Source organism: Parasteatoda tepidariorum, chromosome 9 (assembly GCF_982258835.1).
Source record: "Parasteatoda tepidariorum strain Cologne lab strain chromosome 9, Ptep-v5.0, whole genome shotgun sequence".
Lineage (NCBI taxonomy): Eukaryota > Metazoa > Arthropoda > Arachnida > Araneae > Theridiidae > Parasteatoda > Parasteatoda tepidariorum.
Genome location: NC_141763.1, coordinates 99,408,183 through 99,547,924, shown reverse-complemented (window position 1 = coordinate 99,547,924; position 139,742 = coordinate 99,408,183). Strand labels below are relative to the sequence as shown.

General features: G+C 30.3%; 4 protein-coding genes and 98 non-coding genes across 102 annotated transcripts in view; 100 read left to right on the top strand and 2 right to left on the bottom strand.

The window, feature by feature from the left end:
• Fur2 (furin-like protease 2) overlaps positions 1-22,163 on the bottom strand; it is a 39,029-nt gene extending 16,866 nt beyond the window's left edge. The window contains exons 1-12 of the mRNA XM_043043052.3: positions 21,539-22,163; positions 18,508-18,612; positions 17,607-17,711; positions 17,118-17,252; positions 14,171-14,241; positions 12,762-12,850; positions 11,938-12,110; positions 8,860-9,075; positions 7,816-7,964; positions 6,367-6,473; positions 4,614-4,731; positions 2,405-2,727 (exon numbers count right to left, since the gene is read on the bottom strand). Coding sequence (XP_042898986.1) covers positions 2,405-2,727; positions 4,614-4,731; positions 6,367-6,473; positions 7,816-7,964; positions 8,860-9,075; positions 11,938-12,110; positions 12,762-12,850; positions 14,171-14,241; positions 17,118-17,252; positions 17,607-17,711; positions 18,508-18,612; positions 21,539-21,757 — 1,810 coding nt within the window. The 5' untranslated portion in view covers positions 21,758-22,163. The remainder of the gene's footprint in view (positions 1-2,404; positions 2,728-4,613; positions 4,732-6,366; positions 6,474-7,815; positions 7,965-8,859; positions 9,076-11,937; positions 12,111-12,761; positions 12,851-14,170; positions 14,242-17,117; positions 17,253-17,606; positions 17,712-18,507; positions 18,613-21,538) is intronic.
• Positions 22,164-22,258: 95 nt separating this feature from the next.
• On the top strand, positions 22,259-28,777 carry LOC107451250 (beta-1,4-mannosyl-glycoprotein 4-beta-N-acetylglucosaminyltransferase). The gene is made up of 2 exons (XM_016067290.4): positions 22,259-22,471; positions 26,201-28,777. The coding sequence occupies exons 1-2, from the start codon at positions 22,469-22,471 to the stop codon at positions 27,512-27,514; spliced, it is 1,317 nt and encodes a 438-aa protein (XP_015922776.1). The 5' UTR covers positions 22,259-22,468; the 3' UTR covers positions 27,515-28,777.
• Positions 28,778-36,143: 7,366 nt separating this feature from the next.
• Gabat (4-aminobutyrate aminotransferase) lies at positions 36,144-41,680 on the top strand. The gene has a single exon (XM_016067281.4). It carries the CDS (start codon positions 37,270-37,272, stop codon positions 38,788-38,790), a length of 1,521 nt encoding a protein of 506 aa, XP_015922767.1. The 5' UTR covers positions 36,144-37,269; the 3' UTR covers positions 38,791-41,680.
• Positions 41,681-48,658: 6,978 nt separating this feature from the next.
• On the bottom strand, positions 48,659-122,807 carry LOC107451233 (leukocyte elastase inhibitor-like). The gene is made up of 5 exons (XM_016067258.4): positions 122,634-122,807; positions 65,245-65,746; positions 57,795-58,070; positions 54,433-54,616; positions 48,659-49,152 (listed from the first exon to the last, which is right to left on the bottom strand). The coding sequence occupies exons 2-5, from the start codon at positions 65,712-65,714 to the stop codon at positions 48,805-48,807; spliced, it is 1,278 nt and encodes a 425-aa protein (XP_015922744.3). The 5' UTR covers positions 65,715-65,746; positions 122,634-122,807; the 3' UTR covers positions 48,659-48,804.
• Positions 78,970-79,051, top strand: TRNAS-GCU (transfer RNA serine (anticodon GCU)). Its single transcript has one exon. It is a non-coding gene; the product is annotated as a tRNA-Ser (tRNA).
• On the top strand, positions 79,331-79,412 carry TRNAS-GCU (transfer RNA serine (anticodon GCU)). Its single transcript has one exon. It is a non-coding gene; the product is annotated as a tRNA-Ser (tRNA).
• TRNAS-GCU (transfer RNA serine (anticodon GCU)) lies at positions 79,687-79,768 on the top strand. The gene has a single exon. It is a non-coding gene; the product is annotated as a tRNA-Ser (tRNA).
• TRNAS-GCU (transfer RNA serine (anticodon GCU)) lies at positions 80,048-80,129 on the top strand. Its single transcript has one exon. It is a non-coding gene; the product is annotated as a tRNA-Ser (tRNA).
• On the top strand, positions 80,408-80,489 carry TRNAS-GCU (transfer RNA serine (anticodon GCU)). The gene has a single exon. It is a non-coding gene; the product is annotated as a tRNA-Ser (tRNA).
• TRNAS-GCU (transfer RNA serine (anticodon GCU)) lies at positions 80,764-80,845 on the top strand. Its single transcript has one exon. It is a non-coding gene; the product is annotated as a tRNA-Ser (tRNA).
• On the top strand, positions 81,125-81,206 carry TRNAS-GCU (transfer RNA serine (anticodon GCU)). The gene has a single exon. It is a non-coding gene; the product is annotated as a tRNA-Ser (tRNA).
• TRNAS-GCU (transfer RNA serine (anticodon GCU)) lies at positions 81,485-81,566 on the top strand. The gene has a single exon. It is a non-coding gene; the product is annotated as a tRNA-Ser (tRNA).
• On the top strand, positions 81,846-81,927 carry TRNAS-GCU (transfer RNA serine (anticodon GCU)). The gene has a single exon. It is a non-coding gene; the product is annotated as a tRNA-Ser (tRNA).
• Positions 82,207-82,288, top strand: TRNAS-GCU (transfer RNA serine (anticodon GCU)). Its single transcript has one exon. It is a non-coding gene; the product is annotated as a tRNA-Ser (tRNA).
• TRNAS-GCU (transfer RNA serine (anticodon GCU)) lies at positions 82,562-82,643 on the top strand. Its single transcript has one exon. It is a non-coding gene; the product is annotated as a tRNA-Ser (tRNA).
• On the top strand, positions 82,918-82,999 carry TRNAS-GCU (transfer RNA serine (anticodon GCU)). The gene has a single exon. It is a non-coding gene; the product is annotated as a tRNA-Ser (tRNA).
• TRNAS-GCU (transfer RNA serine (anticodon GCU)) lies at positions 83,279-83,360 on the top strand. Its single transcript has one exon. It is a non-coding gene; the product is annotated as a tRNA-Ser (tRNA).
• On the top strand, positions 83,640-83,721 carry TRNAS-GCU (transfer RNA serine (anticodon GCU)). The gene has a single exon. It is a non-coding gene; the product is annotated as a tRNA-Ser (tRNA).
• TRNAS-GCU (transfer RNA serine (anticodon GCU)) lies at positions 84,001-84,082 on the top strand. Its single transcript has one exon. It is a non-coding gene; the product is annotated as a tRNA-Ser (tRNA).
• TRNAS-GCU (transfer RNA serine (anticodon GCU)) lies at positions 84,357-84,438 on the top strand. Its single transcript has one exon. It is a non-coding gene; the product is annotated as a tRNA-Ser (tRNA).
• Positions 84,713-84,794, top strand: TRNAS-GCU (transfer RNA serine (anticodon GCU)). The gene has a single exon. It is a non-coding gene; the product is annotated as a tRNA-Ser (tRNA).
• Positions 85,069-85,150, top strand: TRNAS-GCU (transfer RNA serine (anticodon GCU)). The gene has a single exon. It is a non-coding gene; the product is annotated as a tRNA-Ser (tRNA).
• TRNAS-GCU (transfer RNA serine (anticodon GCU)) lies at positions 85,430-85,511 on the top strand. Its single transcript has one exon. It is a non-coding gene; the product is annotated as a tRNA-Ser (tRNA).
• Positions 85,791-85,872, top strand: TRNAS-GCU (transfer RNA serine (anticodon GCU)). Its single transcript has one exon. It is a non-coding gene; the product is annotated as a tRNA-Ser (tRNA).
• On the top strand, positions 86,152-86,233 carry TRNAS-GCU (transfer RNA serine (anticodon GCU)). The gene has a single exon. It is a non-coding gene; the product is annotated as a tRNA-Ser (tRNA).
• On the top strand, positions 86,507-86,588 carry TRNAS-GCU (transfer RNA serine (anticodon GCU)). The gene has a single exon. It is a non-coding gene; the product is annotated as a tRNA-Ser (tRNA).
• On the top strand, positions 86,863-86,944 carry TRNAS-GCU (transfer RNA serine (anticodon GCU)). Its single transcript has one exon. It is a non-coding gene; the product is annotated as a tRNA-Ser (tRNA).
• On the top strand, positions 87,219-87,300 carry TRNAS-GCU (transfer RNA serine (anticodon GCU)). The gene has a single exon. It is a non-coding gene; the product is annotated as a tRNA-Ser (tRNA).
• Positions 87,580-87,661, top strand: TRNAS-GCU (transfer RNA serine (anticodon GCU)). Its single transcript has one exon. It is a non-coding gene; the product is annotated as a tRNA-Ser (tRNA).
• Positions 87,941-88,022, top strand: TRNAS-GCU (transfer RNA serine (anticodon GCU)). The gene has a single exon. It is a non-coding gene; the product is annotated as a tRNA-Ser (tRNA).
• TRNAS-GCU (transfer RNA serine (anticodon GCU)) lies at positions 88,302-88,383 on the top strand. The gene has a single exon. It is a non-coding gene; the product is annotated as a tRNA-Ser (tRNA).
• TRNAS-GCU (transfer RNA serine (anticodon GCU)) lies at positions 88,657-88,738 on the top strand. Its single transcript has one exon. It is a non-coding gene; the product is annotated as a tRNA-Ser (tRNA).
• TRNAS-GCU (transfer RNA serine (anticodon GCU)) lies at positions 89,018-89,099 on the top strand. The gene has a single exon. It is a non-coding gene; the product is annotated as a tRNA-Ser (tRNA).
• TRNAS-GCU (transfer RNA serine (anticodon GCU)) lies at positions 89,379-89,460 on the top strand. Its single transcript has one exon. It is a non-coding gene; the product is annotated as a tRNA-Ser (tRNA).
• TRNAS-GCU (transfer RNA serine (anticodon GCU)) lies at positions 89,734-89,815 on the top strand. The gene has a single exon. It is a non-coding gene; the product is annotated as a tRNA-Ser (tRNA).
• On the top strand, positions 90,090-90,171 carry TRNAS-GCU (transfer RNA serine (anticodon GCU)). Its single transcript has one exon. It is a non-coding gene; the product is annotated as a tRNA-Ser (tRNA).
• On the top strand, positions 90,451-90,532 carry TRNAS-GCU (transfer RNA serine (anticodon GCU)). The gene has a single exon. It is a non-coding gene; the product is annotated as a tRNA-Ser (tRNA).
• Positions 90,812-90,893, top strand: TRNAS-GCU (transfer RNA serine (anticodon GCU)). Its single transcript has one exon. It is a non-coding gene; the product is annotated as a tRNA-Ser (tRNA).
• On the top strand, positions 91,173-91,254 carry TRNAS-GCU (transfer RNA serine (anticodon GCU)). The gene has a single exon. It is a non-coding gene; the product is annotated as a tRNA-Ser (tRNA).
• Positions 91,534-91,615, top strand: TRNAS-GCU (transfer RNA serine (anticodon GCU)). The gene has a single exon. It is a non-coding gene; the product is annotated as a tRNA-Ser (tRNA).
• Positions 91,890-91,971, top strand: TRNAS-GCU (transfer RNA serine (anticodon GCU)). Its single transcript has one exon. It is a non-coding gene; the product is annotated as a tRNA-Ser (tRNA).
• On the top strand, positions 92,246-92,327 carry TRNAS-GCU (transfer RNA serine (anticodon GCU)). Its single transcript has one exon. It is a non-coding gene; the product is annotated as a tRNA-Ser (tRNA).
• TRNAS-GCU (transfer RNA serine (anticodon GCU)) lies at positions 92,602-92,683 on the top strand. Its single transcript has one exon. It is a non-coding gene; the product is annotated as a tRNA-Ser (tRNA).
• On the top strand, positions 92,958-93,039 carry TRNAS-GCU (transfer RNA serine (anticodon GCU)). Its single transcript has one exon. It is a non-coding gene; the product is annotated as a tRNA-Ser (tRNA).
• On the top strand, positions 93,314-93,395 carry TRNAS-GCU (transfer RNA serine (anticodon GCU)). Its single transcript has one exon. It is a non-coding gene; the product is annotated as a tRNA-Ser (tRNA).
• TRNAS-GCU (transfer RNA serine (anticodon GCU)) lies at positions 93,670-93,751 on the top strand. The gene has a single exon. It is a non-coding gene; the product is annotated as a tRNA-Ser (tRNA).
• Positions 94,026-94,107, top strand: TRNAS-GCU (transfer RNA serine (anticodon GCU)). Its single transcript has one exon. It is a non-coding gene; the product is annotated as a tRNA-Ser (tRNA).
• TRNAS-GCU (transfer RNA serine (anticodon GCU)) lies at positions 94,382-94,463 on the top strand. Its single transcript has one exon. It is a non-coding gene; the product is annotated as a tRNA-Ser (tRNA).
• Positions 94,738-94,819, top strand: TRNAS-GCU (transfer RNA serine (anticodon GCU)). Its single transcript has one exon. It is a non-coding gene; the product is annotated as a tRNA-Ser (tRNA).
• Positions 95,094-95,175, top strand: TRNAS-GCU (transfer RNA serine (anticodon GCU)). The gene has a single exon. It is a non-coding gene; the product is annotated as a tRNA-Ser (tRNA).
• TRNAS-GCU (transfer RNA serine (anticodon GCU)) lies at positions 95,450-95,531 on the top strand. The gene has a single exon. It is a non-coding gene; the product is annotated as a tRNA-Ser (tRNA).
• Positions 95,806-95,887, top strand: TRNAS-GCU (transfer RNA serine (anticodon GCU)). Its single transcript has one exon. It is a non-coding gene; the product is annotated as a tRNA-Ser (tRNA).
• On the top strand, positions 96,162-96,243 carry TRNAS-GCU (transfer RNA serine (anticodon GCU)). Its single transcript has one exon. It is a non-coding gene; the product is annotated as a tRNA-Ser (tRNA).
• TRNAS-GCU (transfer RNA serine (anticodon GCU)) lies at positions 96,518-96,599 on the top strand. The gene has a single exon. It is a non-coding gene; the product is annotated as a tRNA-Ser (tRNA).
• Positions 96,874-96,955, top strand: TRNAS-GCU (transfer RNA serine (anticodon GCU)). Its single transcript has one exon. It is a non-coding gene; the product is annotated as a tRNA-Ser (tRNA).
• TRNAS-GCU (transfer RNA serine (anticodon GCU)) lies at positions 97,230-97,311 on the top strand. The gene has a single exon. It is a non-coding gene; the product is annotated as a tRNA-Ser (tRNA).
• Positions 97,586-97,667, top strand: TRNAS-GCU (transfer RNA serine (anticodon GCU)). The gene has a single exon. It is a non-coding gene; the product is annotated as a tRNA-Ser (tRNA).
• TRNAS-GCU (transfer RNA serine (anticodon GCU)) lies at positions 97,942-98,023 on the top strand. Its single transcript has one exon. It is a non-coding gene; the product is annotated as a tRNA-Ser (tRNA).
• On the top strand, positions 98,298-98,379 carry TRNAS-GCU (transfer RNA serine (anticodon GCU)). Its single transcript has one exon. It is a non-coding gene; the product is annotated as a tRNA-Ser (tRNA).
• On the top strand, positions 98,654-98,735 carry TRNAS-GCU (transfer RNA serine (anticodon GCU)). The gene has a single exon. It is a non-coding gene; the product is annotated as a tRNA-Ser (tRNA).
• TRNAS-GCU (transfer RNA serine (anticodon GCU)) lies at positions 99,010-99,091 on the top strand. Its single transcript has one exon. It is a non-coding gene; the product is annotated as a tRNA-Ser (tRNA).
• TRNAS-GCU (transfer RNA serine (anticodon GCU)) lies at positions 99,366-99,447 on the top strand. Its single transcript has one exon. It is a non-coding gene; the product is annotated as a tRNA-Ser (tRNA).
• TRNAS-GCU (transfer RNA serine (anticodon GCU)) lies at positions 99,722-99,803 on the top strand. The gene has a single exon. It is a non-coding gene; the product is annotated as a tRNA-Ser (tRNA).
• TRNAS-GCU (transfer RNA serine (anticodon GCU)) lies at positions 100,078-100,159 on the top strand. The gene has a single exon. It is a non-coding gene; the product is annotated as a tRNA-Ser (tRNA).
• Positions 100,434-100,515, top strand: TRNAS-GCU (transfer RNA serine (anticodon GCU)). The gene has a single exon. It is a non-coding gene; the product is annotated as a tRNA-Ser (tRNA).
• Positions 100,790-100,871, top strand: TRNAS-GCU (transfer RNA serine (anticodon GCU)). The gene has a single exon. It is a non-coding gene; the product is annotated as a tRNA-Ser (tRNA).
• Positions 101,146-101,227, top strand: TRNAS-GCU (transfer RNA serine (anticodon GCU)). The gene has a single exon. It is a non-coding gene; the product is annotated as a tRNA-Ser (tRNA).
• On the top strand, positions 101,502-101,583 carry TRNAS-GCU (transfer RNA serine (anticodon GCU)). Its single transcript has one exon. It is a non-coding gene; the product is annotated as a tRNA-Ser (tRNA).
• Positions 101,858-101,939, top strand: TRNAS-GCU (transfer RNA serine (anticodon GCU)). Its single transcript has one exon. It is a non-coding gene; the product is annotated as a tRNA-Ser (tRNA).
• TRNAS-GCU (transfer RNA serine (anticodon GCU)) lies at positions 102,214-102,295 on the top strand. The gene has a single exon. It is a non-coding gene; the product is annotated as a tRNA-Ser (tRNA).
• On the top strand, positions 102,574-102,656 carry TRNAS-GCU (transfer RNA serine (anticodon GCU)). The gene has a single exon. It is a non-coding gene; the product is annotated as a tRNA-Ser (tRNA).
• TRNAS-GCU (transfer RNA serine (anticodon GCU)) lies at positions 102,930-103,011 on the top strand. The gene has a single exon. It is a non-coding gene; the product is annotated as a tRNA-Ser (tRNA).
• On the top strand, positions 103,286-103,367 carry TRNAS-GCU (transfer RNA serine (anticodon GCU)). Its single transcript has one exon. It is a non-coding gene; the product is annotated as a tRNA-Ser (tRNA).
• TRNAS-GCU (transfer RNA serine (anticodon GCU)) lies at positions 103,642-103,723 on the top strand. Its single transcript has one exon. It is a non-coding gene; the product is annotated as a tRNA-Ser (tRNA).
• Positions 103,997-104,078, top strand: TRNAS-GCU (transfer RNA serine (anticodon GCU)). Its single transcript has one exon. It is a non-coding gene; the product is annotated as a tRNA-Ser (tRNA).
• Positions 104,353-104,434, top strand: TRNAS-GCU (transfer RNA serine (anticodon GCU)). Its single transcript has one exon. It is a non-coding gene; the product is annotated as a tRNA-Ser (tRNA).
• On the top strand, positions 104,709-104,790 carry TRNAS-GCU (transfer RNA serine (anticodon GCU)). Its single transcript has one exon. It is a non-coding gene; the product is annotated as a tRNA-Ser (tRNA).
• Positions 105,065-105,146, top strand: TRNAS-GCU (transfer RNA serine (anticodon GCU)). Its single transcript has one exon. It is a non-coding gene; the product is annotated as a tRNA-Ser (tRNA).
• Positions 105,421-105,502, top strand: TRNAS-GCU (transfer RNA serine (anticodon GCU)). Its single transcript has one exon. It is a non-coding gene; the product is annotated as a tRNA-Ser (tRNA).
• Positions 105,782-105,863, top strand: TRNAS-GCU (transfer RNA serine (anticodon GCU)). The gene has a single exon. It is a non-coding gene; the product is annotated as a tRNA-Ser (tRNA).
• Positions 106,138-106,219, top strand: TRNAS-GCU (transfer RNA serine (anticodon GCU)). Its single transcript has one exon. It is a non-coding gene; the product is annotated as a tRNA-Ser (tRNA).
• Positions 106,493-106,574, top strand: TRNAS-GCU (transfer RNA serine (anticodon GCU)). The gene has a single exon. It is a non-coding gene; the product is annotated as a tRNA-Ser (tRNA).
• On the top strand, positions 106,854-106,935 carry TRNAS-GCU (transfer RNA serine (anticodon GCU)). The gene has a single exon. It is a non-coding gene; the product is annotated as a tRNA-Ser (tRNA).
• Positions 107,210-107,291, top strand: TRNAS-GCU (transfer RNA serine (anticodon GCU)). Its single transcript has one exon. It is a non-coding gene; the product is annotated as a tRNA-Ser (tRNA).
• TRNAS-GCU (transfer RNA serine (anticodon GCU)) lies at positions 107,566-107,647 on the top strand. The gene has a single exon. It is a non-coding gene; the product is annotated as a tRNA-Ser (tRNA).
• Positions 107,922-108,003, top strand: TRNAS-GCU (transfer RNA serine (anticodon GCU)). The gene has a single exon. It is a non-coding gene; the product is annotated as a tRNA-Ser (tRNA).
• On the top strand, positions 108,277-108,358 carry TRNAS-GCU (transfer RNA serine (anticodon GCU)). The gene has a single exon. It is a non-coding gene; the product is annotated as a tRNA-Ser (tRNA).
• Positions 108,633-108,714, top strand: TRNAS-GCU (transfer RNA serine (anticodon GCU)). Its single transcript has one exon. It is a non-coding gene; the product is annotated as a tRNA-Ser (tRNA).
• On the top strand, positions 108,989-109,070 carry TRNAS-GCU (transfer RNA serine (anticodon GCU)). Its single transcript has one exon. It is a non-coding gene; the product is annotated as a tRNA-Ser (tRNA).
• On the top strand, positions 109,345-109,426 carry TRNAS-GCU (transfer RNA serine (anticodon GCU)). Its single transcript has one exon. It is a non-coding gene; the product is annotated as a tRNA-Ser (tRNA).
• On the top strand, positions 109,701-109,782 carry TRNAS-GCU (transfer RNA serine (anticodon GCU)). Its single transcript has one exon. It is a non-coding gene; the product is annotated as a tRNA-Ser (tRNA).
• Positions 110,057-110,138, top strand: TRNAS-GCU (transfer RNA serine (anticodon GCU)). The gene has a single exon. It is a non-coding gene; the product is annotated as a tRNA-Ser (tRNA).
• Positions 110,413-110,494, top strand: TRNAS-GCU (transfer RNA serine (anticodon GCU)). Its single transcript has one exon. It is a non-coding gene; the product is annotated as a tRNA-Ser (tRNA).
• On the top strand, positions 110,774-110,855 carry TRNAS-GCU (transfer RNA serine (anticodon GCU)). The gene has a single exon. It is a non-coding gene; the product is annotated as a tRNA-Ser (tRNA).
• Positions 111,494-111,575, top strand: TRNAS-GCU (transfer RNA serine (anticodon GCU)). The gene has a single exon. It is a non-coding gene; the product is annotated as a tRNA-Ser (tRNA).
• Positions 111,855-111,936, top strand: TRNAS-GCU (transfer RNA serine (anticodon GCU)). The gene has a single exon. It is a non-coding gene; the product is annotated as a tRNA-Ser (tRNA).
• TRNAS-GCU (transfer RNA serine (anticodon GCU)) lies at positions 112,216-112,297 on the top strand. The gene has a single exon. It is a non-coding gene; the product is annotated as a tRNA-Ser (tRNA).
• TRNAS-GCU (transfer RNA serine (anticodon GCU)) lies at positions 112,577-112,658 on the top strand. The gene has a single exon. It is a non-coding gene; the product is annotated as a tRNA-Ser (tRNA).
• TRNAS-GCU (transfer RNA serine (anticodon GCU)) lies at positions 112,938-113,019 on the top strand. The gene has a single exon. It is a non-coding gene; the product is annotated as a tRNA-Ser (tRNA).
• TRNAS-GCU (transfer RNA serine (anticodon GCU)) lies at positions 113,299-113,380 on the top strand. Its single transcript has one exon. It is a non-coding gene; the product is annotated as a tRNA-Ser (tRNA).
• Positions 113,660-113,741, top strand: TRNAS-GCU (transfer RNA serine (anticodon GCU)). The gene has a single exon. It is a non-coding gene; the product is annotated as a tRNA-Ser (tRNA).
• Positions 119,430-119,511, top strand: TRNAC-GCA (transfer RNA cysteine (anticodon GCA)). The gene has a single exon. It is a non-coding gene; the product is annotated as a tRNA-Cys (tRNA).
• Positions 122,808-139,742: the final 16,935 nt, after the last annotated feature.

Genomic DNA, 139,742 nt, shown 5'->3' with positions numbered 1-139,742 from the left:
CTTGAGAGTAAGTTTACATCCAACAATAATCTGTTAGGTAAAAATATTCTTAACATATTCCAAAAGTCAAAATCTCATTATCTGTGTATTTAATACTCGACATAGAGAGTTTGCAGATAATTATTTAATTTCTGTAATTCAATCGTCTTATTTCTATAGATTAGAATGAGAGAGAACAGATCGCAATCTATAAAAAAACTCAATTATTAATGAAACAATTTACGTATTTAAAAAGGCAAGCATTTTATTTTAAAAGCAACATACAATTGAAAGGATTACGGATGAATAAATTAAGTAATATTTTAAATACTCGATGGTTTATACAAATATTATGATGTTTGTTGTTGTAGTTCATTTATGTTGCACTAGAATTGCACAATGGGCTATTGGCTATGGTCTAGGAAACATCCCTGGGGATGATCCGAAGATCTGCCATCACAATTTTGATCCTCTGCAGAGAAGATGGCACCCCCGCTTCGATAGCCTGATGACGAAATATTATGGAGAATATGCTTATAGATTATGTCTCCATGGATGATTTCATGCGTGAATAAAATTTATTTCGGAAATTTAGTTGTTTGAAAAATTAATTAACACTGACTGAGATATTACATGTACAAAAAAAACTGCAATAAGGAAAAAACCTGCACCCTCTAGTGGATTCCTACCCATGGGGGCATTATGGGAAATGAGTAAGCAGACTTCCTTGTAAAGAAGCCCAAGACTTGGATCAATCTTCCATTGCACACCTCAGAAGACGCAAATGTGGTCGTCAAATGCAAACTGTTCAAAGAAACTTAAGAAACCTTCCATTCAAGATCTAACTATCCCAGAAGTCTCTCATCTGTAATAGAAAGACTAAAGATATCTTTAGATAATATCATCAGACACTATCTTATATGCAGATATTGCCCTTAAACCCAATTAAGGGCAGAACACATTTTCAACTGTCAGACCATTCTAGCCGCATTCCATTCCAGATGCAATCTGTTTTGATTTCTACAGGTATCTTAGAGATGAAGATATTTCCAGCCAAGACCACTAGATACTACCCCATATGTAGCTATTGTGTGCAAACCCAATTAACACCAGAGCACATTTTCAAATATAAGGACAGTCTAGCTGCACTTTTTAAACTCAGATCACCACCTGAGGGCATTCTATACAATCATCAGGAGCCAGAGCTTGGAAAACTCATACTCTACACTTTTGGAAATATTTAGCACTGAAATAGACAACACAAAAACAACTGAGATCTTATTAAGCTTTTGTACAGAGTGTTTAAAAATTCAAAATTTTTCAAGGGATGATAAAAAGCATCAAGAGGATGTTAATTTACTACAGAATATGGTTCTGCAGTGGACTGATCGTAAAGACACAGTTCCCAGTAGAACAACAAAGTTAAGCATCACTGGCTGCGGTCATTAAGCGACTGGGTGACCACTTTGATCAGCCTACGTAGGAATCGAGGGTATGCGGTATCAGTCCTCATTAAAATGTTCTACCGTAAAGTGCTCGACTTCACGCACAGGTTGTCGGGCTATCAAAGCGGAGGAGCTATACCCTCTGCAGAGGAACAAAATTGTGATGGCATGTCTTTTCCAGACAGTCACCAATGGCCCATTGTGCAGCTCAAGTGCAACAAAAATAAAATACATACCACAGAATATGGGATCCCAAAATCACATTGAGAGTCAAGAAAACACATGCATGTTAAAACCCCTGAATTGCCGCAAAGTGTGTCGACTGCAGTGCAGCCAGGGATATGACTCCTACCTGATGGTGCCCAGGCACATTTTGCCCTCCAAGTGCACAATAAACTTAATGTAACATACCCAAAGAATGGTTTGGAGTTTTCTTCTTCTTCTATTGATTGGTGCAGGGTCCATTGTATTGCTTCTGCATTCTCCCCTCTCAAACCATGCAACTTTTTGCTATGAGGTCACCCTAAATCTTTAGCTAATACAACACCTGTGGATACATTGGATAATCTCAAACCATAGATTGCCATTGCTTAACAGACATCAAAACTACACTTGGCATCTAGAAGCCTATTCAGGAATTTTTACGCTGTTGTAGATTGTGCAATGAAGTCAACAGGAGCCACTTTGAACAGCTCTTGCAATAATTAATCAAATATATCTTTTGTTAGCAAGTTTGTAGTTGTTTTCTAGTGTAACATGGAAACCGACATGGATTTTTGTGATTTTCTCCCATTTAATGTGGTTAACAAACTAATGCTTTATGGTAAATTTTTATCCTTGGGTGCTTTTAATAAGCCAGTTTACTTTTAGAACATCCTGTATGCAAAATGAAGATTGGATGATTTGAATTGATACGCCTACTCTTTCCCTGAATACTGGATACAGAATTGAGTAAATTAATAAAAGGGAATGAATAATACCTGATTCCATAGTCTCGAGACCACCATCATTTGCAATCATAAGCTTCCAAGTTCCATGAGGTGATTCACCCCAAAAATGTACAGACATAAAAGGCCAATCTCTAAAATAACCTTCTATTTTATCACGGGGTCTTGGTAGAAGAATTTCAGATTGTGTATCTGACGGTGATATTAATGTTATGTGTAAATTCCCCCGAGGCACAAAAAAGAGAGAAATTTTCACTTGAACATGTTCCAAGTAACGGACATCATTTCTGGTATTGCTGCAGCCATTTGTTGTTATAGTTGCTTCTACTATACTCCCATAAGAGGAAGGAATAACTCTAAAACATAAAGATTTAAACAATTAAAAAAACAATGAAAAAAAAGAAATAATAAGAACTTTTGCGTTCATTAATCCGCCAAGCACAACCACATGATTAGGCTCATCGATGTACTTTGAGATGCATAGTTAGGTATAATAACATATTATTATTCTTGAGTTGTAAGTGCCATATTTGTGAATTTTTTTTAAAAATGTATTATTATTATAATTTTTTGTGTGCATTAAACATTGTTAAAAAGTTACATTAAACACTTGGGAATTGTTAAACACTATCTTCATATGAAAGTCTTCATATGCCATATTTACAGAAAATACTTATATATACTATGAATACTTATTGAACATTTTGAAGAAAGTTAAAATTGACTATTTTTATATTTCAAATTGACTATTTCTATACTTCTCTTTCCAATTTGAATACACTTGAATAAAAATATTTATCAAATATTTCACAAGAAATATTTGATAATTATATATTTCATAAGAAACCAAATAATTCTAATAAGCTTAAAACTAGAAAAATAAAGCAAACAAATCTATTTCTATTCAAATTTAGAAGTACTACAAAATCCACAAATTATGATAGATCATCTTTCCATTATTACATATAAATTTAACTAAAAATAAAATATAAAAATTTACAGAAGTTTGTTGTGTTGAAGAAAATTTTACAGATTTCATAACCTGACCTGCTAATGTCAGAAATTCAAAAAGCTTGTGATAATTTTGTGATGATGGCATAGCATATTGAGTGAAACAATAATAAAAGTTTTTTCACCCCTAAAAATTACAATTCAATAAATTAATCTATCTGAAAATAAATAAAGAAGCTGAGTAGCTGATTTAGCATTTATTTTTTAAAAAAAACTTTTCATAAGAGCTTTTCTGAAATTTTTTTCGGCTTGCCTTTCTTGTCAACAAAATATCTTAAGTTTGTTTGGACAAAGAACATAAGGAGTTTTTGGATATTTGTTTCGTAAATAAATATTTTCTCACAGGTTGCATCACTATGAGGAACAGTTAATAACACAGACTTTACTTTGACCATTACTCTAGAGAAATTGCATTTCTTTAATTTACATGACACATCAATCCTATCAAAAGAATGAAAAATTGTGAAATGACTGTAAAGCACAAAACCGAGTTTCTAGAATATCAAGAATCTTGCTTTGCTAACTTTTCTTAGCATTTCTAAAAACACACACTATTAACAAATAAAAAAATTGATACTTAAAAAGGAAACAATTGAAACATTAGTCAAATTAGCTATTTTAGCATGATTTAAGATATCACTTTTAAAAGAGAAATCATCTTTCTACGCTATATTGAAACCAGAATTATAATTTTTTTTGGTTCATCAAATTTATTATAATTTAAAAAAAATAAAGTTATAAAATTGAATTAAGGATAAACCAAATACTCTCAAACCAAATGCTTGCTGACATGGAAGGAAGTGTATGGTGATATATGCAAAATGTTCATAGATCTGCTGATTAGTATATTAATAAGAACAAAAAAACCAGAAAAAATATTTTGCTGGTCAGAGGTTCTGAGATAGAACACAAAAGTGTGAGAAATTGAAGTTCTGTATAATATATATGTGGGGGTCAGGCCAAGTTATCTATAGGCTCAGGTATATTAAAATCAGGTATCATAAAAGCTGTCCTTTTTTTCTTTCTTTCTTTCCTTCTCATTTTACTAGAGCTTCCTAATAGAAAACTGTAAAAATCTCTTAAAATTTTATATTGTAATTTTAATGAACTAAATTAATTTTAAAAAACAATCATGAATGTAAAACAATTACTAATTGTTTTATTATTTGTGTTAACACAGATAAACAAACACAGTTTTAAAAAATTCCCAATTAGTGCATCAATTTTTTACCTTTCTGTGGTATCGGGTGGATTGATGCAAATATGTTGCTCAGGTAATGTTTTCCATCCTCTGGCAAGCCTCACCATGGCAGCAGCATCCATCAATCCATATCCAAATTTTGTACTAACTGAAAACCGTAGACATATCACTTTTAATAAAATTATTACACTGAATTACTTACTCAAAATAACAATTTTTACAATTAACACAAGTATTAATTAATATCTTCTTCAGTGGTTGGAGCTAATTGTGCTACAAGCAACAAAACTACTGTGTAAGCCACTTTTTTTCATAGCTTATAGAGTGTTAAGCAATATTTTTTTAGAAAAGTAGTGTAGCAAAAATACAGTACAAACAAACATTAGCTTGCACCAATTCCTGGAAATTACTTTTAACATTAATTTAGTAGTGAAACAAGGTTTACTAATAATGATTTGAACTGCAGTTAGTCTAACAGAATATGCAATGAGATAAGCTCGTTGGTTGTGGATTTTAGATTTTATTTAGCCATTGTGAGTTACTGCTAATTTATTAATTCGCTTAAAACATATCCATGACTTGAAATGCAAATTTACGATGTAAAAAGAATGAAACTCCCTGAATAACTTTTGATTTAATGATGGGATTTTCAGCTACTAAAACGGAAAGCGATTTTACATATACTAATTAATTAGTCCAGACGATGCTTTAAGCAACGAAATCAGACACAATAATGTACTTTGCCTGATTAAACATGCTTGTTTTTTCAACAGATTATTGATTTCCAGATCCTCAAAAATGGGTGTAGCTACAATCTGGAAAAAAAATCCTCTCAATAATTTAAGAAAAAGCTATCAAAAGCTTGAACCGTTTAGTGTTAATTATTCTTTTTGCTTATTTCACCATAGATCAAGCAAAATAATAACAATAAAGCATTAGCAATTAGATAAGCATATTAATAACTATTTGCATTCAATCATAATATTCGTTTATCCAAATATAATTTAACAAAAATAATGTTTAATTATTATTTATTATTATTTTATTTAATAATAGTCAATATAATTTTGAATTATAAGGCATACAAATTTGTAAGAATGTAATTTATATGGCGAAATACAAAATTTGAACGCAATTGGTCGAATAGTTCCTGAAAAATCAAAATTTAAAAAAGTCTCTTTATTTCTTAGACAAGTTGTTACCCATTGATCTGAAGTAGATGAGCTTCAAGCCACAATTGATATTAATTTTATCAGATAAAGTAATCACTTCACACACAAGAAAATAGCTATTAAAGTAAGCATTATGATGGTTAAAATAATTAAATCTTGATTTTCAGAAAATTTATATTATGGGAGTTTCAACTAAAATAAAATTAAAACATTACATTATATTATGTTAAGTGATCATGGGATGCTCATTGGAAAAAAAGATATTTTCAAACATAAATTAAGTATTATATATAAATCAAATAGGTATTGATAAAAATAAATTTATATAAAAGTCTCGTTATTATTATAATTTATTTAAAAAAAATCACAAAACACTACACAGAATTTGTCACAAATTACAAACCAATGAATTTACAAAATAAAAATAATAAATCACAATTTTTCCTTCGTCAGAAAAGCCTACAGGTTTTTATTAATTTACTTCAATTTACTACCATTTTTTCGTATTTACTTTCTTAATTTTATGCACATAAAAATTTAACTATTAATTTCATTTGTTTGAAAGAAGAAGGCAACCTAAAAAGTTATAAAAATCAAATGTATTTTAATACCTTTTCTGCCAATGCCATTTGTAATCCAACCCGCTTCTTTCGATAATGGCTCATACCTGGATGTCAATACTGTTATGTACTGCATATCTCTCCAAGTTAGTCTTGGACTGAAATATTAAAACAAAATATAAGAAAAAATTTAATTGGTATGCCAATATTTTCTTTTGTAATTTGGTAATCATAATAAATTAAGTTCATAGTTACTACAAGAAGCAAAAGTCTCAATATATACTCATTTGAAAATAAATATGGAAAACTCTATATATTGTAAAGTATAAGTCAAATCTCTATAGTATAAGTCAAATCCTCAAAATTTCACGAAAAGCAGAGAGCTCAACTTATATACCAGTAATAAAATTGAACATTTGACGATTATGAAACATCAACGCGTCATAAACAATGAAATAGAAAAAAACATCTCTGTATCCATTTAGCCCTTCCAAAAACTATTTTTAATATGTTATATGCAATTAATTTTTCATTTTATCTCATCATATTTTCTTTACATATAAAGATTTAAAAAAAAACAAACAATATTTTAAATAATGTTGAGAGAAAAAAGTTAAGAAAATTTATTCAGGAGTATTTCAAATAATATAACACAAGGAAAACATTTGAAACACACCAAAAAACTCCAGAACATCATCTGCTCGAATTCAGTAACATTAACAGTTTCTTGCAATACATACTGATCTCACTCTTCAATGGATTCCACTTCATCTGCAGACTCCTACAAAAAATCCTCTTCATCTCAATCAAAGAATTCTTAATTCCGCACTTAATAACATTTGAGTCCACATTTTACCACACATTTAGTATCATTTGCCATTTGATGTCTATAGGAGCATATCTCCTGTTTTTGCAAGAGTTTTTTTCTTTTCCCATCAATTATTTATTTGGAACAATTAATTTCAGAAATTTTCACATTTGGTGCTTCAGTGGTTAATTCATATACCAGACCTCCAGAAATTAGAGCTCTCATAATAAAAAATACAGGGTCAACTTATATTCAGGGATATATTGTATTTTTATAAATCAACTTTTGACTTTAAATGTATAAACATACTTACGGAAAAATACAAAACATGTTTCGAAAAAGCAATTTAAAAACTCCAACAATCTATCGAATAAGACCTTTACGGTTTTAAAAAAGTAAAAATGAAAATTCTATCATTAAGTCTAATGAAATTTTGCTTCATTCACAGAAGTTGAGTTCAGCAGAAATTTTTAACGCAGCTACGTTTTACCCATTTAATTAGACAAAATATTTTCTTCCTTTTTGGAAAATTTCATTATTTATTTATAGCTTGGAAATACATAAGGAAAATATAATAAAAACTGATGAAAAATTATGGATATTAATGTCTTTATAACTGTTTTTACATAATAAAATATTTTATAAAATATACATAAATATAAAAAAAATTCTAAAATAACAATAGTACATACTTTGCCTCTAAAGCAAGAGCACAAATTGCAGCTGCAATTGGAGCAGAAGCTGAAGTACCAGTATGACTTCTTGTACAGACTTCAGAAGGATCGGGATTCATGTTTCTCTGCAATTTTCTTTGATAAGAAAAGCTAACATCAACAGTTACCTGAAAAATATAAATTGTATTACAATAATAACAAAACTAAAAAATTTTCATGAAAAATTTCATAACGGCAGATCAAAAAAAATTCTAGTGACAATAATATGTTTAAAATAAAATTAAAAAAACTAACAAAAACACACTGTTTAGTATAAAAATGAGTGAAATATATTTACAAAATGCTTTCTTTACAATTACACAGTAGTTAAATAATTTTATTTGTAAAGTGCAAACTTAATAAACAAATGACATGATATGCAATGAAAAAAAAAACATTAAAACAAATATCCTGTGGGGCCAGGATAGTCTGGTCAGTAGGGCACTGGATTCTCGTTCGTGAGAACGGGAGTTCGAATTCAGCCGGCTGAAGACTGTCTGTGTATTAAATTATGACTGGTGCACGTTAAATCTGTTGGGTCACGAAGCTCTCCATGCTCCCATAACAAATTATACCTCTGGGGGTACTGGATTAGAGATTGATAGTTCACTGGTTCAGGCCAAAATACGATCTGTGGATGAATGAATGGATGTATGAATGGGTGTGGCAAAAGTCGAATTTTCGGTAGTTGATGGGACCACTGGAAAACAAAAACAATGGCAACCCCAGCGCCTTAATGGCCGACGACAACAACAACAAAACAAATATCCTAAAACAATTTTACATACTAAATTACAATCATAATGATTTTGTATGTTAAATAAATGTTGAAAAATGCAATAATCAACTCAATTAGATGAATAAACTGAATCTATACTAAGCCCTTCAGAATTACAGAAATGTTGCATAACAACAATCTTCTATTACATACAAGATAATTAATATCTATAGACAAAAATTCAGTAACTTGCTAATGAGCATCAAAAAATAAAAATAGTGTTACATTATCTGGAAAAGACTTACAATGTTTTGGTCCCTATTAGAAGCACCACTACTGTAAGTAGTTGCTAGAGTAGATGAGCACTGTTCCAAGTACCAGGGCATAAGTCCGCTTTGAGTAGCACTACTAACTGAAATAGTATAGATGGAATTTGTATAGCCATCACAGTTACAGTTATCACTGTAACGACCACCATTTCCGGAAGCCCACACAAATATAGACCCTAAGCCTGATCTTCCCTGAAAAAAATAATCTATGATAAGCATACTTGAATCATAACAAATATATTACACAAATTTATAAGTTTAATTCTGATGACATCTAAACAAATCTGGTTCTTTTTTAATACTCTTCAGGTCCTTGGATACAATGTAGAAATTTAGTTTTCTATAATTATAATTACTACAAATATTAAAAAGAACATAAAATTTATTAATTAACTATTCACTGCAGAACCTTTCAACAAAATTAGTAAAAATTTCATGGTTTGGCTACACCAATAATGTTATTACCGATCTCAGTACCAGAAACCTTTCAGCACGTCTGCAGATTATTATACAACCAGCAGATAATTTTACATGTAGTTTTCTTTTCATTTTTAAAGAGTAAACAAATAAATGGGAAATCATTTTTAAAACATCACTAAACTTGTTTCTGATAAAGATGTAAAAGCTTAGTTGGAAGAACATCATAAAGGACAAAAAATAAAAAAAAAAATGTTTTCTATGTTACTTGATATCAAGCTTAACTGTATAACAATTGATTCAATTCTTTTATTCTTCAGTATCACTGTATAACTTAAATTTTAACAACACAAAGTCTATTTGTACAATTTTTAAGGACCTTATAATTGCAAATTTAATCACAAGTATGGATTCATAAAGATAGTGCTGCAAACTCACTTCGTAAATTCTGCTACCAGGTTCCTGATATACAGTTAATGACATAAAAATAAATGTTAGTAATTCATTGTCAATCAATCAGTCTTGTCTGGGCCATTTAAGCAAATTGCTATTATTTGATAAAAATAATATAAGATATATTAAAGATATTAAGAATTTGAAGAAATGTAACAAAAAATGACAGTTAATTTTTTATTTTATAAGATATTGACAAATCTACAGTACATACACATATGTGCAGTTACCAAAATGGAAGAGTTTTTTTTAAAATTTATTATTATTTTTTTTAAATATACAATCATAAATATAATTTAACATGTTGTGTAAGTGTATAATGGAACATGACAATTTTTATATTTTGTTACATTTCAGAGAAATGTGAAAACGTTTTACTCATTTGAGAGAAATGTGAAAACGTTTTACTCATTAATTCCCTATAACACCCAGCAGCCAGAAATGCAGTTGTTATTTTCGTTTGTGAATTTTTATTGTTTTTTCCCATTTATTCAGTTTGCTTTTTGAATTTCGATTAATATGAAATGTATAAATATTATTTTATACTATTAAGATTATTTTTTGATATATGCTTGCATAAAAGTTTGTTCATATCAAAGTTTCATATATTAGTTATATGCTGATGATATCTAAATATATCTGGTTTTTATTTACCTCATGAGACTTCATTATATATATATATATAGAGCAATATATATATAGATACATATATATAGATACATATATATAGAGAGAGAGCAAAATAAATAAATACAAGAAAACACGAAGAAAGTTAAGAAAAACAATAAGTTTCATTTATTGCGCATAAGCTGCAAGTAAAGAGAACTCATTAGATAAGTTCAAAATGAAGATAAAACAAAGGAAAATTATAGACATATGAAAAAAAAGGGGGGAATAATAATGAAAAAAATAACAAACTGATTATAAAAAAAAACAAATAAATGAAAAGGATCATTTTTTTCTTTTTTTTAAAAAAAACCGGGAAATAGAAGATATAATCTTTTCATCAGCCCACACGATTATATCCGCAAAAAAGAGTGCTTTCTGATATTGTATCAATATAGCCAAAGCAAAATATATTAATACAATAGTGCGAGGAGCAGTCAAAAATTTTTTTTTACAAAAATTACAACAAATAAAATAGAACGCAATGAGTAAAAATAACACGTAAAAACAGAAAATAAAATAATTCCATGTAAGTACATCTGATATCACTACTCGCTTTATAGTTTTTGTTTTGTTTTATACTGTTTTTTCTTTTTATTTTATTTTCTGTTTTTACGTGTTATTTTTACTTATTGTATTCTATTTTATTTGTTGAAATTTTTGTAAAAAATTTTTTTTGAGTGCTCCTCACACTATTGTATTAATATATTTTGCTTTGGCTATATTGATACAATATCAGAAAGCACTCTTTTTTGCAGATATAATCCTGTGGGCTGATGAAAAGATTATATCTTTTATTTTCCGGTTTAAAAAAAAAAAAAAAACATTCATCCTTTTTTTTTTTAATCAGTTGTTTGTTATTTTTTCATTATTATTCCCCCCCCCCACTTTTTCATATGTCTATAGTTTCCCTTCGTTTTATCTTCATTTTGAACTTACTTATAATATATATATATATATATATATATATATATATATATATATATATATATATATATATATATATATATATATATATATAAATATATATATATATATAAAGTGTATTGTAAAATTTAGTCAGATAGAACAAAACAATTACAACACTGGCTCAAATGATGTAAATGTTTCCCTAATAAATATATTTTTGTGCATGATTTTTATAATAAAATAAAATATGCAAGATTTATTTCTACTCATAGACACCATGTATTAACTTTTTTCCACCAGCAGAACATAGTGTTAATAAGCAACAACAGTTTTTTTTCCTTCTTTATTTTTGTCTGTGACACTTAATCACTTTAAAAAAGTTACAACACAAGATAAAATTTAGTTAGACTTCTTCATTCACTACCTTTAATTTGCATTACTTATACACATTAGTTTCATCATGCTAGACTTATTCCCATTTCACTAATTAATATTTTTAATTCCGTATTTAACTAGTACATAATTCACATTATTCACAGCAGTTGTTTCATATTAGTATTCATATCTAGTTATGACAGAATAATAATAAATAAATAAATGAAAATTTACATTGAAAATGCCATCTTCGAATGCAGCTCTAGCCAGTTTTCCCGGACCGTCGACCGTCTTACCGTCATCTTCTGGTCCCCAAGAAGCACTATAAATATGAATATGGTCTGGATTTAAACTTAAGGCAGTAGCTTCAATTGTATCAGTAACTGGTCCATCTAACATACGCACACCTATAATACACAAAAATAATATTAAATACATTGAGCCAGTCCAGAGACTTTATATTTTTTGTTTAGGCTGTATCAATCATTTGTGACTGCCCTAGCAACAATTTCTGTTTTTAAATTTCAGTTAGTGTCATTTTCTCTGTGCAGAAATACCACTTCAGTTGGCGTCATGAAAAAACGAATCGATGAATAAAATTTACCAATTATGAATGATAGAGATATTTGAAATAAATAAGCAATTAAGTTTTTTGTTTAAGTTTACATTTAATATTTCAAAATTTATGCATATATATTTCACAATATACGTCACAAATATTTTCAATGCATTTGAATCTACTTATTTATTTTGATAATATTTTGATTTTTTTTCTTTGTGCTTCATTATTTGACCTTTTCCGCATTTAGTGCCGAGGTTTGACCGGTCGCTGGTATAGGTTTTGATGGTCTCCTCTGAAGGTTTTCTTCAATACAAAGTCTAAGGAAAAATTCTGTGCCTCCCAAAAGTAGAGGTGGTCTTTCCTGTAGGTTTCACAGCAATTAAGAGAACTAGCAAAACATCTAAACTACATTAAAAACCATAATAAAATTGAAAGAATTGCAAAGCAATACAAAATTATAGCTATCCAGTGCAAATTCTAGAAAAACTTTACTTACCACCAATACTTGAATTGTATGCAATACCAACACCGCAAAATTCATTATTAGCAGTGGCCGCAACTTCTCCTGCACATCTAGTGCCATGTCTAAAAAAATAATGAAAAAGAATTCTAAATAAATTGGAGAAAAAATGCTAAACAGGTAAAAATTTATAACTTTTAGTCAATAAAGATTAATAGTTTAAATGTAAATATAAAATTTAAAAACTTATTTCGTAAAAACATATTTTGGAAGTCGATATAACGCAGTTAATAAATATAATATACATAGGCTCTAAAAACATAATTTATAATGCAAAAGTTTGTCTTTCTGTAATGTACATATTTGCATATTTAATTTCATTCTTAAAGTATGAAATTAACATTCCCCATTTTTAATACCTGTCAATTAAAAACACACAACTCTAGGTAAAATATGATAGTTTGATTTGAAACAATATTTTACAAGACAAACCTCAGTGTCCAGCCCTAAATATTCATGCCCCAATGGAGAAAAATATCGCTCAGTCCGAGTCAGTCAATATATATGTATACATAAATTCTAGATTGGTGAGATTGAGCAGTTCACCTTTAAATGTGCAAACCAACAAAGATTAGAATTTTACCAAACATTGTGTCATCTAGATGTAAATTTTGTTTTTAGGAAATATAAATTGCAAGGACCCTGAGATAAATAATTTTTAATAAAAATTTTTTTTAATGCTCCAACTCTGTTCCAGATAATAAGCTAAAGTTGACTCTGCATGCTTTTGTGTAGCACAATTTTAATTTGAAATTTTTATTATGAAAATGAATATTAAAAAAAAATAATAACAGAATCACCAGCTCACATTAAAAATACAATTTAATTAAATTCACAGCTGAGTTATATGCCCATAGCCTGGTTGACAAGGATTCTTATATGTGAGAACGGAAGTTTGAACCCAGTCGGCAAAGACTCCCCTCATAGTAAATGGTGTACCTTAAATCTGTTGGGTGACAAAATCTTTCAGGTTCACATAACAAATTATACCTCTGGGGGTACTGAATTGGAGATTGATCTGGTTCAGGTCAAAATTACGATCTGTGGATGAATGAATGGGTCTGCCCCATAAACGGGTGTGGCAGAAGTCAAATTTTAGCCATAGATGGCGCCACTGGAAATGAAGAGAAATCGCATCAATAATGGCCTACAACAACAATCGACATAAATGTATTTTAATGCTGAGAATAGTCTTTTTACAGAAACTTGGCTAACAGGCAACAGCATTACAATGGGTTAAATGCCAGTAGGATAGAATGAAATTGCTGGAGTCCTAGAAAACTTTGAAATCCAGCTCTGGAGTTCTCTGGTTTCAGGTGCCTGATTAATTGGTATCATAAATGAAAAACAAAATGAAATAACTGGATTGTTCAAAGACTTCTTACTTATTATCATCATCGTCTTGAGGGTTTGGATCAGAATCTGCATCATTGATATCCCAGCTAGCTCTTGCATCCTAAAAATAATTCAAATTTAATACAATAAATCATAATAAAAAGTAAATTATAAATAAAAGAAACAAACAGAATAATAACGAATTAAATAAATTACATCAGGTCCTTAAAAATACTACTTTATTCTTTAAATTATTTTTCCTGTGACAAAATCATATGAAGAAAAATATTAATTAAACATCAAACATTGTGTTTCACAAATAAGCTACATTACAAATATTGGCATATTTTAAAAATAAATATATAGAAAAAAAAACAAATAAAAACATCACTTGTACATTATTTAGTGAAGAACAATAAATTTAAATGAGAGACTCTTATTAAAGCAAAGTAAATTTACAAAAAAGATTTTCAGTAAATAATTTATTAAATAAATTTATAATATATTTATTAGATAATTTATTAAATAAATTTATAATTATTACAATAAATTTAACTGAAAAACATCAGTGAAGTATAATAAATTTAACTGAGTGATTTTCAATGAAATATTGAATTGATTGCGCTTCCCAGTGAGACTACAGCCATACAAAGATCATGAGGTTATGATCTCTTTTTGGTTTGAACACTTCTAAAATTATCACTTTGCACAGTTGAAACAAGATTTTAGAAAAAAATATAGCTTTAGATTGAAATTCCTGCTCAATTAATAGGAAAATTTTCATTTTTATTTAACTCATTTTAAACTTTTAATAAAACTATGAGGCATCTTAATTTTTTTAAAGCCTTGTAACATAAATAAATGCAATTTTAAGACGAAGAAAAATTGGATATTCTTGCTTGATGATTAGAAATTTTTTAAAAGACCTCTTCGTTATTATTAAGAATATTTTTAGGCCATCGAAATCTAAACTATAATTATCAACTTTTTATATGTCAGCGAATGTTGAGCAATCAACAAAGCAGATGAAGAGAAACTGATGATTTTTGAGAGAAAAATATTAAGGAAAACTTTTGGTGCAGCAAGAAAAAACGTAACTTGGAGAATTCATTACAACCATGAATTACAATCAAAATAAGAAGAACCTAATATAGTAAAAATAAATAAGGTTTTTTAAAAATAAGATGGCTAGGACATGAATTTTAATATAGCGATGAAAATCCTGTTAAAAAAAAAAACCTTCCAAAGGCCAGAGGGAAAAAGAAAAAGAGGTAGAACAAGATGGTTAGATAGAGTAAAGAAGTGGCTAATGGATTTGGGAGTTAAAAGATGGAAATATAGCATCAAATAGATCTAGATGGGGTAAACCGACTGAGACGGCCTTGGCCAGTAACTGGCTGTAGTAACTAAGAAGAAGAATTATCAACTTAGAAAAATAAATATATTTATGACAATATTTATCATTCATAGTATTCCACAATCAACGTATGTTTTTATTACGGTAGAGAACCATTTATCCGGTATCCAGAAAACCGGGAAGAACTTTGCTTGGTTTTCCCGCTATTTTGAAGTATAGCGATTATAAAAAAAAAGTGGAAATTTGACTCATCCTTGAAGTTGAGTTAAGAGGGTGGTAAGGGGAAAGGGGGAATTCTTCTCCTCGTTTGCCCAGAGAAACTTCAATTCTTCCCCTGACCTTGAAGATCATTAGATCAAGCGGGGGCAGGGAAGGGACAAATGTTTTATTTTCTTCTGTGAGTTGGTTGTTTTTCTGATAAGCTGCCGTCAATCAAATTTAAAGGAGTGGGATGCTGATTTCGTTTTCTCTTTGATTTACGAAGGGAAAATGCATAGCACACGCATATCAATGAATGTCCAAGTTAAGGAACTTGAAACTTCTGACTAAGAGTATTGACAAGTGAGACTTATTTTAAATCCCCTTTAGTTACTCAGTTTTTGTTATCCTTCATTTATTATTATGATGAATTGTTTTATTATTTCAGATAATGCATTATTTATTACGAACTAAACGTTTTTCAATCACCAGTTATATTCATCTATTTGACATTGATCAAAAAAACAATATTTTTTTGGAATAAATTCTGATTTTTTAGAAATGCAGCATCATTAGCAAGTTTTTCTTGATGTGGAATCACATCTGCTTTTGTTAAAAATAGTCTTTTTATAAAAAATAAAATAAAAGGAGAAGATTGTTTATTAATTTAAGCATATAATTATTTGTTAATCAAAGCAGACGATTATTTTATGAAGCAGATAGCAGTTTTCTTTTTTTAATTTTGATTCTGTTTTTTTTTTTTTTTATTCCACTGCGTTTGAGTTTTTTTCTTTTTAAGAAAAATTTCGTACTCAATAAATTAATTCTTTTTATTCATACATTTTATCATAATTTTTTTTAAAATTCTGTTGATCTTATAGTATCCTGCCTTGTTCCAGGTTTTAATATTTATGTTAGTGCCTTTTTTAAATATCTTTTCCGTTCGATAATTTTCAAGTGTTGTTTTTATTTAGATTAATAAGTTTTCCATTCATCGCCCCCCCCCTGTATAATTAGGTATGAAATATATTGCGTTTTTTAATTATTGGTTCTGTTTTATATTAGTTAATTTTGGGATTTTAATTACTATCAAAAAATAAATATGCGAATTTTGTATTTTTTAAACTTGTTTTTCTTGTCCAAACTTGCAAATATTTTTATCCTTTTAAATATTATTTTTCAAAAATTAGTTTTTTAAAAATTTTTTAGATCTTTTCCTTTTTTTTCTTATTTTAAAGTGTGTTTCACTTTTTCCTTGTCACTTTTGGCGGATCCAAAAAACCGGAAAATCCAGACATCCGGGATAGCGATGGTCTCAAGCATCCCAGTTAATTGGTTCTCTACTGTATTAGTAAGAAAAGTAATACAAACATATGAAAATTCAAACAGATAAATTGCAAGCACATAAAGAATTACAAATAGGCAAAAACAGATAAACTTACATAATTTTGAACCAAATCAGGGTGATTACTTTGTATACCATCATCCAAAATGCTGACGACAACTCCTTTTCCCGAGTATCCTTCCATCCATGCGGGAATGACATTCATGTCATTACCACCAAAGCCTCCACCATGCTAAAAAAATAAATTAAACAAATGTTCATGCTGTTGTTGTTGTTACTTTACGTCGCACTAGAGCTGCACAATGGGCTATTGGCGACGGTCTGGGAAACATCCCGGAGGTTCCCGGAGAAACATGTTCATGCAAAAGCACATTTTTAAAGAAAAGCTGCATGATTTAATTTTATAAAACTAAGCAAAAATAACAGGTAGCAAGCTTTTGTCGCAATGATGAAATTTAGCATCAAAATAATTTATGCTCACAGACTAATGTGCAAAAGTACTTTAAAATAATAGATAAATATATGCAAGCAATATAATTTAATTTTTGAGGGGGGAAAGAAACAACACCAACAGCAATACACTTACAAGAAACCATTGCTCTGAATATAGGGGATCCTTGAATCCAGTAAAAGAGTTTGAAGTACTTCTTTTAACTCTCTTCCTGACTTCTTGTTGTTCACACCATTGAACCTAAATTACAAAAATAAAACAGCATTATTTAATAAATAAATTTCATTAAAATATTACACTTTAAAACTTAACACTATAATAGAAATTTTCTTAAAACTAATGGCAATTCTGTCATTATGATATAAAATTTGCTGACTTAATATAATTTAAGATAAATTTGCAATATTTATTGACCTTTAAGCAATTTAAGATCTTTTAAAAACTGGTGCTGGTAATAATTTTTGCCAACACTGCTTCAAAGTCATTTTGGTTTTCTTCAATATTAATTTAATATAGTAAATGAGTATAAAAAATTTGTCAAAATATGAATATAACTAATCGCATGCAAAAAATGAGATAATATTTAAATATCTCATTTCTATATTTCTTTTCAGATTTGACGAAAATGGTCGAGGGGATAGTACATAAATACTCAGAAAATATTCTGTTATAACAAATTCTGTTCGAAAATATAATACAGACATAACAAATTTGTAACAGCGAGATTTGGATATGAAAAAAATTTTAAAACTGCGTTTTTTTATTATCTAAAATTATATGCATTTTAAGTCTGGAAATGTTATGTTGAAATGATGCAAATATTTCAATGCAATTGATGATTTAGTGGAAGATCAAGTTCAAGTAGACTGTTTTCAACAAAAATTATGCTTTGGAAATTCTTCATGTTTCCATACATTATAAAGCGGGATTTTTTTATCTTCACTAAAATGTCACTTCACATGTTCTTCTACTAAAATTTTCAATAAAAAATAGTAAATATAAAAAGGAACAAAAAAACAGAAAAGTAAAATATTACCGAAGGATCATTTTGCAGCTGCTCTGAGTGAAATAAACTAGGTGATAATGATCTTTTCTCAATAGCGTGATGCTCAAAAAGGTAATATCCCTTCAAAGATCCAATCTAAAATAAAAGTAACTATTAAATATTTGGATATTCTATCCCTGAAACAGATCCACACTAAATAAAAATGATATTTTACTATTTCTTATTAGATAAAAATCGTTGCAAGTTTTATGTTTATGCAGAGATTTCCCTAGGAATAAAAAAGGCAGGGAGCTTCGTCACAGAAAAGGACACTTTTGAGTCTTGAAAGGGCACTTACTTAACACAGTAAAAAAAATTGTAAGTGCAATCTTATACTATTTTATGTGTATATTTCAGAAAAATAATTCTCATTCATTATCAAATTAAGAGAAAATTTGTAGTTTATAAAAAATAATTAAAGATCTAAAAGACCTTCACTAAAAGACAATCACTAAGCACAATTTTTTTTTCTTCAAAAAAGTAAACTAAAATAAATGATTAATGGATAAAAAACTTGAAAACTTTTTTTATAATTTAAACAGAAAATTATGAGAAAATGAACATTTAAAGGAGCATTTTTAAATTTTTTTTTGAAATCTCTTAAAAAGTTAATTGATAAACCCCCTCCACCTGAAAAAAAGAGAAACTTATAAAAATTAAACCAGTTAAAGAAAATCCTAACAAAATAAATGTTTGTAATAGAAATCAGAATCAAACCTATAAGCACAGATAATTCTACCACTGTGCAATTATTTTTTAAACAGTAAATTAATTTTTTTTAATGGCATATGAATAAAAAGAAAGTTTTTAAGGAATGGTGAATCAAAGGACACAAAGAGCGGGCCACCCTTCTAAAAACGCTTACGGAGAACACAGGTTTATGTATTGAAAAAGGAATAATGCATAATCCAAGATTTGAACTTATTTGGTCGGGACCACTAAAATTCAACTCAGTTACAATAAAATAGTAATCAATAGTTTTCCAAACCCGCAACCAATAACTGAAATTCAATGTAAAAGTTGTTGTAAAATTCATGTTGCTTTAATTTTTCTTTTGTGTGTTTTACTCAGTTTTTCTCCACATGATAGTGATTATTAAACATTCTTCATAATCTTTAACATCTAAAATGTTTAGATTTAAAATTTGTAAATTTTTTTTAATATAATAACTTACTTAAGATAACTATGTAATATTTAATCTATTAATTAAAACATAATAAGGCTTAGCTAAAAAATTTTATTTACATAAAGCTTCATTTGCATTATTTAAATAGCTTACAAAAATGTAAAAATTATATCTGTCAAATTTATTTTGTTTCTTAAATTTTTAAGTATGATTTTCAAAATTAGTTACTTTTTTAATAACAATGAATTTGTTAGATTATAATAGTAAATAATATTAGTTCATATATAATGAATTAATAAAAAAATTACATTGTTTATCTTTAACAATTAATTAGTTATCATATTTTTAATAATTAATAAAAAAAATTCAAATAGAGACAAGTAAACAAGTGATTAGCGAAAATTTTTGCAGACCTTAAATATATAATAAAAAAATATCTTACTCAAGATTATTTTATGTGAAATATTTTAGTGAGGACAGGTATTTATGGTTGGTAACTAAATTTTCTTTAATTTCTACACTAATATTAACATAGAAATTAATTTCAATATAATGATGTGTATAATAAATAACTAAAACTAAAGATTAGAAAAATAGCTTTAGGAAATGTCTTTATTCTAATGCTGATATATTTTAAGCGTTTCTTAACTAAGATTCTACTAAGTATGAAAATTAATGATTTGTTTAATAGTAACCTTTAAAAGTTTATAATATGATCATTTTTTTATAAATACATTGGATAGGGTTTATTACGTAAGAAAAAATAAAGACTTTGTAGAATCCAATTCAATAGCTAATGGAAATACTTTATTTCCCTCCTTATATCGTCTGAGCACCACTAACCAAACACAAAAGGGCTTTAGCTGCAAATTACAGGTATTATAATAATTTCTTTAAATAATTAAATAATCTGATAATAATGATTTAATAATTTATTAATCTGATGTTCAGCAAAAGAATTAATAAAGCAATGTGGAATGTTAGTCCCTCTCTACTTTTTATTTGCAATAAAGATGATTCAGTATTTTTAATATATATAATGTAATGCATATAAAATTTTTAAATCCCACAACTGAGCCTATACATCAAAATTTTTTGAAAAATGCATTTGTATCACTTTAATGTTTTGAAGGACTGTAAAAACCTATTATCATAATACTCACATTAAATACCTACCTAATACATTAAATATCTATAACCAGTACCATACAAGTAGTACCCTATAACCACAATTACTTAATTATCACTAGTATTAATAATAGTATGGTTATTTTTCTTTTATGGCCCCATGAGAAGAATAATTACCTCTTTGGGGATAATTTTTACTGGCCATACTAATTTCAATCCATACCAATTACACTGTTCATACCAATTACAATCACCAAGGGGCCAAACAGTTTCTTTCCTTGTGAAAGCTTAAAAAATATATATATTTAGAGGTTTGCTTGGTGGTGAATTCAAGTTAATCTCTTTCTCTGATATTTATTTATTCAATTTTTCATGTTTATTACATGTAGGTACCAAAATTTAGAGATTCATTTGGAGCAGGTATTAACATGCAAATTTTCTCACTTCTTTTCAAAACACAGTTAGAATGAACACAATTTCATTTCATTTATTTCAATCAAGAAGTGACAAAAATAAAGCTAATTCAAAAAATGACCAGTTCTGGTGATACAATCTTACCACATCTTATTGTAAATCATTTTCATTCAAAATCCTTTTTACTTCCAGTAAATTTACAAATAATGCTTGTAACATTTTAAAATAACTCTAAAATATGCACACCCTATGCATAAAAAGGCACGAATGAGAAACATTAGGAAAAAAAATGTCGAAACAAGGCTTACAAACTCAAAAACATAATACATCTCACAATTTTCAAAATTGAATTACCTGGCCTTTGTTAATAAATCCATATTTTGATGCAATTTCATTTGCTGCATCTTCTCCATCAGGAATTTGTACAGCAAATTCATTTGTGTGAAGGCCTGCTCCAACACAGCTAATTATTTGTAAACATAAAGTCAAAAGCGAAACATGAAGTAAGGAAAATCTTATCTTACATGATTTTAAGCATATACTTTGAATTTGGCACTCAATTGACATACACATGTTTTAATAATTTATATTAAGCTATCACAAATAAAAGCAGTAAACACTATAGAGTGACATGTCCCAAAAAATTACCACCTATATATATACATATGATGGTGAATATATAAAATTGTTATTTGATACAGCTGATCATTGTGGAAATATAAACAATCATAACATCAAGTTGGGTTAGATGGAAGTGATAACATATTAACGATAAAAAATATATAATGTATTAGCTTAAGGCAGACGAGAATCATAAAATATTAGTAATAAGGTTATAATTTAAGCAGCTTTTCTATATGATAATCTCAATTCGTCAAATGACTTTATTAATGAATAATAAAAAACAGCTTTTATCGCCAGCTGCATTGATTTAATTGGCCCTTTAATCAACAATTGATAAATTGATAGGATTGCAAGTAGAGCTGGCTGCGGATTGAATGATCCAAAAATCCATCAACAGAAAAATTGACTGACGATTCTCATTTTGTGCACTTTTTCTACTTTCATGATTTTAAGTTGGCAACAGTAAAGCTTGCCGCTGTAAACATAAATATTTATATATATTTTTTTTAAAAGAAATTCTGCTTTGAAGTATTCTTATAGTTTAAGTATTGAAGAAAAGTATTTAAACAAGTTAATTATTCATGTTTATTATAAAGCAAAATACTTATATTTGAATTCTGTTTTTTAAATTTTAATGACTGGACCTTTTGAAAAGTTTTAATGGTAGGTTTTTTTAACCCTGATCTTAATTTGAATTTTTTATCATATTATGGACTTTTTTTCATCTTCGGTATTTTGTTTGGCAGTAGAACATATTAATATAAGTTATAAAGACAAAACTATTCGGGAAAATAAGTGTACATTTGAATTTTAAAATTGCAGAAACTTAACTTGTCTAAGAAAGAAGAAAAAAATCAATCCTTCGATGTTTCAACTTTATTTTAACTTCCGTATTTTGTAATAGTTTATTTTCGTCTCGACCTACAGATTGCAAGCAGAATATTAGGCACAATAGTGCTTTTTTTTTTTATGTATATATAACCGTCGTTGAACAGGCGACCCAATTTTTGGGTTTACGACTACTAACGTTCAACTACGTGTCCTTGTAATTTTGAACCCAATACAGAAGACAATGGAACTCCTGTAACATGTTTTAGGAGATATTATGCCTTTGTGGAGGACTTTTACTCTTTGATAGAACTAACTGGCATTTGCGTAACATGGGGAGGAAGACCATGAGAACCTCCCACGGTTAGCCCGACAGCAAGAGAACTCTAACCCATGGTCCATCTACCGCTGAGGATATTTCACGTCAGCACTGTGTTCGGTGCAGGCCGGATGCGGAATTCGTATCGACCAGCCATCCCTGGGGTTCGAACCCGGTTCATCTCAATGGTAGGCGAACGCTCTATCCCTTGAGCTATCACGGCTCAATAGTGCTTGTTTGACTTTTATTCCTGGTTTTTTCTGTTTCATTCCAGGATTATTTCCGTATTGTAGTCTGCCGCGTCAACTACAATCGCTAAGGTGCCAAATTCATTTTTAACTTGAAATTAAAAAAAAAAAGCCTTTAGAGGTTTGAATTGGGGGATATTTCTGTATCGTGACCTGTCATGCCAACTACAATCGCCAAAATGACAAATAGATTTTACACCTGCAATTTTTTTTAAAAAAAGTATGTTGTTTTTTGTCTGGGGAGGGCTGCGCGTTATACCTTTCAAGTTAGCCCCTTTCTTTGATGTCTGTTTTTTTTTGTTTTTTAGTTTCTCATGGCCACTGCCTGGAAGTTGCCAAGGCTTGGAAATTATTCTGCTACAGATCACGATATGGAAATCTCCCCTGAACTAGTCCCCTTCTGTCATGTTTTTTTTAGATATTTATGGGCCGCTGTTTAGAAGTTACCAATATTTGGCAATTATTCTGCTGCAGATCACGATAAGAAAATCTTTCCTTCATTTCTAATTATTTTTGTATATTCCAGATTAAAAAATGTGCTCACTTGCATAATATTCTAAATAATGTACATATAACATAAATGTTTTCACGTGCGATACGGGAACTGCAATTCAATATACTCATTGAGAACATATTACATTTAGTTGATGTAATTGCTAACGTAACCAACCAAATGAATAACTCATTTGAACTAATGCAAATATTATGCAGTAACAGCACACGGAAAGTCCTCTGCTAAACGAAAGGTACTTATCTGTTTCCAGTTGCTGTAGAGAGCTTAATACCGTATCACCTATCTTTGAATATTTAGGTAACGAGTTATAGAAATATTTCCATATCAGTACAATCATCAAGACAGCAAAGGGAATTTTCGTATGTAAAAATTTAGAAAAGTATTTTGAGGTTCGCTCAAGGGGGGCTACAAGTTATATACACTTTCTGTGATCTTTCCCCCCCCTTTTTTTTTTCCTTCGCTTTCTTGCATACTATAGCCTAAAAGTTGCCAAAAATTTGTGATTATTTTGTCATTTGTACATATATGGAAATCTTTTCCCAAATACCACTAGTGTCAATATATATAGTTCAGAAAGTTTTATGCCTCTATCCTATAAAGTAAGAGATTGCAAAACAAAGTTTGTGACATATTTATTTAAATTTTAAAATATGTTGGTTCAAGTAGTAGGTACATGTTTTTTTGGATTTTATTTAAGAGGCACTGCTGAGGAATATTTCATTATGGTATAAAGGCATGAAAGCAAATTTACTTGTTAATCCAGTTTTATTTTTGATAACTACCTATATAGTAATCATTTCAAATTTTAGTTTTTGTAATTTATTTTTGTAAAATATTCCTGGTTTTTGTCTAAAATAAGTAAAGTCTACTAATGTTATTAAAGTATGTAAAAATATTGATAAAAATTAACAAATTAAACATTTATTTAAAAGGAACTTGTGAAATGTTTTTGCTAAGTTTAAAAAACATAATTTTAATAAAAATTCTATCCATTAAAAAATGAACAAGTTAGTATGGTATAAAATTATGTGAAAAAAGAAAGATATACTTCTTTAACTCCAAAGTATGTCTAAATTGTTTTAGCACAGGTTTTCATGTCAGATCCTGCGCTATAATGGTTGCTAGGTTTTGGGAAGTTTACTTTCAGAACTATCTAGCTCTCATATCTTTCTGCAAGATAATTTCAATAATAACAAAGACTAAATTAAGGTAGCAAAGACGCTTTATTTACAAAAAGCAAAAACGTAATTATTTTAATTGAATATGTCATACTTTTTTATTTTAATATTACGGGCGATATTTTTGCATTTTGTTCGGGAGAAAAACACACTAATTATTTGCTTTATCACATTTTGTAAATCATCATCACATTGAAAAAAATAATTAAAAATCATGAAATCCGTAGCAGTAATCTCCGAAAAACAGATAGAAGACAAAATGATGCGAATCGGACTGTTCAAAAAGTTTTTTTTTTCAAATGTGTGTTTCGTTCCAAGATTTGATTGTTGAAATAAAAAAATATCATATTTTAAAAACTATATAGAAATCAAAAGCAATAGTTACCAAATCAAAACACGATAGAATCATTGCCTTAAAAAGTAAATATTCGAATGCACGATTGGAATTTCCAATATCGTCTGAAATATATCCGGATAATTAAAAACCGTGTGAAAATCATTAACTACTGAAAATACAATCGAAACACTACATAGATATACAATACTGTTGGCATAAATTGAACATGACAAAAAGTGATTATTTAAATGGACAATTCAAATTTTACGTGTAAAATTTCTGCAGAAAAGGAAACCAAAATTTTTTCTTACAAAAATAAAAATCTTTCTGCAAGAACTCTATAATGTTCTGCGAACATCTCTCCGCGATTCTGCCTCAGGGATTCTTAGTGATTACAGTTGGCTTGACCAGGCTTGTTACTAATACAGTTGGCTTGAATGTCAGACATTCTTCTACTTTAACATTACACTATTTTTTTTATTTGTTCAGCAATGAATATAGTTTGGGAGTATTTAATTGATTGAAAGAAGTGAAATTCAAAATGAAATATAATTTGTCTTTTCTTCACTTATTTTAAATATTTTTTGTATTTTTCCATTTAAACAGCGCAGGCGATAAAGTTGCCAATGCAAGTAAATTCAACTTTTTTAAAATGTATTTTTTTAAGTGTTGGCTATTTAAAAAAAATAATAAATAAAATAGTTTATTCTACTGTGCTAGCAAATTGGAATTATTAACTAATTTATTTTTTTTGTGCATCAATTTCCAGGATACTTATTATATTCTTATAAATTTTGATGTATTATATTCTTATAGATGTTGTACATAGATAATTTATTTTAATCTATATTTTGAATTAAAAGACTTTTTTTTTATATTTATGAAAAAGTAAAATTTATCAAGATTATTTTTTCTATGTGAAATAGTTAAAATCATTTGTTAAGGATCCTCTGACTTGTTTTTTACAGGAAAAGGAAGAAAACTGGTTGAAATGTTTGCCATTCAAACCAAGACAAGGAAAGAAAGTATTTGTCATTTTTGCTGCTATCAATATCCTCATAATTTGGTTATACTTATACAAAAGTTCAAATATATCATATTTTTATTATCAATCATCAAAACCAGTTATCGCCAAGACAGTTCCTTTACCAATATACAATGTTTCTGTATACCATATACCCCTACTTCAGTCAAAAGACATGGCACCATTTTATGCTGAAGTGACGAAAAAGGCATGGTGTTTCCTTTATGGCATTGACCTTATTGACTCTCAAAAGCGGAAGAAATGCATTTGTTTGGATAACTGGTTTGGGTTAGATTGTGGCATTCCCTCTGCAGTTTGGAAATCTGATTTTCTACAAGAAGGCAAGAATGCGAACATCGAGATTAGGCGAAGAGAGAAGCCTCGTCGAATAATCTCCTCGTTTGTTGTTGATGATTATCAAGACATATTGGACATTAATGTTTACAACAGCTTTTCAGTTATAGACTTGTATTTGACTATTGAGCAATCCAATCAAAAGCTTTCTGTTTTAAATAGGTTTGAAAACGGACAATTTGCAGAATGGCAAAGTAAAATAATTCCTTTTCAGGTGAATGTCTCAAATAAATTGGAAGTGGAAGACACTGTATTGATGTTGAAGAGTTTATGGGACATTGGTTGGAAAAGATTATCTGATTTCCGTCCAGATGATATTTTTATCTTTCAACGAGCATCATCCATTATCACCAAAGACGTATTACTGTTTTTAAAACTCTACGACGGTTTTCCCGAACCATTTTTCTTCGAGCTTAGGCCTTTGCTTTTTAAGTTTTCAATGCGCATGAAAAGCAATAGCACCGATGCAAAGCTCGTGCCTTTCCGACCATTGGGTTGCACGTTTCAGTTTCTTTCTTCCATGTGCAACTTTGAAGTGAGCAAATTGTTCTCAAACAATTGCCACTCTCAAGACGCAAAAAGTTTTGAAAAAAATAATTGGCCATTAAAAATGTGGACTGTCGGAAGTATTGACGCTCCCAGTGGTTGGCATTGTAATGTTTGCTGCAAAGACAGTTGCATAAAAGCACGCCAAACTGAACTGAAATCATTTAATATGCCAGTTTTGAAGCTCGAAGCTAATTCGTCTACGGTCGAACGATTTCTCGATAAGCTTCATTCATTTGATAGTGGAGGATTGTCTTTTGAAAAAGTTGTAAAATCTGACCCTTTCTATGCTCCAAATGTAGTATTAAATAATGAAAAGAAATATTCATACCTTGTAGAGATAGATGAGAAGTTTTAGTATTAGTGATAGAAGCACAATTTTGATTGTTGGATTGGTTCAAGGAATGTTAAATTGTGATGCATCGTGATTATTGTTTATTGTACATAAGTATTTTATTACTGTTATACATTCTAGCTTTGTTGCTGTACTTAATATTGCTTTACTTTCTCTTTACAAAAATCAGCACATTTTTGTGGTATGGTGCTTTTTATTTATTGTTGAAAATCAGAGTATTTTGTATGTATTTCATTTATGCTATTAAAATTTTATACTTTAATATTAAAAATTATAAATTTACGTATTTGGATGAAATGTTAAGATTCATAAATCAGTAAAATATGTAAATCTCTTTAGTTATGTTTTTTTTTTTTTTTTTTTAATTCTAACATCTAAACTAATAGTTTTCATTTTCTTGCACAAATGTTTATTTTATTAGTGCTGGATAGTTGTGGGTACTTTTTGCCTAATTAACTATATTCTTGGTTTATATGTATTCTTGATAAATAATTGGATTTGGTGCCATAAAATTTATTCCTTTCCAATCTTAAATAGATATTTGTTTTTTAAAAAAAGGTAATTTGTGTTATTTTCTTGCATATTTGTAAAGAATAAGGAAGAAATTATTAAATCACTTTATTTTGTTTCTGTTTCTAATTAATCATATTATCAAAACAAAAACAATTGAAATGTGACTGTTTCCTGTTTCTCATAAATTTATGTTAATTTCCTTTGCCATTATTTTAAGTGGAAAAAACACAAAAGACAAAATTTAAACATAATAAATATTATTGCAAACTGAGATGTCAAATAAATATATGTGTAAGCAAAGAATAGATTGTTCAATCACTTTTTCTAGAATTCTAAATTTATAATTAAAACAGGAAAGAAAAAAAAAATTCATGACTTTTTTCTATTTCTTGTAAATTTCAGTTCTACTTTTTGCTAAGTTTTAGCGAGAAATAAATATTGTAGACAGTGGTGACAATTATTAGTTTAAGCAGAATTTCGAATTTATAACTTGAAGGGAATAAAAGAAAAGTAATGTAGGTCTTTAACTATTTCTTGTAAATTTATGCTCTACTCTTTGCATATAGTTTTAGAAAGGAGAAACACAAATGGTTGAATTTAAATAAAATTAATATTATTGTAGACTGCGATGCTAAGTAAAACAATATGTAATGAATAAATTTATCAACTTTGTAACAGCATTGTTTATTCTCTATTTGTCAAAATTTTTGTAAAAATATGCATGGGGAAATAAATAAATTTTATTGTTTTAAAGTGTCATTTTCTCTCTCTTGATGGCATGATTTAAATCATGAAGTCACTTGATTTTTCTTTAAAAAGTTATTGATTTAAATAAACTATAATATTTACAAAAAAATCAGTTTAAATAAACTGAATTTTTTTCAAAAAAAAAATTCAGTCTAAATCTAAAATCTTTTTTACACAATATAATTTATAAAAAAAATTATAAAAATGTGATATTATTAATAGTAAAAGTTTTCTACAAGAAAATAATGAACTGGATAAATTATTACATTTCAAAAATGACTGAATTTGCAGTAATAAACATATTTCAGTTATACCCATTTAGTTTTATATAGTTATACCCATTAGTTTATTTGAATATGAGTTCTTTTCAAACTTAGTAAATTTGTAGTTAATGTACAGTGCAAAAAAAAACTGACCACTCTGTATAACTTTTGATTTAATAATCACATCTTCAGGTTCTAGGACTGAATCTCAATGGTTCCAGGGGGTGACCTCAAATATGCTAAATAATTAGTACAGACGATATTTTAAGTTGCAAAATCAGACACAAAAACGTACTTTCTCTGTATAAATATTCCTTTTTTTCAACGAATTTGGATTCCTGATTCCCAAAATATGGATGGTAGCCGCGATCTAGGAAATATAGTTCCCATAAAGTTAAGTAAGGAGGGTGATCCAAAGTTAGAATTCCTTTATGTAAATTTTACTTTTTGGGAAACTGAAACATTTTTGCTCGCAATTATAAAATTTGTTTGTCCTAAGATAATTCTATGCAAAAAATAACGTTTAGTAAATATTTACAAGATGGCTGAGAAAAAGACATTTTGGTCTTAAAAACTGGAACACACTGGCAGGAAAAAACTTCTTGAGAAGTCCAAGGCCCACCCTGGGCTGTCGAGCCATTCATGATGATGATATTGATATATTTACTATTCTATTTAATAATAGTCGAAAAAAATTGAATTGTAAGGCACACAATTTTTTACATCATTTTAAAGAATGTAATTTTCCATGTAAAAATAAAAAATTACATTCAAATGGCAAATTACATTCTTAAAAATGATGTAAAAAATTTTATACCTTATAATAAGAAATTTTTCGTCTCTTATTAAATAAAATAATTATAAATATTTACTAAGAGTTAATTAGTGCGTTGAATTATTTTTAGATAAAAGAATTTTTTGTGTGCAATAATTTTTCAGTTTGCTTAAGAAGTTCTCCAGGTATGGAATGTAAAGAGTAAAATTAGCAATAAAGGAACCAACGTATGGAGCATTCTTTCAACTAAACTAAGGGGACCCTATTTCTCACATTGTGGCTACCCTCTTTTTTTTGGGAGTCAGAAAACCGAATCCGTCGAAAAAAGATATGTTTATTTAGAGAAAGTATGTTTTTGTGTCCGATTTCTTAACTAACTAAAAATATCGTCAGCTTTAGCGTATTTGAGGTCACCTCCTCGAATCCTTAAGATTGAGCCCTAGAACATGAAGATCTGATCATTATATCTAGAGTTATTTAGGGGAAACCATTTATTTTTTTGCACTGTACATAAATAATGAAAAAAGATTTGTTCTAATCAGAGTAACTTAAACTCTCCTTTAGATATTTAATTGACAAACTGTCTCTCTGTCTTTAAAGTTCATTAGATATATAATTAGCTATACATTTCAGCCATGGATGATTTTCTCAAAATGAAACTTTGGCCTAAGACAATGAGAAAAAATTCATTTCATAATTAACCTAATGTTGATAATTTTTATATTAAGACCATATATTTAAGCATAGAAATCAACCACCAGCAATAAAAACAAAGTTATTGACAGTTTTAACAAAAGGGCAAAATTGGGAGAATGTGTTTCTCCCCAATATACCATTTACCTGTTTAATAACATGGAAAAACCGATCTTGTTGTTTAGAGAAGACTAAGTTAAAATACGACTTTTTATGAGCAGAACTGTCAGTGAGTTAAATTGTAATTGCTTGAAAAATATAAATACTGTACTCTAACTTAAATTATTTAAAAGAACTATATATCAAGAATTAATAAATAAATATAGAAAAATAATTTTAAACAATATTTATTTTTTAATTGAAAATTTAATTCATATTTTTAAGAAAATTAATTATATATTTAAAATTTTGAAGAAATATTTAGAAATTTTTATTCATTTAATACAGGGATGGGCAAACTTTTTTGGTCGAGGGCCAAAAATCAAGAAAAAAAAATGTTTGGTGGGCCAAGTAAGATTTTCAAAATTTAAGAAAGAAAAAAAAGCGATATACAAGTTTTAATTTAAATATTTAGTGGGATGAAGGAAATTGCGATTTCATTTCTAAAAGTTCCTTATATTAAGGTTCGAAGGGAAATGCGCTTATTTTAAGGAACAAGGCTAAATCCTTTTCTGTTAGTCTACTTCTGAAATAATTTTTTCTAAGGTTCATAATTGAAAACTCTTGTTCACGTATATAAGATTAAGCTAACATAGCACTGATTTTCTGGGCGTGAAATTTTAAATTTTGGAAACTAGCTTTTGGTAATGATTTGTCAAACTTAGGCATATTTAGAAACAACTGCTTCAGATGATTGTTAGATTGTCCGCTCTTTGGAGTGTAAAATACGCAGTCTGCCAAATGTGAAGTACAATTTACCTATATTAGATTCCATAAGTCAGCTCCTCGAGAAAGACAAACGCTAGTTGGAGCCAATCTACGGCTATTCTATAAAGAACTTCTGCTTTCAACATTTTACCAATAGAAGCTGTCTGTGCTAACTATTTCCATCAATTTATGTTTTGTAGAACAAAAATAGAGAAAGTAAAAATGTCATCAGTACTTTGTTAAAAAAGGAAAAACAGAAATAATTTTAAACATAGTCGACAATAAAATGAATGTATATTGTTTATATTTGCCGCTGATCGGCAAATAAAAATTCTATCCGCGGGCCGTATAAAATCCTCCGGCGGGCCACAGTTGGCCCGCGGGCCGTAGTTTCCCCATCCCTGATTTAATATTTTAATTATGTTAGTATAATTGTTATTATTCTATCTAAAAATTGCTATTTATCTTTTAAGCAAACAAATTCTGATTTATAATCACATTTTTTTAATAAAAACTTCCCATTTTTTTAAATAAACAAAATTTAGGTATTAATGTAGTTAAAAGTATAACTTAAAGCAATTGTGCTGATATTCTAAATTATTCGATTCTTAATAAGAGTATAAGAGAAACAAAAATGCCAAGTAAACCTCTAATTAAAAATTTTTAAATTAATAAATAAAAGAGTTAATTTTTAAAAAAACTTTTTTTTTCTATTCAGTTTTGTTTTGCAGTGGACTGATCATAAGGACACAATTTCCAGAACAACACTGAAGTCAAGCATCACTTGCACAGGTGAGTGACCTCTTTGATCAGCCTGCGTAGTGACAGAAGGTGCGCGGTATCAGTCCTCGTTAAACTGTTCTTCCGTAAAGTGCTTGAGCGCAGGTCGTCGGGTTACCAAAGCAGGGGAGCCATCCCCTTTGCAGAGGGTCAAAATTGAGATAGCATGTCTTCAGATCATCATCAGGGATGTTTCCCAGACCCTAACCAATAGAGCATTGTGCAGCGCTAGTGCGACATAAATAAAGTACATATCTATCTCTGCAGTTTTACTTTACAAAGTTAATATTTTGATTTTTCTAAATCAAACTAGAGTTGGAACCAAAATTGTAAGTAGATTATTTTAACTTTATCTCAATAATATTAATGACAGTTATAAATTTGCACTTGACTTTTAAACTTTAGTATTATGTTTATTAAAATGTTTTTATTGTCAAATAATAATTTTTTTAAAATTATTATTATTGTTTGAAATCTGACTGGTGTTGATAACTGTAAAAAAATTTGATTTGAATCAAACAAATCTGAATTTTATTATTTTTTAACATGATTTTTTGCAAACCTTGTTTGATGGCCACTTCATAATCCGACACTTTACATTTTGCAGCAGAATAATTTACATATGAGAGAAATTGCTTATTCGTAATTTACTATGAATGTTTAAATATTATCCTTGTGGCAGAATTTATTCGGGCTTTCTGCGGCATACCTCTCTAGTACTAATATCTTTCTGAAAGATACTTTTAATAATAAATATATATGTTACTAATTTAAAGTAACAAAAACGCCAACTTCAAAAAAAAAACTTTTTTGAAAAAAATAATGTAATTTTTTTTTTTAATTGAATAGGTAATTTTTTTTAATTCTAATATTATTAGCGACATTCTTGCATTTTGTAGGGGAAAACACACTGATTATTTCCCTTCTTTTTGCAAGTTATCATCAAATTTAAATCATCAAATTACAAATATTATCAAATTAAAAATAGTGAAATCCGTAGTAGTAACTACCGAAAAACCGAAACATAACTCTTTGGATAAAGATGAGTTGCAAATGGCATCCTGATGTTTCGATACATTCTAAAACTTATTTTTGCAAATTCACCATAAAATGTCACAGAGCATGCTCTTCAATTACGATAAGTTACATTTATAACCAAATAGCGCTACTATGATTTCTTTCTTTTCTTATATATATGTATCTGATACGATATTCTCCTTTTAAACAGCATTTGTAAGGTCCTTAAGATACTGTAATGGTGGCACAAAAACTTAAAATATAAAATATTAAATTTCATTAACTCAAAATATCTGGTCTAAAAATTTTAAACTTAAAGATAATTTTGTTATTGATATATCATTAATAATATAATTACAATATTGATGCTATGGTTCTCTTACTTTTTCAAAAAACCACATGAATTCTGTTAAAATATTAAAATGCATAGGTTTACTTTTACGAGCGCAAAATCCTTATCAAAATAATGATCAACACCCAAATGTAAAACAGTAAAATTGATATAAAAACTTCACTGGCTTTAAAAAATATGAAGAGGAAACAAAAGTTGACATGTTTTAAGCGTTCAAATGTAAAGCCTGCATTCCCAAGATTCGTCAGGCGTGAATGACTAGTAACTTTAACTATTGGACGGTCAAAACATGTCTACTTTTATTATCATCTATTATTTTTTAAATCAATGAAGTTTTTGTCTTTTCGACTCAATTTCTTGGGATAATTCATTGAGTATATTAAATTACTTCCCGCAATATTGAACGAAGTTGTACCTAAGATAAAGGCATAGATTCTTAATTTGAAAAAAATAATTATTACTCTCTAATTTCTAAAAAAAATCAATGCAGTAATTTTTTTTTTTTTTTACTGCTACTTAATAAAAATTTTTTAAGGAGATATCATAAAATTCTGTTTACAATTGAAATTTCAAAAGTCGAATGTGAAAATGGAATGTCCCCTAGCATAAGGTAAATCAAAATTAAATAGTTACAAGGACAGCTATTTCAAACAAGTTAGCATTTCCATCCTACTCGAAGTTGTTTAAAAGTTGATTTTTTATTTATCAATTCCAAAATTTTTCTACATATATTTTAGCGTATACTTTAGGCGTACTTAAACTGAATTTATTTTTACACCTAGTTTGTTTTAGTTATGCCATTTTTTCAAAAAAATGACTAGTTTTAAAAAAGAACCAGAAAGAAGACCAGTTTTTAAAAATCTCAGTGTCCACTTTATTTCTTAACACACTGTATACTTGTTTGAATTTCGACATGTGCAAATACAATTTGGTTCTATTTTTTTAAAAATAGTTAACATGTATTTTTTAAATCTCTTTTTTATTTATACCATAATGTTGCAAGTTTAAAACAAAATATTTTACAGCCTGTGTCATGCTGTCCAGATTTAGGACGTCTCACATCTGCCCACTATGACGGCAAAGCTGTAAAAATGCTTCCCTCAATGGGGCATACTTATTACAATTCATCATCCATTTTTTTAAAAATATATATTTCTTAATAGTTATCTGTAAATTTTTAACATCTGTCATACATTGATTATTTAGAACCGTTTTTTTTATTAAAAAAATTTTTTTTGGTTATGCATGATAGTATAACATGACAGCAAATAACATTTTATTCACAAGTCACAAAATTTTTAAATTACATAAATTATAAGAATGAGTCAAAAAACAAAAGAGAGTTCAAATTCATAATCTCTTTCTCGTTTACTTGTTAGAGAGTAATGTTTTATCATTCTGTAAACAACAAAAGATGATATCTTTTTTTTATGATCTTTTCTTAAGTCTGCCTTTTGCCATATAAAATATTTTTTCTAAAAAACTACTCAGAAAAAAGTAGTACATTATATATCGTAAATTAATTATTTAAAACCATATCGTTCCTTTCATTTTTATACACATGATCCTCTCTGCAAAAAATATGACAGTGACCACAAAATATAAACAATATTACTACAAAATTTAAAAAACCTCAAAATGTTTTTTTTATCTCTTTCTTAAAAAAAAAAAAAATCTTGTCTGGAAAGGAATAGAAATTTTCGAGTGTAATTTTTATTTCTTTCTTGAAATACAATTGTTCATGTTCTAAACTCGAGTGCTTCGAACAAAACTACAGTAGGGAACCGATTATCCGGAACGATCGGGACCATCGCTATTCCGGATAACTGATTTTCCAGTTTTCTGAATCGCTACAAAAAGCGGTTTTTTTTATTGTTAAAAGCAATTAAAAAATATAAATATTTGGAAATAATCTTAAAAAGATGAAGTAATACACTGATGATTATTTCCAAAATGATGGTAAGGTAAACATCTTTCAAGAAAGAAGGAAAAATCCTAAAATCTTATGAGGGAAAAAAAAAAATGATTTTTAAAATGGCGGGAAAATTTACCGAATTTCGTTCCGGTTTTTTGGTTTTCCGGATAACGGGTTCTGTACTGTATTTATTATTTGACATTTTGAAATCATTTATTCATTGGATCTCTAAGGAAATGATTTAATAGTTTTTCTTTTTTAAATATCTCGTAGGTAAATTATAATTAATTGCAAATTTATGAAAATGAAGGCATAACATTACTGTTACATGCTATACTTTTATTAAAACCATAAATTAGAGCTTTCATTTTCTTTAATTTCATCTTTTCTATTTAAAATTCCTATTCTTTTATTTTTCAGACCTTAAATGTTTCTTTAATTACAAAATCCTAAACTATTTTATGCTTTCAACAGGTTTGAAAATTTCTTAATGTGATGAATAGTTTCCACTTGTGCTTAATAAATCGTTTTTCACTCATTTTCAGTTGTGCTTTTCAAATTCATCTGCTTCTTTTTTCGTTTTGGTATTTTAATAGATTCTTTTAAACACTCATGAACGTGTGTTACTACTTTAGAAATGAATAAATATTCTAATTAATAAATATTCATAAAAAATACTGTGTGTAAAAGAAACAAAACTAAATGGAACAAACTAAAATTAGTTTATTTACAACAACAACATAATTTCTGCAACAACGTATACATACCTAATACATCTAGTAAACTAATGATGGAACAACTGCTCCGTCTCATTGATAATTTTTTTTATTTTGAAACTTTTCTTAGATTACAAAAATTATTTATAGCCCGTTGATTTATAACCACTTTATTATCTTTTGATCCCCATGGTTCAAGATCAAAATTGGACAAGAGTAACCCTATTAACCTCACACCACTTACACAAATCGGTTCCTATAAGTACTTTGTCACTTTAAGAGTCCCTTTTCGACAATTAAAGCACTATCCACAGCAACTAACAGTCGACGTGAAACGGGAAGTGGCAATAGTCAGGGTAAAGAAAGAATTTTGAAGAATTTAATTTTAGACATAATCTTAGAAGCTTACGACATAATCTTAGATATTCTTTTAAGAAAAAAATCTTAAGAGAATGATGATCTTGCTCTGACTGTGAGCACCTTATATACAAAAACAAGAGGAGATACGTTTTCATGTAGTAGTGCTAGATTGATTATGATTCCTTCGATACATAGGAGCTTTGCTTTTACGTTTATATGAGACCCATCAATAGCTAACAGGAATGAAAATTTATTCAAGTAGGTACATCTTCCTAATATCGTTCGATTCTTCCTCTTTGGAAATTTAATAAAAGCTACTATTATTAAGAAAAATACAAATTTTTTCTCGTCAAATTGCCCAAATGAAAATAAAGCAGATCACAATTTAACATCTATTCAACATTTAACAAATTAAGAGAGCGGAACTTTTGTTTAGACGAGAGTAAATGTCTTTTTCTGCCCGACTTATCTAATGTTGTCCTTTTTAACACATGCTTAATATACCAACTAAAAAATTAATTCAAATTTTTATGTTACAAAAGAGCTGGAAAATGCATATATTTTATTACTTATCTAAACAATATATCATTATTTCAGCCCTCAAATAAAGTTTGTATTCAAATATTAACTTACGGTTAATTCGTTACAATTCAACTCCACCGTATCAGATTTCGAAACTTTAAAAACAGAAATAATGCTGTTTTTGTTTTAGACCGCTGTCTCTGTCTGTCAAAAGAAGTACTACTGATATATCATTGTAATGGCTAATACTTACGGCATTGTAAGCAGTGGGATTATTTCCCGGTCACTTTTTAAGCAACTTTCCATTGGAAAATGTCAGTCAGCTTTTAAATCGAGACGTTTTGCAGTTTCATCTTCTAGTTATTTGGCTTCTGAACCACAAGGACCTAAAGTTGTCACTGCAGAGGTTCCAGGACCTAAAAGCGTATCTTTAAAAAATGAACTTAGTCAGTTGCAAAACTCCGCAGCTGTGCAGCTTTTTATCGATTACAGCCAATCGTATGGCAATTATATACGCGACGTTGATGGAAATACATATTTGGATGTATATAATCAAATCTCTTCCTTGCCGCTTGGCTACAACCATCCTGCTATGATAAATGCAGTGACAAATCCAGCCAATCTTGAGGCATTTGTCAATAGACCGGCATTGGGGATTTTACCTCCAAGTAATTTTGTTGAGAAGTTGAATACTACGCTTATGTCTATTGCACCTCCTGGATTAAAAGAAATCCAGACCATGGCTTGTGGATCTTGTTCGAATGAAAACGCCTATAAAGCTGTTTGTTTTTGGTACAGGAATAAGGAACGTGGGGGTAAACCACCCACGCAACAAGAATTGGATAGTTGCATGATTAATCAACTACCTGGTGCTCCTGACTTAAGCATTCTCTCTTTTATGGGAGGTTTTCATGGGCGTACTTTTGGTGCATTGGCAACTACCCATTCAAAACCCATCCATAAGTTAGATGTCCCGTCATTTGATTGGCCCATTGCCCATTTTCCTAAGTATAAGTATCCATTAGAAGAACATACTAAAGAAAATGCTGCAGAAGACGCGAAGTCCTTAGCTCACGTGGAAGAGCTAATTGAGCAGTACAAGAAAAAACGACCTGTTGCTGGTTTAATTGTTGAACCCATACAAGCTGAAGGGGGTGATAATCACGCATCAGACGATTATTTCCGCAAACTGCGCCAACTTTGCCTGAAGAAAGGAGTTGCTTTTATCTGTGATGAAGTTCAAACTGGTGGTGGACCCACTGGTAAGTTTTGGGCTCATGAGCATTGGGGACTTGATGTACCACCCGATGTTGTTACCTTTAGCAAAAAAATGTTAACCGGTGGTTACTACTACAGAGAAGAATTCAGACCTAAGGAAGGATATAGAGTTTTTAATACTTGGCTCGGTGACCCTTCTAAAATGGTGTTATTGCAAGAAGTCGTAAAAGTTGTTAAAGAGCAGAATCTTTTGAAAAATATGGAAATGACTGGAAAGCATTTAATGTCTGGATTGATGGATACTCAAAAGAGACATTCAAGTAAACTGTTTAACGTTAGAGGTAGAGGTACATTCACTGCAATGGATTTTGTTAATCCTGAAACAAGAGATAAAGCAATAAAACTTCTTCACAAAAGAGGTATTCATTGCGGTGGAAGTGGTAAACAAACACTTAGAATAAGAACGGCTTTGATTTTTGAATTAAAACATGTCGATATTTTCCTAGACCGTTTAAACCAAGTATTAGCAGAAGGAGTTTAAATTGCTTATGCAAATTTAAAAAAAAGAGATGTCCTTGTTATGTATATTTAGAAAAAAAGTTTAATGTTTCTATATTCAAATTCCTAAATAAAAATATATAATTTTATATTTTTTCAATAAAATTATTAGTATTTTCTCTGTGATTTTCAATTTAAAGAGCTCGTAGGAAAAATAAATTTTTTAAAAAAAATTTGAAATTGCTAATAGGTTTTAATAGTACAATAATTTACTTAGAATACTATTACCTTGCAATTCATACTTCGTTGGAAATTATTTTTTTCGATAATTTTATCTTCAAATTGTCTATTATAAAATAAGCTTCTTTTTATCAACTTAAATATTTCCTCTATTTTATTATTTCTACTTGCATTTGAAATATGTCTTTAGTTTTTGTCTAGTTTATTTCTGACGTTTTAAATCTGTCTAATTGAAGTTAAGTAGTTTATTTTTAAGCCGATAGAGTAATAATTATGAAATTTGCATTTTTGTTTACTACTCCACCGAATTTATTGTTATTAATCAATCAACCATTCTTTTACACAAACTGTGTTATATTTTTTATTGTAATTGCGTGCATATTTTATTCAAGTGTTCGTTACTTATTAATGAATAATTTTTTCATGATAACTTTTTGAACAAGTTTTTCAACAGGAAGATATTGTCATAACATTGCAGAATAAAATATAAGATCTAATAGGAGATTACGCCATTGAATGCAACTAAATTTAACTTTTTGATCACTAATTTTTTTTCTTACCTGCACTAATTCTTCAACTGCTGACTATTTGGGGAAACAAAATAAAATACTGTCGTTATGTTCTTCCTCTATAATTCATTTTCCTTTTTCTGTTATGTCAAATAAACTGTGTATGATAGAAAAGTTTTTATGCAAATTTTCTCAAATACCTGACTGATGATGTGTGTTTTAATTATCATGATTTGTAAAGTGATTTGAAAAGATTGTAGATTTTCAATTATTTTTTTTCTCACTCCGTTATTTTAGTTACTGATAATTTGTTCAACTGCAGTGGTAAGTTGATGTTTGAGATATTCAATCCTTGTTGTTGAACAGCTTCGTTACATTTCAACAGCTATTTTAGTCAATAGGTATTTTATCTTGTATCATCGTGAGAAAAAAATTAAATGGTGCTCGAAGTTGAAGTATGAAAATTGATTGACGTTCAACATTAAACAAAAAATAAAACAATGTTCTCTGCTGCTTTTTGTTGCTTTATCATATGCAAATAATTTATTATGATTTTATTTTATTGTTTTATGAAAATCGAAATGGTGCTTAAAAAATATATGCATTGAATTATTTATGAATGTTTTTTATGATTGGTGGTATATGGAAAATTTTTGTTGCAGCTGTGTAAAGTAGCTTGTAATTGTATTTTTATAATCTATAATTAGGATCAGATGTTTATTATATTTTATAATAATAATGAATGATGAGTTTTGACTTAAGCCTTTTAAAAGTGAAAGGTTATCTTAGTGTTATCCCAGTTAGTAAAATTCCTTTTTTGTTATTTCTTAAATTGTTATAAATGTTTTAGCATATGAAATCAATGAAAACTTTTTAGAAAATTGTTAGAAATGAAATTTGTGTTGTAAGTGATTATATATGTATGTTGCCAAATTATTATCTAAATCAGTGAATAATATTATGAACGTGTTTAAATTTTCTTAATAAGGGATCAATAAAAATTAAATAATTTTTTTTATTTTTTTTTATCAGTTTTTAAATCTTTTAGAGGGAAGGAGAGAGGCAAACTTATTTATTAATTTTCGCTACTTAAGAAAAATGTGCCATGCTTTTATGATTTATTTTTATCCTTCCTTTTTCATTCTATTTTTTTCCGTTACATTTTACAATATTTAAAAAAACTATATGATAACTCTAAGTTTGTAATGATGCCCATGTTATAGATATTTTAAAGCTTAAAACTTGTGATGAATAAAATATATTCTTCAACTTCCATTTTTATCAATTCAATGTCAATGTTGTGTGTCTCTTTAATGATAAGGTGTTTAGCTTACAGTGATTTTAAAATTATAAACTGAAAGAGGAAAACATAATAAAATATAATAATAATAAATCTAAAAAAAATAATAAATCTAAATAATAAACACTAATTTTTCTGTTTATATAAAAGATTGCTATTACTTAATGTTTATTTTCATTACTTTTCAAAATTGCTGAAAATGCAAATTTTTTTTTGTGGTGAATAACTTAAATATTTAAAATATTTTCTATCCAATTACTTTGCAGTACTCTATTTATATAGAGTTTTATCCCGTTTTTAAGTATTATATAAAATCTATAAATGCACCTGTAATTAGATTTTCAGATTTATTTAATTCGTGAGTTTTCCGTTACAAAAATAAATCCAAGAAAACTTCCTTTAACGACCGCCTCTAAATAAATAAATTCAATTTCTAATCGGAACTACTCGTTAAAATTTCTTTAACAGTGATCAGTAATAATGAGTGCCATTAATGGCTTAATTCAGAGAGTTCGATGTGCCACTATTTTGTTATATTAACCTTTTACACTCTGAATATTTTAATATGCTGATTGAACTAATGTAAACTTTAAATGATTTAAAATATATGCTATTATATTATTATAGAATTTCTATATAAGTGGTTAATAAAGTGGGTCATCTAAAAGTGCTAAGTGGATAAAATAGTGTGGTTACTAATTATTAAGAGTGGTAACTTTTAATGTTTACTCAGGGGTGATATTGGAGTGTAAAAGGTTAAACCTTTCTGTAACAACACAATTTATGTTTGCATTTTATGTGTGTTATTAATGTTTTTTCATGTGTTTACTTATTATAAATGCTCTTCATTCTGATAATAAATGTTTTTAGCATTTACCATGAAATTGCTTTTTATAATTCATTAATGCGTTCAATCACAAGTTTGACAGTTAAGACATTTCGTGACAAAACCTGCTCAATCCTTCTTATGTTTTTTAAAGCTTTTTTTTTTTAATTTTTATTTCTTCTTTAGTAATATATTAATATTTTTTTTAACAAAATATTAATATATCATTCCTTCCTGTTATTAATTTGTTTTTTATGATAATAATGAACCAAATGCTCGACGCAACCTGTTGAGTTTTGAGTAATTCATTAAAGTGGCATTAATTTTCAAAAATTCTCTTGTATGGAAACCAAAAAAAAAAAAGCTGTGAATATTTTGAAAGAATTCATCTGGTTTTATTTAGTCAGCATCGAGTTTTGTAATTTTTATCTAATTATATTAGGGCTTTTTCTTTTTTTTACAAAGTTGTAAAATACTTTTGCTATTATAGAATGCAAAGCAAAAAAAAAAAAAAAAAATGATTGAAAATTGTTTGACATACTGATCTGTTTACCAGTTTTGAAAAGAAATGATTTTCAAATATGAAAATTGCACCATCATAATTTTTTTTTTTTTACTTTCCACTATTCCTGAGAATAATAAGGTTACCAATCAATCATATCAGCCTGTTAGTCTAACATCGCTTTCAATTGTTTTAAGTTGAAAACATTTTAATTGTCTTAATTTGATCCACGTTATGTGCACGAATTCAAGATAACTGGTGAAGGATTAGTGATTAATTTAATTCAATAAAAATAAACTTAAATTATTATTAACACATAATTACCGAGCGAAAAAATTGAAAAGGGAAACTTTAGTTTAAAAGCATGATACGATAAATTACTTTTAAAAAAATATTTATATATTATTCATTGCTGCGGTAACTTATACATATGAACCTGTTACTTATAATGATAGCTGAGGAGCATCGTTCAATCTGAGATAAGGAATCATCTATATTTATGCATAACACATTATTTAAATTTTATGTTATTTTATTTTATACATTTTACCACAGTATGACTTAAATAAAACTTAAAGGCCAAAGGGATTTTAACACTCGTCCGCTCTAATAAACAAAAAATTTATTTTAAAAAATTTTAAAACCTGATTATTGCCAAAAAAAAAAAAAAAAAATTAAACGAATTCGAAATGATATTTTAACATAATTTGGAACGATATTTCAAATCACTGAAGGGCAATTATGAATTATCTATGTGCGCCATTTCAAAAACGTTAACTGTATAACGTAATAAAGGTACTGTAATATTTTCTGTGTTATACTTTTTGAAAATCCTCCACCATAATTTTAAAATGAACAGAACTCTATCCAACAATTTTTTTTTAAAATTCAAAGTTATCTCCTTTTTTGCATAGTTAAAAATTTGATACCCTGAAATACGGAAGGATATACTGAAATTAATGTATAAAATACAGTGTCAGGAAACATACGGGTTTCTCCCATACGGGTGAAATTGTGGGGTTCGTTTCTATGGTTTTTTGGCGTCTTGTCATTTATTTTGGTTGTTTCCTTTTCTAATTTTTTTGTGTTGTGCTTAGTTCATAACATCATTTTTTTAAAGTTTGTAATGTCGTTTGAATCGGCGAATTCTAGCCTCTTCGAACTCTTGTACATTTAACTTACCAATCTTAAAAAAAAAAAAAAAAACTATGATTTATAAACATTCATCTATAAATAACCTTCAGTGTTATACGTTATTAAAATTCTATAATATATAAAAACCGAAATTCAGTATAAAAACTTGTGTTCCTATTTTAAAATGAAATGTTTCCATTTAAGGTAAACGATATATAGTTTAATGTTATGCATTTTGCAATAATTTTCCCTGATTTAAATACCACATACGATCTAGATTCCAGTATTTTTTTGTACAATTAATGAACAATTATAGTCTGAAATTATTTTTAAAAATAAAGAGCTAATGTAATATCTTGCGATAAAAATGACGAACAAGATAGAACGTAGTTGCTATGGCCTTTTATTTTAATCGTCCTTCAAAGTCACTATTTCATTTTAGGAAAGTAAACAAAATGTTAACTCTCAAGGACTTTAAAAAAGCGAACAAAAACACGCTTACATATTGACCTTGACACTGTAGATGATGAAGTGCTACTCATAACCTTAAACTTCACAACATATTTGACAAGAGCATTATTGCTTTAATTACGATAACAGTGCACAGAGAACGGGAATAAAAGGCAGTATTCACTATGTTAAAAAATAACATCAAATAATTATTCTGACGCACAAATATTTTGCCTGTAGTTTATTTATGAAATGTTTGTATTTAATGAACAAGCAAAGAGCAAAATCATTCAAATAATACTTTATTATAAATTCAAACATATTATATACAAATAGGGAAAACTCTTTTTTTTAAAATACATGTCTATTGGAACTGTAATTGGCTAATGTTATTTTAAACACTTTTACAAAACATATTCTATAAATTATAACATAAATTAATGATCAACATAAATCGTTAGTTATATGCATGTTTTTAAAGACCAATTATTTTATTATTATTATAAATTTTTTTGAAAGAATACAATCGATTTTATTATTGATAACGGTAAAAATAGTAAAAAACTACATTAAAAGTTTTTTAAATTTTTTTTTTAGTGATAAAGTTTTTTTGAGATATTATCAGTTTTTATTTATTTATCTAGTACTATCAATTGTAATTGACAATTATTATAAAAATATATTTTATATGGAAAAATTAGTTATAAAGTCATATCATTATTCTGCTTTGAACGAATTTATTTCTTTTTTCGAAAATTTAACTTATATAATCTTCAAAGATAATTAAGACATTAACATTAGAATTTCACAAAAATGGCTAAGGTCGGTAATTTATATGGGCGAATTTTTTATTAATTAGCATTAAGAAATTGAAGATCAAAATCTATCGCAGTGCAGCAATTAGTGCTCTTATTTTTCAATAAATTATAATAGTTTATTCGAATAAATAAATTCAATAATATTAGACAGACAAAGTTTCTTTCGGTGGAATCAAAATTTGATTTTAACCGGAAATTCAAAAACGATAGCAAGCATAGGCTGGACAATGATATACTGAATTTTTATTTTAATACAAACATTTTTTTTCAACGATTTCCACATTTTTAAGCACGCTTATAGTGTAAAAACTATTTTATAATGATTTAAAAGTTTAGAAAATTTTCATTAATTATTCGTTTGCCGACAAGAAGAAATCGGCTTAACATTTATAGTAAAAGTTACAAACGATTCCCCAAGTAGACGCATTTTTTTTCACTCATAGTTTTAGATTTATGTGTGAAATTTCAGTTCAATTTTGTTAGTGATGATTTGCATACCTTCTATATATCAGTGATCGAAGTAAATAAACTTTGTAAAAGCTTTAACATTTATTCAAGTAAATATTATTTTCTAGAAATGGAGATAAAAAAATCATTTTTAATATAGGATCAATGATAACACTGTTTTTACTGCTTTTCTTTTTGCAGAAAAAAAAAAAAATCTGAAATCTGAAACCTTGACCCAAAGCCAACTTTCTAACTACTTTGGCATATTTTCAAATGCATTAGTCTAATGTTACAAAAACATTTATTGAGTTACGTATTCAATCTTTCTTTTTTTTTCCTTCCATTTATTAAAAAAGTAACACTTAAAAATTAGGGAAATATGCATTGTCTCATTTGTTGAAAATAAAAAGTTTCAATCTTCTAAATTCGCCGTTTAAAATTAAGCTATATCCAGTTGAGATTAAAAAAATATATCTATATAAAGAAAGAATGTAAAAGTAAATGATAAGACATATGACGATAAAAGATAATTTCTTGTCGCGAAGCTTAAGTAGAGGTAAGAAAAAAATGGTATTAAGAACAATTATCCATTTAAAAATAAAGAACGTGGTCAAGGGTTTATGACATTATATGTTATTTCGGAGATCTGGGACCGCGGCGAGCGTCTTTTGACGAAATCCCTAGTTAAATAAACAATTAATGATACAATACAAACAAAGATAAAAAACTACAAATTATTTTAATCATATTTAATGTGAAGAACGAAATTTATTCAGTTATCATTTTATCAATAATGGACATAAAATCATCATAGGTTAAAAAATAATGTCGAACAGCTGAATTCGCTGGTTTGGAGTGGCATCGAGATTAATTCAGAATATGTTTTTGGTGTGTGCATTAACTGAAAACGAGTTAAGAATTCCCGATGAACTATAGTTTACGAAAAAGAACTGTTGAGAATGGTTATCAGAGAAACATAATTTTTCATTCTAGGATTTCACTCTTTTATATAGAACTGTAAAACTCGACGAGAAATAATATTGCATTTTTTTTATACATGAGTATCCGTTTCATAATTCAATCAATATATTGTTAATGGAAGAAATATTTTTTTGAAATTCGCTGAATTATAATTTTTGAAAATGAACTGGTAAGAATTGTTATGAGAGAAGCATAATTCTTTATTCTAGGATTTGCTTTTTCTATATCGATTTGAAAAGGTCGACGAGAAATAATACAGATACTTTCGATATCTCAAAGCTGAAGGGACTCGTAAAAAAAATTCGAGATCGCTAGTTTTCGAGATTACAAGTTTAGAACTAAATATGTTCTAAAAAGTAGAAAACTATATTCTAAAATATAACTGTAAAAAATAAAGTAGTGAAACATAAGAATAACTGCTATTAAATGTGTATGTAATGATAGTTGACTATTAGTTTAAATACAACAATGATAATTTTATTTTTAAAAGTAAGACAAAAATAATTATGCATTAAATAGAAAAGAGCTGGTTTACAATGAACTTTCATTGTGGTTTTTGTGAAAAAATTCATTTTCTGTTTTAAAATAAATTCGACATAGCAAAGTTTTGAGAAGAAACCCAGTGTCAGATTAAACTAAATTTTTACAATATTTATCTTATCTTAGTCCTTAATCTTAGTCCTTGTGTATCTTATTATAAAAATATATTTTAATAATAAGAAAATTATTATCTTAGTCCTTGTGTATAATTTTAAGAACATTGCATTTGCAGATTTTGCTACATCTATGTCAGATTAAATAAAATTTTTGCAATAATAGTTTTTGTAAGGTCTTAGATTCGAGAACATTGTATTTGCAGATTTTGCTACATTTATGTCGGATTAAACAAAATTTTTGAAATAATAATATTTAAACTGCGTTGAGGTTGCCAACAAATTAGGATTTAAGAAGAAAATGCTGCAAATTCCATCGGTAAATTCCGCTGCCGAATGTGAAACTAATATTTAAAGACTACGTGGGGAGAGGCTTATAAAAAATGTAAATGGTATCGTTTAAGGAAGCTATTTTATATTTTTAAACCAAAATTCAATCTTGCAATTTTACTTCATAGTAAAGTTCAAAAAATTAATTATTCAGTGGATGCTTTCATTTTTTTTTTTAAATTCTAGTTGCCTTAAATGTATTTTTATATTCTTTCAAAAAATATTTTATGGAGCACGGTTACATATTTCTATATGTTCTACATATATAGAATATTCTTCGATATATATACATACATATTTCTACATATATTATTCGACATTTATTATCTTCACCAGCCATTCTTCACTCTTAAAACTATAAATTTTAACACTAATGACACAATTTCTTTTGAAGTATTGTTCTAATAAAGCCTTGACTTTTATTACATCATTTAGATTAATTTATCGAGAGTGTTTGAATTGTAAGTGTAGAGTGTAAAAATTAATTCAGAGCAATTTTTCGCGCTTGTTTAAAATGTCTGGTACGATTAAGAATTATTATTACTGTATTTTAAAAAATATTAATGAAAAATAGTACATAACTTAGTTGAAAAAAATCTCAAGATTGTGTGTATTTTTCGATAGTTGTACTTGTTCCTAATTTTTGGAAAATGTTTCTTTGAGTGTTTGAAAAATAACATCACGTGCAATTAAGGCCTTCTTTAATCAGGCATTTTTAATGTGATCTTTTTTACATATTAGGTTATAAGTCTTAATCTATCTTAAACACTTACGTTGTTCAGCAAAGATTTAATATAATTTTTTTTAGCTAATAAAAAGAATGACGCAGAAATATACAAATACGAGAAAATCGCATTTTACAGAACTCAGGAATTTGATTAGATGAGTTACTTTGTAATTTATATATTAAATGATATTAAAGTATTTTGTAATAAATTTTCCAATATTTATTTAAAAAATGTAGAAAAACTAAAAAGTGTTTATATTTTTATATTCAAAACATTTAAAGGATTCTTATTTTCTTACAAAAAAAAAAAATGAATATATTTATTAATATTATTTTGTATCAACTATTTTGTAAAGTTCAGTGCGTATGAAATTCTTTCAATAAGTTATTTCTAATCTTAATTATTATAGAAGTAATTATATCGCATATCATTCAAAAATAAACCGCATTCAAAGGTATGGACTTAAGAATAATATCCCGGTTCAAGACAAAATTATACTTTTTAAATACATTTTATTGTCTCAAATAATACCCTAAGAATTGAACCAGCAATTCTTTGGAATAACTTTTAAATTTAGAGCTAATATTTGTACATTTTTTTAAATAAATTATATTTTTAAATACTAAAACGAAGCAGCAACATTATCAAGTTTCAAAATCTGATTTTTGAAGCCCTTATAAGTATCTGAACCAAACGATAACTAAGACAATAACCAGTCATCTTTTAAATTTTACCGAGTTATTTAGCAATGTTTAAACTGTTAACGTTAACCGAGCTTACAGTCAAAACGTAAACATTTGCTTTAGTTTAAAATTTAAACAAATATCGGTTTTGAAGCATGGTTATTATTTCTCTCCTAGCAGGGCTTGTTACGTAACAGAACCGAGTGAACCTCTTTCCTGGTTTCTAATAACAACAAAAGTTGAGGCAAATATTTACAGAGGAAACGAAAAAGTGAAGAGGCTCTTCCAATCACTAGTAGTCCATCGTCTCCTTTATTGTTTCATTCAGTAACTTATCAGGGCAACAAAAATATTTTTTTAAAAATCTTGAAAAATTGCTTCAATAGGAAAAGTTGCTGCACAGAATACATTTAATAATTCGGTGGTTGAATGAGGAAACTATTTGTTCCAATTTAATCAACCCAATAATCTTGTTGGGGGTTCTGACATATCATCTCCTGGTTTCACCATTTTACCCATGGCGATGGCCAAACCAGCGACATTGTCCATGACAAACCATAGGAAAGGTCTGTCCAAGACAACAGAGACGTCTTGATCTGGCTTGCTTTGTCCACTCGAATGGGCGACGGGACCTTCTCTGACCTCAACGTAGGCGGCATGAGTGACATTGGTGACATGGAGCCATCCGAAATTGCTGATTCCAAAAAGATTGGCATATCCGGGAGTGAACAAATCGACGAGTCCCAAGTTGAAGAGGGCCTTGGTTAAGTTGCCGTGTGTTTGCCTAATGGTGATTCTCGGCATCTGCGAAATTGAGAATAATTTGTCAATGCAATGGAAAAAATGCAGAATAATTTTAAATACTCGAAGAACATGTTTGATGATATTTTAATGAACTTCAGAAAACGTGGAGTGTTAAATTTCAAAATAAATTTCATAAAGTGACACTCTTTTATTAGTGAAAAACAGGCCAATGCCATTGGTCTGATGATTTGACTAATATGTGTGAAGTGTTAAATTTCAAAACTTTAAAAATAAATCTCATAAGAGAGTCTTTATTAGTGACAAACAGACCAATGCTACTTCTCTGCCCTTTTAACTACTTTACGTCGAGGGTTAAATTTCAAAAGTTTAAAAACAAATACAAGTTGTATTAGAAGTTTGAATAACAGTAAATTAAGTATAAGAAATATAAATAAAAATGAATAGAAGGTAAACAGCCAAGCTGCTGGATAGAATTCGGTTAAAACCAGAACATTTTAGTTAACTCAAAATATCTTAAAAAGAAAACTGGTCTTGAGTTAAAATTTGTTGTCAGAGGTATTATAGACCAATTTTTTAAAATTAATTATTATAAATATCCTATAATGTACCTTGGTCAACTAACTTTTTATATAATAGAATAAGTTCATGCGGGTAGATACAGCGATTGTGAACTTATGCTTTGAAATGAGTTAGATTTTTTTTAAATATATATATAAAGGGCCGAAAGAAATAAAAGAACAAATAAATTCAAAGTATATAAAAGAACAAGTGATCTTGATAAATACAACAGAATTTCTGATGATTTGGCGTATTTGTCATTTATACAGCTGTATGAACATTCTAAACAGGTAATTTATCAGCAGCTGCATGTTCTTCTGGAGTACGCCCTCCGTGATTGTAAGAGCTGTTTATAAATCAGCTTTTAAAAACATTGCCTTTTACTTACGTTATTCTAGATGTTTAATAAGGAAGTTAAATTGAAGCACATTTTCTAAATACCACATTTTGTGTCAAATTTCGAAGAATAAACTTCTCAAATATTTTAAGAAAACTTCACAGATGGACATTTCTAAGACTTTGGAAAAGTCGTAAAAATACTATTGATAGATACCTTATTATTTATACCGACTTTGAGTTAGATTTTTTTTTTTTTTACAACTTTGAACTCACAGGAAAGTATTCAATATTACTTAAGGTTATATAGATTATCTCAGGTTTATTTATAAGGTTATTTTAAGAAAAATATAAGTATAATAAATTTTATAAAATGTATAAAACAAACAAAATAAGAAAAAAAGAAGCAATATTTGATGCAAGATAAATGAAAAATGTTTACTTCAAATTAGTTTTTAATAAATACATAGATATGAAAAAGTCGTAAAAATACTATTAACAGATTTCCCTAATGTTTAAATTGATTTTGAGTTTAAAATTTTTTTACAACTTTGAACTCACAGGAAAATATTCAGTGTTTCTAGAGATTATGGCATGTTTATTTAGAATATTGTTTTAAGAAAAATAAAAGCATAAGAAATTTCAAAAAATGTATAAAAAATCTAAATTAAAAAAAAAAGCAAAACAATATTTGATGCAAGATTAATGGTAGAGATGGTAATGGCAAGATTAACAACATACGAGTAAAATGAAAATCATGAAATAAAAAAAATAAAAATTGTGCAAAGTTCATACTGGGTGGGGAAATTTGTAGGATTAAAGAATTATTAGATAATTCTAGCATAATTTTTAATAATTGCCCTTTTTTTAAAAAAAAGAATTAACTAATTTAAATAAAATAATTCACAAAAATTTAATATTTGGCGGATAAACAAAATTTGTTAAAATATCAAACCTGTCATAAGCATGAAAGAGTAAATATGCACCTTAACCCATTTTTAATAAAAATACTTTTCTCACATGGACAAAGAAAAGCTGAAACAAACTGATGTATAAGTATGGAAGAATTAATCATGTTTCAATTATACTAATGTTCAATAGTAATAATTTTATTCAGTGCTATTGTTATTCATTGAAAAATATGTATTAGTGGGCTGTTATGCTTTTTAACTATATAAAAAAAAAGGTTGATAGAAGAAAGTTTTAACAACAGTGTTATGAAAGTATTGAGAGTTGGGGAAGTGCCGTCATGCATATTATTTTTTAAAAGCATAATGGGATACCTGCAAGTGACGTATCTCGATCCTGATTGGTTGTTGAAACGCGGTATTTGTTTACGTTATTAACTGTTGTTTTCATTTTGTTTCGAGTAAGCCAAGCCTGTCAAATATCAATTATCTTAAGAGGCAAATTCTATATTCTTTTACATCGATTCTTTCACATCATATTTCTTACTTAACACAAAGACAGGCGTGTAGCCTTGTAGAACATAAACAAACTAATTATGAATCGAAGTAGCCAGGTATATAAGAACAAAAATATATCATGGTTACGCTAAAATATATAAGCAAATAATAAATCTAAGTTAAGTAAAAACGTAGAAGCGAACGAATTAAACTTCAACAAATTCGATATGTGATACGGTGTTGTATTTAATTAACTTCAAGTTAATTAACATTCTAACTTATGTGGAGAGACTTAGCTCACCTTTAGCTCTCCATTTTGATAATGAACGATCAGCTGACAACATAGGTCTCATGTGTGGGTATTCGTGATCTTCTTCTTCTTGAAGTGCAAGTACCCTATTATTGTTTTGTTTCAGCTAGTTTTTCTATAGCATGTTACTTATTTCAAGTTAAATTTTTTTATTTCAATAGTCCGTGTTTTACTAATTTTTTTAAAGGAATTAATTTAAATATTTTAATTACTGATTTAAATTCTTAAGACTTTGCGCTAAATACAATGCAAATAAGTTTAACTTAGTAGTAAGTGAAGCAAGCATGGTTCGCAAAGTAAACCATATAAAATTGCATTGAAATCATGAGGGGGCGTCTGCGAGCAGGGGATGGATCTTACTAATTAAATTAAAATATCCATATTCTAAAGTATTAAACAATAACTATGAATGGCATTTCAGGTATAACTAATAATTACACATTGAACCTTGGTGACTCAGTGTCCGCCTTCCAATGAGATGACCCGGATTCGATGCGAATTCCGCACCCGGCTCGCACCGGCCACAGTGCTGACGTAAAATATCCGCAGTTGTAGACGAATAAAGGGTTCGCCTTGCCGTCAGGATAACCATGGGAAGTTTTCGTGGTTTTCCACTCCAAGTAACTAAAATGCAAGTTAGTTCAACAAAAAAATTTTTTTCTCCGATATTTGATCCAGGAGTTCCCTTGTCTTTTGGATTGAGTTTAAAATTACAAGGTTACGGAGTTGAACATTAGTAGTCGTAAACACAAAAAAATTGGGTCGGCAGTTCAATGACGGTTTCAAAATAAAATAAAGTAAGCAATGCATGCATTTTCAGGTACGATAAACGTTTATTTAGATAATATTGTGAAAAATATAAACAGATTTTTATTTGTTTATTTATTTTATTGTAACACATGATACATTTTTGTTTTTGTGTACCGGGCAACTTCGATGCATAATTAGTTTGTTCTATGTTCTACATAGCTTCATGGTGAAGGAATTTAAATCATTATGAAACAATCTTTGTTAAGGATTATAGAATGTATCACTTAAGAGAATTGATACTTGGCGGGGTAAGTTAACTCGAAATAGAATGGAAAGAACAGTTGCTAACGTAAAGAAAGTCACGTTTCAACAATCAAACAGCCTCCAGATACCTGCACTTCGTCACTTGCAGGCATCCCATTGACTTTAAAAAAATACGTTTTGTACTGAAAATTAAAATTAATGAAGATACACATAAAAAAAACACCAACATTATCTTCTCCGCCAATGATAATTAGTTATGGTAATAGTAATTAATTGAAACAAAATAATAAGCTATGTACTAGAAAACGAATTTAGTGGAGAAATTTTATTTTGGTAATACTTAGTAATTTAAATTAAAAAATTAGCTGTAAACTGAAAAGCTAACTTAATGGTATAAATGTACTTAGTCGTGAAAGGGAATTGTAAGAAGTCGCCATACTATTTTTTGCACTAATAGGATGCTTAATTTTGGCAATAGACACACTGGCGTTATGGTATTTAATACAGTTTTAATAGTTGCAGTTTTAATTGGAGCAGTTTTAATATACTCTTATTTGGGTACAAAGAATTTTATGAGTAAATTTAGTACCGATTAAGCTGCACTAATACTGTACATTTTTATGATGGATTTCTTAATAACCCTCGAAGATATAAGTATAGGAGAATGTTGATTGAAAATTTTAAGTATCACAAGTCACCACGAGCAACAGTATACTGCCAGATGATATAGTTAATCTTTATTTCGATGGTATGAGCTACTAAATACGTGTTTTACTTAATCTAATTACGTAAAGGCGCCGAGTAAGGTAACAAGTAATTAAAAATAAATGAATAAATTGAGTCTTTATTTGTCTTTAAGTTTCATGCATGATTTTGTGTGTTGTACAATACTGATTAATTTATGCTAATTTTTAACCCCGCATAAATAAATAAAATAAATGCGGTTCGCCATTGCTTCAAAATAGTTCCTTGCATTTAAAATGGTATAAGTTTAAACGTTTATTCATATTTTGTTTTCTTTGAGAAAATAAAATCCTCGGCAATAATTCAAATGTCGATTCGAAATTTTTATACGATTTACAAGTGTAAACAGAAATCATTTCTTGCGAGTACAAAATTCGCCTTTGTTCGAAATCCTCTTTTTTTGGGAGAAATAAAATCCTTGGAAAAAATATTATGCTTTCTTCGGAAAAAAATAAAATCCTCGGCGATAATTCAAGCGTCAATTTGAAACTTTTATACGATTTACAAGTGTAAATACAAATTAACAAATTATTCTCTGCTAGAACAAATTTCGTGCTTCTTAGAAATCTTCACTCCACCAAATTTGACACTAGACTATTAAAGTTAGAAAATACAGAAATAAGACAGCTCCTTAAGAAATGAATGAAAACTAATTTAAAAACTAATTAAGTTCCAAATTAAAACTCTATTGGTTTCTAATTAGATGAAGTCACAAATCAGACATAATATCACGGCTGGCTCAAAAAATAGCTGGGGTTTGAGATTACTTGTCATGATAATAATGCATTCTTTAAACTTAATGCTTGACAACATTTTTCTAGTCATGAATCTTACAACTCAACAACCGTTATGCGAAGAAAGCAGACGATTTCTTTTGTGTTCTCTCAACCAAATACTGATTATTCAGATAATAAATGAGAAAGGAAACAAAAGAAAGAAGTCAATGCTCACCTGGAAGTTGACTCGCTTCACGTTCATGGAGTTGATGATGTCGGTCAACCTTTGAGCACTGATACGGGTTTCAAGCATGGCCATGCCGTCTGGATGGTTTGGCAGTAACGCCACTAGAGAAATCAGACCACCCCTGAATGGAACTTCAACAGCAGTACAATTCAAATATTCATGCACTCCGTATCTGTGAAAGAAATACAGTAAAATCCGTTATAACGACAATTCATAATGGCAGATAAAATCGTTGTTATAGCGAACTTGTCGTTATAAGCAAATGCACATATTTAATGTTAAAATAGCAGTAATCAGACAAAGAAAATGTAATGGACATATTTACCACTTTTATTTTGAACAACTACTTTGATTTAAAATATATATCTAACATAGTCTACAGATTGTAATGTGAGTTACTTAAGTTATTAAACAAAAAGCAGAAATGTTCTAAACTCTAATGTTTACAAGAAGAAAATGGAAAGCTCTTTGACATCAGTGATAACCGTGAATGTTGGTTTTAGTAAAATTGTTAATGAGGGTAAATAAGGGGTATTCTTTTCGAGTGCATGATAGGATTTCTGAGCATACCAGGCAAAAGATAACTTAGCTGGTGGTTACCCATGCATTACTTTTTAAAAGTCAGGTAGTAAAAATATTCGAGGGAAGCAACGTACATTTTTCGCTTTTTGTATTGATTCCAGAAATACATAAAAATGTCCTTTATTTAAGCTTTTTCCGTATAAGCTCATTTATACAGCAGAAAAACGTATTTCTTCAAAGCAATTTTGTCGCAATGGCGGAAGGCTGATGATTTTTAATTCGTTTGAACAAACAATTTTTGTATCTTTAATTTTGAAACTTGTCGTAAGAGCAAATTTCTCATAAAATGCTGTATTGGTTACATAAAACTTTTACTGCATGTTATTTAAAAATGCTTCTGTAAGTTTTTTTTTTAAAAAAAATTTATTTAAAAAATAACTTTAAAATAACACTTAAGAAGATAATTACGATTAATTTTCTTAAATTTGATTTTTATTTGATGCTTTGAAAAATTTGACGTTTTAATTATCATTACACTAAAGTCGGATTGGCAGATCATTAATAGTTGTTTTGTTATATGTATGTTTCTACGAATAATTCACATATTTCATAATTAGCCTTAAAATTCCAGCCATTCTATACAATGATAAGCATTATATGAGACTACAGAATGCCTTTAGGTTTCTCGTTAGTCAATTAATGGAATACCTAGGCAATGTGTGAAACATTAATTACTTCCCATTTAATCAGTTGGTCTTTAAATATTTCATAAGTACCAAGAAGGGGAAGGACAAGACACAAAAATCCCTCTATTTTAGAGTTTTTTTCGTTTTGAAAGCACAAGAAAAAGGGGGGGGGGTATTTTATTTGTAAACATTTCAAATTTGGAGCTTAAGTTAAATTTAGGAATAGAATGAAAGAGTAAAAAAATGAAGACATTTTTTTCAAGGAGTTACAAAATATCATAAAATAAATTAATACAATAACAAAATTTGCGTTACAAATTTTGTTTTAAGAAAAGTTACATCTTTCATTTGAAGTAATTTTTATTTATTTTAAAATTGTAGATTACTGCAGTAAAAATAAAAATTATATCTAAAAACATAGAGGGTGTATTGCGACTTTCATACGTAAGTATGGGAAGAGCATGCGTACGCGCGGGAACATTTAGAAAGTTTTGTTTATTTTTACTGACAAGAAGGGTCGGTATTCCAGAAGTGGACTGGTATTCTCGGACTGGTATTTCAAACACACTATGAAAAATTCCTGATCAAATTACGTATAAAGTATCGGCACTTTGGATGCATCATCCGTAGAATCTCTTTTACTGTGAAATTCATTTTTACCGTAAAATATTATACCGTAATTTTTACAGTAATATTTATTTAATTAGAGTTTTCAGATTACGATCCTTGCTACAGTCATGTTCTCGCCAAAAGGAATTATTAAGAAGTCTAATTAGTATATTATACAGGATAGTTGCATTCCTTTTAATTAATTTAGTCAACGGTTGTTGGTCACAAAGTAATTGCATAGCAAGTATGGGGGTAGTTTTAACTCCTCCTGTAATCATGCGCAACTTGGTTTTGGAAGATAGCAAGGAGTTTTAAGACTCCATCTGAAGTTGTGTTCGTGAGAATACCCAATATAACGTAGTCAACAATGAGCCATACGAACTGATGTTTTTAGCAAGTCCATTGGAATGTATGATTCTCAATGTCAGATTGGACTTAGTTTTGAATGTACGGCAACGTGACATAAGTCCCAATTCACTCCGTGCTGTTGCCTTAATCAATATCCGTTTTCCCCCTAATGAATGGCTTCACATCTACACTGACGGATCTCTCTTGAATTTCTCGCAGGATTCTGGCTCTGGTATTTTTTGTGAAACCTTTTCTTTTTATCTATATGCTGGGCCATTTTCAACTCACTTTGACGGAGAGTTCAAAGCCATCCATGTAGCTCTTCAACAACTTGGTGTTCGTCTTACCAGTCCTGAGAAAGCTGTGATTTTTTTTCAGATTCTACCTCTGCCCTTCAGGCTTTGTCAAGCAACCCAGAAAATAGTAGTTCCCTTGTTTTGAGCTGCAGAGAACTCCTGAAGAGGATTGAGGGAAGTGTTGCATTTCAGTGGGTGCCATGCCATTGTGGTCTTCGAGGAAACGAAATGGCTGACTTTTTGGCCAAAAAAGGAACTTATGTTCTTCCGAGATCCTGTAGAGATCCGTCCTACCATTCCGCTAAACTTGAAATTAAAAGAATCTTCAAACAATCATTATATTGTTTGGCATCTCACGCTGCTACAGATAAGTCCTGGAATGTGTTCTGTGGAACTCACAGTGTTCCAGATTCACCCCGTGCTACTGCGGTAGCCATATTTAGACTTTTGACCGGACATGATGGTCTACGTTCTCATTTATTTCGCCTCATGCTGACTACTTCATCATTGTCTTTTATATAATTCCGGACAAGCCATGACTGATGCGCATTTGGACACGTGCTCTGCACAAAAGACTTTGACTGTATTGTTAAGAAATACAGGAGAGCTAGAAGCATAATGACCTAATAGTCAATGGCTGGTATTTGTTTAATAATTACTTAATTAGAGTAGTTCAGTTATTTTAATTACTGTAAAAGCTACGGTGAATCAGATTTTTTGTTCCCGTAAAGTGTTCTGCAACATGTTCTGATGGATTTTACGGTAAAAAGTACCAGCACCCTCACTGCCTGAATTTCTTACCGTGCACCAGCAGTATTATTATTTTTTTTATATTGTTTTGACGCTGTCTCTGGGACTATACATACGAAGGTCCATGTAGTCGCCTTACCTTATTCTGGCTTTCCTTGCTTCTAACATGATGAATGGATCTTCACCTGCTCGTCCTACGAATCGACTCTCTTCTACCTGTGCCATGTTCATATCCAGAGATCCTTTGAAATAAATAGCATTCAGTAGAAGGAGATTTGTGGAAGGAGACGGAACCTGAGACAAAATCTGAGCAATCTTGCCTTCGGTGTTGTGCTCAAAGAATATGTTGATGTATCTTGTACTCTGTTCAGCATTCATTACGAAATCTAGAGGATAAATGCTGGTATTGTAATATCTGAAAGAGAGAGAGATAAATATGTTGAGATTATGTTGTCACTTAGTCATTGAGAATCACCCTATAAAAATAAATATGGTAAGGACATAGTTGGGCGAGTAATGGTATCATATGCGTCAGCATAAAGGAAAAACTATCATATATTCAATAAAATTTTTTATAAAAAGTTTAATAATTTTAATTAAATTAAGTTAAAATAATTAAATTAATTTTGATTAATTAACTAAATTTAATTAATTATTAAATTTGTATTCAATTAATTAAATTTAAATATTTTTTTAATTTCAATTTTGAAAAATAATTTCAAATTACAGTTTGAAAAATTTCATTAAAAAATTTAATAAAAAATCTTTGCTAACGCTTCTTATAAAAATAAAAATCTTTGCTTTGCTTTTCATTAAAAAGCTAATGACGTTCCCTATCGCTTAAGATATAAATCTTTTATCATCTATACATATGGAGGGTGAGTCACTGTATTTGAATTATATCATCATTAAATTATTGAAAGTAATATCATATACAATTTAGTCTAGTAAGATTATAATTGTTAAAAAAGAGTGATGGTATTATTTGCATTGAGGTAACGAAGCCAAAACATCAAAAAATATTGACTTTTTTTAAAAATTTTAATTAATCTCAAAGAACTACAGCTGTCGTTATCTCTAAAGCTGCAGAAGTCACTTTCCTTTAAGCCACGATGTTATAAATAGTGTGATTAAAATGGTGTGATAAATATTTGAGTTTTATCACCAATAAATTACTGAAAGTAAGCTTAAAAATTAGAATGGTAAGATTATGTTTACAGCTGTTAATGGTATTGTAAGCGTTAGTAAATTATTAGGGAAATGTAAAAGTACTGTCTTTTTTAACATTTTTATTAAAAAAAATCGAGCAAATAATTATTTTTATAAGGGAAAATAAGTATTAAAAAAGTCTTAATTTTAGAAAAAAACTTAAGTATCTGAACACTATTATATGTTGTCCGAAAGAAGGTTGTAATTTTATCTGAAAGAAATCTATTTCTTCCAAGATATTGAAAGAAACTGAAAAAAATATTGGAAGAAACTAAAAATGCTTAAAAATTATTTAGCAATACAAGTCCATATTATAAAAATAGTTTAAATTTAAATAAAATCAATTCAATATAGTACCAGAATGTTTAGCTTTTCACGACTTTTCTTTTAAAAAAAATAACAGTTTTAAAATTTATTTTATTTTTATACATAAGATTAAAATCTATCTGTCATATTATTTAAGAGTAGGTTTAAATATTGATGCTTAATAACAATGCATATTTATAAATATTAGTACGCTAACTGTAAATGGGAATTCAATATGTGATTTGTATTAATGTATAAGCTCAGCATTTGTGATATTTTCTTTTAGTTGTTTAACCATTCATTGAAAATTGATATTAAATCTTTGACGCAGAATTTTTATTAAACATATTTTTCATACTTTTTTCATTTCTTTATCATTTGTTATTCTTTTCTGAAAACAGTTTCTTTAATTTTTTTCACTTGTGTTAAAAGAAACGGCTTTTTTGCGCAGTTTTTTCCCAATGTGAAAGAAAGATCCCATTCCTGTTTTTAAATCACTTCAATTCCACAAGAATCATAAAATTAAAATCGTTATTAGCGGCATTAATACTTTCGATTAATGCTTCCATCAAATAATACTTTCAATGGAATTTAACCTCATTTTAAAAGTACAATTTTATAAATTTCGCACTGTTTTCAGACAATAAAATCGCAAGTTCTCATTTCAGACGATCTTTCTGTTTAAAAAATTAACGACAAAAACTTTAATAAGCGGATGAATGGCAACGATATTATTTCTCACCACGCAGTTGAAGCATCCGCTGTCGTCGAAGCGTCACGTGACGCAACTATTATCTTATTAATATGTCATTTCGTTCCTAATAGCCTCATCAAAAACTATTTAATTTTGTTTTTGAAAAAGAATTTCTCTGAGTGAGAAACGCCCAAAAAGGTGAAATAAAAAGAAAGTTCTTTTAAGTAAAGATCCGATATATTATTTTTTACGTAACAGAAAATTGAAAGTACTGAGGAAAAGAAATACTTTTATTAGAAAAAAAAAAGATTAACACTTCATGTAAAGGTCTTTAAACTGCTGTTGCTTTATTACTTGTTTATTGTCAAGAAAAGAAAATGCATTAAAAGAAAATGAAATAGAAAATAAGTTCTCTAAAGGAATGATCAGATTTATACTTTCTTTTTAAAACTGAAAAAAAATATATACTCTTTAAGCATTTCATAAAAAGTGTTTTATATTGTTGTCGTATATTTTATTAGTTAATTATATGTTAAAATTATAAGATTCTCTTAAGGAAATATTTTTATTTTTTGATTTGTATTAATATTTGTTTTCTTCGATTTTTCTTCGATTTTTATTTTCATTTCGAAAAGAAAATCAAAAGTATTGAGAAAATAAAAACTTGGGAAAATAAAAATGATATAAAACGTAAGTTCTCTTAAGGAAATAGTTTAATTTTCAGATAAATATTAATATATTTTTTTCTCCAATTTATGTTTTCAATTTAAAAAGAAAACCAGAAGTATTTTAAATTTTATTTTATAACCTTCGTTCAACAGCTGACCTAATTTTATGGGTTTACGACTACTAATGTTCAACTCCGTAGCCATGTAATTTTGAACCCAATCCAGGAGACAAGGGAACGCCTGGATCGAGTATTGGGAGAAATTTGCCTTCGTGGGGGATTTTTTGATGGAGCTAACCCTCATTTGCGTTACATGGAGAAGAAGACCACGAGAACCACCCAAGGTTGGCCTGACGGCAAGGAGACTCTAACGCATGATCTGTCTACCACTGAGGATACTTCACGTCAGCACTGTGGTCGGTAAAAGCCGGATGCGGAATTCGTATCGACTGGGATTCGAGCACAGTTCGCCGCATAGGAAGGCGAACGCTCTATCCCTTGTGTTTTGATATTCAGATAATTATTTGAATATTTATATAAATCAGAAAAAAATATTGTGTTTTATAATTGAACAAGATAACCGACTAAAAACAATCTTACCATAAACATATTCTTGATTTTGTTTGGAACTTTTGTTATAACATTTTTATTTGAAGTTTTACTAAATTTGTTTATTCATATCATACTTTAAATAAATACATTATCTTATACCGTAAATGTGCATATTATCTTTTACTTCAAAGTGTAAATACACACTTTTGGATTAAAACGTTCTTTTACAGATTATTATGAAGAAATGATGCAACATTTTTTCATAACTTTTTTGTTCTGAAATTTCTTTTTTGACTTATCAGAATTTAAAATCTAAAAAGATTTTATACATTTTAAACAGAAACTAAATTTCAGTAGAATCCGTATTCACTGAAAAAAATTAGCCCGATTAGAGAATCGACACGCTAATGCCTTTCTGACCAGAAAAATCAGTTGGTGTCAACTTTAGCTTTAGGTCAATTTAGCTTTAGGTTTTAGTTTTGGGTTAGAGAAACACTCGTAAAGGGACAGTTTCAACTAGAGTTTTTCCCGTTTCTTGTGCCAGTGGCGCAACCAGAGGTAGGGAACGACGGAGCTGGCCTTCTCACGAAATCTGCGAATGTTTTTTTGTAATGAAATTTTTGTGAATTTTAACAATAAAACTGTGATCCGAAAATACTTTCACACCTTAAATTTCTTTTCATGATTGGCCTAAAAAGCAAATGACTGCTTCAACCTTAAAAATGAAATTTAAAAGAAAATAGAATGAAATTTAAAAAAGAAAAAAAAATCATACATTTATACTATATAGAAACGTGTTACACACATAAAAGCGAGAAATAACTTAAATGTCCCAGCAAAATAATAGTTAACTACTATAAAAACAGGAAACTGCCTAGCATTTTATTATTACAATACGCATATCGTTTGTTGAAAATCAAATTTATAAAATCGTTTTCGATCAATAAATAAATAATGTTGTCTCTTCATAAAATTTCTCTTTTAAACAACATTCATTCGACACATCGTTTGCATCGTTCTATCAAGTCATTTGCAGCTCATTGTAGTCATCTTTATTTACTGATCTGAGTTCGAAGGAGCGTTTATTGAATATTAAAGTGAAAGTTAGAAAATTCTTTGTAAAAATACATAAAAGTAAAACGACGGCGATCATACAGTAAAGCGCACAGAAAAATAAACTTTTTAAGTCGAAGAGAAAAATGCGAACGATTTTTTTTAAAGAAACTTGATGGAAGGAGCATGATTCTCTCTCGGAATATTAAGAAAAAATACAGGTATTGGGTATAATATGAAAAAAACACAACTACTTCGATTTAGTAGGAACAACATATGACGCAATGCTAAACGAATGGAATTTAGTTGTTGTTTATTTAGTTATTGTTATTAGTAGTTGTTGTTATTTGTTTTAGTTGTTGTTGTTTATTTAGTTGTATTTAGTTTCAATAACTTTTCTTTATAATGCAATAAAATCTGGCGAGCAGCTATTTAAACGATCGAACACTTCGTTTGTTTATTTGTGGCTTGAAGTTAGGCTCGCAGAAAATGCCGTTTATGGGTTAAATTTAGTAGGAACAACACAACCTGTGACGTAGGCTATATTATACCCAATTGTCATAAAAAAATTATTTTAGCTTTTTCCATATCTCATTTAAATTATCGTTTGTATTTTAAATCATTGCATGTACAAAAGACGTTATTGTTTCAATTAGAAATTCTAGCTCAGTAGGTTGTTTGATTACAATCAATTTATTAAATTCTTTTTTTTATCATTTAGCTTTCATTTTTTAACAGTTATAGAATATAGAAACTTTTTTAACAATAATCTATTATTTTATTTATTAGAATAGCTGCTACAATATTTTTTCTACATTCTCGGACCATGTACAAGCCCTCAAAATATTTGCTTGCATGATAATTTACTTTCCCCACTTACTTTTTCAACAATATATTTTAAAAGCTATGATTCAAGAGTACCAAGTTTTATTGACGGTGCGACAGTTAGTGATAAAAATTTTTTATGTGTTCATTAAGTTTTGTTAGTTTGACGAAAGGGAATGTTGACTTAAGGCCCTAAGCGTTAATATAAATGAAAGAGCCGTTATGGCTCAGAGCAGTGTTTCCATATATGGCAGTACTTTTACTTTCGTTACTTGTACCGCCGGTACAAGTAAAAAATACGTACTTTTACTTGTACTTCGTTACTTTTTAAATTTAGTACTTTTACTTGTACTTTCGTTACTTTTTTTGGGAAAAAGTACAAGTATTTGTAACGGAAATGTCGAATGAAATCGTTACTTTTTTCTAAAATCGGTAAGCTTTCTAAATAAAAAAATTTAAAAAAAATGCTGTAAAAATGCAATTATTTTGCAAAATGAATAAAAATATTAATTAAGAAGTTATTTTCATTCATTTTCGAGTTTTATGCATTTGTTTAATACATTTTAAATAAAAATTGTTGGATTTTGTTATTACGTTTTTCAATTTTCTTTTTGATCTCACTAATAATACATTTTTGTCTTAATACATTTTTTACTAAATACATTTTTTCCTAAAATTATGTTTATGCCCGACCTTGTCAAACAACGCCCAGTCAAATCTCTAAGAACTTCGGAACTATTTGTGCTACTGAAAACTATTTTACTATTTTAACTCTTGAAAACTCGAAGGTATTAATTTAGCCGCTGATACTAAAATTCGTTTACAAATTTTAATCATTCCGTTTAGCAGAAATGTTCGGAAAATGATTTTCTCGCATGACTTCAGCATTAGCCATTGTTACAAATAAAACTGTAGACTGTTCTGTTTCAACTTATACTGCACATTCAATTATTTTTTACCAGCTCAAAGATCACAAAGCTATCTGAAACCCAATGTTTGCTTTGTTTAGTTTTGTGCTTTTAAAACGCGTTTCTATAGAGTAAAACAATTTTAAATCAATGGTAATTTAAATAAATAAAAATAATAAACTAAAAATTAAAATCAATAGATAAAATGTCTTTTTAGTGCAAATCCATAACAAGTTTGATATTAATATTATATTTGATTTTAAAATTATATTATACGATTATATCATAAAATTATATTATAACATTCCTCCGAATTTTAAAGTAAATTAATGTCCATAACTTTCAAAATTAAAAATAATTAAATAAATAAAACCAATTTTGCAAAAACATTGAAGAACATAAGAATATTATTCAATAAAATTTTAGGTTACTTTGAATTTTCGATTTCCTAGAAATGTACTTTTAAATCGTTACTTTTTTTGTTTAGTACTTGTACTTTTACTTGTACTTTTTACTCGTTACTTCTTAAAATAAGAACTTTTTACTTTTTACTCGTTACTTTTTTTAAAAATACTTGTACTTTTACTCGTTACTTTTTAAAAGTAACGTTGCCATATATGAGTGTTTCCCAAACTTATGACTTTTGTGTACCCTTTCTAAATTTTTCGTAACGCTGTGTACCACTAATAAAAAAATGAGTGTATATTTTACTATAAAAAAAAATTGTCCAAAAGTTAAAAATCACAACTGGCTGTTGACACCACTAATTATTAACTGCTAACTCCGCAAAAAAATAGCAAATAGAAAAATACGTAATCGTAAATTTTCATGGCTAGCTTTGTTTTTAAATAAGTTTGTTTGAAATTTTCGTTTATTGCAAGATATTTCGCATAAGAACGCTTACCCTCGCTAAACTGTTCCCGTACCCCTGGGGGTACGCGTACCACACTTTGGGAAACACTGGCTCAGAGGATAGGGTTCGAATCCTAGCGAAAGCTGGTTGATACGATTTCCGCACCCAGCTCGCACCGATCACAGTGTTGATGTAAAATATCCTCAGTGGTAGACGATTCATGGGTTAGTGCCTTCTGCCGTCAGGCTAACCGTGGGAGGTTTTCGTGGTTTCCCTCTCCGTGTGACGCAAATGCGGGTTAGTTCCATCAAAGAGTCCTCCTCGAAGGCAAAATTTCTCCCAATACGGAGTTCCCTTATCTTCTGGTTTGGGTTCAGAATCACAAGGCTACGGAGTTGAACATTGGTAGTCGTTAACCCCAAAAATGTTCAACGACGGTTATAAAATAAAAATAATATATCGTAAGGGTGGTGTTTCGAGAACACCTTGTAGATAAACAAAAGTTAAAGAACATTCTCTTACCTATTCAGCAAAAACTGGAAAGGGTAATGCACTGAGAAATGCCTCTGAATGTAGACATTGTTAATGAGTTTCAAGACATTCTCATCCCCCGGTGATCTCCTGGCTCCCAGGAACACCTCATCAAGTGGCGAAAGATTCAAACCTAGATGTCCTATGAGGTCGTGATAGGCCAAGTGAATCTCTTGTGGATGCAGGCCCCATAGGTAAAGAGCCTGTCTTAAGGCCATGGCCGTGTTTCCTTCAGCCCCCAAGAGGACCATGGCCAGAGAAGATCCAATACAGAAGGGACAGAAGGCAATGTTTTCGTCAGTAACATTCAACGCCCTGTAGAGATCGATGCCGAACTGGTTGGTGGAAAATGCCAGCTTACGCATTGTGAATGTCACTGTCTGAGAACCTGTGTTGCTCGATCCCATTATTAAGAGCTGATGAGACATTAATAAGGCTGTGATGAATAATAGTGCCATCATTTATTTGTTTTTATTTGTTTCCAACTTTTGAGCTGAAAAGAAAAAAGATACATGTCTTATTTTATGATTTTCATGACAGTTTATTAAATCATAAAGTTGTAATTTTAACACAAAAGTCATTTCTGAGAAAGAAAAAATACCTGTTATTTTTAAAATATTATCAAATTAACGATGCAGATGTACTAAATGCTTTTATTGCTAACAGGGTAGTTTTAGAAAAGACAATAAAATCAAGCAACAGTTATTTTGAATTTCTAGATCTCTTAACCTTTTAACGCAGTTGGGACGCCTGTTTCCCTTTAATATACTTTTTTGTACTCTAATTACAAGCAAAAATATATATATGTATACACATATTTTTTAATTTTAAAAACCAGTTTAATCGATACTAAAAAAAAATGTTAGATTATTAGAATTATATTTGTACAAAAGTATAAAAACCAAAAAAAAGTAGTTTGAACATTTTTTTTTCTTTCCTTCATAATCAAAAATTCATAATTGATTTTGTAAATGAAAGAAATTTAAATGAGGAATAATTGAACTAGAAAAGATAACAATTACATGTAACAGTTATTTTGAATTTCTCAATCTCTTAATTCTTCTATCTCTATTTCGCTATCTGACCTTTAATTTACTGTTAAAATATTTATAAGTAGTGGTGGAACAAAGTTCTTTGAATTCTATTCAGTAAAATATTAATACATTATCTTTGCTACCACTAAAAAAAATATTTTTTGTAACTAAGGAAAGCCCGTTGTAGAATTCTTATCAAAACTGCACCAATTACCATACTACCAGTAGTACATATTACCGCCAGTAGTACACAATAATTAAGCGTCATCTGTGAATGGCGATTTTTTGTGGTTTTTCTAAAATTTTCTATAAACCTTTTCTCCTTTAATTTTTAGTTCATGCACATACCTTATTTTATTTTATTTCATATTATAACATATTATGAATATTAATAAAGCATCAGTGACTGTAGTATGGCGATTTTTTACGCCTCCCCGAAATGAATACGCACATATCTTTATTCCATTATTTTTCCTTTTTAACTAATAGGTGTTTTATTTATATCAATTTACATATTACCAGTATTAATTAAGCATCTATGTCGTCAATGATAATAAGACGATTTCTTATGGTTCTTCGAGACAAATAAATATCTTAACTAGATTACTTTTGCTTTCTAATACACAGCTTATTTCTTTTATTTCAATATTCATATATTACCTTAATTAATTAAGCATCATTGGCGTCACTAATAATTTGGCGATTTCTTACGTTTCTCATAAACGAATTAAATCCCCATTCAAATTTCTTTTGCCTTTAAATAGATTATTTTTAATTCAGTTGGGTACTTGCACTCCAAGAAGAAGACCTCCCACACCCACACATGTGACCTATGACGTCAGCGCCAGCTAATCTTTATCAGCAAAATGGCGTATTTAAATTAAGCCAAGTTTCTATATATAGCTAAGAATGTCAATACGGAGCCGTATCGTACATCGAATTTGTTGAAATATAATTCTTTCTCATCCACTTCTTTTACTTAACTTAGATTTATTATTTGTTTAAGTATTTTATTGTAACAGTGATATATTTTTGTTTTGTGTACCTGGCAATTTCGATGCATAATAAGTTTGTTTATGTCTTACATGGGTTCGTGTCCGTCTTTGTGTAAATATATAGAGAAAGAATTGAAAACATTTTTCGAAGAATCTTTGTGACAGAATACAGGCTGTGTTACTTAAGAGAATTGGTACTTGACGGGTTTCGCTCACTCGAAATGGATCGGAAAGAACAGTTGCTAATGTAAACAAAGGCCACGTTTTAACAACCAATCAGGATCTAAATACCCACACTACGTCACTTTCAGGTATCCCATTACTGTTGATTTTAAGTAATTAATTTTTTTAGAAACATATTTTTAATGAATTAATATAAATAAATAAAAAGCGCGTCGTATCAGACAACTTTAAGGTATAAATTTCTTGACGTAGAACACGCGCGCTACCACGTAATGTTGTTCATTGAATTTATCTGACATAACGAATGTAAAATAATAAAATATTTAAATACACGCAATAGGCAATTTTTTTTATCAAATAATTATTACTCATGTTATCTTTAAAATATGCGAAAAATTGAATCGTCTATAGTTTAATTTAAAAACAATGGCTAAAACTTATCCGATTAGAAAATTCCTTTTCGTTTTTCACTCATCCCGGTCAAACGGCTCATCGTAGAATGTTCTAATGACGATTGTGATCTTCCTCGTGCTTCAAAGTATCTGTATGCCAAATTTCATCGATTTCGGTTTTATGGTTTAGGAGTCTATAAAGGACACACACCCACACACAGACAAACATGTACCTTTATTGATAAATGATTAATTATTTTTTGATTGAAATTGTCTGCCACTTGCTAATAGTTATTACAATAATTATAACACTTTTAACAATTTAACATCCTTATTGTCAGACAGATTGGCATACAGCAATATTTTTTAGGTTTTTGGTTTATAATATGTAATATACGTAATCTTTATTAAAAACATAAAAATTAAAAACATTTTTTTAATTGCTTTTAGGTTTTGATGTCATTAAGGAAGCATCAATGTAAATTTTTTTCCAATAACTTTTATCATTAAGACACGGTTCCCAGCAGATCACCGAAGTCAAGCATCACTGGATACGGTCAGTGTGCGGGTGGGTGACCACTTGGATCAGTCTGCGTAGGGACCGCGGGTGTGCGGTATTGGTTCTCGTTAAACTGTGCTACCGTAAAGTGCTCGTCTTCGCGCGTAGGTCGTCGGGCTACCGAAGCGGGGGTGCCATCCCCTCCACAGAGGATCAAAATTGTGATGGCATGTCTTCGGATCAGCCTCCGGGCTGTTTCCCAGACCGTCGCCAATAGCCCATTGTGCAGCTCTAGTGTGACGTAAATTAACAACAACAACAACTCCAATAACTTTTAACTTAGGATTCTGATCTTTTACGGGAGTTCAACTAAAGCACAGACATTATTTTAACACAAACACATTTATGAAATAATATAAAAATTTTTTGTAATTTAGTTTTTTTGAAACCAAAATTTGCAACAACAAAAAAAAAGAGATACGTCTTGGGCACGCCATGAAACCTATAAAAATCCTCTTAATGACTTCAAATAACTTTTAATAAACAGTTAAATATGCTCCTTTTAAAGCCATTCTAGCTCAATGAAATTAAAGAACAAATAGTATTTTTAAACTAGAAAATGTTTAATTTATTGAATTTTTATATTAAAATAAAGCTGTATTTCTACCAAGAAAATGCAAAATATTTACCAATTACCAAGTGCTAGAAGGAATTTAAACAGCATATTATATACACTGATACTATACTGAAAGAATTATCTTAAGATAAAAGAATTTTAAAATTTTGTGCAAAATTTTTCAATTTGGTTGAAAAATTCTCGAAAAAGGGCGGAATACGCAAAAATTTAAATTTACATTAAGGGGTCAAAAGTTTTTACCATTCTCTTGACCAAACTACATGGACCCTATTCCCCAGATTGCAGCTTCCCTTTATACTTTGGGGGTTAGAAATCCGAATCCGTTGGGGGGGGGAAACATGTTTATTCAGAGAAAGTGCATTTTCGTGTCTGATTTTGCGATTTAAAATACTGTCTGCACTAATTAATTAGCATGTTTGAGCCCACCCCCCTTGAAACCATTAAGTTGGACTCCTAGAACATGAAGATCTAATCATTGGATCAAAAGTTATTCAGGATCCGGTTTTTTTGCGCATTTTACGCATTATATCTTAGATTAATGAAAATAAATAAGTAAGTTTTTAGCAGTTTAGAATTAAGGTATTTAATTTTATAAAAACCAAGAAAAACGTTCTTTCATAAATGTATCCTGTATGGAGATCCTGATGCAATCTATTTGAAAAGCTTTCAAAAACTAAGGCAGTCAGAATGTTTTCATAATGTTTACTCAAGCAAGACTCTTCTTACACGATAACTACAATGTAAGAAACTTATTTTTTCACAAGTACAGATAGCGAAATTTTGATTTATTGTCATTAGTGTTTAGTTAATCTTTCGTACACTCGAGCACTCTTAAGCGATAACTACGATAATATGAGAAATTTATTTTTTCCCAAGTGCGGATAGTGAAATTTTGATTTATTTTTCATATCACTGTTTAGTTAATGTTTCGTAACTCTTCTTACACGTAACTCTTCTCTTAGATTCTTCTTACGCAAAAACTACAATGCAAGAAATCTATTATTTTTTATAGTAAAATTTTGATTTATTTTTCATATCAGTGTTTAGCTTACGTTTCGTAACTGTTCTTACACGTAACTCTTCTCGTAGATTCTTTTTGCGCAATAACTATGTGGCGTTGCGGTCTGAAATGCAAAGTCCGAACTACGAATCTCTGACGATGGACTACGTAGTTTGCAGCCGGTAATTGACGTAAACCTCATACCTGGATGGAGATATGCGTGAAGGGCGAAATCAGTAAAATGCGCACAGTATGTTTTGGATATAACTTGGCCGCATCCTCACAGCTTGCTCTCTCTCCCCGTCGGTTCTAGCTAGCAATCCGGCATGTTCTCGCCGGTTACCTTTTCGCAGTTTATTTCTATGCTGCTTCCATGTTAAAGTGGTTAAGTTTTATATATGTTAAAATGTTTTAGTTAAATTTACAAGTTTCCTAAATGTTAATAAAGATATTTATTTAAACTTAGTGTTATTTATGAAGTGACCTATAACCCGTTCTCGGAAACATTTTCATGTGGAACGCTTTCCTAGAGTTATATTTCTTTTTAGAGTTTAAGTGGGGACTCTAACAAAGATACCAAACAACCCTACAACAACCCTTAAACATAGCTTAAATCTATGACTTTTTTTACAGAATAAAACATGGCTTAAATCTATGATTTTTTTTTTACAGTAAAATTTTGATAAAATCTTCATATCAGTGTTTAGTCAATTTTTCATAACTCTTCTTCACGTAACTTTTCTCGCAGACTCTTCTTACGCGATAATTACAATGTAAGAAATCTATGATTTCTTAGAGTAAAATTCTGATTTATTTTTATATCAGTGTTTACTTAATTTTCTGTAATTAAAAAAAATCATAAACATAGCTTAAAATTTCAGACAAATTGAGCCAATATAAGTTAAATAAAGGGTCTTTTTACTTTTAATTTCACGGCAGTAAAGTGAAGTGCTAATAACCGAATTCAAGAACTTGAATTCACTTTGAGCATTAATGCTAGATTTTATGAAGTGTTAATTTTCCGTCTTCTGATTAAGGCATATGCTTTAATCGACATAGTACCCTAAGAAAATAGTTAGATTGAGAGGGGGGGGGGTCTAGAAGTGTTAAGTAAACCGTATGATGCTTTTTTTCTTTTCTTTTAATTACACGTAGCACAAAAATGAGATTAATATTACTAGAAAAAGCTTTTCATGTTGGTGAAACTTAACTTAGAAGAAATATCTGATATTTTTAGTTGAATTAAATAATATAAGGATACAAGAGGAATGTAAACTACCTAAACACGCTTAAACAAAATTTAACAAAAATATTATAAGAAGAAATTTTTTTAAACAATTTCTAAAGGCATAAGATAAAAAAGAAGATTAAAAAACTGTTTAAAGGGAAAATGAGAAAAGTAGAATTCCAAGAATCTTAACCTATTAAAATAGGGAATTCTTGCTGAAATTTTACTATACGATATTTTAATGATAGAAATAATTTAGAAACTGTCGTAAAATAAGAATTTTAATTTAAGGGATACGAAAGAAATTATGTAAAAAAAAAAAAACCATTTTCAATTTGTTTTGTTTTTTTAATTTACTTCAGAGTGGCAGAATGAAAATTGTTTTCCTCAATTTAAAAGAGAAAGAAGAGATAGAAAGCAAAAATAAAGAAAAATATTTTTAATTTCGACTAGAGCATGTCGGTGAGAAAACTTTTGAAGACATATTATTAAGAAGATTAAGCTGTTAATGTTAAGAGAACTCAACACTAATTTAATTTAGTTACAATTTTCAACAGATGGTTAACTATTAAATGAAATAATGAATTAATGATTATCAGTATATCCTATTCCTTTTTATCTTTCGAAACGTCCAAATTGTAAGGTCATTCAATCAAAATGGTAGAAACAGTGCATCGTTCATCATGCTTTAGAGAGCATTTCGCTTTTTTTTTTAATGTAATTAAAACATTATAATGTTTCAATAAGTATTTTCAACTTAGCAATCAACTATTAAATACTTTTTAAGTTTTAGATTTTTGAAAATAACGTATTTTTATCTAACGAAATTTTAGGTTATCCAAAAAGCTGCTTTCTTAGATACATTTAAATATCTAATGAAAAAACGTTTACAGTTATATATTACAAATTATTACTATACATTTGAACAGAACATATAATATAATAATCGAATAGAAGCAATTAAATTCGAATATATATTAAAAATTCATTTCTACGAATTGTGTGATTTAGTTGATTTTAATTTCCTTAAAATTTCAAACTATAAAGAAAATTAAACTATTTTTCTTTTTGTCCTTTTTTTACAGCAACAGCAGTTCTGTTTTTATAATACTGCTCTATAAGCAGTATTTTTTAAAAGCGAAATTTATTGATAAAATCTTAAAGAAACAGTTAACCCGAAATCCAATGTATACGTGAACGTAAGACTATTGAAAATAAATTTCTGTCTTAAGTTTAAACTGGAGTTACAAAAGATGCTATACTTTTAAAAATTGATGAAATAATTTCACTTTTCTGATGCAATTTTTTTTTTCAAAAAATAAGGGTTTCAAAGCACATAGTTTTAAAATTGATTATTTTCGCAACATGTTTATTTTCTTTCATAAAATCTCTTCACAGTTACTTTCAGTCTCAACTATTAAAAGACATTTATGGAGTATTAGTGCTATAGACATGAGCTTCTAAATACTATTCATGTATTCAAAAATATATATAATATGTACTAACATATGATATATATGCTAATATATAATATGTAGAAAAATATTAAATAGTGTTAGATTATTTATGCCGCATAAATCATTACTAACAGTTGAAATTGGAGTAAAAACCGCATTATCAGAAAAAGTGGTGGTACATTTACATTTAAACGGAATAGATATTTAGTTTCGCTAACTATCACTTTGGATTTAAGTAATAATGATATGATTTGCTTTAGACTTTAGTTTATGCTATAGATATAAGTTCATTGATATGATCGTCTTGCTTCTTCCAAATAATATTAATAAAAAATAACTGCGTTAACACTTTTTGTATTTTTGAAGAAAGAAAAGCCATATCTTTTTAAAATGATGCTAAAAACCAATAAAGTCAATAAATTTTACAAAATATCTAAACACAATTTATGTATAAATCTGAAATGATAACATTGTAAATATTACTGAGTTATTTGATAAAATTTCCTTCGAGACGTTAGAAACAAGCATTTCTAGAACACTTTTAAAATCATATCAGCATTTCTTTTCTGAAATAGAAGATGAAAGATAAGAGAATAAAATTTCTTGATAAAATTCTTGCTTATCTTTGAGTCTGAACTTCAATGTACTACTATCTTCGTGCTCTAAGAAATTCTGTTTATAAAGCTTTAGAAATGAATGAATTAAAATTATTATTTAAATCCATTTTACAATTTTATTTATCAATCAGTGGGCTGAAATTTAAAGACGGGAATTAGACGAGCATTTATGTGTATAAAACATGCATAATTTACGACTTATTTTGCTCCACCTGAAGAACATATTCATGTATTTCAGCATGAAATGCTTTATATATTATATTATCTTAAGTTTGTGAATAAACTTTTTAAATCATGATAATTTAAGTCAGTAATTTGCTTACGTGTTTGTTCAAAAATATATTTTTATTTAGAGAAAAATGTCCTTTACACCTTCCTGTATCAAACTCTGAACTTCTTTAATAAAAATGTTGTGAATTAGTTTTTATTTTTAATATTTAAAAAAAAGAGGAAAAAGGATGAGAGAAAGAGAAGCAGAGAAAAAGCAAAAAAAAAAAAAAGAAAAAAAAAAAAGAAAGGAACGCGAGAGAGAGAAAGAGGAAAATCAAAAATTATGAAAGTGCATTTCTTTTCTTCGAAAACAATCTATATATATATTTCTCTTACACGGCGACAAAAAAAGCCTCTTTACAACTCCCCGAATGGCAACGCTAGAAAATCGACCAAAGATTGCCGCTAAAAATGTCACATGCCAAATCTAGTTGAGATGGCTCAACATATAGCGCTTTTAAAAACGGAAACTGAAATAACCAGAGAGAGCATAAGCTAGGCAGAAGTGAGTAGTCTTTGTCGATGGATCTCTATTTTAGTATTTTGTCGAAAGCGCTTTTTTTCACGAATTTATATATTACGAATTTATTTGACGATTTTTGATTTATATCACGAATTTATTTGTTTTACTAGAATTTATTTGTTTACGCAGGTTTTTCCATTGCAATTCACTTATTTCAGCTCTTAATAGACTTAATTATAGCCAAAATTTTAACCTTTTTAAAGATATATCAGTTTTAGAAATTTTATCTTAAGGTTTTATACTATAGTACATTTCTAATAGGTTTAACGAATTACATGTCATTTATTTGAATCCATATTTATTTTAATGACTTAGTATTTACTAAAAAGATGTAATTAAAAAAAAAAAAAAAGTTGTTATATGGATTTGAATGATTGTTTTGAATCCTTAGAATTTTGCGCATTTGCAATGTACCTAAGTTAGTAGCGAGCGAGGCGAGCTTGGTTTGCAAAGCAAACCATATAAGATTGCGTAGCAATTTTCGGGGGTTGGCGAGCGTTTGCGAGCAGGGGGCGCAGTCCACTAGTAGTAATAATAATATACAAATACAGTATCAAAAAAGGATTAAAGTTGAAAAAAAATTTAAAGTGAATTTTAATATAAAATGTTTTTTTTTCCCCCATGAAAAGAAAATGACAACGTTTTGAAAAGAAACGTGGTTTGAAAAATCATGCTTATACATTTTTAGTCGCTATATAGTGTATAACACATTTTTAAATTTAAATCACTTTCTTGGAAATAAAAGAAGATAATAACAAATGAAAGAACTGTAAAGAAGTTTTACTGCCGCTTGCGAGTACAAAAACTATAAGACTGGTATTAAATAGTTTCTCAATTTGATTTGAATTCAAACGCTTTACTTTTTGATCATTACTTTTCTCTACTCAAAATGAAGACTATCGATGTAAAGATGAATTACATTTTTTGTGAAAGAGTGAAAATAAAATAATATTTAAGGTATTTTGGAGCACGATGAAAATGAACATTAAAACGTACATTAGTATTGATAACGCGTATCAGGAGAATATTGATTTTAAAATACTTAAAGGAGAAATATACTTAAAGGAGAACAATACTTTTACTTTAAATTGGAAGCGTTCGAATATTTTCGAAAAATCATTATGCAAACATTTAATTACCTAACAAACACAAATTGATTTAAAGCATTTGATACAATTTAATAACAAGCAGACACTTTTAAGTCTGTTTCATGCTTCAAAAAGGGGGAATAAACAAAAATCAAACTTCCAGTTAAATTTAGAGAATCTCGATGACTCTAAAATGTAACTAATTAGCATTGCATTCGATAGGAATGGTAATCAATATTCAAATGAAAAGGCTTTTATTGGCTGTTTGTTTAACTAACTCATAATATATGCCGCAAGAATAACGTGTTATTTAAAATTCGATAGATTTGATTACTTGGGTTTTTCAAGCTGCTAACCCTTTGATGCAGATGGGACGCCGGTGTCCTTTTTACATATATTTTGTTCTGAAGATCTAATTACAAGCAAAAACAGATTTTGGTATTTTTTTTAATTATAAAAAACAGTCTAATAGTACTTAAAATATCTGTTAGGTTATCGAAATTATATTTTTATTAAAATAAAAAATTCCAATTAATTAGTTTGAAATTTTTTCCCCACCCATAATCAAAATTTTATCGATAATTCATATTGTAAATTGAAGATATATCCATGATGAATAACTGTTTCTCTAAGATCTAATATAACTGCAAATGAGTGCAAGTTTGAGTGGCTGGGAGAGCCTGGTTGGTAGGGCGCTGAACTCACATTTGTGAGAACGGGAGTTCGAATGTAGGCTGCCGAAGATTTCCCTTGCAGTAAATGGTGACTGGTGCAAGTGAAATCAGTTGGGTCCCAAAGTCATCCATGTTCTCTTAGCAAATCAATACCTCTGGGTTTACTGAATTGGAGAAGGTTCGTTCTCTGGTTCAGGTCAAAATTATGATCTGAAGTTGAATGAATGGATGTATGAATGGGTCTACCCTATAAATGGTTACGACGTATGGGAGTGGCAGAAGACGAGTTCTTGGCCATAGATTACGCCACTGTAAAATAAGAACAGTCGTACCCCGTCTTTCTTGATGGCCGACGACAATAAAAGTGCAAGTTAGAAAAACTATTGTTTTAAAGTGAGCCAATGTTTGGAAGATTTTACCTTCACTCACAAAATGTGTTTCATGCTGCATTTCGTAATTGTAAGTTATTAAGATATTAAATATATTTTTCACTTATTTTGAACTAAATTAATACAAAATAATAAAAAATATGAAAAATATATTTAATAAAAAATTCTGCGTCAAAGGCTTCATTGTATCGCAAGGGACGCATTAAGTTTTTCACAAGTTAGGTTGAAAACTGAGATTCCGCTGCGTTAAGGATTAAATTCAAATTATGTTAAACATTAACCCTTTGGGGCAGTTATATAATTTTTTCTTGTGTCGAATAGTTACTAAAGAAAATTTACATTATGAGAACTATATTTGCACTAATATATAAAAATCAAAAACGTTGTATGAAAAAAAAAATAGTGCGTGGAGTTCCTCCGCGCGAAAGAAGTGAAACTTCGTAATGTGGAAATGAAAATAGGAAGGGGTAGAAATTAATTTGTAGTAAAATTAAATTGTTTCTTTAAGACAAACTTTTTTAACAATGCTTACAATTCACAATTGATCGCATCTTTTAATTATCATTTTCGAGTGGAGAAATATCCAAATCTATAAAATTTACAATAGGATTATAATAACTAAAGTAAGATACGAAATGTTTGAGTTCTATTTTTTCAATATTTCTTGGCATCAATAATAGTTCCCCCTTTGGTTGTTGGATCATTCCTACAAATCATTTCCAATCCAAATTTGTCTTTAAGGAAGGTTAATAATGTTTCAGCTTCAGGTAGCGAGAAATTCGCATTAAAATCTCCTGCAAGGATCACAGGCAGCTCACAATAATCAATTTCTTCACCAGTAGCGTCTGCCAGAGCTTGTGAACCTGCAGTGGATAGTGGCGATAAAGATTTTACAATAAATAATTTAATATCCCTCATGGCTGCATTTGGTGAAGTATAAATGGCTATTAGAAAAGAGAAAACCTAACAATCAATTGATATTCACAAGAGCCGTATCTTTAACCTTAAATCCGTCGCATTGTCCGTGGGATTGTTTTCACTCATTTTTTACAATTGTTATCCACTAAGTTTGAAAATAAAAAGTACTACCCTATTAAATTATATGTGTATCTAATCAAACTAAAATATTTATAGAAAAGCAATACTTTTATGACTTTTATTATTTTTATGCTAGTGAGAACCAAAACAATATGGAAATGAATGAGGGAAAATTGGATCCTACCACGTGATTTCCTGACCAATAAAAATGCAACGTTAAACGTTTAACGCAACCTTGTTGGAAGTCACATAAGAAGTATAACTTCAAAAAACATTTATTTTCATTCACGTTCAGAAATTTATCAATAATTGATTTTGTGAAATAAGGAAATTTCAATGATGAATAACTGTTTCTCAAAGAAATAAACAACTGCAAATTAGTCAATCTATTCTCTGGAAGTGAGCCGTCTTTGGAAGATTTTACCTTGAACGCGGAAAAAGAAGCCGCTGTTTCATGCTAAATTTCGTAACAATAAATTATCAAAGTGTTAAATACAATAGTTTCCCCTCACCTAAATTAATACAAAATGCTGAAAAATATGTTCAATAATAAATTTTCGTTAAGCGTATAAAGCATTCGATATTTTTGACAAGACCATATGCGTTCGTAAAGCGATTGTCTAGGTAGAAATATTCTCCTTGGTTAGAAAGTTTATTTACAATAAACATCAAAAGAAAAGTGATAATTCAAGTACCCTTTAGGACAAATTTATAGCAAATAAATATCTAATGATTAAGAATCAAGTGGATTTTCCTTCATTATCAAAATATGAAAAAACACTCAACAGAAATTCAATTATTAAAGAAATTAATTAAAAATTATTAAATTTTTAGACAATTAATTAAAAAATTAATCACATTTTCTTTCATTATTTAAAGTTATGATCTCAAAAAAATGGTAAAACAAAGTAAATAAAAAGTAAATAAATATTGAAAACAATTCCAAATGTTTACAAAAGATATTAAAACTGGAATTAATTTTATAATATTCTCATAATGATTTGATTTCCGTGTTAAACGTTTAGTCAGTAAGTTTTTATCGTTTATAAAGTTTGAGCGTTTATTGTGTAATAAATATCCCATAGAGAATTAAAACATTCTGCAGTTAGATGATTATACAAATATATCAACACTTGATAGTAGTCTTATTTTAATCAGCTAATACTATTTAAGATTTTCAGGTTACGCGGTTCGAATCCCATCCTCGTCTTATTAATTTTTCCAATAACATCAAAGAATAAATTACATTATTTCATTGTGAGAAATTTATGAAAAGACTAAAAGGCTGTATAAAATGTGTTGAAAATATCCTGATAAAACATTTGACTCTTATCACGACGAGAAGGCAGAGTGGTTAAGGCGATGGACTGCTAACCCATTGGACTCTGCCCGTGTGGGTTCGAATCCCATCCTCGTCGCATTCATTTTTCGAATGGCATCAAAGAATGAATGACACTATTCCATCGGGACAAATTTATGGAAAAACTAAAAGGCTGTATAAAATGTGTTGTATAGATAATATAGAAAAGACTGAAAAAGTAATGTAAAGCCATAATTTGAAGATTTAATTGATTCTTGAAAATTAGGGTAATAAAAGGAAAATTGATAATTTTGAAGCGGCAGCGTGATGAAACCGATATTTAAATAGTTCAAGTCTGAAAATATCCTGATAAAACATTTGACTTTTACCACGACGAGGTGGCCGAGTGGTTAAGGCGATGGACTGCTAATCCATTGGGCTCTGCCCGCGTGGGTTCGAATCCCATCCTCGTCGTATTCATTTTTCGAATGGCATCAAAGAATGAATGACACTATTCCTTCGGGACAAATTTATGGAAAAACTAAAAGGCTGTATAAAATATGTTGTATGGATAATATAGAAAAGACTGAAAAAGTAATGCAAAGCCATAATTTGAAGATTTAATTTAATTGATTTTTGAAAATTAGGGAAATAAAAAGAAAATTGATAATTTTGAAGCGGCAGCGTGATGAAACCGATATTTAAATAATTCAAGTTTGATAATATCATGATAAAACATTTGACTGTTATCACGACGAGGTGGCCGAGTGGTTAAGGCGATAGACTGCTAATCCATTGGGCTCTGCCCGCGTGGGTTCGAATCCCATCCTCGTCGTATTCATTTTTCGAATGGCATCAAAGAATGAATGACACTATTCCTTCGGGACAAATTTATGGAAAAACTAAAAGGCTGTATAAAATATGTTGTATGGATAATATAGAAAAGACTGAAAAAGTAATGCAAAGCCATAATTTGAAGATTTAATTGATTTTTGAAAATTAGGGTAATAAAAGGAAAATTGATAATTTTGAAGCGGCAGCGTGATGAAACCGATATTTAAATAATTCAAGTCTGAAAATATCCTGATAAAACATTTGACTTTTATCACGACGAGGTGGCCGAGTGGTTAAGGCGATGGACTGCTAATCCATTGGGCTCTGCCCGCGTGGGTTCGAATCCCATCCTCGTCGTATTCATTTTTCGAATGGCATCAAAGAATGAATGACACTATTCCTTCGGGACAAATTTATGGAAAAACTAAAAGGCTGTATAAAATATGTTGTATGGATAATATAGAAAAGACTGAAAAAGTAATGCAAAGCCATAATTTGAAGATTTAATTTAATTGATTTTTGAAAATTAGGGAAATAAAAAGAAAATTGATAATTTTGAAGCGGCAGCGTGATGAAACCGATATTTAAATAATTCAAGTCTGAAAATATCCTGATAAAACATTTGACTTTTATCACGACGAGGTGGCCGAGTGGTTAAGGCGATGGACTGCTAATCCATTGGGCTCTGCCCGCGTGGGTTCGAATCCCATCCTCGTCGTATTCTTTTTCGAATGGCATCAAAGAATGAATGACACTATTCCATCGGGACAAATTTATGGAAAAACTAAAAGGCTGTATAAAATATGTTGTATAGATAATATAGAAAAGACTGAAAAAGTAATGTAAAGCCATAATTTGAAGATTTATTTTTATTGATTTTTGAAAATTAGGGAAATAAAAGGAAAATTGATAATTTTGAAGCGGCAGCGTGTTGAAACCGATATTTAAATAATTCAAGTTTAATAATATCCTGATAAAACGTTTGACTCTTATAACGACGAGGTGGCCGAGTGGTTAAGGCGATGGACTGCTAATCCATTGGGCTCTGCCCGCGTGGGTTCGAATCCCATCCTCGTCGTATTCATTTTTCGAATGGCATCAAAGAATGAATGACACTATTCCTTCGGGACAAATTTATGGAAAAACTAAAAGGCTGTATAAAATATGTTGTATGGATAATATAGAAAAGACTGAAAAAGTAATGCAAAGCCATAATTTGAAGATTTAATTGATTTTTGAAAATTAGGGTAATAAAAGGAAAATTGATAATTTTGAAGCGGCAGCGTGATGAAACCGATATTTAAATAATTCAAGTCTGAAAATATCCTGATAAAACATTTGACTTTTATCACGACGAGGTGGCCGAGTGGTTAAGGCGATGGACTGCTAATCCATTGGGCTCTGCCCGCGTGGGTTCGAATCCCATCCTCGTCGTATTCATTTTTCGAATGGCATCAAAGAATGAATGACACTATTCCTTCGGGACAAATTTATGGAAAAACTAAAAGGCTGTATAAAATATGTTGTATGGATAATATAGAAAAGACTGAAAAAGTAATGCAAAGCCATAATTTGAAGATTTAATTTAATTGATTTTTGAAAATTAGGGAAATAAAAAGAAAATTGATAATTTTGAAGCGGCAGCGTGATGAAACCGATATTTAAATAATTCAAGTCTGAAAATATCCTGATAAAACATTTGACTTTTATCACGACGAGGTGGCCGAGTGGTTAAGGCGATGGACTGCTAATCCATTGGGCTCTGCCCGCGTGGGTTCGAATCCCATCCTCGTCGTATTCTTTTTCGAATGGCATCAAAGAATGAATGACACTATTCCATCGGGACAAATTTATGGAAAAACTAAAAGGCTGTATAAAATATGTTGTATAGATAATATAGAAAAGACTGAAAAAGTAATGTAAAGCCATAATTTGAAGATTTATTTTTATTGATTTTTGAAAATTAGGGAAATAAAAGGAAAATTGATAATTTTGAAGCGGCAGCGTGTTGAAACCGATATTTAAATAATTCAAGTTTAATAATATCCTGATAAAACGTTTGACTCTTATAACGACGAGGTGGCCGAGAGGTTAAGGCGATGGACTGCTAATCCATTGGGCTCTGCCCGCGTGGGTTCGAATCCCATCCTCGTCGCATTCATTTTTCGAATGGCAACAAAGAATGAATGACACTATTCAGTCAGGACAAATTTATGGAAAAACTAAAAGGCTGTATAAAATGTGTTGTATGGATAATATAGAATAGACTGAAAAAGTAATGTAAAGCCAGAATTTGAAGATTTAATTTAATTGATTTTTGAAAATTAGGGTAATAAAAGGAAAATTGATAATTTTGAAGCGGCAGCGTGATGAAACCAATTTTTAAATATATCAAGTTTGATAATATCCTGATAAAACATTTGACTGTTATCACGACGAGGTGGCCGAGTGGTTAAGGCGATGGACTGCTAATCCATTGGGCTCTGCCCGCGTGGGTTCGAATCCCATCCTCGTCGTATTCATTTTTCGAATGGCATCAAAGAATGAATGACACTATTCCATCGGGACAAATTTATGGAAAAACTAAAAGGCTGTATAAAATGTGTTGTATGGATAATATAGAAAAGACTGAAAAAGTAATGTAAAGCCATAATTTGAAGATTTAATTTATATGATTTTTGAAAATTAGGGAAATAAAAGGAAAATTGATAATTTTGAAGCGGCAGCGCGATGAAACCGATATTTAAATAGTTCAAGTCTGATAATATCCTGATAAAACATTTGACTTCTATCACGACGAGGTGGCCGAGTGGTTAAGGCGATGGACTGCTAATCCATTGGGCTCTGCCCGCGTGGGTTCGAATCCCATCCTCGTCGTATTCATTTTTCGAATGGCATAAAGAATGAATGACACTATTCCATCGGGACAAATTTATGGAAAAACTAAAAGGCTGTGTAAAATGTGTTGTATGGATAATATAGAAAAGACTGAAAAAGTGATGTAAAGCCATAATTTGAAGATTTAATTGATTTTTGAAAATTAGGGTAATAAAAGGAAAATTGATAATTTTGAAGCGGCAGCGTGATGAAACCGATATTTAAATAATTCAAGTCTGAAAATATCCTGATAAAACATTTGACTGTTATCACGACGAGGTGGCCGAGTGGTTAAGGCGATGGACTGCTAATCCATTGGGCTCTGCCCGCGTGGGTTCGAATCCCATCCTCGTCGTATTCATTTTTCGAATGGCATCAAAGAATGAATGACACTATTCCTTCGGGACAAATTTATGGAAAAACTAAAAGGCTGTATAAAATGTGTTGTATGGATAATATAGAAAAGACTGAAAAAGTGATGTAAAGCCATAATTTGAAGATTTAATTGATTTTTGAAAATTAGGGTAATAAAAGGAAAATTGATAATTTTGAAGCGGCAGCGTGATAAAACCGATATTTAAATAATTCAAGTATGATAATATCCTGATAAAACATTTGACTCTTATCACGACGAGGTGGCCGAGTGGTTAAGGCGATGGACTGCTAATCCATTGGGCTCTGCCCGCGTGGGTTCGAATCCCATCCTCGTCGCATTCATTTTTCGAATGGCATCAAAGAATGAATGACACTATTCCATCGGGACAAATTTATGGAAAAACTAAAAGGCTGTATAAAATGTGTTGTATGGATAATATAGAAAAGACTGAAAAAGTAATGTAAAGCCATAATTTGAAGATTTAATTTAATTGATTTTTGAAAATTAGGGAAATAAAAGGAAAATTGATAATTTTGAAGCGGCAGCGTGATGAAACCGATATTTAAATAATTCGAGTTTGATAATATCCTGATAAAACGTTTGACTCTTATAACGACGAGGTGGCCGAGTGGTTAAGGCGATGGACTGCTAATCCATTGGGCTCTGCCCGCGTGGGTTCGAATCCCATCCTCGTCGCATTCATTTTTCGAATGGCATCAAAGAATGAATGACACTATTCCATCAGGACAAATTTATGGAAAAACTAAAAGGCTGTATAAAATGTGTTGTATGGATAATATAGAAAAGACTGAAAAAGTAATGTAAAGCCATAATTTGAAGATTTAATTTAATTGATTTTTGAAAATTAGGGAAATAAAAGGAAAATTGATAATTTTGAAGCGGCAGCGCGATGAAACCGATATTTAAATAGTTCAAGTCTGAAAATATCCTGATAAAACATTTGACTCTTATCACGACGAGGTGGCCGAGTGGTTAAGGCGATGGACTGCTAATCCATTGGGCTCTGCCCGCGTGGGTTCGAATCCCATCCTCGTCGTATTCATTTTTCGAATGGCATCAAAGAATGAATGACACTATTCCTTCGGGACAAATTTATGGAAAAACTAAAAGGCTGTATAAAATATGTTGTATGGATAATATAGAAAAGACTGAAAAAGTAATGCAAAGCCATAATTTGAAGATTTAATTTAATTGATTTTTGAAAATTAGGGAAATAAAAAGAAAATTGATAATTTTGAAGCGGCAGCGTGATGAAACCGATATTTAAATAATTCAAGTTTGATAATATCATGATAAAATATTTGACTGTTATCACGACGAGGTGGCCGAGTGGTTAAGGCGATAGACTGCTAATCCATTGGGCTCTGCCCGCGTGGGTTCGAATCCCATCCTCGTCGTATTCATTTTTCGAATGGCATCAAAGAATGAATGACACTATTCCTTCGGGACAAATTTATGGAAAAACTAAAAGGCTGTATAAAATGTGTTGTATGGATAATATAGAAAAGACTGAAAAAGTGATGTAAAGCCATAATTTGAAGATTTAATTGATTTTTGAAAATTAGGGTAATAAAAGGAAAATTGATAATTTTGAAGCGGCAGCGTGATGAAACCGATATTTAAATAATTCAAGTCTGAAAATATCCTGATAAAACATTTGACTTTTATCACGACGAGGTGGCCGAGTGGTTAAGGCGATGGACTGCTAATCCATTGGGCTCTGCCCGCGTGGGTTCGAATCCCATCCTCGTCGTATTCATTTTTCGAATGGCATCAAAGAATGAATGACACTATTCCTTCGGGACAAATTTATGGAAAAACTAAAAGGCTGTATAAAATATGTTGTATGGATAATATAGAAAAGACTGAAAAAGTGATGTAAAGCCATAATTTGAAGATTTAATTGATTTTTGAAAATTAGGGTAATAAAAGGAAAATTGATAATTTTGAAGCGGCAGCGTGATAAAACCGATATTTAAATAATTCAAGTCTGATAATATCCTGATAAAACATTTGACATTTATCATGACGAGGTGGCCGAGTGGTTAAGGCGATGGACTGCTAATCCATTGGGCTCTGCCCGCGTGGGTTCGAATCCCATCCTCGTCGTATTCATTTTTCGAATGGCATCAAAGAATGAATGACACTATTCCTTCGGGACAAATTTATGGAAAAACTAAAAGGGTGTCTAAAATGTGTTGTATGGATAATATAGAAAAGACTGAAAAAGTGATGTAAAGCCATAATTTGAAGATTTAATTGATTTTTGAAAATTAGGGTAATAAAAGCAAAATTGATAATTTTGAAGCGGCAGCGTGATGAAACCGATATTTAAATAATTCAAGTATGATAATATCCTGATAAAACATTTGACTCTTATCACGACGAGGTGGCCGAGTGGTTAAGGCGATGGACTGCTAATCCATTGGGCTCTGGCCGCGTGGGTTCGAATCCCATCCTCGTCGCATTCATTTTTCGAATGGCATCAAAGAATGAATGACACTATTCCATCGGGACAAATTTATGGAAAAACTAAAAGGCTGTATAAAATGTGTTGTATAGATAATATAGAAAAGACTGAAAAAGTAATGTAAAGCCATAATTTGAAGATTTATTTTTATTGATTTTTGAAAATTAGGGGAATAAAAGGAAAATTGATAATTTTGAAGCGGCAGCGTGTTGAAACCGATTTTTAAATAATTCAAGTTTAATAATATCCTGATAAAACGTTTGACTCTTATAACGACGAGGTGGCCGAGTGGTTAAGGCGATGGACTGCTAATCCATTGGGCTCTGCCCGCGTGGGTTCGAATCCCATCCTCGTCGCATTCATTTTTCGAATGGCAACAAAGAATGAATGACACTATTCAGTCAGGACAAATTTATGGAAAAACTAAAAGGCTGTATAAAATGTGTTGTATGGATAATATAGAATAGACTGAAAAAGTAATGTAAAGCCATAATTTGAAGATTTAATTTAATTGATTTTTGAAAATTAGGGTAATAAAAGGAAAATTGATAATTTTGAAGCGGCAGCGTGATGAAACCAATTTTTAAATATATCAAGTTTGATAATATCCTGATAAAACATTTGACTGTTATCACGACGAGGTGGCCGAGTGGTTAAGGCGATGGACTGCTAATCCATTGGGCTCTGCCCGCGTGGGTTCGAATCCCATCCTCGTCGTATTCATTTTTCGAATGGCATCAAAGAATGAATGACACTATTCCATCGGGACAAATTTATGGAAAAACTAAAAGGCTGTATAAAATGTGTTGTATGGATAATATAGAAAAGACTGAAAAAGTAATGTAAAGCCGTAATTTGAAGATTTAATTTAATTGATTTTTGAAAATTAGGGAAATAAAAGGAAAATTGATAATTTTGAAGCGGCAGCGCGATGAAACCGATATTTAAATAGTTCAAGTCTGATAATATCCTGATAAAACATTTGACTTCTATCACGACGAGGTGGCCGAGTGGTTAAGGCGATGGACTGCTAATCCATTGGGCTCTGCCCGCGTGGGTTCGAATCCCATCCTCGTCGTATTCATGTTTCGAATGGCATAAAGAATGAATGACACTATTCCATCGGGACAAATTTATGGAAAAACTAAAAGGCTGTGTAAAATGTGTTGTATGGATAATATAGAAAAGACTGAAAAAGTGATGTAAAGCCATAATTTGAAGATTTAATTGATTTTTGAAAATTAGGGTAATAAAAGGAAAATTGATAATTTTGAAGCGGCAGCGTGATGAAACCGATATTTAAATAATTCAAGTCTGATAATATCCTGATAAAACATTTGACTTCTATCACGACGAGGTGGCCGAGTGGTTAAGGCGATGGACTGCTAATCCATTGGGCTCTGCCCGCGTGGGTTCGAATCCCATCCTCGTCGTATTCATTTTTCGAATGGCATCAAAGAATGAATGACACTATTCCTTCGGGACAAATTTATGGAAAAACTAAAAGGCTGTATAAAATGTGTTGTATGGATAATATAGAAAAGACTGAAAAAGTGATGTAAAGCCATAATTTGAAGATTTAATTGATTTTTGAAAATTAGGGTAATAAAAGGAAAATTGATAATTTTGAAGCGGCAGCGTGATAAAACCGATATTTAAATAATTCAAGTCTGATAATATCCTGATAAAACATTTGACATTTATCATGACGAGGTGGCCGAGTGGTTAAGGCGATGGACTGCTAATCCATTGGGCTCTGCCCGCGTGGGTTCGAATCCCATCCTCGTCGTATTCATTTTTCGAATGGCATCAAAGAATGAATGACACTATTCCTTCGGGACAAATTTATGGAAAAACTAAAAGGGTGTCTAAAATGTGTTGTATGGATAATATAGAAAAGACTGAAAAAGTGATGTAAAGCCATAATTTGAAGATTTAATTGATTTTTGAAAATTAGGGTAATAAAAGCAAAATTGATAATTTTGAAGCGGCAGCGTGATGAAACCGATATTTAAATAATTCAAGTATGATAATATCCTGATAAAACATTTGACTCTTATCACGACGAGGTGGCCGAGTGGTTAAGGCGATGGACTGCTAATCCATTGGGCTCTGCCCGCGTGGGTTCGAATCCCATCCTCGTCGCATTCATTTTTCGAATGGCATCAAAGAATGAATGACACTATTCCATCGGGACAAATTTATGGAAAAACTAAAAGGCTGTATAAAATGTGTTGTATAGATAATATAGAAAAGACTGAAAAAGTAATGTAAAGCCATAATTTGAAGATTTATTTTTATTGATTTTTGAAAATTAGGGAAATAAAAGGAAAATTGATAATTTTGAAGCGGCAGCGTGTTGAAACCGATTTTTAAATAATTCAAGTTTAATAATATCCTGATAAAACGTTTGACTCTTATAACGACGAGGTGGCCGAGTGGTTAAGGCGATGGACTGCTAATCCATTGGGCTCTGCCCGCGTGGGTTCGAATCCCATCCTCGTCGCATTCATTTTTCGAATGGCAACAAAGAATGAATGACACTATTCAGTCAGGACAAATTTATGGAAAAACTAAAAGGCTGTATAAAATGTGTTGTATGGATAATATAGAATAGACTGAAAAAGTAATGTAAAGCCAGAATTTGAAGATTAAATTTAATTGATTTTTGAAAATTAGGGTAATAAAAGGAAAATTGATAATTTTGAAGCGGCAGCGTGATGAAACCAATTTTTAAATATATCAAGTTTGATAATATCCTGATAAAACATTTGACTGTTATCACGACGAGGTGGCCGAGTGGTTAAGGCGATGGACTGCTAATCCATTGGGCTCTGCCCGCGTGGGTTCGAATCCCATCCTCGTCGTATTCATTTTTCGAATGGCATCAAAGAATGAATGACACTATTCCATCGGGACAAATTTATGGAAAAACTAAAAGGCTGTATAAAATGTGTTGTATGGATAATATAGAAAAGACTGAAAAAGTAATGTAAAGCCATAATTTGAAGATTTAATTTAATTGATTTTTGAAAATTAGGGAAATAAAAGGAAAATTGATAATTTTGAAGCGGCAGCGCGATGAAACCGATATTTAAATAGTTCAAGTCTGATAATATCCTGATAAAACATTTGACTTCTATCACGACGAGGTGGCCGAGTGGTTAAGGCGATGGACTGCTAATCCATTGGGCTCTGCCCGCGTGGGTTCGAATCCCATCCTCGTCGTATTCATGTTTCGAATGGCATAAAGAATGAATGACACTATTCCATCGGGACAAATTTATGGAAAAACTAAAAGGCTGTGTAAAATGTGTTGTATGGATAATATAGAAAAGACTGAAAAAGTGATGTAAAGCCATAATTTGAAGATTTAATTGATTTTTGAAAATTAGGGTAATAAAAGGAAAATTGATAATTTTGAAGCGGCAGCGTGATGAAACCGATATTTAAATAATTCAAGTCTGATAATATCCTGATAAAACATTTGACTTCTATCACGACGAGGTGGCCGAGTGGTTAAGGCGATGGACTGCTAATCCATTGGGCTCTGCCCGCGTGGGTTCGAATCCCATCCTCGTCGTATTCATTTTTCGAATGGCATCAAAGAATGAATGACACTATTCCTTCGGGACAAATTTATGGAAAAACTAAAAGGCTGTATAAAATGTGTTGTATGGATAATATAGAAAAGACTGAAAAAGTGATGTAAAGCCATAATTTGAAGATTTAATTTAATTGATTTTTGAAAATTAGGGTAATAAAAGGAAAATTGATAATTTTGAAGCGGCAGCGTGATGAAACCAATTTTTAAATATATCAAGTTTGATAATATCCTGATAAAACATTTGACTGTTATCACGACGAGGTGGCCGAGTGGTTAAGGCGATGGACTGCTAATCCATTGGGCTCTGCCCGCGTGGGTTCGAATCCCATCCTCGTCGTATTCATTTTTCGAATGGCATCAAAGAATGAATGACACTATTCCATCGGGACAAATTTATGGAAAAACTAAAAGGCTGTATAAAATGTGTTGTATGGATAATATAGAAAAGACTGAAAAAGTAATGTAAAGCCATAATTTGAAGATTTAATTTAATTGATTTTTGAAAATTAGGGAAATAAAAGGAAAATTGATAATTTTGAAGCGGCAGCGCGATGAAACCGATATTTAAATAGTTCAAGTCTGATAATATCCTGATAAAACATTTGACTTCTATCACGACGAGGTGGCCGAGTGGTTAAGGCGATGGACTGCTAATCCATTGGGCTCTGCCCGCGTGGGTTCGAATCCCATCCTCGTCGTATTCATTTTTCGAATGGCATAAAGAATGAATGACACTATTCCATCGGGACAAATTTATGGAAAAACTAAAAGGCTGTGTAAAATGTGTTGTATGGATAATATAGAAAAGACTGAAAAAGTGATGTAAAGCCATAATTTGAAGATTTAATTGATTTTTGAAAATTAGGGTAATAAAAGGAAAATTGATAATTTTGAAGCGGCAGCGTGATGAAACCGATATTTAAATAATTCAAGTCTGAAAATATCCTGATAAAACATTTGACTGTTATCACGACGAGGTGGCCGAGTGGTTAAGGCGATGGACTGCTAATCCATTGGGCTCTGCCCGCGTGGGTTCGAATCCCATCCTCGTCGTATTCATTTTTCGAATGGCATCAAAGAATGAATGACAGTATTCCTTCGGGACAAATTTATGGAAAAACTAAAAGGCTGTATAAAATGTGTTGTATGGATAATATAGAAAAGACTGAAAAAGTGATGTAAAGCCATAATTTGAAGATTTAATTGATTTTTGAAAATTAGGGTAATAAAAGGAAAATTGATAATTTTGAAGCGGCAGCGTGATAAAACCGATATTTAAATAATTCAAGTATGATAATATCCTGATAAAACATTTGACTCTTATCACGACGAGGTGGCCGAGTGGTTAAGGCGATGGACTGCTAATCCATTGGGCTCTGCCCGCGTGGGTTCGAATCCCATCCTCGTCGCATTCATTTTTCGAATGGCATCAAAGAATGAATGACACTATTCCATCGGGACAAATTTATGGAAAAACTAAAAGGCTGTATAAAATGTGTTGTATAGATAATATAGAAAAGACTGAAAAAGTAATGTAAAGCCATAATTTGAAGATTTATTTTTATTGATTTTTGAAAATTAGGGAAATAAAAGGAAAATTGATAATTTTGAAGCGGCAGCGTGTTGAAACCCATATTTAAATAATTCAAGTTTGATAATATCCTGATAAAACGTTTGACTCTTATAACGACGAGGTGGCCGAGTGGTTAAGGCGATGGACTGCTAATCCATTGGGCTCTGCCCGCGTGGGTTCGAATCCCATCCTCGTCGTATTCATTTTTCGAATGGCATCAAAGAATGAATGACACTATTCCATCGGGACAAATTTATGGAAAAACTAAAAGGCTGTATAAAATGTGTTGTATGGATAATATAGAAAAGACTGAAAAAGTAATGTAAAGCCATAATTTGAAGATTTAATTTAATTGATTTTTGAAAATTAGGGTAATAAAAGGAAAATTGATAATTTTGAAGCGGCAGCGTGATGAAACCAATTTTTAAATATATACAGTTTGATAATATCCTGATAAAACAATTGACTGTTATCACGACGAGGTGGCCGAGTGGTTAAGGCGATGGACTGCTAATCCATTGGGCTCTGCCCGCGTGGGTTCGAATCCCATCCTCGTCGCATTCATTTTTCGAATGGCATCAAAGAATGAATGACACTATTCCATCAGGACAAATTTATGGAAAAACTAAAAGGCTGTATAAAATGTGTTGTATGGATAATATAGAAAAGACTGAAAAAGTAATGTAAAGCCATAATTTGAAGATTTAATTTAATTGATTTTTGAAAATTAGGGTAATAAAAGGAAAATTGATAATTTTGAAGCGGCAGCGTGATGAAACCAATTTTTAAATATATACAGTTTGATAATATCCTGATAAAACAATTGACTGTTATCACGACGAGGTGGCCGAGTGGTTAAGGCGATGGACTGCTAATCCATTGGGCTCTGCCCGCGTGGGTTCGAATCCCATCCTCGTCGCATTCATTTTTCGAATGGCATCAAAGAATGAATGACACTATTCCATCAGGACAAATTTATGGAAAAACTAAAAGGTTGTATAAAATGTGTTGTATGGATAATATAGAATAGATTGAAAAAGTAATGTAAAGCCATAATTTGAAGATTTAATTTAATTGATTTTTGAAAATTAGGGTAATAAAAGGAAAATTGATAATTTTGAAGCGGCAGCGTGATGAAACCAATTTTTAAATATATCAAGTTTGATAATATCCAGATAAAACATTTGACTGTTATCACGACGAGGTGGCCGAGTGGTTAATGCGATGGACTGCTAATCCATTGGACTCTGCCCGCGTGGGTTCGAATCCCATTCTCGTCGTATTCATTTTTCGAATGGCATCAAAGAATGAATGACACTATTCCATCGGGACAAATTTATGGAAAATCTAAAAGGCTGTATAAAATGTGTTGTATGGAAAATATAGAAAAGACTGAAAAAGTAATGTAAAGCCATAATTTGAAGATTTAATTGATTTTTGAAAATTAGGGAAATAAAAGGAAAATTGATAATTTTGAAGCGGCAGCGTGATAAAACCGATATTTAAGTAATTCAAGTCTGATAATATCCTGATAAAACATTTGACTTTTATCACGACGAGGTGGCCGAGTGGTTAAGGCGATGGACTGCTAATCCATTGGGCTCTGCCCGCGTGGGTTCAAATCCCATCCTCGTCGTATTCGTTTTTCGAATGGCATCAAAGAATGAATGACACTATTCCATCGGGACAAATTTATGGAAAATCTAAAAGGCTGTATAAAATGTGTTGTATGGAAATTATAGAAAAGACTGAAAAAGTAATGTAAAGCCATAATTTGAAGATTTAATTGATTTTTGAAAATTAGGGTAATAAAAGGAAAATTGATAATTTTGAAGCGGCAGCGTGATAAAACCGATATTTAAGTAATTCAAGTCTGATAATATCCTGATAAAACATTTGACTTTTATCACGACGAGGTGGCCGAGTGGTTAAGGCGATGGACTGCTAATCCATTGGGCTCTGCCCGCGTGGGTTCGAATCCCATCCTCGTCGTATTCATTTTTCGAATGGCATCAAAGAATGAATGACACTATTCCATCGGGACAAATTTATGGAAAATCTAAAATGCTGTATAAAATGTGTTGTATGGAAATTATAGAAAAGACTGAAAAAGTAATGTAAAGTCATAATTTGAAGATTTAATTGATTTTTGAAAATTAGGGAAATAAAAGGAAAGTTGATAATTTTGAAGCGGCAGCGTGATAAAACCGATATTTAAGTAATTCAAGTCTGATAATATTCTGATAAAACATTTGACTTTTATCACGACGAGGTGGCCGAGTGGTTAAGGCGATGGACTGCTAATTCATTGGGCTCTGCCCGCGTGGGTTCGAATCCCATCCTCGTCGTATTCATTTTTCGAATGGCATCAAAGAATGAATGACACTATTCCATCGGGACAAATTTATGGAAAATCTAAAAGGCTGTATAAAATGTGTTGTATGGAAATTATAGAAAAGACTGAAAAAGTAATGTATAGCCATAATTTGAAGATTTAATTGATTTTTGAAAATTAGGGAAATAAAAGGAAAGTTGATAATTTTGAAGCGGCAGCGTGATAAAACCGATATTTAAGTAATTCAAGTCTGATAATATCCTGATAAAACATTTAACTTCTATCACGACGAGGTGGCCGAGTGGTTAAGGCGATGGACTGCTAATCCATTGGGCTCTGCCCGCGTGGGTTCGAATCCCATCCTCGTTGTATTCATTTTTCGAATGGCATCAAAGAATGAATGACACTATTCCATCGGGACAAATTTATGAAAAATCTAAAAGGCTGTATAAAATGTGTTGTATGGAAAATATAGAAAAGACTGAAAAAGTAATGTAAAGCCATAATTTGAAGATTTAATTGATTTTTGAAAATTAGGGAAATAAAAGGAAAGTTGATAATTTTGAAGCGGCAGCGTGATAAAACAGATATTTAAGTAATTCAAGTCTGATAATATCCTGATAAAACATTTGACTTTTACCACGACGAGGTGGCCGAGTGGTTAAGGCGATGGACTGCTAATCCATTGGGCTCTGCCCGCGTGGGTTCGAATCCCATCCTCGTCGTATTCATTTTTCGAATGGCATCAAAGAATAAATGACACTATTCCATCGGGACAAATTTATGGAAAATCTAAAATTCAGTATAAAATGTGTTGTTTGGAAATTATAGAAAAGACTGAAAAAGTAATGTAAAGCCATAATTTGAAGATTTAATTGATTTTTGAAAATTAGGGAAATAAAAGGAAAGTTGATAATTTTGAAGCGGCAGCGTGATAAAACCGATATTTAAGTAATTCATGTCTGATAATATCCTGATAAAACATTTGTCTTTTATCACAACGAGGTGGCCGAGTGGTTAAGGCGATGGACTGCTAATCCATTGGTCTCTGCCCGCGTGGGTTCGAATCCCATACTCGTCGTATTCATTTTTCGAATGTCATCAAAGAATGAATGACACTATTCCATCGGGACAAATTTATGGAAAATCTAAAAGGCTGTATAAAATGTGTTGTATGGAAAATATAGAAAAGACTGAAAAAGTAATGTAAAGCCATAATTTGAAGATTTAATTGATTTTTGAAAATTAGGGAAATAAAAGGAAAGTTGATAATTTTAAAGCGGCAGCGTGATAAAACCGATATTTAAGTAATTCAAGTCTGATAATATCCTGATAAAACATTTGACTTTTATCACGACGAGGTGGCCGAGTGGTTAAGGCGATGGACTGCTAATTCATTGGGCTCTGCCCGCGTGGGTTCGAATCCCATCCTCGTCGTATTCATTTTTCGAATGGCATCAAAGAATGAATGACACTATTCCATCGGGACAAATTTATGGAAAATCTAAAAGGCTGTATAAAATGTGTTGTATGGAAATTATAGAAAAGACTGAAAAAGTAATGTATAGCCATAATTTGAAGATTTAATTGATTTTTGAAAATTAGGGAAATAAAAGGAAAGTTGATAATTTTGAAGCGGCAGCGTGATAAAACCGATATTTAAGTAATTCAAGTCTGATAATATCCTGATAAAACATTTAACTTCTATCACGACGAGGTGGCCGAGTGGTTAAGGCGATGGACTGCTAATCCATTGGGCTCTGCCCGCGTGGGTTCGAATCCCATCCTCGTTGTATTCATTTTTCGAATGGCATCAAAGAATGAATGACACTATTCCATCGGGACAAATTTATGAAAAATCTAAAAGGCTGTATAAAATGTGTTGTATGGAAAATATAGAAAAGACTGAAAAAGTAATGTAAAGCCATAATTTGAAGATTTAATTGATTTTTGAAAATTAGGGAAATAAAAGGAAAGTTGATAATTTTGAAGCGGCAGCGTGATAAAACAGATATTTAAGTAATTCAAGTCTGATAATATCCTGATAAAACATTTGACTTTTACCACGACGAGGTGGCCGAGTGGTTAAGGCGATGGACTGCTAATCCATTGGGCTCTGCCCGCGTGGGTTCGAATCCCATCCTCGTCGTATTCATTTTTCGAATGGCATCAAAGAATAAATGACACTATTCCATCGGGACAAATTTATGGAAAATCTAAAAGGCAGTATAAAATGTGTTGTTTGGAATTTATAGAAAAGACTGAAAAAGTAATGTAAAGCCATAATTTGAAGATTTAATTGATTTTTGAAAATTAGGGAAATAAAAGGAAAGTTGATAATTTTGAAGCGGCAGCGTGATAAAACCGATATTTAAGTAATTCATGTCTGATAATATCCTGATAAAACATTTGTCTTTTATCACAACGAGGTGGCCGAGTGGTTAAGGCGATGGACTGCTAATCCATTGGTCTCTGCCCGCGTGGGTTCGAATCCCATACTCGTCGTATTCATTTTTCGAATGTCATCAAAGAATGAATGACACTATTCCATCGGGACAAATTTATGGAAAATCTAAAAGGCTGTATAAAATGTGTTGTATGGAAAATATAGAAAAGACTGAAAAAGTAATGTAAAGCCATAATTTGAAGATTTAATTGATTTTTGAAAATTAGGGAAATAAAAGGAAAGTTGATAATTTTAAAGCGGCAGCGTGATAAAACCGATATTTAAGTAATTCAAGTCTGATAATATCCTGATAAAACATTTGACTTTTATCACGACGAGGTGGCCGAGTGGTTAAGGCGATGGACTGCTAATCCATTGGGCTCTGCCCACGTGGGTTCGAATCCCATCCTCGTCGTATTCATTTTTCGAATGGCATCAAAGAATGAATGACACTATTCCATCGGGACAAATTTATGGAAAATCTAAAAGGCTGTATAAAATGTGTTGTATGGAAATTATAGAAAACACTGAAAAAGTAATGTAAAGCCATAATTTGAAGATTTAATTGATTTTTGAAAATTAGGGAAATAAAAGGAAAGTTGATAATTTTGAAGCGGCAGCGTGATAAAACCGATATTTAAGTAATTCAAGTCTGATAATATCCTGATAAAACATTTAACTTTTATCACGACGAGGTGGCCGAGTGGTTAAGGCGATGGACTGCTAATCCATTGAACTCTGCCCGCGTGGGTTCGAATCCCATCCTCGTCGTATTCATTTTTCGAATGGCATCAAAGAATGAATGACACTATTCCATCGGGACAAATTTATGAAAAATCTGAAAGGCTGTATAAAATGTGTTGTATGGAAAATATAGAAAAGACTGAAAAAGTAATGTAAAGCCATAATTTGAAGATTTAATTGATTTTTGAAAATTAGGGAAATAAAAGGAAAGTTGATAATTTTGAAGCGGCAGCGTGATAAAACCGATATTTAAGTAATTCAAGTCTGATAATATCCTGATAAAACATTTGACTTTTATCACGACGAGGTGGCCGAGTGGTTAAGGCGATGGACTGCTAATCCACTGGGCTCTGCCCGCGTGGGTTCGAATCCCATCCTCGTCGTATTCATTTTTCGAATGGCATCAAAGAATGAATGACACTATTCCATCGGGACAAATTTATGGAAAATCTAAAAGGCTGTATAAAATGTGTTGTATGGAAAATATAGAAAAGACTGAAAAAGTAATGTAAAGCCATAATTTGAAGATTTAATTGATTTTTGAAAATTAGGGAAATAAAAGGAAAATTGATAATTTTGAAGCGGCAGCGTGATAAAACCGATATTTAAGTAATTCAAGTCTGATAATATCCTGATAAAACATTTGACTTTTATCACGACGAGGTGGCCGAGTGGTTAAGGCGATGGACTGCTAATCCATTGGGCTCTGCCCGCGTGGGTTCAAATCCCATCCTCGTCGTATTCATTTTTCGAATGGCATCAAAGAATGAATGACACTATTCCATCGGGACAAATTTATGGAAAATCTAAAAGGCTGTATAAAATGTGTTGTATGGAAATTATAGAAAAGACTGAAAAAGTAATGTAAAGCCATAAATTGAAGATTTAATTGATTTTTGAAAATTAGGGAAATAAAAGGAAAATTGATAATTTTGAAGCGGCAGCGTGATAAAACCGATATTTAAGTAATTCAAGTCTGATAATATCCTGATAAAACATTTGACTTTTATCACGACGAGGTGGCCGAGTGGTTAAGGCGATGGACGGCTAATCCATTGGGCTCTGCCCGCGTGGGTTCAAATCCCATCCTCGTCGTATTCATTTTTCGAATGGCATCAAAGAATGAATGACACTATTCCATCGGGACAAATTTATGGAAAATCTAAAAGGCTGTATAAAATGTGTTGTATGGAAATTATAGAAAAGACTGAAAAAGTAATGTAAAGCCATAAATTGAAGATTTAATTGATTTTTGAAAATTAGGTAAATAAAAGGAAAGTTGATAATTTTGAAGCGGCAGCGTGATAAAACCGATATTTAAGTAATTCAAGTCTGATAATATCCTGATAAAACATTTGACTTTTATCACGACGAGGTGGCCGAGTGGTTAAGGCGATGGACTGCTAATCTATTGGGCTCTACCCGCGTGGGTTCGAATCCCATCCTCGTCGTATTCATTTTTCGAATGGCATCAAAGAATGAATGACACTATTCCATCGGGACAAATTTATGGAAAATCTAAAAGGCTGTATAAAATGTGGTGTATGGAAATTATAGAAAAGACTGAAAAAGTAATGTAAAGCCATAATTTGAAGATTTAATTGATTTTTGAAAATTAGGGAAATAAAAGGAAAGTTGATAATTTTGAAGCAGCAGCGTGATAAAACCGATATTTAAGTAATTCAAGTCTGATAATATCCTGATAAAACATTTACCTTTTATCACGACGAGGTGGCCGAGTGGTTAAGGCGATGGACTGCTAATCCATTGGGCTCTGCCCGCGTGGGTTCGAATCCCATCCTCGTCGTATTCATTTTTCGAATGGCATCAAAGAATGAATGACACTATTCCATCGGGACAAATTTATGAAAAATCTGAAAGGCTGTATAAAATGTGTTGTATGGAAAATATAGAAAAGACTGAAAAAGTAATGTAAAGCCATAATTTGAAGATTTAATTGATTTTTGAAAATTAGGGAAATAAAAGGAAAGTTGATAATTTTGAAGCGGCAGCGTGATAAAACAGATATTTAAGTAATTCAAGTCTGATAATATCCTGATAAAACATTTGACTTTTATTACGACGAGGTGGCCGAGTGGTTAAGGCGATGGACTGCTAATCCATTGGGCTCTGCCCGCGTGGGTTCGAATCCCATCCTCGTCGTATTCATTTTTCGAATGGCATCAAAGAATGAATGACACTATTCCATCGGGACAAATTTATGGAAAATCTAAAAGGCTGTATAAAATGTGTTGTATGGAAATTATAGAAAAGACTGAAAAAGTAATGTAAAGTCATATTTTGAAGATTTAATTGATTTTTGAAAATTAGGGAAATAAAAGGAAAGTTGATAATTTTGAAGCGGCAGCGTGATAAAACCGATATGTAAGTAATTCAAGTCTGATAATATCCTGATAAAACATTTGACTTTTATCCCGACGAGGTGGCCGAGTGGTTAAGGCGATGGACTGCTAATCCATTGGGCTCTGCCCGCGTGGGTTCGAATCCCATCCTCGTCGTATTCATTTTTCGAATGGCATCAAAGAATGAATGACACTATTCCATCGGGACAAATTTATGGAAAATCTAAAAGGCTGTATAAAATGTGTTGTATGGAAAATATAGAAAAGACTGAAAAAGTAATGTAAAGCCATAATTTGAAGATTTAATTGATTTTTGAAAATTAGGGAAATAAAAGGAAAGTTGATAATTTTAAAGCGGCAGCGTGATAAAACCGATATTTAAGTAATTCAAGTCTGATAATATCCTGATAAAACATTTGACTTTTATCACGACGAGGTGGCCGAGTGGTTAAGGCGATGGACTGCTAATCCATTGGGCTCTGCCCACGTGGGTTCGAATCCCATCCTCGTCGTATTCATTTTTCGAATGGCATCAAAGAATGAATGACACTATTCCATCGGGACAAATTTATGGAAAATCTAAAAGGCTGTATAAAATGTGTTGTATGGAAATTATAGAAAACACTGAAAAAGTAATGTAAAGCCATAATTTGAAGATTTAATTGATTTTTGAAAATTAGGGAAATAAAAGGAAAGTTGATAATTTTGAAGCGGCAGCGTGATAAAACCGATATTTAAGTAATTCAAGTCTGATAATATCCTGATAAAACATTTAACTTTTATCACGACGAGGTGGCCGAGTGGTTAAGGCGATGGACTGCTAATCCATTGAACTCTGCCCGCGTGGGTTCGAATCCCATCCTCGTCGTATTCATTTTTCGAATGGCATCAAAGAATGAATGACACTATTCCATCGGGACAAATTTATGAAAAATCTGAAAGGCTGTATAAAATGTGTTGTATGGAAAATATAGAAAAGACTGAAAAAGTAATGTAAAGCCATAATTTGAAGATTTAATTGATTTTTGAAAATTAGGGAAATAAAAGGAAAGTTGATAATTTTGAAGCGGCAGCGTGATAAAACCGATATTTAAGTAATTCAAGTCTGATAATATCCTGATAAAACATTTGACTTTTATCACGACGAGGTGGCCGAGTGGTTAAGGCGATGGACTGCTAATCCACTGGGCTCTGCCCGCGTGGGTTCGAATCCCATCCTCGTCGTATTCATTTTTCGAATGGCATCAAAGAATGAATGACACTATTCCATCGGGACAAATTTATGGAAAATCTAAAAGGCTGTATAAAATGTGTTGTATGGAAAATATAGAAAAGACTGAAAAAGTAATGTAAAGCCATAATTTGAAGATTTAATTGATTTTTGAAAATTAGGGAAATAAAAGGAAAATTGATAATTTTGAAGCGGCAGCGTGATAAAACCGATATTTAAGTAATTCAAGTCTGATAATATCCTGATAAAACATTTGACTTTTATCACGACGAGGTGGCCGAGTGGTTAAGGCGATGGACTGCTAATCCATTGGGCTCTGCCCGCGTGGGTTCAAATCCCATCCTCGTCGTATTCATTTTTCGAATGGCATCAAAGAATGAATGACACTATTCCATCGGGACAAATTTATGGAAAATCTAAAAGGCTGTATAAAATGTGTTGTATGGAAATTATAGAAAAGACTGAAAAAGTAATGTAAAGCCATAAATTGAAGATTTAATTGATTTTTGAAAATTAGGGAAATAAAAGGAAAATTGATAATTTTGAAGCGGCAGCGTGATAAAACCGATATTTAAGTAATTCAAGTCTGATAATATCCTGATAAAACATTTGACTTTTATCACGACGAGGTGGCCGAGTGGTTAAGGCGATGGACGGCTAATCCATTGGGCTCTGCCCGCGTGGGTTCAAATCCCATCCTCGTCGTATTCATTTTTCGAATGGCATCAAAGAATGAATGACACTATTCCATCGGGACAAATTTATGGAAAATCTAAAAGGCTGTATAAAATGTGTTGTATGGAAATTATAGAAAAGACTGAAAAAGTAATGTAAAGCCATAAATTGAAGATTTAATTGATTTTTGAAAATTAGGTAAATAAAAGGAAAGTTGATAATTTTGAAGCGGCAGCGTGATAAAACCGATATTTAAGTAATTCAAGTCTGATAATATCCTGATAAAACATTTGACTTTTATCACGACGAGGTGGCCGAGTGGTTAAGGCGATGGACTGCTAATCTATTGGGCTCTACCCGCGTGGGTTCGAATCCCATCCTCGTCGTATTCATTTTTCGAATGGCATCAAAGAATGAATGACACTATTCCATCGGGACAAATTTATGGAAAATCTAAAAGGCTGTATAAAATGTGGTGTATGGAAATTATAGAAAAGACTGAAAAAGTAATGTAAAGCCATAATTTGAAGATTTAATTGATTTTTGAAAATTAGGGAAATAAAAGGAAAGTTGATAATTTTGAAGCAGCAGCGTGATAAAACCGATATTTAAGTAATTCAAGTCTGATAATATCCTGATAAAACATTTACCTTTTATCACGACGAGGTGGCCGAGTGGTTAAGGCGATGGACTGCTAATCCATTGGGCTCTGCCCGCGTGGGTTCGAATCCCATCCTCGTCGTATTCATTTTTCGAATGGCATCAAAGAATGAATGACACTATTCCATCGGGACAAATTTATGAAAAATCTGAAAGGCTGTATAAAATGTGTTGTATGGAAAATATAGAAAAGACTGAAAAAGTAATGTAAAGCCATAATTTGAAGATTTAATTGATTTTTGAAAATTAGGGAAATAAAAGGAAAGTTGATAATTTTGAAGCGGCAGCGTGATAAAACAGATATTTAAGTAATTCAAGTCTGATAATATCCTGATAAAACATTTGACTTTTATTACGACGAGGTGGCCGAGTGGTTAAGGCGATGGACTGCTAATCCATTGGGCTCTGCCCGCGTGGGTTCGAATCCCATCCTCGTCGTATTCATTTTTCGAATGGCATCAAAGAATGAATGACACTATTCCATCGGGACAAATTTATGGAAAATCTAAAAGGCTGTATAAAATGTGTTGTATGGAAATTATAGAAAAGACTGAAAAAGTAATGTAAAGTCATATTTTGAAGATTTAATTGATTTTTGAAAATTAGGGAAATAAAAGGAAAGTTGATAATTTTGAAGCGGCAGCGTGATAAAACCGATATTTAAGTAATTCAAGTCTGATAATATCCTGATAAAACATTTGACTTTTATCCCGACGAGGTGGCCGAGTGGTTAAGGCGATGGACTGCTAATCCATTGGGCTCTGCCCGCGTGGGTTCGAATCCCATCCTCGTCGTATTCATTTTTCGAATGGCATCAAAGAATGAATGACACTATTCCATCGGGACAAATTTATGGAAAATCTAAAAGGCTGTATAAAATGTGTTGTATGGAAATTATAGAAAAGACTGAAAAAGTAATGTAAAGCCATAATTTGAAGATTTAATTGATTTTTGAAAATTAGGGAAATAAAAGGAAAGTTGATAATTTTGAAGCGGCAGCGTGATAAAACCGATATTTAAGTAATTCAAGTCTGATAATATCCTGATAAAACATTTAGCTTTTATCACGACGAGGTGGCCGAGTGGTTAAGGCGATGGACTGCTAATCCATTGGGCTCTGCCCGCGTTCGTTCGAATCCCATCCTCGTCGTATTTATTTTTCGAATGGCATCAAAGAATGAATGACACTATTCCATCGGGACAAATTTATGGAAAATCTAAAAGGCAGTATAAAATGTGTTGTATGGAAAATATAGAAAAGACTGAAAAAGTAATGTAAAGCCATAATTTGACGATTTAATTGATTTTTGAAAATTAGGGAAATAAAAGGAAAGTTGATAATTTTGAAGCGGCAGCGTGATAAAACCGATATTTAAGTAATTCAAGTCTGATAATATCCTGATAAAACATTTGACTTTTGTCACGACGAGGTGGCCGAGTGGTTAAGGCGATGGACTGCTAATCCATTGGGCTCTGCCCGCGTTGGTTCGAATCCCATCCTCGTCGTATTCATTTTTCGAATGGCATCAAAGAATGAATGACACTATTCCATCGGACAAATTTATGGAAAATCTAAAAGGCTGTATAAAATGTGTTGTATGGAAAATATAGAAAAGACTGAAAAAGTAATGTAAAGCCATAATTTGAAGATTAAATTTAATTAATTTTTGAAAATTAAGGTAATAAAAGGATAAATAATAATTTTTAAGCGGCAGCGTGATGAATCCGATATTTAAGTAATTCAAGTTTGAAAATATCCTGTTAAAAAATTTACCTCTTATCACGATGAGGTGGCCGAGTGGTTAAGGCGATGGACTGCTAATCCATTGGGCTCTGCCCGCGTGGGTTCGAATCCCATTCTCGTACTATTCATATTTCGAATGGCATCAAAGAATGAATGACACTATTCCATCGGGACAAATTTATGGAAAATCTAAAAGGCTGTATAAAATGTGTTGTATGGAAAATATAGAAAAGACTGAAAAAGTAATGTAAAGCCATAATTTGAAGATTTAATTGATTTTTGAAAATTAGGGAAATAAAAGGAAAATTGATAATTTTGAAGCGGCAGCGTGATAAAACCGATATTTAAGTAATTCAAGTCTGATAATATCCTGATAAAACATTTGACTTTTATCACGACGAGGTGGCCGAGAGGTTAAGGCGATGGACTGCTAATCCATTGGGCTCTGCCCGCGTAGGTTCAAATCCCATCCTCGTCGTATTCATTTTTCGAATGGCATCAAAGAATGAATGACACTATTCCATCGGGACAAATTTATGGAAAATCTAAAAGGCTGTATAAAATGTGTTGTATGGAAATTATAGAAAAGACTGAAAAAGTAATGTAAAGCCATAATTTGAAGATTTAATTGATTTTTGAAAATTAAGGAAATAAAAGGAAAGTTGATAATTTTGAAGCGGCAGCGTGATAAAACCGATATTTAAGTAATTCAAGTCTGATAATATCCTGATAAAACATTTAGCTTTTATCACGACGAGGTGGCCGAGTGGTTAAGGCGATGGACTGCTAATCCATTGGGCTCTGCCCGCGTGGGTTCGAATCCCATCCTCGTCGTATTCATTTTTCGAATGGCATCAAAGAATGAATGACACTATTCCATCGGGACAAATTTATGAAAAATCTAAAAGGCTGTATAAAATGTGTTGTATGGAAAATATAGAAAAGACTGAAAAAGTAATGTAAAGCCATAATTTGAAGATTTAATTGATTTTTGAAAATTAGGGAAATAAAAGGAAAGTTGATAATTTTGAAGCGGCAGCGTGATAAAACAGATATTTAAGTAATTCAAGTCTGATAATATCCTGATAAAACATTTGACTTTTATCACGACGAGGTGGCCGAGTGGTTAAGGCGATGGACTGCTAATCCATTGGGTTCTGCCCGCGTGGGTTCGAATCCCATCCTCGTCGTATTCATTTTTCGAATGGCATCAAAGAATAAATGACACTATTCCATCGGGACAAATTTATGGAAAATCTAAAAGGCAGTATAAAATGTGTTGTATGGAAATTATAGAAAAGACTGAAAAGTAATGTAAAGCCATAATTTGAAGATTTAATTGATTTTTGAAAATTAGGGAAATAAAAGGAAAGTTGATAATTTTGAAGCGGCAGCGTGATAAAACCGATATTTAAGTAATTCATGTCTGATAATATCCTGATAAAACATTTGACTTTTATCACAACTAGGTGGCCGAGTGGTTAAGGCGATGGACTGCTACTCCATTGGTCTCTGCCCGCGTGGGTTCGAATCCCATACTCGTCGTATTCATTTTTCGAATGGCATCAAAGAATGAATGACACTATTCCATCGGGACAAATTTATGGAAAATCTAAAAGGCTGTATAAAATGTGTTGTATGGAAAATATAGAAAAGACTGAAAAAGTAATGTAAAGCCATAATTTGAAGATTTAATTGATTTTTAAAAATTAGGGAAATAAAAGGAAAGTTGATAATTTTGAAGCGGCAGCGTGATAAAACCGATATTTAAGTAATTCAAGTCTAATAATATCCTGATAAAACATTTGACTTTTATCTCGACGAAGTGGCCGAGTGGTTAAGGCGATGGGCTGCTAATCCATTGGGCTCTGCCCGCGTGGGTTCAAATCCCATCCTCGTCGTATTCATTTTCCGAATGGCATCAAAGAATGAATGACACTATTCCATCGGGACAAATTTATGGAAAATCTAAAAGGCTGTATAAAATGTGTTGTATGGAAATTATAGAAAAGACTGAAAAAGTAATGTAAAGCCATAATTTGAAGATTTAATTGATTTTTGAAAATTAGGGAAATAAAAGGAAAATTGATAATTTTGAAGCGGCAGCGTGATAAAACCGATATTTAAGTAATTCAAGTCTGATAATATCCTGATAAAACATTTGACTTTTATCACGACGAGGTGGCCGAGTGGTTAAGGCGATGGACTGCTAATCCACTGGGCTCTGCCCGCGTGGGTTCGAATCCCATCCTCGTCGTATTCATTTTTCGAATGGCATCAAAGAATGAATGACACTATTCCATCGGGACAAATTTATGGAAAATCTAAAAGGCTGTATAAAATGTGTTGTATGGAAAATATAGAAAAGACTGAAAAAGTAATGTAAAGCCATAATTTGAAGATTTAATTGATTTTTGAAAATTAGGGAAATAAAAGGAAAATTGATAATTTTGAAGCGGCAGCGTGATAAAACCGATATTTAAGTAATTCAAGTCTGATAATATCCTGATAAAACATTTGACTTTTATCACGACGAGGTGGCCGAGTGGTTAAGGCGATGGACTGCTAATCCATTGGGCTCTGCCCGCGTGGGTTCAAATCCCATCCTCGTCGTATTCATTTTTCGAATGGCATCAAAGAATGAATGACACTATTCCATCGGGACAAATTTATGGAAAATCTAAAAGGCTGTATAAAATGTGTTGTATGGAAATTATAGAAAAGACTGAAAAAGTAATGTAAAGCCATAAATTGAAGATTTAATTGATTTTTGAAAATTAGGGAAATAAAAGGAAAATTGATAATTTTGAAGCGGCAGCGTGATAAAACCGATATTTAAGTAATTCAAGTCTGATAATATCCTGATAAAACATTTGACTTTTATCACGACGAGGTGGCCGAGTGGTTAAGGCGATGGACGGCTAATCTATTGGGCTCTGCCCGCGTGGGTTCAAATCCCATCCTCGTCGTATTCATTTTTCGAATGGCATCAAAGAATGAATGACACTATTCCATCGGGACAAATTTATGGAAAATCTAAAAGGCTGTATAAAATGTGTTGTATGGAAAATATAGAAAAGACTGAAAAAGTAATGTAAAGCCATAATTTGAAGATTAAATTTAATTAATTTTTGAAAATTAAGGTAATAAAAGGATAAATAATAATTTTTAAGCGGCAGCGTGATGAATCCGATATTTAAGTAATTCAAGTTTGAAAATATCCTGTTAAAAAATTTACCTCTTATCACGATGAGGTGGCCGAGTGGTTAAGGCGATGGACTGCTAATCCATTGGGCTCTGCCCGCGTGGGTTCGAATCCCATTCTCGTCCTTTTCATTTTTCGAATGGCATCAAAGAATGAATGACACTATTCCATCGGGACAAATTTATGGAAAATCTAAAAGGCTGTATAAAATGTGTTGTATGGAAAATATAGAAAAGACTGAAAAAGTAATGTAAAGCCATAATTTGAAGATTTAATTGATTTTAGAAAATTATGGAAATAAAAGGAAAATTGATAATTTTGAAGCGGCAGCGTGATAAAGCCGATATTTAAGTAATTCAAGTCTGATAATATCCTGATAAAACATTTGACTTTTATCACAACGAGGTGGCCGAGTGGTTATGGCGATGGACTGCTAATCCATTGGTCTCTGCCCGCGTGGGTTCGAATCCCATACTCGTCGTATTCATTTTTCGAATGGCATCAAAGAATGAATGACACTATTCCATCGGGACAAATTTATGGAAAATCTAAAAGGCTGTATAAAATGTGTTGTATGGAAAATTTAGAAAAGACTGAAAAAGTAATGTAAAGCCATAATTTGAAGATTTAATTGATTTTTGAAAATTAGGGAAAAAAAGGAAAATTGATAATTTTGAAGCGGCAGCGTGATAAAACCGATATTTAAGTAATTCAAGTCTGATAATATCCTGATAAAACATTTGACTTTTATCACGACGATGTGGCCGTGTGGTTAAGGCGATGGACTGCTAATCCATTGGGCTCTGCCCGCGTGGGTTCGAATCCCATCCTCGTCGTATTCATTTTTCGAATGGCATCAAAGAATGAATGACACTATTCCATCGGGACAAATTTATGGAAAATCTAAAAGGCTGTATAAAATGTGTTGTATGGAAAATATAGAAAAGACTGAAAAAGTAATGTAAAGCCATAATTTGAAGATTAAATTTAATTAATTTTTGAAAATTAAGGTAATAAAAGGATAAATAATAATTTTTAAGCGGCAGCGTGATGAATCCGATATTTAAGTAATTCAAGTCTGATAATATCCTGATAAAACATTTGACTTTTATCACGACGAGGTGGCCGAGTGGTTAAGGCGATGGACAGCTAATCCATTGGTCTCTGCCCGCGTGGGTTCGAATCCCATACTCGTCGTATTCATTTTTCGAATGGCATCAAAGAATGAATGACACTATTCCATCGGGACAAATTTATGGAAAATCTAAAAGGCTGTATAAAATGTGTTGTATGGAAAATATAGAAAAGACTGAAAAAGTAATGTAAAGCCATAATTTGAAGATTTAATTGATTTTTGAAAATTAGGGAAATAAAAGGAAAATTGATAATTTTGAAGCGGCAGCGTGATAAAACCGATATTTAAGTAATTCAAGTCTGATAATATCCTGATAAAACATTTGACTTTTATCACGACGAGGTGTTCGAGTGGTTAAGGCGATGGACTGCTAATCCATTGGGCTCTGCCCGCGTGGGTTCGAATCCCACCCTCGTCGTATTCATTTTTCGAATGGCATCAAAGAATGAATGACACTATTCCATCGGGACAAATTTATGGAAAATCTAAAAGGCTGTATAAAATGTGTTGTATGGAAATTATAGAAAAGACTGAAAAAGTAATGTAAAGCCATAAATTGAAGATTTAATTGATTTTTGAAAATTAGGTAAATAAAAGGAAAGTTGATAATTTTGAAGCGGCAGCGTGATAAAACCGATATTTAAGTAATTCAAGTCTGATAATATCCTGATAAAACATTTGACTTTTACCTCGACGAAGTGGCCGAGTGGTTAAGGCGATGGACTGCTAATCCATTGGGCTCTGCCCGCGTGGGTTCAAATCCCATCCTCGTCGTATTCATTTTTCGAATGGCATCAAAGAATGAATGACACTATTCCATCGGGACAAATTTATGGAAAATCTAAAAGGCTGTATAAAATGTGTTGTATGGAAATTATAGAAAAGACTGAAAAAGTAATGTAAAGCCATAATTTGAAGATTTAATTGATTTTTGAAAATTAGGGAAATAAAAGGAAAATTGATAATTTTGATGCGGCAGCGTGATAAAACCGATATTTAAGTAATTCAAGTCTGATAATATCCTGATAAAACATTTGACTTTTATCACGACGAGGTGGCCGAGTGGTTAAGGCGATGGACTGCTAATCCACTGGGCTCTGCCCGCGTGGGTTCGAATCCCATCCTCGTCGTATTCATTTTTCGAATGGCATCAAAGAATGAATGACACTATTCCATCGGGACAAATTTATGGAAAATCTAAAAGGCAGTATAAAATGTGTTGTATGGAAATTATAGAAAAGACTGAAAAGTAATGTAAAGCCATAATTTGAAGATTTAATTGATTTTTGAAAATTAGGGAAATAAAAGGAAAGTTGATAATTTTGAAGCGGCAGCGTGATAAAACCGATATTTAAGTAATTCAAGTCTGATAATATCCTGATAAAACATTTGACTTTTATCTCGACGAAGTGGCCGAGTGGTTAAGGCGATGGACTGCTAATCCATTGGGCTCTGCCCGCGTGGGTTCAAATCCCATCCTCGTCGTATTCATTTTTCGAATGGCATCAAAGAATGAATGACACTATTCCATCGGGACAAATTTATGGAAAATCTAAAAGGCTGTATAAAATGTGTTGTATGGAAATTATAGAAAAGACTGAAAAAGTAATGTAAAGCCATAATTTGAAGATTTAATTGATTTTTGAAAATTAGGGAAATAAAAGGAAAATTGATAATTTTGAAGCGGCAGCGTGATAAAACCGATATTTAAGTAATTCAAGTCTGATAATATCCTGATAAAACATTTGACTTTTATCACGACGAGGTGGCCGAGTGGTTAAGGCGATGGACTGCTAATCCACTGGGCTCTGCCCGCGTGGGTTCGAATCCCATCCTCGTCGTATACATTTTTCGAATGGCATCAAAGAATGAATGACACTATTCCATCGGGACAAATTTATGGAAAATCTAAAAGGCTGTATAAAATGTGTTGTATGGAAAATATAGAAAAGACTGAAAAAGTAATGTAAAGCCATAATTTGAAGATTTAATTGATTTTTGAAAATTAGGGAAATAAAAGGAAAATTGATAATTTTGAAGCGGCAGCGTGATAAAACCGATATTTAAGTAATTCAAGTCTGATAATATCCTGATAAAACATTTGACTTTTATCACGACGAGGTGGCCGAGTGGTTAAGGCGATGGACTGCTAATCCATTGGGCTCTGCCCGCGTGGGTTCAAATCCCATCCTCGTCGTATTCATTTTTCGAATGGCATCAAAGAATGAATGACACTATTCCATCGGGACAAATTTATGGAAAATCTAAAAGGCTGTATAAAATGTGTTGTATGGAAATTATAGAAAAGACTGAAAAAGTAATGTAAAGCCATAAATTGAAGATTTAATTGATTTTTGAAAATTAGGGAAATAAAAGGAAAATTGATAATTTTGAAGCGGCAGCGTGATAAAACCGATATTTAAGTAATTCAAGTCTGATAATATCCTGATAAAACATTTGACTTTTATCACGACGAGGTGGCCGAGTGGTTAAGGCAATGGACTGCTAATCCATTGGGCTCTGCCCGCGTGGGTTCAAATCCCATCCTCGTCGTATTCATTTTTCGAATGGCATCAAAGAATGAATGACACTATTCCATCGGGACAAATTTATGGAAAATCTAAAAGGCTGTATAAAATGTGTTGTATGGAAAATATAGAAAAGACTGAAAAAGTAATGTAAAGCCATAATTTGAAGATTTAATTGATTTTTGAAAATTAGGGAAATAAAAGGAAAGTTGATAATTTTGAAGCGGCAGCGTGATAAATCCGATATTTAAGTAATTCAAGTCTGATAATATCCTGATAAAACATTTGACTTTTATCTCGACGAAGTGGCCGAGTGGTTAAGGCGATGGACTGCTAATCCATTGGGCTCTGCCCGCGTGGGTTCAAATCCCATCCTCGTCGTACTCATTTTTCGAATGGCATCAAAGAATGAATGACACTATTCCATCGGGACAAATTTATGGAAAATCTAAAAGGCTGTATAAAATGTGTTGTATGGAAATTATAGAAAAGACTGAAAAAGTAATGTAAAGCCATAATTTGAAGATTTAATTGATTTTTGAAAATTAGGGAAATAAAAGGAAAATTGATAATTTTGAAGCGGCAGCGTGATAAAACCGATATTTAAGTAATTCAAGTCTGATAATATCCTGATAAAACATTTGACTTTTATCACGACGAGGTGGCCGAGTGGTTAAGGCGATGGACTGCTAATCCATTGGGCTCTGCCCGCGTGGGTTCAAATCCCATCCACGTCGTATTCATTTTTCGAATGGCATCAAAGAATGAATGACACTATTCCATCGGGACAAATTTATGGAAAATCTAAAAGGCTGTATAAAATGTGTTGTATGGAAATTATAGAAAAGACTGAAAAAGTAATGTAAAGCCATAAATTGAAGATTTAATTGATTTTTGAAAATTAGGTAAATAAAAGGAAAGTTGATAATTTTGAAGCGGCAGCGTGATAAAACCGATATTTAAGTAATTCAAGTCTGATAATATCCAGATAAAACATTTGACTTTTATCACGACGAGGTGTTCGAGTGGTTAAGGCGATGGACTGCTAATCCATTGGGCTCTGCCCGCGTGGGTTCGAATCCCATCCTCGTCGTATTCATTTTTCGAATGGCATCAAAGAATGAATGACACTATTCCATCGGGACAAATTTATGGAAAATCTAAAAGGCTGTATAAAATGTGTTGTATGGAAAATATAGAAAAGACTGAAAAAGTAATGTAAAGCCATAATTTGAAGATTAAATTTAAGTAATTTTTGAAAATTAAGGTAATAAAAGGATAAATAATAATTTTTAAGCGGCAGCGTGATGAATCCGATATTTAAGTAATTCAAGTCTGATAATATCCTGATAAAACATTTGACTTTTAACACGACGAGGTGGCCGAGTGGTTAAGGCGATGGACTGCTAATCCACTGGGCTCTGCCCGCGTGGGTTCGAATCCCATCCTCGTCGTATTCATTTTTCGAATGGCATCAAAGAATGAATGACACTATTCCATCGGGAAAAATTATGGAAAAACAAAAAGGCTGTAAAAAATGTGTTGTATGTATAATATAGAAAAGACTGAAAAAGTAATGTAAAACCATAATTTGAAAATTTAATTTAATTAATTTTTGAAAATTCAGGTAATAAAAGGAAAATGATAATTTTTTATCGGCAGCGTGATGAAACCGATATTTAAATAATTACAGATTGAAAATATCCAGATAAAACATTTGCCTCTTATCACGACGAGGTTGCCGAGTGGTTAAGTCTATGGACTGCTAATCCATTGGGCTCTGCCCGCGAGGGTTCGTATGCCATCCTCGTCGTGTTCATTTTTCCAATAGCATCAAAGAATAAATGACACTATTCCATCGCGACAAATTTATGGAAAAACTAAGAGACTATATAAAATGTGTTGTATGGATAATATAGAAAAGACTGAAAAAGTAATGTAAAGCCATAGTTTGAACATTTAATTTCATTGATTTTTGAAAATTAGGGTAATAAAAGGAAAATTGATAATTTTGAAGCGGCAGCGTGATGAAACCGATATTTAAATAATTCAAGTTCGATTATATCCTGATAAAACATTTGACTCTTATCACGACAAGGTGGCCGAGTGGTTGAGGCGATGGACTGCTAATCCATTGGGCTCTGCCCGCGTGGGTTCGAATCCCATCCTCGTCGTGTTAATTTTTCCAATTGCATCAAAGAATAAATAACACTATTCCAATCCGACAAATTTACGGAAAATCTAAAGGACTGTTTATAATGTGTTGTATGTATAATATAGAAAAGACTGAAAAAGTAATGTAAAGCCGTAATTTGAAGATTTAATTTTATAAATTTTTTTAAAATTTAGGTAATAAAAGGAAAAATAATAATTTTTAAGCAGCAGCGTGATGAAACCGATATTTAAATAACTCAAGTTTTAAAATATCCTGTAAAACATTTGACTGTTATCACGACGAGGTGGCCGAGTGGTTAAGGCGATGGACTGCTAATCCATTGGGCTCTGCCCGCGTGGGTTCGAATCCCATCCTCGTCGTGTTAATTTTTCCAATTGCATCAAAGAATAAATGTTAGTATTCTATCGCGACAAATTTATGGAAAATCTAAAAGGCTGTATAAAATGTGTTGTATGGACAATATAGAAAAGACTGAAAAAGTAATGTAAAGCCGTAATTTGAAGATTTAATTTTATAAATTTTTTTAAAATTTAGGTAATAAAAGGAAAAATAATAATTTTTAAGCAGCAGCGTGATGAAACCGATATTTAAATAACTCAAGTTTTAAAATATCCTGTAAAACATTTGACTGTTATCACGACGAGGTGGCCGAGTGGTTAAGGCGATGGACTGCTAATCCATTGGGCTCTGCCCGCGTGGGTTCGAATCCCATCCTCGTCGTGTTAATTTTTCCAATTGCATCAAAGAATAAATGTTAGTATTCTATCGCGACAAATTTATGGAAAATCTAAAAGGCTGTATAAAATGTGTTGTATGGACAATATAGAAAAGACTGAAAAAGTAATGTAAAGCCGTAATTTGAAGATTTAATTTTATAAATTTTTTTAAAATTTAGGTAATAAAAGGAAAAATAATAATTTTTAAGCAGCAGCGTGATGAAACCGATATTTAAATAACTCAAGTTTTAAAATATCCTGTAAAACATTTGACTGTTATCACGACGAGGTGGCCGAGTGGTTAAGGCGATGGACTGCTAATCCATTGGGCTCTGCCCGCGTGGGTTCGAATCCCATCCTCGTCGTGTTAATTTTTCCAATTGCATCAAAGAATAAATGTTAGTATTCTATCGCGACAAATTTATGGAAAATCTAAAAGGCTGTATAAAATGTGTTGTATGGACAATATAGAAAAGACTGAAAAAGTAATGTAAAGCCGTAATTTGAAGATTTAATTTTATAAATTTTTTTAAAATTTAGGTAATAAAAGGAAAAATAATAATTTTTAAGCAGCAGCGTGATGAAACCGATATTTAAATAACTCAAGTTTTAAAATATCCTGTAAAACATTTGACTGTTATCACGACGAGGTGGCCGAGTGGTTAAGGCGATGGACTGCTAATCCATTGGGCTCTGCCCGCGTGGGTTCGAATCCCATCCTCGTCGTGTTAATTTTTCCAATTGCATCAAAGAATAAATGTTAGTATTCTATCGCGACAAATTTATGGAAAATCTAAAAGGCTGTATAAAATGTGTTGTATGGACAATATAGAAAAGACTGAAAAAGTAATGTAAAGCCGTAATTTGAAGATTTAATTTTATAAATTTTTTTAAAATTTAGGTAATAAAAGGAAAAATAATAATTTTTAAGCAGCAGCGTGATGAAACCGATATTTAAATAACTCAAGTTTTAAAATATCCTGTAAAACATTTGACTGTTATCACGACGAGGTGGCCGAGTGGTTAAGGCGATGGACTGCTAATCCATTGGGCTCTGCCCGCGTGGGTTCGAATCCCATCCTCGTCGTGTTAATTTTTCCAATTGCATCAAAGAATAAATGTTAGTATTCTATCGCGACAAATTTATGGAAAATCTAAAAGGCTGTATAAAATGTGTTGTATGGACAATATAGAAAAGACTGAAAAAGTAATGTAAAGCCGTAATTTGAAGATTTAATTTTATAAATTTTTTTAAAATTTAGGTAATAAAAGGAAAAATAATAATTTTTAAGCAGCAGCGTGATGAAACCGATATTTAAATAACTCAAGTTTTAAAATATCCTGTAAAACATTTGCCTCTTATCACGACGAGGTGGCCGAGTGGTTAAGGCGATGGACTGCTAATCCATTGGGCTCTGCCCGCGTGGGTTCGAATCCCATCCTCGTCGTGTTAATTTTTCCAATTGCATCAAAGAATAAATGTTAGTATTCCATCGCGACAAATTTATGGAAAATCTAAAAGGCTGTATAAAATGTTTGTATGGACAATATAGAAAAGACTGAAAAAGTAATGTAAAGCCATAATTTGAAGATTTAATTTATTGATTTTTAAAATTTAAGTTATTAAAAGTAAAATTAAAAATTTTAAAGCGTCAACGTGATGAAAATTATTTTTAAATAATTCATGTTTAAAAATATCCCGATAAAACATTTGACTCTGATCACGACGAGGTGGCCGAGTGATTAAGGTGATGGACTGCAAATCCATTGGGCTCTGCCCGCGTGAGTTGGAATCCCATTTTCGTCGTGTTGATTTTTCCAATTGCATCAAAGAATAAAGGTCACTATTCCATCGCGAGAAACTTATGGAAAATCTAAAAGGCTGTATAAAATGTGTTGTATGGACAATATAGAAAAGACGGAAAAAGTAATGTAAAGCCATAATTTTGATGATTTAATTTATTGATTTTTAAAATTTAAGTTATTAAAAGTAAAAGTAAAAATTTTAAAGCGTCAACGTGATGAAAATGATTTTTAAATAATTCATGTTTAAAAATATCCCGATAAAACATTTGACTCTGATCACGACGAGGTGGCCGAGTGATTAAGGTGATGGACTGCAAATCCATTGGGCTCTGCCCGCGTGAGTTGGAATCCCATTTTCGTCGTGTTGATTTTTCCAATTGCATCAAAGAATAAATGTCACTATTCCATCGCGAGAAACTTATGAAAAATCTAAAAGGCTGTATAAAATGTGTTGTATGGACAATATAGAAAAGACGGAAAAAGTAATGTAAAGCCATAATTTTGATGATTTAATTTATTGATTTTTAAAATTTAAGTTATTAAAAGTAAAAGTAAAAATTTTAAAGCGTCAACGTGATGAAAATGATTTTTAAATAATTCATGTTTAAAAATATCCCGATAAAACATTTGACTCTGATCACGACGAGGTGGCCGAGTGATTAAGGTGATGGACTGCAAATCCATTGGGCTCTGCCCGCGTGAGTTGGAATCCCATTTTCGTCGTGTTGATTTTTCCAATTGCATCAAAGAATAAATGTCACTATTCCATCGCGAGAAACTTATGAAAAATCTAAAAGGCTGTATAAAATGTGTTGTATGGACAATATAGAAAAGACGGAAAAAGTAATGTAAAGCCATAATTTTGATGATTTAATTTATTGATTTTTAAAAATTAAGGTATTAAAAGTAAAAGTAAAAATTTTAAAGCGTCAACGTGATGAAAATGATTTTTAAATAATTCATGTTTAAAAATATCCCGATAAAACATTTGACTCTGATCACGACGAGGTGGCCGAGTGATTAAGGTGATGGACTGCAAATCCATTGGGCTCTGCCCGCGTGAGTTGGAATCCCATTTTCGTCGTGTTGATTTTTCCAATTGCATCAAAGAATAAATGTCACTATTCCATCGCGAGAAACTTATGAAAAATCTAAAAGGCTGTATAAAATGTGTTGTATGGACAATATAGAAAAGACGGAAAAAGTAATGTAAAGCCATAATTTGAAGATTTAATTTATTGATTTTTAAAAATTAAGGTATTAAAAGTCAAATTATAAATTTTCAAGCGACAGTGTGATGAAACCGATATTTAAATAACTCAAGTTTGAAAATATCCTAATAAAACATTTGCCTCTTATCACGACGAGGTGGCCGAGTGGTTAAGGTGATGGACTGCAAATCCATTGGGCTCTGCCCGCATGAGTTGGAATCCCATTTTCGTCGTGTTGATTTTTCCAATTGCATCAAAGAATAAATGTCACTATTCCATCGCGAGAAACTTATGAAAAATCTAAAAGGCTGTATAAAATGTGTTGTATGGACAATATAGAAAAGACGGAAAAAGTAATGTAAAGCCATAATTTTGATGATTTAATTTATTGATTTTTAAAATTTAAGTTATTAAAAGTAAAAGTAAAAATTTTAAAGCGTCAACGTGATGAAAATGATTTTTAAATAATTCATGCTTGAAAATATCCCGATAAAACATTTGACTCTTATCACGACGAGGTGGCCGAGTGATTAAGGTGATGGACTGCAAATCCATTGGGCTCTGCCCGCGTGAGTTGGAATCCCATCTTCGTCGTGTTGATTTTTCCAATTGCATCAAAGAATAAATTTCACTATTCCATCGCGAGAAACTTATGAAAAATCTAAAAGGCTGTATAAAATGTGTTGTATGGACAATATAGAAAAGACGGAAAAAGTAATGTAAAGCCATAATTTGAAGATTTAATTTATTGATTTTTAAAAATTAAGGTATTAAAAGTCAAATTATAAATTTTCAAGCGACAGTGTGATGAAACCGATATTTAAATAACTCAAGTTTGAAAATATCCTAATAAAACATTTGCCTCTTATCACGACGAGGTGGCCGAGTGGTTAAGGTGATGGACTGCAAATCCATTGGGCTCTGCCCGCATGAGTTGGAATCCCATTTTCGTCGTGTTGATTTTTCCAATTGCATCAAAGAATAAATGTCACTATTCCATCGCGAGAAACTTATGAAAAATCTAAAAGGCTGTATAAAATGTGTTGTATGGACAATATAGAAAAGACGGAAAAAGTAATGTAAAGCCATAATTTTGATGATTTAATTTATTGATTTTTAAAATTTAAGTTATTAAAAGTAAAAGTAAAAATTTTAAAGCGTCAACGTGATGAAAATGATTTTTAAATAATTCATGCTTGAAAATATCCCGATAAAACATTTGACTCTTATCACGACGAGGTGGCCGAGTGATTAAGGTGATGGACTGCAAATCCATTGGGCTCTGCCCGCGTGAGTTGGAATCCCATCTTCGTCGTGTTGATTTTTCCAATTGCATCAAAGAATAAATTTCACTATTCCATCGCGAGAAACTTATGGAAAATCTAAAAGGCTGTATAAAATGTGTTGTATGGACAATATAGAAAAGACGGAAAAAGTAATGTAAAGCCATAATTTTGATGATTTAATTTATTGATTTTTAAAAATTAAGGTATTAAAAGTAAAAGTAAAAATTTTAAAGCGTCAACGTGATGAAAATGATTTTTAAATAATTCATGTTTAAAAATATCCCGATAAAACATTTGACTCTGATCACGACGAGGTGGCCGAGTGATTAAGGTGATGGACTGCAAATCCATTGGGCTCTGCCCGCGTGAGTTGGAATCCCATTTTCGTCGTGTTGATTTTTCCAATTGCATCAAAGAATAAATTTCACTATTCCATCGCGAGAAACTTATGAAAAATCTAAAAGGCTGTATAAAATGTGTTGTATGGACAATATAGAAAAGACGGAAAAAGTAATGTAAAGCCATAATTTTGATGATTTAATTTATTGATTTTTAAAATTTAAGTTATTAAAAGTAAAAGTAAAAATTTTAAAGCGTCAACGTGATGAAAATGATTTTTAAATAATTCATGCTTGAAAATATCCCGATAAAACATTTGACTCTTATCACGACGAGGTGGCCGAGTGATTAAGGTGATGGACTGCAAATCCATTGGGCTCTGCCCGCGTGAGTTGGAATCCCATCTTCGTCGTGTTGATTTTTCCAATTGCATCAAAGAATAAATGTCACTATTCCATCGCGAGAAACTTATGAAAAATCTAAAAGGCTGTATAAAATGTGTTGTATGGACAATATAGAAAAGACGGAAAAAGTAATGTAAAGCCATAATTTTGATGATTTAATTTATTGATTTTTAAAAATTAAGGTATTAAAAGTAAAAGTAAAAATTTTAAAGCGTCAACGTGATGAAAATGATTTTTAAATAATTCATGTTTAAAAATATCCCGATAAAACATTTGACTCTGATCACGACGAGGTGGCCGAGTGATTAAGGTGATGGACTGCAAATCCATTGGGCTCTGCCCGCGTGAGTTGGAATCCCATTTTCGTCGTGTTGATTTTTCCAATTGCATCAAAGAATAAATGTCACTATTCCATCGCGAGAAACTTATGAAAAATCTAAAAGGCTGTATAAAATGTGTTGTATGGACAATATAGAAAAGACGGAAAAAGTAATGTAAAGCCATAATTTGAAGATTTAATTTATTGATTTTTAAAAATTAAGGTATTAAAAGTCAAATTATAAATTTTCAAGCGACAGTGTGATGAAACCGATATTTAAATAACTCAAGTTTGAAAATATCCTAATAAAACATTTGCCTCTTATCACGACGAGGTGGCCGAGTGGTTAAGGTGATGGACTGCAAATCCATTGGGCTCTGCCCGCATGAGTTGGAATCCCATTTTCGTCGTGTTGATTTTTCCAATTGCATCAAAGAATAAATGTCACTATTCCATCGCGAGAAACTTATGAAAAATCTAAAAGGCTGTATAAAATGTGTTGTATGGACAATATAGAAAAGACGGAAAAAGTAATGTAAAGCCATAATTTTGATGATTTAATTTATTGATTTTTAAAATTTAAGTTATTAAAAGTAAAAGTAAAAATTTTAAAGCGTCAACGTGATGAAAATGATTTTTAAATAATTCATGCTTGAAAATATCCCGATAAAACATTTGACTCTTATCACGACGAGGTGGCCGAGTGATTAAGGTGATGGACTGCAAATCCATTGGGCTCTGCCCGCGTGAGTTGGAATCCCATCTTCGTCGTGTTGATTTTTCCAATTGCATCAAAGAATAAATTTCACTATTCCATCGCGAGAAACTTATGAAAAATCTAAAAGGCTGTATAAAATGTGTTGTATGGACAATATAGAAAAGACGGAAAAAGTAATGTAAAGCCATAATTTGAAGATTTAATTTATTGATTTTTAAAAATTAAGGTATTAAAAGTCAAATTATAAATTTTCAAGCGACAGTGTGATGAAACCGATATTTAAATAACTCAAGTTTGAAAATATCCTAATAAAACATTTGCCTCTTATCACGACGAGGTGGCCGAGTGGTTAAGGTGATGGACTGCAAATCCATTGGGCTCTGCCCGCATGAGTTGGAATCCCATTTTCGTCGTGTTGATTTTTCCAATTGCATCAAAGAATAAATGTCACTATTCCATCGCGAGAAACTTATGAAAAATCTAAAAGGCTGTATAAAATGTGTTGTATGGACAATATAGAAAAGACGGAAAAAGTAATGTAAAGCCATAATTTTGATGATTTAATTTATTGATTTTTAAAATTTAAGTTATTAAAAGTAAAAGTAAAAATTTTAAAGCGTCAACGTGATGAAAATGATTTTTAAATAATTCATGCTTGAAAATATCCCGATAAAACATTTGACTCTTATCACGACGAGGTGGCCGAGTGATTAAGGTGATGGACTGCAAATCCATTGGGCTCTGCCCGCGTGAGTTGGAATCCCATCTTCGTCGTGTTGATTTTTCCAATTGCATCAAAGAATAAATGTCACTATTCCATCGCGAGAAACTTATGGAAAATCTAAAAGGCTGTATAAAATGTGTTGTATGGACAATATAGAAAAGACGGAAAAAGTAATGTAAAGCCATAATTTTGATGATTTAATTTATTGATTTTTAAAATTTAAGTTATTAAAAGTAAAATTAAAAATTTTAAAGCGTCAACGTGATGAAAATGATTTTTAAATAATTCATGCTTGAAAATATCCCGATAAAACATTTGACTCTTATCACGACGAGGTGGCCGAGTGATTAAGGCGATGGACTGCAAATCCATTGGGCTCTGCCCGCGTGGGTTCGAATACCATCCTCGTCGTGCTCATTTTTCCAATTGCATCAAAGAATAAATGACACTATTCCATCGCGACAAATTTATGGAAAAACTAAAAGACTGTATAAAATGTGTTGTATGGACAATATAGAAAAGACTGAAAAAGTAATGAAAAGCCATAATTTGAGGATTTAATTTAATTAATTTTTGAAAATTAAGGTAATAAAAGGAAAAATAATAATTTTGAAACAACAGCCTGATGGCACTGATACAATTCAAATATTTTCAAGGAGATCAAATATTTTCAACACTAAATTGTTAGTTCTTTAATAAATCATCAGATTATTTTCCATTGAAATCTCTTGATCCTTCTTTATTGCAATAACGCATGAAAAAAAAATCGAAAATACTATCAGAATTATCAAAACTGTTTCCCCTTATAATAGCAGGTATAAAATTTAAATTAAATCAGAATGTTTAAGAGAAGGAAGAGGATTTTTCCTTAAATGATGCACAATCTGCTTCGCAATTTTTATTTTCTTTTTTGACATCTTGACATGACAAAAATCCTTTCTTGTAAATGTTTTGAAACATTTTTTGACCTTAAAATTTTGAACTTAAATAATAAAATACTAATTTAATTAACTTTAACTTCAATTAGAATTATGTGAAACGTTTTCAAATTTTTGACTATCTTTAAAACTTAAAATTTACCATAAAAGTGGTTGTCACGAAATACGTTTCTAAAAGAAATTTACCGTTTTCAAAAGAAAAAAAATTCAAAAAATTTAAAGTTTCTTAATTTCTTAAAAATTTATACAATTTTTTAAAATTAATATATACAGTCAAACCCCGCTATTGTGAACCTTCAAGGGACCGAAATTTTGGTTCACTATAACCGGGAGTTCACTATATCCTTTACGCAGGCAATTTAACTAATGGTTCCCAAACTGCTCCCTTTTCTTTCACATTTTTCAAATAAATGTCTGAAAAATATTATGTAGTAGCAAAAAATGTGTTACTTTTCATTACTCTTCGTCTTGCGTACAAAAAAAAAAGTAGTAATCTTTAGCTGATGAGCAATCCTCAACATCAGATATAGAAACTCTTTCCGACTCTTAGATAATTTTTTCTGAATTTCTGTTATTCCGCTTTTTAAATCTGTCTCACCTTCCACTCAAGCACATAAAAGTAGTAACATAAAATCGCTTAGAAAATTCATCGACATTTGTCTAGATACTGGAAGATTGCGACTTCTTCGATTGGTGAACCACTTCAGTAATGCTTCTTCAACATCCTTGTGATCTGCTTTTCTTAACTTTTTTCTGCCATCTAAATTTTTTTATGAGCAGAAATTACTAATTGCCTATTTATCCATTTGTTACAAACTGCAGGTTTGGATAGTTTATATGCCCTGCCAATGTCAGCATGATTGCATCCATTTTGAATTTTTCTGATTATGTCCATTTTATCATCAATGGAGAACGGTTTACGTTTACTGCTCGCTATAGTTAAATTTGAGACACTTGTTTGCAGGATTTTTTTAAACTTAGCTGAGAGCAAAAAGAAGTTGAAATGAGGGCCTTATCAACACATATTAGTGTCCAACCCTTTGACCAATAATGAACAATTACTCATTCCCTCTGATAGAAAATGCATATTGATCCCACTGACACCTTACAGGTGCATCATCTGCCTGAGTTGGAAACATCTGCTTGGTTTGTTTAGGGATGGGAAAGTGAGATAAAAGAAGTAAACAAGAAAAAATGCTTATCGCTACATCCCCCTCTATAGATGGTTTTAAAAATCGGTATATGTATTTATTTTGAAGTAGAAATTTCAAAATTATTACGAAAAAATGAAAAAAAAAATCAGCCGAAGACAGAAAAAAGTTCATTATATCCAACTTCCTCACTTTTTTGGCTCACTATATCCACAAAAAATAACATTATACGTGTATTGCAAGGCACGGGACCGAACATTTCATTCACTCTATCCGGGAGTTCACTATAAACCGTGTTCACTATAGCGGGGTTTGACTGTATTTTTAAAAATGAAATTCTGAAATAATTTTTATTCCAGCTAAATTTTTTCTAAAAATGATTTACTATTTTACTGTCCCGCTAATCTAAACTCTCTTGAATCTTATGATTTTCCTTCATTGCCTGAACACGAATCTTCCAGAAAAGAGGACTCATCTGAATACTATCAAACGACGCCATTCTTTTCCCGCCAAAGTCACCGAATAAGAGGTAGCACGTGACTGTGGGGACTCTGATGCTTGGGACGAAGAAAGATGAGGAATATAACAGTGGGTTTGCTCTATTCGTATTATAGCTCTAAGGTACTTTCCGAAAGAAAATTAATTATGGAACAATTTAATATTGTTGCCAATGTTCGAAGAGATTTGAAATTCTCTATTGCTTAAATTATCGCGGCAAGTCTAGCGAAAAAACACAGCCGGTATACACCGATGATGAACTTAACAGATTAATCTCAGAAAAGTATCATTATTAATTGTACAATAAGAAAATATCATTTTAAAAGTAAAGCCAGAATATTATCTGAAGATCAATTGAATAAAAGTCATACTAAGTTTAAAATTTTAATTACCTATATATAAATAATAAATAATTGTATTTGAGTTTTAAAAATATAGGATTTTTTTTTAATTAAACAGTTTGTAAATTTGAACATGGACAAAAACGTTGTAAAACTTAAATTTGAACGTTGAACACTTTGTTGTTTTTCATTCTTTACCAAAATATTGTTTTTAAAGATACACAACAAGATAGAGATTTTCAACATTTATATTACAATACACAAAAATTTCTTTATATATACCAAAAGTAAGTACTTCTTAAATCAATGCAAGGGGGCTTTTCTGATAGCTTAAAAAGATAATGTGTATGTTTTAAGCAGATTTTAAAGTAATAATTTTAAACTGAAATATTTTCAACGGCTGAACCGACTTTCTCCGGAAAGGGAAACGTCTTCCCCCTCGTGAAACAGTTGAATGGTTTCTATATAATAAACAGTGCTGGAAGACATAATCGTGATGCAGACATCCACATTAAATGTGCATTAAATTTTAGAACCACAACGAGCTTTTAGTAATCCATCGATATATGCAATGTAAAGAAATCCACCAGGCATATGGCACTTACTTGCAGAGAAAATTATCCTAGGGAAGTAGTGAGCTTCAAGCGGCAATGGTCTTCAGCTAAACGCGCAGCAATCGGTATCAGATGAATGGCTGTTCCAACAGAATCAACTTCACTAATAGCCTAAGTAACAGCTACTTGAAGACGAGGCATGGACGGATTGCGGATCTGAAGGGCAAAGAACTTGTTGTCGTTTCATTATAATACACTGACTCCACCCGTTGTCCATTGTCCGTCATGGCCAACGTCACAAGGCGATGCCGCCACCCATACTTCCGCGTTCTAATTGTTTGCACATCCAAGGGAATCTTTCTGGAATGGTGTTATTTTTCGCTCCAGTTACGTCATCTGCCTAGGCACAGAGAATCCCCTGCTTTTTGGCATGCAAAGTTTTGATACTCGATTTGTCCAACTGTCTTCTGGATGGCTTGATCACTGGACCATTGGATTGTTTGGGCTGTGAAATTTTGGTATTTTATTTTTAAAAAAAAAACTCTTCGAGGGCAAATAGAATGAATAAAAATAAAACTTTCTTTTCGCGAGACATTAAATGTCGGTCAACTTTGACAAAGTGAAATATTTGAAATGTCGGCAACAATTTATTTAATTTCTTAGCTTAGAAGAGGAGAAGGTATTGTTTACCGACGATGGAAGATTTTGCAAAAACAAAACGATTTCTCTATGGAGATGGCGAAGAATTTTTTTTTTTTTTTTTTTTTTTTTTTTTTTTTTTTTGCTTTCATCATATATTTTAGATAATGGAGCTACTAGACTATTGTTTGTACTGAGCCCAAAGCCAGGTTCGGATATTTTAATTGAAAGTGTTTTCTAACTAATTTTGAGATAATTCTAAACTACCTTTATTGTTTAATTGTTCGTCTTTGAAGCGGGCATGATTTATATTTTAGATATGGGTTTTTCCAAAATTTAAAATGGTAGCTTTTTGCAAAAAAAAAAAAAAAAAAAAAAAAAGAATTTTTTTTAAATATTTTATGGGTAGGAAATCGTGTATATCAGAGAAATTTTGTCACAAATTTGCAAAAGATTTCACCGCTTGGAGGGTTTACCCTCCAAGTACCGGCCAAGTAAAAAGTACCGGCAACCTTAGTGCCGGTACTTTTTACCGTAATTTGATCCGGAATTTTGTACAGTGTATCAAGTAATTCTGTTAATGGCACATAGCAGAAAAAACTTTCCAATTGCATTATCATGGGGAAATTAATAAATAAGTTAACATTTTTATTTAATACCCACGATAAACATATGAATTGCTCATAATCGTAGTAGACCAAGTCAAGATTTTTTTTTAAAATTATTTGTAAAAGATGAATTACAGTTTTATTAGCAAATAACTCTGCTGCATTTTGTAATAAACTAGTACTATAAGTGAGTAAATGTAAATTACAAACTTTAACTCGCTGTAATAAAGAGAAGCATAGATTCGGTCTCCTATAGTAATACCTATGTTGAGTGAGCACGGTAAACATATGTGACTCAAAATCATAGCATACAAGTCTATTTCTCAATGTAATATGTTTAAGTAAAAGATGAAGCACCCTTGTGCAGATGTTACAGTGAATGGTCGAAATCAAGAGAATGTCGACTTTCACCGGTGAATATCAGCAACCACATAGTCGCTTTCGTGAATGTCTGAAATATTTGTTATATCCTATTTGATATTAATTTATTCGTTGATATTATTATATTGATTCGATATTTTAATATCTTCTGAGGATAGATTAGGAGAAAGATCAGTGTTCGGAGTAACGGTTAAATACATACTGGGCAGTGGCACTTGATCATAAAAGAAACATTGATGTAGGGCATACCGGGCAAATATATACCGGTCAGTGAAATGGAACCTTTAAAAAAATATTTATGTAGGGCATACCGGACAGTTGCCCTTAACTAGCCCCAGTATATATTTCGAACATTTACCAGAGCGACTATGGGATTGTCAACATTCTCCTGTGGAGGTCAACAACTACCAAGTTCGGTCACTCACTGTGACACTATACTAGTATGTATTTCTTCCATATTTTACAATGGCTAAATGACTAATAATGTATGCATCATATAAACTTTAAATCGCTATTATACATAACAAAGAAAACTGTATTTGTTCCTCTGCTTTAGCATTCATATAGATTGGTCATCGGTCATCATAAGTTTCTTTAAACCACAGTGAGCAAATTTTATTTTTTTACTGCAATTTGTCATCCAGAATGATCAATACAGTGACTTGAAATTTAAAAAACGTTTTAAATTTGAATATTATAAAGTAATTGGAAATATAAGCTCATACTTTTTATGCTTTATAATACAAATAAAAGTATTTTCAACAAAAAAATTACAACTTCAATTATTTACAGGTAATTGAATTGAAATTTCAAATACGGTATAACAAGTCGAGATTTTCAATGCAATTGGTACTTTAATTTTTCTTTCTTTTTTTTTTATTTTTAAAGTTGCCTTAAATTTGACTCTCATAAATTAATTTGTGAAAGAAATTCATGCTCCCCACTCCTTCATAATGCAAATAAAAATATTTTTCGGGCAAGAACAGATAAATTAAAATTGAAATTTTTCCATTGTTAATTTTATTAAAATGTTAACTAATTCTTTTACTGTTTAGCTTTAATCATCATCATTTTTATTACGAAAAAGTATGAAATTACTTCCAAACTTATTTCTTTTTGCAGCAATGATATCAAAAGATGCAAAATGTAAAAAAGTATCAATAATAATAATAATGATCATAATTTTTTTATAGTCAAATGTATTAAGCCATTTTAAATCCATTTTTTTTTTGCGCTGGTTTCAGAATATATAAAATAAAATATTAAAAAACCCATTGATACATTTTCGTAATAAAAATATGAAGTTTCTTTTTTTAAGTAATTTAATGACAATCTGTTACTATAAAAGTCAAAAATTTATACGTTAATCCATTTCTTTCATTATGCTGATATCAAAATATTCGAAAAGTAGAAAATAATGTAAACTTCTTACAATAAAAACTATAAAAAAATTTTATACTGGTATAAATTATTTAAAAGTTATTACAAAAATTCATTTTTAATTTTTACTCTCCTCTAATTTACGTTCAGTAAAAAAAAATAGTTTGGAAGCGCTTGTTTGGTAACTCTGTAAAAGTGTTTCCACTGTTACAGTTTTATCATTGTTGGAAAAACATTTTTACAATCCCCGTCTAACTTGTTATGATGTGCTGCGCATTTCCGCGGGGCACTTCTTTGCTTCATCTCTTCTTTCCATTTTAGTGTGACCTTTCATCGAAATTTATTTCTTTTATTTTATTCTTAAAAAAATGTGGCGGCAATGAATGTTGCTTAAGAATAACGACAAATCAATCCTCTTAAAACATTTTATTTATTTACTTTTTTATATATAAATTGACGACACGTACAGTGGACAAAATAGACAGCACTCCTTTCTGAATTACTCTCTAATTACCCTTATCGATAAATTTAACTTTCTGTCAAGCAAAGAATTTTAATAGCTGCTTCTTTTGAGCGATGGAACATCTTTTTCTGATTGTCAACTATGTATATATATATATATATATATATATATATATATATATATATATATATATATATATATATATATATATATATATATATATATATATATATATATATATATATATATATATATATTTTAATTAACATTTAACTTTTTTTTTTTTTTTTTTTAATAAAATGTTGTTTGTAGTTTTTTTTACTTATTATTTCCCACCCCCTTTTTTTCATATGTCTATAATTTTTCTTTGTTTTATTATTCATTTTGAACTTATATATATATATATATATATATATATATATATATATATATATATATATATATATATATATATATATATATATATATATATATATGATGCAGTTCTCAGAATGCTGTTCGAAAGCAAAATGAAAAGTTTAAATCGGTTTTCATCTTAAAAAGTGGGTACATTCTTACCTTCTCCTTTTCGCTATAAATAATTGATTTTGTCTAGAATTTGGTGCTTGCGCTTCAAGAAGAAGATCACGGATAACCGGACACCTGATCTATTACGTCAGCACCAGCTGGTTGCTTATGAACAAAATGGCGTGTCGACAGACTAGATGTGTAGTAGCCTTCTTTTCGTTAATAAATTGAAATTAAACTCTCATTTTTTTATTTTGACAAGTATTAATAGCTTTAATTAATTTCAAATAAAACTTTTTTGTTCATTTTAATACGAAATAGTTTCAGACATTGCACAGACCGATCATAAAAATCAAAAGTTACTAAAGGTGGTCCGCATTTTATTTTGCACACTAGACACTTTTCATTAAAAGCGAAACATAAAGCAGATGTATACATAAAATATTCATTAAAAAATCATTATTATTAATTCAAACAAGGAATCTTTTCCTCTTCTGAATTGAATTTAGTTTATTACGGTTTACGTAAGTCCGAATTCAAGTATTCAGTTATAAGAATTTAACTAATGGCTATATTTTCCTTAGAAAAGAGTGAAATGACTATATTTAATTAATGGCTATATTTTTCCTAGATGTGAGTGAAATACAAAATAAAATCATTTATGTGCTGCAACTACCTAATTGGTTCTTGACTTTTTAAACGTTAGTTACATGAACGCATTTAAGGTTAAATGTAATTCTTAGAAACATTTTACAATATAAAACATGTATTTCTTTTTATTTTTATTAAAAAATCAGAATTGCCATCCACAAACAAAATAATCTTAAGAATCGTATATTTTTTCAAGCGGTAACTTATATTTCTCCCTATAAGTGTGTTTCCACTTAATTACCGGTTGTTCCTATAAGAAATTAATAAATATAAAAAAAATTGTCTTTTATTAATAATTATTTATTTCGGGATCAGATTAGTTAAGGCATAATTAAAACTAACTACCTACAAATTACTTTAAAAAGATAAGATAAAATTGAAAAAAAAAATAGAATGGTGATCTGTTTGCAAGGCCATCATAGTCCTTCGCCAGTGACAGTTTTGGGATAATGTCTTTCTGTAAAGTATAGCGGAAATGATATATGTTTGCATGCTCCACAGAATGGAATTCGGGAAATAGCCTTCAACTAAATATGACAGAAATAGAGACATAATTTATGGATGATTATGCCTGACACTTACTACCGGTAAAAAAGGTGTGTAAAAAGCATAATGTGAGGATGTCACGAACAAATGCTAATCGAGATTTTATTTAGCTTCGACAGAGAATTATCTTTTAGTGCTATATATATTACGAAAAAAGAAAAAGTTTGCTATTTTTGAATAAACCAAGTATTTCAAGCGAGTAAAAAATGCATCCCATATATATATATATATATATATATATATATATATATATATATATATATATATATATATATATATATATATATATATATATATATATATATATATATATATATATATATATATATATATATATATATATATATATATATATATATATATATATATATATATATATATATATATATATATATATATATATATATATATATATATATATCCTTCGTTGAGCAGCCGACCTAATTTTTTAATTTTAGGTTTATGATTGCTAATGTTCAACTCCGTAGCCTTGTAATTTTTAGCCCAATCCAGAAGACGAGGGAACTCCTGAATCAAGCATTGGGTGAAATTTGCTTTCGTGAAGGACATTTTGATGGAACGAACCCGCATTTGCATTACATGGGAAGGAAAACCACGAAAGCCTCCCACGTCTGAAGGCAAGGGGACTCTAACCCATGATTCGTCCACCTCTGAGGATATTTTACGTCAGCACTGTGGTCAGTGCGAATTGGATATGGAATTTGTATCGATCAGCCATCGCTGGGATTCGAGCCCGGTTGACCTTATTCGAAGGCGAACGCTGTACCCCCTGATCCATTATGGTTTCAATAACTATTAATTAGGGATCACGCCAGTATGGCGACAATTGTCGAGAAATGATCTACAAATGTCGCTAATATCATGCGTATGGCTGACAAATATGTCGCTTTGAAATAAGTTTGGAATTTACAAAATAGTAACGAAAAATAATATTTTGGATCGAAATCTATGCATTTTGAAAAAAATTGTACTAATTTTACTGTTCTACGTGTGGTATGGAATTCAACTGCGTGGTATTCAAATGAAATAACTGAAAGAGTCTGGAACAAACAATTTGAAAACTAAATATTAAAATTTCAAATTTGCAAGTTTTGCTGACTGTATAATTTTCATCAATGAAATAATATTTTTTGCTCTCTTAGAATTGACCTTATTTAAACTTTTTTAATTTTTAGATAAATAATTTTAAATACAATATTTTATTTGTTCTTACTTTCTGTTTAACTCATTTACTTATTTATACATTTTATGAATCTATTCATTAATTTCATTTCAACTTTTTTTTTTCACTTAACTTTGATAAATACTAATCTTTAATCATTATGAGGTAATGAACCTAAGTTTTAGGATGTTATGAATGGTAATAAATAGTTTTTAATGTATACCACAAGATGAACTATCTAATTATGAATTTCGACTTTTTTTTCTTTCAAGTTTGTCTGGCATACTTGTTTAGTGTTTGGACCACTAAATGATTACCTAGGTGGTCCCATTGGACCACAACATTTTTATTGCTGGTGTAAATCATACTAATGAAAGACCGTTAAAGTGAAAAATAAACAATTTCAAAGTTAAAATAATGGATCATAAGTAGTATAGACAGCGCTACAGCGTACAGCGGGGGGTCCCTATTCCTGACGTCATCACGGAAAGTCAAGGGGTGCTTATTTCTGCCCCGGACATAACCGGAAGTTGTTTATTTCTGCCCTCCTATAAACCGGAAGTAGCTTATTTCTGCCCGTATACTTATTTCTGCCCGCCTGTAGTTTCGATTTTAGTTTCGGTTTCTGTTTATTATTTAATTTATTAGTTTTTTGAGGGTGGCAACTCTTATTAAGTTTAATATTAGTTTTTAAGGATGGCAACACTTAGAAACTTTGTTATTTGGGGAGATATTGTATATTATGAAGTAATGATGTCATCTTTTATTACATAACACAAAAATGATATCATGCTTTTGATCTAGTGGCGCCATCTATGTGGGAATAAAATGACTTTAAATCTATTTTAATATTTAAATCTGTTTTAATATTTAAATCTGTTTTAATATTATTTATTAAATATAATTAAGGCTGAGGATCGAACTCGCGCCATTAAAAAGCCTTCGTGGGTCAGTAGTTGGATATCATAACCACTGACCCACGAATGCTTGGTTAGATATGTGTTAATAAGTTAAACTTTTGTATTCTGAACACGTGTATAAATGAAAAAAGGATTTGATATCGATATCATCCTACAGTTTCATCGATATATTTTTCACTTAACCTTTGACAGTTATTAAATAATTATTTCTGCCCCTCTTAATGTTATAACTTTCTCTGGATGGCAACGGTACTGACCATACACGTGTTAAGGTTAAGGACGTTTTTAAATCAACGAATATTATTTTTATAAGATTAGATATTTATCAATTAAATATACAATTGCAGATTTTATTTTATAACCGTCGTTCGGATATACGGCTATCAATATAGTCTTTGTCATTATTGAACCCAGAAGACAAGAGAACCTCTAGATCTTGAGACAATACATGTCTTCGAAGTGAACTTTGTGAGTACCCATGTTATATGAATAGGAAAACCACCAAAACCTCCTACGCTTAGTCCGACGACAAGTAGTGGGCTTGGCTTTGTTAACCAGTATCCTGTGAATGTACAGAGATCAGAGGAAAAACTTAAGGTTTTACTTTAAAAAACTAGAAATTTTTACAAAAATAAAATTATTTTCTTAAAAGATAGATATTATTTTTACAAAAATAAAAATATTAGAAAGTTACCCTCAATAGTAAAAATATTTTCTGAAAATTGGAAAATGTTAATAAAAAGTTTGAAATATTTTTTACAAAACTAGGATATTTCTTACAAAAATCAAAAATATTTTACTAAAAGATAGAAAATTTTCATAAAAATAAGAAATATTTTCTGAAATGTTTGAAATTTTTTTACAAAAATAAAAATATTTTCTGAAAATTGGAAAATGTTAATAAAAAGTTTGAAATATTTTTACAAAACTAGGATATCTTTTACAAAAAGCAAAAATGTTTAACTAAAAGATAGAAAATTTTCATAAAAATAAGAAATATTTTCGGAAATGTTAAAATTTTTTTTTAGAAAAATAAAAATATTTTCTGAAAAGGACTTTGTGAGTACCCATGTTATATGAGGAGGAAAACCACGAAAAACCTTCTACACTTAGTATGACGACAAGTACGGGACTTGGCTTCGTTGAATGCTTCATCATTTTGAAAAAATACTAACATAAATAGTAGTTATATTACGCAATCACACTAATGATGAAAAAATGAATATGATATTAGCAATGAATAGTTGTTAGTTGAAAACTGAACAGATGCCTTTGATTTCACTTAATTTTTAGTTTTGCAAGAACTCCAACACATATTAATATAGATATTTAAGAAATATAAATTTTATTAGTTTTCTATAAATCATTTATTAAACAAATTATTATCTAATTAAAAAATAATATATATATATATATGTATATCAATATATCTACGGTGTTTATTCAATCATATTTTTATTAAAATAAATACATTAATAACTTTAATTTTATTTTCTATTAGAAAATGAGTAACGACATATTTATATTATCAATTATATATTATATTTACTTAAAATTTCAAATAAATTGTTTTAAATCTAAGAAACATGTAATGCGAATTTTTGCCGTTTTAAATTCACTTATATTCAAAACATATTCATTTTATTATTATTTAATATTATAATAATGCAAATAACTTACTTTATTTTGAAAATACGAGTAAATTCAAAAGTATATAACCTTTAACGGATACTGATTACAGAACTTGGGAGAGGCATGTTATCTATTTTCGCACATAATTTTACAAAGATAATGTCTGTCCGGGACGTTTGGGGTTTATCCACATTTTATCAATTAGGCATAATAAAAAGTATAACATAGTGCTTCATACTTGTTATAGAACGTGGGAATACAACTATTTCTCAGAAAATTGTTAAGAAACATATGATGTATGCTCGCAGAAGTGGTTGGATGAAACTTTGAATGAAATGTTATTTATTTTATTAAAATATATTTTGTCTTTATTGATCATTTTCACATGTGAAAAAAGTTTATATTATCAAGAAAAAATTACACTCTTTAATAATTAACACAAAAAGTTTCAGAAAAATATATAAAATTCTCTGAAAAACTAGGAGATTTTAGCAAAAACTTAACTATTTTTATAAAACTAGCAAATTTTTAGCAAAAAGTTAAAAAAATGTTTAAAAGATAGAAGATTTTTTGTAAAAACATAGATATTTTTCTTAAAAGATAGAAAATTTTGTTAAAAAGTTAAAAATATTTTTATAAAACTAGCAAATTTTTAACAAAAAGTTAAAATGTTTTTCCTAAAAGAGAAAATTTTTTGCAAAAACATGCATATTTTCTGAAAAAATAGAAAATTTTGTTAAAAAGAAATAAAAATGTTACATTGTTTCCTAGTTCGTTAAGATTTTAAGATGATTACTTTAAGTTAGATCAATAAATATTTTCTATAAAATCTTTTTAACATTAATTTTAAATCATGAAGGTAGGAGAATCCGTTGGCTCTATGAACAACTCTTCAGAGTGCGGGACAAGGACGCATATTTAAATACTACTTTCAACAAAGTTCATTCCATCCAGACTCCCATCTCTATGAATTAGCCGAAAAAACTTTCCAAAAAGCTTGAGATATGTGGGACTGGATCACAACTTCATAGTTTCCTAATTCTCGTTGTCTCTTTCTGAAATACTTCCATTGCATTTTCACAATTTTTGTTCATCTTTTTATTGTATTTGTGGAATGATCTATATTTCTTTTTTCTTGAACAAGATGGTGTGTGTGAATGGATCGGATATGATTGAGTAAATCAGATTTTAACTTAAAAATTCACTACACAAATTAAGCTTATGCGAAACTAAATGAGTCAGTAAGTGTCTCTTTAAATTATCATTTCGAAAAAGGTCTTTTTACATTCTTCACATTCAAAAGTTTCTCGATTTTTCATGAGTTTTTAAATGTCTATTCAAGTTACACTTTCGATTAATCACCTTATCGCATAAACGACATTTAAAGTCTTTTTCATTTGAGTGAATTTTCAAACGTTGAACCATATTCTTTTTATGCGTGAATATTTTTCCACATATTTCACATATCTACAAAGTAAAATAAACGCTATTCGAATATCATACTACATTAACTCAATGAATTATTAAAAAAAAAGTTAAAGTATTCTACAGAAAAGGATTATTTTTATTTTAAATTGTTAAGTTCTTAAAGTTAATATCGGTTTTTTTCTTTCAAAAATCAATTTTATATCGCAAACAGTAACAATTTTAACTATATACGTATATAATCATAAGTTTTCAAAAATCCTCGAAACGTAAATATTCAACAAGTAATTTAAAGTTATACAAAAATATTTTTATAAAACCGGAGTAATGTAAGTGTGATTCAAGTAAATATTAGAAAATAATAATGTTATAAATAATAGAAACAACTGACATTAGTTTTGTTATTCGTATTAGAATTCGTATAGTTTTCCGTCATTTGCTTTTAATGAAGGACACTATTACGTAATTAATTTATTACGGCTATAAGTACTGTAATTTTCTTATTTGATATTATAATAATGATAAAAACTTACTTAATTTTAAAACTAGGTGTCGAATTTAAAACTATATCACTATATATTAACGGATATTGACAGACCGTGAGAGAGTCGCGATAACTATATCCTCATGTATATTGATAATTTCTGTCCGGGGCGTTTGGATTTTATCTATATTTCATTAGTTAATCACAATTGTTAGGATATAGCTATCGCGACTCTCTCACGGTCTGTCAATATCCGTTAATATATAGTGATATAGTTTTAAATTCGACACCTAGTTTTAAAATTAAGTAAGTTTTTATCATTATTATAATATCAAATAAGAAAATTACAGTACTTATAGCCGTAATAAATTAATTACGTAATAGTGTCCTTCATTAAAAGCAAATGACGGAAAACTATACGAATTCTAATACGAATAACAAAACTAATGTCAGTTGTTTCTATTATTTATAACATTATTATTTTCTAATATTTACTTGAATCACACTTACATTACTCCGGTTTTATAAAAATATTTTTGTATAACTTTAAATTACTTGTTGAATATTTACGTTTCGAGGATTTTTGAAAACTTATGATTATATACGTATATAGTTAAAATTGTTACTGTTTGCGATATAAAATTGATTTTTGAAAGAAAAAAACCGATATTAACTTTAAGAACTTAACAATTTAAAATAAAAATAATCCTTTTCTGTAGAATACTTTAACTTTTTTTTTAATAATTCATTGAGTTAATGTAGTATGATATTCGAATAGCGTTTATTTTACTTTGTAGATATGTGAAATATGTGGAAAAATATTCACGCATAAAAAGAATATGGTTCAACGTTTGAAAATTCACTCAAATGAAAAAGACTTTAAATGTCGTTTATGTGATAAGGTGATTAATCGAAAGTGTAACTTGAATAGACATTTAAAAACTCATGAAAAATCGAGAAACTTTTGAATGTGAAGAATGTAAAAAGACCTTTTTCGAAATGATAATTTAAAGAGACACTTACTGACTCATTTAGTTTCGCATAAGCTTAATTTGTGTAGTGAATTTTTAAGTTAAAATCTGATTTACTCAATCATATCCGATCCATTCACACACACCATCTTGTTCAAGAAAAAAGAAATATAGATCATTCCACAAATACAATAAAAAGATGAACAAAAATTGTGAAAATGCAATGGAAGTATTTCAGAAAGAGACAACGAGAATTAGGAAACTATGAAGTTGTGATCCAGTCCCACATATCTCAAGCTTTTTGGAAAGTTTTTTCGGCTAATTCATAGAGATGGGAGTCTGGATGGAATGAACTTTGTTGAAAGTAGTATTTAAATATGCGTCCTTGTCCCGCACTCTGAAGAGTTGTTCATAGAGCCAACGGATTCTCCTACCTTCATGATTTAAAATTAATGTTAAAAAGATTTTATAGAAAATATTTATTGATCTAACTTAAAGTAATCATCTTAAAATCTTAACGAACTAGGAAACAATGTAACATTTTTATTTCTTTTTAACAAAATTTTCTATTTTTTCAGAAAATATGCATGTTTTTGCAAAAAATTTTCTCTTTTAGGAAAAACATTTTAACTTTTTGTTAAAAATTTGCTAGTTTTATAAAAATATTTTTAACTTTTTAACAAAATTTTCTATCTTTTAAGAAAAATATCTATGTTTTTACAAAAAATCTTCTATCTTTTAAACATTTTTTTAACTTTTTGCTAAAAATTTGCTAGTTTTATAAAAATAGTTAAGTTTTTGCTAAAATCTCCTAGTTTTTCAGAGAATTTTATATATTTTTCTGAAACTTTTTGTGTTAATTATTAAAGAGTGTAATTTTTTCTTGATAATATAAACTTTTTTCACATGTGAAAATGATCAATAAAGACAAAATATATTTTAATAAAATAAATAACATTTCATTCAAAGTTTCATCCAACCACTTCTGCGAGCATACATCATATGTTTCTTAACAATTTTCTGAGAAATAGTTGTATTCCCACGTTCTATAACAAGTATGAAGCACTATGTTATACTTTTTATTATGCCTAATTGATAAAATGTGGATAAACCCCAAACGTCCCGGACAGACATTATCTTTGTAAAATTATGTGCGAAAATAGATAACATGCCTCTCCCAAGTTCTGTAATCAGTATCCGTTAAAGGTTATATACTTTTGAATTTACTCGTATTTTCAAAATAAAGTAAGTTATTTGCATTATTATAATATTAAATAATAATAAAATGAATATGTTTTGAATATAAGTGAATTTAAAACGGCAAAAATTCGCATTACATGTTTCTTAGATTTAAAACAATTTATTTGAAATTTTAAGTAAATATAATATATAATTGATAATATAAATATGTCGTTACTCATTTTCTAATAGAAAATAAAATTAAAGTTATTAATGTATTTATTTTAATAAAAATATGATTGAATAAACACCGTAGATATATTGATATACATATATATATATATATTATTTTTTAATTAGATAATAATTTGTTTAATAAATGATTTATAGAAAACTAATAAAATTTATATTTCTTAAATATCTATATTAATATGTGTTGGAGTTCTTGCAAAACTAAAAATTAAGTGAAATCAAAGGCATCTGTTCAGTTTTCAACTAACAACTATTCATTGCTAATATCATATTCATTTTTTCATCATTAGTGTGATTGCGTAATATAACTACTATTTATGTTAGTATTTTTTCAAAATGATGAAGCATTCAACGAAGCCAAGTCCCGTACTTGTCGTCATACTAAGTGTAGAAGGTTTTCGTGGTTTTCCTCCTCATATAACATGGGTACTCACAAAGTCCTTTTCAGAAAATATTTTTATTTTTCTAAAAAAAAATTTTAACATTTCCGAAAATATTTCTTATTTTTATGAAAATTTTCTATCTTTTAGTTAAACATTTTTGCTTTTTGTAAAAGATATCCTAGTTTTGTAAAAATATTTCAAACTTTTTATTAACATTTTCCAATTTTCAGAAAATATTTTTATTTTTGTAAAAAAATTTCAAACATTTCAGAAAATATTTCTTATTTTTATGAAAATTTTCTATCTTTTAGTAAAATATTTTTGATTTTTGTAAGAAATATCCTAGTTTTGTAAAAAATATTTCAAACTTTTTATTAACATTTTCCAATTTTCAGAAAATATTTTTACTATTGAGGGTAACTTTCTAATATTTTTATTTTTGTAAAAATAATATCTATCTTTTAAGAAAATAATTTTATTTTTGTAAAAATTTCTAGTTTTTTAAAGTAAAACCTTAAGTTTTTCCTCTGATCTCTGTACATTCACAGGATACTGGTTAACAAAGCCAAGCCCACTACTTGTCGTCGGACTAAGCGTAGGAGGTTTTGGTGGTTTTCCTATTCATATAACATGGGTACTCACAAAGTTCACTTCGAAGACATGTATTGTCTCAAGATCTAGAGGTTCTCTTGTCTTCTGGGTTCAATAATGACAAAGACTATATTGATAGCCGTATATCCGAACGACGGTTATAAAATAAAATCTGCAATTGTATATTTAATTGATAAATATCTAATCTTATAAAAATAATATTCGTTGATTTAAAAACGTCCTTAACCTTAACACGTGTATGGTCAGTACCGTTGCCATCCAGAGAAAGTTATAACATTAAGAGGGGCAGAAATAATTATTTAATAACTGTCAAAGGTTAAGTGAAAAATATATCGATGAAACTGTAGGATGATATCGATATCAAATCCTTTTTTCATTTATACACGTGTTCAGAATACAAAAGTTTAACTTATTAACACATATCTAACCAAGCATTCGTGGGTCAGTGGTTATGATATCCAACTACTGACCCACGAAGGCTTTTTAATGGCGCGAGTTCGATCCTCAGCCTTAATTATATTTAATAAATAATATTAAAACAGATTTAAATATTAAAACAGATTTAAATATTAAAATAGATTTAAAGTCATTTTATTCCCACATAGATGGCGCCACTAGATCAAAAGCATGATATCATTTTTGTGTTATGTAATAAAAGATGACATCATTACTTCATAATATACAATATCTCCCCAAATAACAAAGTTTCTAAGTGTTGCCATCCTTAAAAACTAATATTAAACTTAATAAGAGTTGCCACCCTCAAAAAACTAATAAATTAAATAATAAACAGAAACCGAAACTAAAATCGAAACTACAGGCGGGCAGAAATAAGTATACGGGCAGAAATAAGCTACTTCCGGTTTATAGGAGGGCAGAAATAAACAACTTCCGGTTATGTCCGGGGCAGAAATAAGCACCCCTTGACTTTCCGTGATGACGTCAGGAATAGGGACCCCCCGCTGTACGCTGTAGCGCTGTCTATACTACTATCATAAATAGCTGAAATCTCTCGAAAAATACATTTTATTTCTATTGCGGATGACTAATTGATAAATGATAAGGAAAAACAACACCCTCTAAATTCTACCTCTAAAAACAACAGCACACACTCACGTCATTGCAAACCGGTTCAAAACGGACTAAAAGCAGCTAGAACCGGTTCAAGAAACTTTCGAGTGCCGTATTTCACACTTTAACGATCAAGTAGTTGTAACTCTATAGAATACCTAGTTAAATCAATAATTTTTTATGTACTGTAACTGACTTGTCTAGTTATTTAATGAAATACCTAGTCATTCTATGAAATAAACGATTTCACAATTTAACGGTAGCATATTTAAAAGCATTTTTTATCCGTTTGAATGAGCTTACTATACATGAAAGTGCTTTATAAAGAAATTAAAATGTTTTAGCCATAAAAGTGCTAGTTTTCAGTACTAGTCTAAGAAGTTTCAGTTATAAAAGTGCTAATTTTTAGTGCTAGTACTAGTCTAAAAAGTTTTAATTATAAAAGTGCTAGCACTTGTCTAAAAAGTTTTAGTTACAAAAGTGCTAGTTTTTAGTGCTAGAACTAATCTAAAAAGTTTTAGTTATGAAAGTGATAGTTTTTAGTGCTAGTACTAGTCTAAAAAAATTTAGTAATAAGAGTACTACTTAGTTATAAAGAGGGCTTCAGGTTAGAAATTTAATTATTGTTTGATGTTATCATTTACAGAGCAAACGAAAAGTTTCTAACATAGACATAAGAATAGAAAGGAAAATGATAGATATTAAAGCATACTATTTTCACACTATAATGAATTTTGAAAAGCTTTTCACTGTACTTTGTTACGAGCTTATTTCAATGAGATTTAAAAATGTGAAAAACACTGGTATTACATTAGACTTTTTCTTTTCTCGTATAAGTCTCGTAGATTATGATAGTATGATTTTAACTTCCTTCAAATACGTATTGAAAATACGCATATTAAAATAAAATAAATATTTCAAAAACTACATTTTTTAGGAGCAATTAAAAAGAGGAAATAGTTTTATGTTTGTCTGATCTAAAACGGAAGTGTAGGAAGTATCACAAGAGACGTGTGGGGATTATTTTTGGTGATACATAACTTTCGGCTGCGAAAATGACGTTTTGCATCTTTAGGTCCGACAAAAATAATTTTCTTCTTCTCTTGTTTAGTCAATTAGAATATACAGTTTTTGAACATTTTATTTAAATATTTTCTTCTTTTTTAGTTTTGTGTTGTTTTATTTGTTATGATAGTAGTAAAAGGTCGAAATATTTACTAACGATAAATCCTTGACTTATATTATTATCTAAAATAGAGCTGTATCCAGTTAAATAATTTAAATACTATGGAAAGCGGAGAAAAAATATTTTTACTAAAACTGCAAGAAAATGAAGTTTATACCCGCCATATAGCGATTGAAATTCACATTGTTCTCGAGCCCAAGGCTTCTGTTGAGGTTTAAGCCCTCTAGTTAGTAGGGAAAGTGGTAAAAATTTTGAGTGTCAACTACCACATTTATAGACATGAAAGAGAATTAATAATAGAGTAATCTTAAAAAAAAGAGAATATTAAAATGCATCGAACTTTACATACTCATAATTATGGAATTGTTCTGTGGTCTCAAGCTATAAACCATTAAAACAATCAGTTTAAGTTGAACTTCACTATCAAAATGAACGATTGAAGTATTGGTTAAATTTATTACAATTTCAGTGTGCTCAGTTTTGAGTCATATTACGGTATAAAATTACTAAGATAACATTCTATACTAATATGATAATATTCAGAAATGATTGGTTTTTTAGATGGAATTAACAAACTATGATTTATAGTTAATTATATGAGAAATAAAAATAGTTTTAATTTATATTTAGAGGAGCTGAAAACAGAAAATAAGACTTACCGCACCTTTTGTGTACGTAGTGAGCGAG

Bases quoted from the DNA above. Each gene is read 5' to 3' on its own strand.
- LOC107451233 (XM_016067258.4), bottom strand. From the start codon at position 65,714: ATGATGGCACTATTATTCATCACAGCCTTATTAATGTCTCATCAGCTC. The intron at 54,617-57,794 runs GTAAGGCGACTA...TTTCTTTCACAG, and splicing joins GCAAGGAAAGCCAGAATAAG to ATACGGAGTGCATGAATATT. The intron at 49,153-54,432 runs GTGAGCATTGAC...TCAATTTCGCAG, and splicing joins TGAAGCGAGTCAACTTCCAG to ATGCCGAGAATCACCATTAG.
- Gabat (XM_016067281.4), top strand. From the start codon at position 37,270: ATGGCTAATACTTACGGCATTGTAAGCAGTGGGATTATTTCCCGGTCA.